Raw genomic sequence first — 125,000 nt, 5'->3', positions numbered from 1 at the left:
AAATACCGACACAAGCAAACACACACATCACGATTCATGTCTATTTGAATACGCTTATATGTGCAGTTTTCATATACATTCTCAATACAATGTACATATTACTGATTAAAATCTATCTAAAAAAGAGGCTATTGTTTGTACCCAACCGAAAAAGACGTACATACAGACAGCCAGCAGAGTGGTATGGTGAGGAAAGCCAGGCGGCTCGATGGCCCTGGGCCAACTGTGTATATGTATGTTAACTGGTCTTCCTTTATACCTGCACTCACATTTAACAGTCAAAAGGAAAGGAACTGACCTTTGTTGCCATTGGCAACCGAAGTCAAGCAAAGGAGGAGGAAGGAGAAAAAATTGTCCATCTGAGGGAGGAAGGGAAAGGTAGACAGATAGGAAACAGGCAGGAATACAGTTCATGCATTATAGTTTAGTAGCCTAACTGTACAGAGAGATTGAGGACGAAAAGGTGGATAGGGGAGACAAACAGGCAGGCAAAGCAGAAGACACTTATCACTGTTTCTTTCGAATGAGATGCAGAAATTTCAAAAAGGCCAAATAATCAGATTAGGAATTAACCGTGTTTGTTTTGCGACCTTAGATTCCATGACACTCTCCATTAGACTCATTAAGTCCATGGATGACAGTGATATAGTAGGCTAAAACTGGATCATTAGATTTAATTAAAACAAACTGACATGAATAATTTAACGGAAATGTGTTTGTTTGGGACCTAGTATGTCGAGTTACTATTAGGCTACTGTTACTAACGATTATTCGCAATCGTTTTGAAAATAACGTTATGGTGATAGCTGCTGCTTTCTGTCTATATCCTACACGGCTGTTTGCATCATAGCGGTAGGCCTGCGTGTGTGAGTGGGTGTGTTTATGCGTGTTTAAGTTGCAGTGGGAATAAACACTGCCAACCGGTATCCGTGGCAGACTGTCGGTCGAATATATTACGCTGGGATGCCTACTGAGTTCCTTAGTTGGTAACGCATAACTTTGCCCTTTAGGTCATTGCATGCGTAAAATCTTATTTAAAAAGTCAGACCTTATCCACATCTCGTGGATATTTTACAAAATATGCGAGTTATGCAGTTAAGGCCACGGCACAGGTTGTCCTAGGTTACACGAAAAGGCTATCACGGCGGTGGCTATCCTACACATAGACATGCGTGTATGCGACAGTCAATTGATTTTTAAACACACGATAGACTTTAGCATGTCAAAGATGCCTGCATACCAACATTCATAACGCCAACAATTGCCGCAGTCATGGACGCTGACTATTTATTTAAAAGAAAAACGGAAGCAAACGATTTATCATTACCGTGGTCAGTGAGAGGTGCTTTTGGTACCCAACGCTACCCTCGCAGCATCCGTTTCTCACGCCTCTGCCGCACGTCTATGCACCGCAGATTGAAACTGAAACTACAGGCAATGGAGGTTGATGCTACCGCTCCCCTTCTCTTGATTTTGCGCAAAAATATGTCTCCGAATGATACTAGACTGTGATGTGAACGGCGAATATGTGGAGACCGATGTCCTTGTTTTCAGCAGACGTCGTATGGGGGAAAAACGATGGGAATTTTACGCTGACGTCCCCTCCCTCGCGGTGTATCTTAACCCGCCCACACTGCGTACTTCGTCTATCTCTCTCTCTGCCTTTACCCGGCCCGGTGCCAGCTCAGTCCCTGTCTCAGGACTGCTCTGTTTATTTCGTGCACTGGGTGAGACAGCAACAACGTCGAGTAGGCAATGATTATTTAATTACGTCCAGTTCTATATCATATTATTTTGTTAAGAAAATTATAACTTAGGGTCTTGATCCACAGTCACTGTACCTTTCACCCGAATCCCCGTCTGCCCAACTCCCCGCCCCGACTGCAAAATTACGTCATATTGCCCATTCTGCCATATAGGTTAATCCTGAAAAGACCTCGAGACTTCAAACTATTTTTTTATCCAGCATTTTAATGAACGTTACAAAAAAGTTTATTTAAAATTATTTTTTCATTTTCTCTTTTCCTTTGTACATTTGGTAGCGGTAAGGCAAAAAAGTAGTCTCTGGAATAATAACAATTAATTCACATAAATTAATTATTACTGCAAGTATAAATATTATTAAAATCTGGGTTGATGCTACAGTGAATCGCTGCTCTCTTGTTGATGCGTTCCCGCTCTCTGAAGGGCCGATGCTGGCGGGTGTGCACCTTACCAATGATCTAGGATCAGACGCATGCGTCTAAACCTCCAGCTCTGGTGAGATGGAATATTTATTCGCGTAGCCAGGTCAGTCTTCTGCCAACTTATCATCAGAGGAGACTATTGATGATTCCATTTACATGAGAATGGTGATGTCTAAGTACAAAAGTGGTGGTTTTAAGCTCCAGTTCTAACAGAATTAAACTTTTCATCAACACAGGAGGTAGGGATTGACTCTGTGGAGTGCAAGGGGCATGGATAGCACAAGAGATGTCAAAAAAGGGACACAGAGCATGAAAAGACAAGTGCCATAAAATCCCTCCATGGAACGTTACCCAGAACTACAAAATTGTATTTTCAGAACTTCCTAGAACAGCTATAAAATCTAGTCATCCATCACAAAAAAAAATCTAAATTTAAACCCAAAAATGTAAAAACATTCATTGATAATACAAGGCCATTTTGAGTCATGTGTGTACATACAGTGTGGTTTACAGTGTTTCATGTGTGTGAGTGATGGGCGAAACATGTTTATGACACCAGTCACCCCCTCCTCCACAGTCTAACAGCATCATCCCCATCAGAGCAGCAATCACTTAGACACAAATTTCATGAAGTGAAATGCATTTCGTAGTATTACATCTGAAAAGTGACAAATGCATTTCAGGTGCGGCCGAACCATGGTCCTGCACAGGTTCAGTTAGTCTGGGTGGTGAGGGTTGAAAAAGGACGCGATAATAAAACAGAGCCATCGGCAAAACCGAAACCCACGAATGGCGAGTGCAATTCTGTGTACACAATGCTGCAGTCTCTCAAGTTCAGTGTAACCCCTCCAACATGTCAAAAAAAAATAAAAATAAGTATAAAATAAAAATAAACAGGAAGTCCCTGATCGGCTCACATGTACCCATGTGACACAACGATCATTTTCCTGCATCCTTTTGTCCTCCGATTCCTAAAATGCCCCTCTCGTCCAAAGCACAAAAATATATCAAAAGAAAACATTTGTACACGAACATATAATATATATTACTAAAGGCCTTAAAATATGTTCAGATCTGTTCCCTTCTGTCACATCATGAGGGTGTGGTTATTCATTCATATAAACCTAGGAGAGAAGGGAAAAGCATTCCACCTTATGAATACAGACGTCATCAACAGTTTAAATCGCTTATTGCTACACTGCTTTCACACACACATATACATATATATATATGTGGCTAGTAAACACAACGAGGTATGAAAACATCGATAGAAAAAATAAACTACAGTGACAATGCCCAACAACATAACCAAATGTACTCAGCAGGTCTTTTACCATATCAAGGTCTTTTACCATATCAAGTTTTAGTCCTCCTTTTTCTCACTCTGTTCTTTCCTCGGCACCAGAACCTTGCGCAGGTACGGCAAGGCCATGTAGATTGAGAAGAAGAACACATGACCACAAAAATACACGGACGAGTACACCTGAAAAAGAAAAGGAGGGGAAAAAACAAAAACACAATGAAAGTGTGTCAGTTGCTCATGACCACATGAACAACTTGCCAAGACAACCTTATGAGTTTTAGGGTTATGTACTGCATGCTTACCTTGAGCCATTTGTCGTATGTAAAGAGACAGAATGGCACCAGAGGATAGCCCATGAACAGCCAGTGAATGAACTGCTGGGCGACGTAGATAAGCGGGTAAAAGGGGCCTTGAGCCAGTTTAGTGAGCAGGGGGCTGTCCTTCACCAGAGCTTGGTACTGCACGTCAGAGAAAGAGTGTTACACACATCCACAGAAAAAAAGAAAAAAAAAACTGAGCTTTAAATGCGTCCTGTGGTTTTGCTTAAAGGTGCTGTAAAGCAAATTCCATGATTTGCTTCTCAGTACATTATATACATGTGAAATGAGTTGTTGAAAGCATGTGCAAAGCTCGAAAACTTTGTCGCACTGAAATATGGAGTTAGACCGTTGAACAGTTTCTCACTCGTTTTCACTCAGGTTTTGTTTAGGCGGGGCAAAGCCCAACCTATCTACGTCACAGCCACCTATCTACGTCAGATCACAGACGGTTTATATAACCTGCATTCTGTTACTGTTACGATGCAAAGACAAAGTCATTAACACAAAACACAGAGACTACAGGTAGGTATGTTCTGATATCTGCAATTGATTTAGCTAGTTGTTGCTAAATTCAATACATTTGAGGGGGCGGAGCTTCAGCTCCTTAAGACGACACGCCCCCCCAGTATCAAGCAGAGAAGTGATTTCAAAGCCTAATTTAACATACTTTTGTTTTTTTTCCATTTGACTTTGGATGGGTAGTTAACAACACATTTTTCAACTCATTTTCAGTTCTGCTTTACAGCCACTTTAACCTTAACCTTTGCCCATGTACATTATCACCAGTGGATAAGCCTAGCTCTGATTGTCGACACATTTAATAAGTTAACAGATGTCTCCAGCCTTCCTAGACCCTCCATTCCAAACTTCCATCATCACCTTATCTCCACCCTTCCCCCCTCACTGCCGCTTGCCTTCATACACTAACAGTGTCCTCTATCGTTTCCCTATCCCCTTTCCCCCTGCCTCCTCTCCAGTCCTGTCAAGTTTCAAGTTTCTTATTGTCAGGTGCACAGAACACGAGGTCAGACTGGGCACTGAAATTCTTGGGACACGGCAACGCAAAGCAACCTGGCATAATATATAAGTACTAATAACAGATTACATCTATGATAAGCTAAAATAGAAATAAAATAATAATAAACGTAAATGTACAAAATAGTATGCAATATACTAGACCTATAATACACATAATGACCTATACTAACCTTATAGACCTAACTAACCTAAGACAAGACCTATACTAACCTAAGACAAGTGGGATAAGTTAGTACAATAGTGCAATCATGAACCTTCCCCTCTGATAAGATGTAAATTCTGGAGAAGGCAGGCCGGAAGGAGTCACGACAATTATAAAAAGGGTTGACCCGGTTTTATTAGCTCGACGTCGGATCATGCCACCAATCCACAACAGAGTGGCTAGCATGAGTGAAGACTCTCTCTTTACCTGTCTTTCCACGTTAACGATGATGAACTCCATGGAGAAACAGAGGATGTACCCCGAGTGCAGGCCGTGCCACAGGGCCAGGAAGAGTAGGGTCGCCATCTGAGACATGACCTTGTTTCCCAGGAACTTCAACCGCTTGAAAATGTGCCTGTAAACATCGCAGGGCAAGTCAGTCACACACACACACACACACCGCCTGTAAAGCTGGCATGTCTGACGTGTACACACCTCAGTAGAGTTATACAATGACTACATTGTTACACACTGCTAGTCTGTCTGGTTGGAGAGTAACCCTGAAAAGGCAAAGTTTGGCAGACTGAGTCATCGGAGGATTCAGCAGATGGCACCACGCTCTCCTGTTCCTAAACTACGTAAAACGGTGTGCCCAAGGGATTATAACTCAACTGAAGTACACACTTGACTATTATTATACTGGCCTCATGAGGCTGTAGGTCACCTAATGAGAGCATGGTTACAGTCACTTCCTACATTTACATTTAGTCATTTAGCGGACGCTCTTATCCAGAGCGACTTACAGTAAGTACAGGGACATTCCCCCGAGGCAAGTAGGGTGAAGTGTCTTGCCCAAGGACACAACGTCAGTTGGCATGACCGGGAATCGAACTGGCAACCTTCGGATTACCAGCCCAATTCCCTCACCGCTCAGCCACCTGACTTCCTCTGGGCGTAACCATGCTCTGCACAGCTACATGCGCTCCTGTTGTATTACAGGACAGTCAATGATTGACGCTTCACCGATCATTACTGTGAGATAGACACTGACGTTGGTAAAGACACTGACGTTGGTAAAGATATACATAGGTACAGTATCTTATCCATTGAACTGATTCCATGTAACTGTGTACCAACTGCTCGACACCACACCAGCAGTAAGCTCAGGAAAACGTCAAGACCTGTTTTGGTGCGCGTGTCACTGACCTGGCAACCCAGGCGTTAGTGTTGATGTTGAACGAGGCGATGGTGCCCGTGAAAAGGGGCGTGGTCTCGAACTGCCACACCTTCATGTTAGCGCAGGCGTCCCATTTGTGCTCCCCGTTGGAACCCAGACCGTTGTAGCCGAGTCCAGACAGTACGCACACCCCTTCCTGAACGACAGAAACCACACGCCTTCACACTCAAACACCTGGATTACAATAAAACCTGAATAACGGGGCGATGAGGTTCAACCTGGTCTGCATTTACAGAGTTACAGGTGTGGTAGGAGACACTAAAGGCTGAACGCATCACAGGTATGAGGAGTTTGGTGGTGACTGCTTGCGGTGACTAAAATACATTATGGTCTGTAGGAGCGAGGCAGATTGGAATGCCTTTCATCCAACCAATGCCGTAACCATGGCTACTCACCGCGATGACCCAGCAGCTGACATATTTGTAGAGGATGACTTTAGCCCAGAGCAGGATGAACAAGCAGCGATACCAGAAGGGCTGAGCCTACGGACCAGTAGAGTACCACACATGAGAAAACCCTTCTTTTTCCTGACATTGAACTTGGTTTACGCCATGAAGCTTAGAGAGCGTAACCACACAGCCCCTATCCTCACCTCGTACTCATCTTCGAGGAAGTAGCTGTCTGAGTAGTACGGGCTGAATATCATGAAGATACCCAGGCAGAGGAGGCCCAAGGAAAACCGCTTCATAGCAGGTAGAATACTGAGACACACGGGAAAGAGAACGTTACAAAGACGTCTACGGATGTTGACATCTCTCCCCCCCCCCCCCCAACAAAAAAAAGGCTGTTATTCATACGACTAATCCAAATGTGTGTAACAGATGTGGTCTTGCAAGCTCCGTCAGAGGCATACGGCCCACTGTTCGAAACTACCACCTCTGACTTCCCAAGCGCCACCACTACCAACTACGCCAACGAAAAGCTAGCAATTCGTTGACGCGGGTGACCTGTTACATACTTGATGAGTGAGTTTCACCACACACCGGCTACATGTGCATATTTTCCCTCACCTTTGTCATTCCACCTTGTGACTAAGTACCTCCACCCATCCTTTCCACCCCCACCCGTACCTGTTGGGGGGCTGTCCGGGGCAATCAGTCAGCTCCCCTGCCACCAGCCTCTGGTAGCTGCGCAGCGTGAACTGGGGCCCCACCAGGAAGCCTCCGTAGAAATAGGCGAAGCCGTACATCTCTAGGAGGGAGGGGACAGACGACAGGGACGACTTCTGCTGCTCTGGATTCAGCTCGGACTGGGGGGGGAACAGGGCCGAGCGGATACAGGAAGCATGGGGAGGAGGGTGACGGTAAGGCAGAGGTCAAAGGGGAGAGAGAGAGCGAGAGCGAGAGAAAGAGAAAGAGAGAATTAAAAGCAGGCACATTCACTGACTGGCATGGGATGAGCTCACAGAATATCCAGTTTCACCAGGTTTTTATTGACAGACTTAACTGCTTTTGAGAGTGAGCACAAACCAAACTCAATTAGACCATGGATGTACTAAAAAGGCATTTAACTAGTGGTCATAAACCAGATTTTCTTTCTGCGAGTGGGAGGCTAGCAACCGCTGATATGCAAAGGAAACAATCAATATTCCATTTAATAAAATACATCTAGGAATCATCTGGTGGACACTGAAAAGTGCAGAAGACAATATTAACAGAGAGCTCCTCACTGAAAGACCTTCAGCATTGAAATACTAAGTCAGCCTTTGCTGCTTTGTGAAAAGAAATCTAAGCGTTATGTTTTTGTTACAATACAGGGACATTGAGTGTCTGAACCAACACAAAACAGACAGGCTAAGCAACAGTGTCAGAATGAAAGTCGTGTATCTAGCCTTCACAATCGCCTTTTTGTACTCAAATTGTTGGCAGTCTATAACCCTCGCACGTTATCTCTGAAAGAGTGCATGAACAATGTTCTTGCATAGCATCCCTCCAGATCCTTATCAGTATATTTTTCATCAGTGTGTGTGTGTTGTTCTACAGTCTATATGAACACACACAACATTCGGAAGGAAAGGAGGAAACCAAAACACACACACAGCAAAACAACTGTCGACAAATAACACAAAGTTTGACCAATTATCAAATATGCAAGAGAGATTAATCAACTCACTGGTTCCTTCCCCCCGTCATAGTAATCAAATGACAAACCTGAAATCAGAGAATGCAATTGGCATCAGTCACTATGTTAGGACAGCTAGGAGTGCCAAGATTATTGTAAAGTGAAAAGCCCATTTATTTTGTATAGGCAACAGAAAGACAGCCTTCTATATAACAGCAGAACCAGAGAACTGTCTACTCAGTTTAGTAGTCGACCGTGCACTGAGCTACAGAAATAAAGCACATTAACACATTGGCTATTGCAAAGCTGTCTGTAGCAACACTACTTGCAAGACCAGAAAGAAATTTGACTAAATACTGTTAGTAGTTGGATAAAAGGGAAGTTATAGAGTAAGAGTAGCATGTAGGAGAAAAGAATACCGTGAGGTAGAAGTCAGCAGAAAAACGTACCAATAAGTTTGAGCGCGAGAACGCAATGAGGCATAGTCCATTTGATGTCGTACTCCTCTGTAGCAGTGTAGTAATAACCAGCCAGCAGGTAAACCTACAGAATGACAGATATGGGGATAGATACATGGAATAGAAGAAACTAAACAATTACGTTCTCTAATACCTCATTACAGTGGGTTGGGGGAGGGGGCATTTGAAGCATAACTGTTACACTGTGAAGGGCACAGACGTCTCGCTGTATAAACATAAAAGCACAGGCTCAAAACACCTATTTCTAGTGCAGTTACCAAGCCACTGCGTCAGAGTGTGACAGCTGATAGACACAAGGGTGGGGGTAGTGGTGGGGGGGAACTATCGAGACAGACTGAGTCACTAGAGACATAGAATAATGGAAAACAAAGGGAGGACGAGAGAGCATGTGAGAGGGAGGGCTCCTCACCATTTGAAACACAAAGCTGCTGAGGATGGCTGTTATTGTCCTTCCCATGAGCCTCAGCATCAGGAACTGGACTAAGATGCATACTGCAGAGTGATAGAGCTGAGGGCCTGTGAGACGGAGAAACAACCAGGGGGGGGGGGGGGGGGGGGGGGGTGAGGGGGGCTGGTTTAGAGCATTCAAAGGGTGTGCACTCATCAGACATGACACCAGCAAATTTCCTCATCTGAGAGAGAGAGACAGAGAGAGAAAGAAGTAGAGTAAAGTTGAGTAAACAAGATGAACATCTCAGGGGATACAGGCTCTTATGGGGAAAGGATTCAGAGGGGCAGATTCCACAGAGAGAAGGAAGGGCAACAGACCTGCTGTAAATCCAATGTGCAGCGACAAAAAGGAAGAAGGAACAGGTGATCAGTATTTGGAGTCCCTGGCAGGCCAAACCCACACAGACAGGGCTCAAATGTGTCCATTCAGCCCCCATTCTGTCTACCTTTCCAAAGACCTAACCAGTTTACATTTACATTTAGTCATTTAGTCATTTAGCAGACGCTCTTATCCAGAGCGACTTACAGTAAGTACAGGGACATTCCCCCAAGGCAAGCAGGATGAAGTGCCTTGCCCAAGGACACAACGTCATTTTGGCACGGCTGGGAATCGAACTGGCAACCTTCAGATTACTAGCCCGACTCCCTCACCGCTCAGCCATCTGACTCCCAATCACGCCAGCGTCGTCTTCATCCACCTCCTCATTCTTTCAAGACTACATTGTGGTTAGTCTGACACAATGAACCTGACCTGTTTCAACTGAACATCCATCGTTTCTAACAGATGGGTCTGGTCACCTCCAGGATGTCACCGATGTCAATACAGTACCAACATATCAGACCTTTTGAAATTATTAGTTTTGAATGTTATTTGAATGATGATGGAAAATGTACTTTGATGCAATGCTTTGTCAGTCCATCCCATCACCTAACCATTTGCTTTTCAAACACTAAAAACCCTCCTAGCCATTACACTCACTAATACTGTGATGTCATTTCTAAGTGACCACATTTTCATCCCTTTTAACTTTGTCTTGATCTATTTTTGTAACGTATTCATTTTTTAAATTTCCAGTGAGTTTCATTAGCCCTGTGCTCCTCACCAAAGTTAAAAGCTGCAAATCCAAGTCCGGATACTGTGTGGAACAGGTGAAGGACAAAAGGGGACTGGTAGAAGAGGAACCGTCGATATAAGAGGGCGCAGGGGTACCCTGTAATAGAGGAGAGGGTATTAGTCTATCGTTTCCCACAAACCCTCAGAACAGAATTCAGTTAAAGCTCCAGCAAGTCAACATCAAGATAGAACAGGAAAGTCGCTATGCACCATTTAGCTGTACTAAAAACACAGAAGGGTTAAGCGGTAGGGGCAGCTAGTATTGCCTTGCATTTGGAAGTGTTTGTGTTACCTCGAGCACTTTAAGCTTGACCGCAGAAAGAAAAAAAACAATGTTAAAGCATTGTTTCAAACTACATTTTAATCAATCGTCAATGTGAGCTCTGCATAAAGTCAGGGGGGGGGGGGGGGGACCTGACGTGTTGACGTGTCAGATCAAAGTACAGAGGGAGACCCAGTAGTTTTCGTATCGCACACGTTACGACCTCTGGTGAAACCGATCGACTGCTCTTGGTTCTAACAGTTTAACGATTACATTACTAAAACATAAACGTACTTAGAGCGGCAGGTTTACGCTATCACATCGGTAACAAAAAGCAAAATAACGCTTAATAACGAGAATCACATTCAAACAGCCGTTTAAGTACATACAGCTGTACCGCTGGCAGTGATACCGTGATTCGACCTCGCAGCGCTTCTTGCCCGGTATGTCAACCTGTCAAGTCACAGGGAATTTGACTGGTTTCGCAATGCATGTTGTTTGCTTGCTGTCCGTTGACTAGCTAACAGGCTGTCTATGCAGACTCAGCTTTGAGCTTGAGCAGCTATCTGGCTGAGCTAGCATTAGCGGTGTGTTTTTGCAGATATACTTATTTACACAATAACACATAACAAACTTTATGGGCATAGATACAATAAACGTTCTCAAAGCTGATGACTTGAAACTCACCACTTAGAACGGAAAGAATGAGTCGAAGCGCTGGTTCTGTGGAACCTAAAGATTCCGATATTTTCTCCATCAAGGGAGCCGCCATTTTTCGTGTGGGCGGAAGTGGCTCCTTGCCGCGATTCCGTAACTGTGTGTACTTCTGATGCGCTCCACAATCTCCTTTATCTGCCCTTTACTCGGTTTGGCGGCTCTCCACCCATTTTCCCTCCCCCTTTCTTCATAGTATCTTCCCCTTTGGCAGTTTGTTACGACCGACCTTGAACTTCCCGTCTCCTGACCAAGTTTCACAATACACTTTATTCTTCGCAATTTTCATGGCGATACATCACCAAATAAATATTTTGTTCCGCATGATAAAATTAATTATTTTATATAAAATATATTAATAAACATATTCTGGAAGTAATCTTGAATGTTTTGATTACACTTACAATTTCAGAATATGGTTATTTACACTGACCAAAATTATAAACGCAAGACTTTTTTTTTTGCCCCCATTTTTCATGAGCTGAACTCAAAGATCTAAGACTTTTTCTATGTACACAAAAGGCCTATTTCTTTCAAAAATTGTTCACTAATCTTTCTAAATCTGTTAGTGAACACTTCTCCTTTGCCGAGATAATCCTTCCACCTCACAGGTGTGGCATATCAAGTTAGGGTTAGGGTTCAACATTCCACAGGCCACAATCAACAACCTGATCAACTCTATGCAAAGGAGATGTGTTGCACTGCGTGAAGCAAATGGTGGTCACACCAGATACTGACCATTACATACCAGTTTTCGGTCAGGGAGGGGTCCAGGGGCGGGTCCGAAAACCAGTCAGTATCTGGTGTGACCACCACATGTTGAACCCTAACCCTGATTTAGACAGATTTGTGAAAAATATTGGAGAGAAATAGGCATTTTGTGAACGTAGAAAAGGTCTTAGATTTTTTTGTTCAAAATGGGGGCAAAAACTAAAGTGTTGCGTTTAAAATTTTGGTCAGTGTACAATAAACAGACAGCCCTGAACCGATTTGACGGCTTTCAGTGATGTAGGCCTACTAATCCCCACAATGCAATAAAATATGGACAATCCAAGTCAAACACTGCCACCTAGTGATATAAACACATTCCACGGTTTTGTATTGCGTGAAGTGTAGGCCCTACAATCCGCAATTTCCTTTCCAAATATTAACTCTGATTTACCCTTTTTTTTTTTATCAACGAACCTCAGTCGATCAATCTACCTCAATACCTTTTCTTGTCATTGCACCACTGTACAGCGGAAATAAGTCCTACCTCAGCGGTAGGCCTACTAACAAGGTAAAATAACATGTGACCTTATCACAGATATAAAGAGATTACTAAGGTGTACAGTTAGGACCAAGTTAATTTTCTTTTCACACATTGTGGGGGCTTCTTCTATAGAAGATGCCTGCTAGACAAATACTAAAAGAGCAAATATTCCATAATGCTATACAATCTTCACCAACACTATATCTTTCCCACATGCAATACCAAGCTAGAGTGTGAAAAAAGTGTCGCGTGAAGCCTGTTATAATATTCATATTATTAGTCTAATGAATGCTGTCTTTATTTAATATAGTTTGAACTACATTTGTGTTCGTTTTAATAAGTAAAAATAGTTTTGGTAGGCGAAATGCATGCCGGTTATGCAGATACACCATGTAAAACCTTCCAATCAGCACAATCCTCTCCCTTCGCTTTATCAATTGAAGACGTGCTTGTATGAGTGTCGGCCTGCGGAAACCCTTCACATCGTGAAAATTTGACTTTCTGGGTATTAAACATTTGGAAACTACAAACTCTCCTGAATACAAATCTGTTTAAATATCTTTATCACAACTGCAGTTAGGCTACATCAATTTAAAGTTGACCTGTGTCAAAAAGTGATAAGGGAGAAAACAGCATTCAAAGACTCCACTCCGTTTCATAATTCGATTTGACATGGCTTGAAAATCTTGCTAGCTAACATGTCCAAAAAACCGTTGAAATTACCTGTTTTTGTAAGTAATCATATACCTTTTGTACATTACAATGAAGTTCAGGGTGTTAACTATACAAAACATCTAAAATCTCAATTTTGACAGAAAACGATTTTCGAATTTTATGGCTTATAAAGCCAACAATGAGGGGCCGCCACACATGTATAGCCGTACAACAGATAGGAGCTGTAAAATTGTACGACTGCGATGTATGCCAGAGATTAATGTCACTTTCTTTGAACAATTTGTGGGGGCTTCTTCTATAGAAGATGCCTACTAGAAAAATACTAAAAGAGCAAATATTCCATGACGCACTTCCATCTTCGCCAACTCTATATCTTTCCCACATGCAATACCAAGCTAGAGTGTCAAAAAAGTATGTTGCGTGAAGCCTGTTATAATATTCATATTATTAGTCTAATGAATGCTGTCTTTATTTAATATTGTTTGAACTACATTTGTGTTCGTTTTAATAAGTACAAATAGTTTTAGTTAGGCGAAATGCATGCCGGTTATGCAAATATACCATGAAAAACCTTCCAATCAGCACAATGCATTCCCTTCCCTTTTTCACTGGAAGACGTGCTCAACCCTCTGTGCGCAGTGCGAGGATCACGCCCGTAGCTTTGAATGAATTCACTTAATTTCAATATTTTAATATCTGCTATTTCGATCCGTTCTATTCTTCTGTGAAATCCAAAAATATTTGAGAATGTTTGAAAAAAATAAGGAAACGCTATTCTGCAGGCGTGTCATCATGAACCAATAGGACACACTGGGAGGTGGGGTTACGTGGCCCATGTTCATAAATACAGCAAGTTTCAATTGTCAGGCTGCTCTTCTTCCTCAACAAGGTACACCCAGCAGCGATCAAAAGCCGAAAACTCAAGCCGCAGACATGAGCAGGAAATTCTTTGTAGGTGGTAACTGGAAGATGAATGGCGACAAGAAGAGTCTTGGCGAGCTTATCCAGACCCTGAATTCCGCCAAGCTGGACTCAAACACCGGTGCGTGAATCCCTTGTTTGATGTTAAAATAAGATGGCTACCAAGTGAATTCGATTTTTAAGTAGCTTGAGCGATAAAATGAATAACCTTTGACTCATATAGTGTCTGGAGCATTCCAACAATGGAGATGTTCCAGGATGCTGAAATGATATAAATGAATAATCTCAAATGATGGCGGGTAGTAGTTTCCGAATTAAGTTTACTAGAAAGCCTGGGCATTTTCCAAATATGGTCAACAGCAACACCCACCTGCACAGTATATAACTCAATTAGCAGAAGTTGGGCAAATGGAATGTATGAACCATTGGTAGATGGGTACCTATTTTCTAACATGTTACCGATTATCATGATAGCTAAAATGGATGCAAGTGCTGTACAGATCGAACCGCGCCGTGACAGGGATTTCAATGTCGGTGGGCGTGAGCGTTTCAAACAGCACGTAGCCACACAGGGCTACCGTCTGGTGGGCAGACATGTCAAATTTGCTGTGTGAAGCTGTTGGCGCAGAACTACATTCACCGCGTGTCTGTGCTGTTGCATTCCACATTTAAACCACTGAAACACTACATTGCATGCCTCGCATACAATGTATTGCGAAAAGAAGCAATGGAGTAAATCGCATCAAAAATCACCTTTCAGCGTTGTATGACTTTTACCCTACCCTTCGTGCATAAGCATGCGCAACTAGCAATATTAGCGACTGACGCTACAAAACTGAATGTGGCCGGTAACATTTTGTAGTTTAGCAGACGCTCTTATCCAGAGCGGTAAATGCAAATATGAGATAATTATATTCTGCGTAGAACCGAACAGCTTGGAATTTACACTTTTGGAACATACAACGCACACATCCACTTTACTCCAAACAGAATATTGGATGTGGGAGCGCCCAAGTGAAACAGGAGAAGGCCTTTTTTCCGATTGCCCTCTCTCTATAGAGATTTAAAGTCAAAGTTCATCTATCTCTTCCCATGCTTGCTTAACGTCAATAACGTAGTTTATTTTAAAACTGAGTCCAATCTTCTCACGTGAACTTAGGCTTCTGTTCGACCCCTGCAGAATGCGACCAATCAAATGACCTTTTGGGGGTTCAACTTCGACCTTTTGGTGTGGAGACACAAGGCTGGAAGTGACCTTTAGCATGGCACCATGACTGTCGATGTTTAATATAGACTCAGTTAACCCCCAGATGCAGTTACAGTGTGAATGTCAGTGTCTGGGCCACAGTACTGTTTTATTTATTTTTATTTTTTGAGAGGGCTAATGTAGACTCTTTATCAGGCAGATAAATGTCACTTAACTTGGTGTGAGTTATAGCCTGTTTTGTTGGACAATGTTTCTGAATTGCTGGTTCTCTTTGTTCAGAGGTGGTGTGTGGAGCCCCAGCAATCTACCTTGACTTTGTCAGGTCCAAGCTGGACCAAAAGCTTGGTGTTGCCGCCCAGAACTGCTACAAGGTCGCTAAGGGAGCCTTCACAGGGGAGATCAGGTAACCCTATCTACCCTATCCACAGTACAATTGACAAAACTGCAGTCATTAGCTCATGAAATGTGTATATAATGCAGTGAAAACGATAGTAGTGTATTTACAACATGCTATTTGTATTATGAGTACTGAACAGGAGGCCATTCCTGATGTTCATGAGTTTGGTTTTTCGTCTCTGCTTTCCACTTGCAGCCCTGCGATGATCAAGGACTGTGGCGTGCACTGGGTGATCCTCGGACACTCTGAGAGACGCCACGTCTTTGGAGAGAGTGATGAGGTGACTGTGCATCGTTTTAGCTATTTTTTAGCCCTTAACACTAATGATCAAAGTCTCCATGAAGTCTCTTCACATTGTAGTACCATTCACAGTAAAGAGTCCAGAATATAATCAATTTGAGGATAAACTGTAACGTGATGTGTTGAGAACAGTTTCAACACTTGCCGTCTGGGTCAGAATTTATGATTATGATGCAGCACACCGTACTTCCTGAACTTCATGTTATCTGTCTTCTGACTGGATGCATGTGTATGTATTCCAACAGCTCATTGGTCAGAAGACTGCCCACGCCCTGGAGAACGGCCTGTGTGTGATTGCCTGCATTGGAGAGAAACTGGACGAGAGAGAGGCTGGCATCACAGAGAAGGTGGTCTTTGAACAGACCAAGGTCATTGCAGGTACACAACATAACTGGTTTCCCGTATCATATGGGTTGGTGGGACTACGCTTGGTGCTGTTATAATGTTTACTCCCCGTTTACAGACAACGTAAAGGACTGGACCAAGGTTGTCCTCGCCTACGAGCCTGTGTGGGCCATCGGCACTGGCAAGACTGCATCCCCACAGCAGGTGAAGACTGAAAATGGGATTAGTTGCACAACTGACTGTATTGCGCAAAAACAAAAAGAAATCGGTTTCCTCATTCAGAGTTCAAATCTTGTGTGTTTTTGTCACCCCGTCTCACTAACTCTTACTCTGCCCCAGGCCCAGGAGGTGCATGATAAACTGAGGCAGTGGATGAAGGCCAACGTGTCTGAGGAGGTCGCCAAATCAGTCAGGATAATCTACGGGGGTATGTCATACAGATTCCACTGACAAACTCGCATGCACACGGTTCTATTATTCTTCTCCTCAATCCTCTTCGTTTCCTGTTCCGATCATGTGTTCTGTCTGATCTCAGGTTCCGTGACCGGGGGCACCTGCAAGGAGCTCGCTTCCCAGAAGGATGTGGATGGTTTCTTGGTGGGCGGAGCTGCCCTCAAGCCAGAGTTTGTTGACATCATCAACGCCAAGGCGTAAAAACCAGGAAGTGTTGACGAGACCACACCCAGATCTGAGGCCAGCTCTATTCAGATGACCACCCGATTCTTTATCCCTACTACTCGGCACGTAGCACCTGTTCCCCATCCCTTTTTTATTGAAAGTATTTGTGTGATGTCATTTCCTGTTTCTTTTGTTATTTCTGTTGTTGAAAGAAAAGGGACAGATTGACACAAGCACTGTACAGCACTGAAATGCTAACGGCTCTGAGATGGTGTGTGCACTAACATCCACATTAGCTCTAAATCAGAAAAATAAAAACAGCCCAGGGTAAAAGAACAATCCATGCCTTTACTTGAAAGTTTACAAACTTTTGTGTATGCCGTGTCAAAGCTCTTGTCAATCAGATTCACTTGTCTTTTTAACGAAGCTTAGTGTAATTGATGTTTTGTGGCTTATCCCTTCCTGTAGAACTGCATGAGCCGCTCCCTCATTGGCTACTCAGCCAGTAGGAGGTGTCCATTACATGTCAATTATGTTGTGTCATGGCCAATGGTAAGAAAGGGAAAAGGTTCTAGAGAAAACGTTGTAATAAATGGTTTAGAGGCTGGTTTAGTGTGTCCTGTCTTGATTTAATCAAAATTGACTGACTTCCTACATAGACCTTTTGGAAAACCAGGAAATCAAATAGACCTTCCCCACTGAGTTGTCAGGAAGTGTATTACAGTCTGTATTCCACCCTTATGAAAGTGCTGTGGCTACAATTTCCAGTATGTGTAAGACTGGGGAGAGAAAGCATCTTGTTTCATTGGCAAGATCTGGTCAATACAATATCGTGCAGACTAGAACAGCATCAGCGTTCTATATTTATCTAGAACTGAAACTACAAAGCCAGCTCCTAGCATGTCACAGTTGCTGGGGAGGGGCCTGGATATTACCCTCTTTTAAAGGCTCTTGTGTTTTGTGGACTATAAACTACATCGATCTGCTGTTACCACCGCTATTTATAGGATTCTTTTTTTGTTGTTATATCATCCTTATACGATATGGTTTTGGTCATTTAGTATTGTAAAATAACATTTGCAAAGTATAAGCACCGCTGTTTGTGCAGCAGCAGACCCGTTATAGATATGCAAGATCCCCTCTGCTGTGTGTGTACTTGTGTGTATCTATGCTGACAGTATGAGGGCTGGACCCTCACAGATCCACCTGAACCTGCTCCTGCAGAGCGCCTCCCTCCAGCTCCTAGCAGGGCTGGTTTCTCTGAGGGTTGACACGCACTCTTTATCTCGACTTGCGTGGACACTGCTGGACTCGTTCAGCCAGTACCTGCCATCAAAGACCGGGACATGTTTTTATTCCAGTTCATAAACAGAGTATATATTCCAGTGAGTGTGTCTGTAGTTGGACCTACCCCTCACTAAGCCGGGTGTTGTCGACCCAGACCCAGATGCCTCCATCCTCCTGAGCATCCAGACCTATCCAGTACCGCTCTGCTGGACTGTGGTACTGAGGGGTGTGTTTGCGTACAAAGTCCTATTCACAGCGTATCAGCGAGACATCAGAAAGGTGTTGACATAAATGTAAAATACTAAAGAAAATGGTATTAAGTTGCGTACACTGTAATGACAGAATCAAAGACAGATATGCACTCGACCACCTAATTTACAATCACGAATGTGTCACCAACAGTTATTTAGTAGTGTGAGAGATGTGTGTGTGTGTCTGTGTGTGGGGGGGTTACACTGAAAACAATCAATGTATGTCTATGGTGTCTTTTCACCAATTCCTGTGAAATATATGTACCTGTTCCTCTGGACTGTCTATAATGACCAGGTCGCCTCCCTGTTTGACACAGTCCACCCGACTCCTGCTCCAACTCCGTTTCTCAGTGGAGAAGAAGTAACACTTAGAGGAGAAGAGCTTCCAACCTTTCAGACACGGACTGCAAACTCTCTCTGTGAAAGGTCATGAAAACACACACATGGGTACATAATAAATAAGCAAATATACACATGAAAGAATATCAACAGAAGCAGGAATGGAAGTATATTTGAACATGTAGATAATAAGCTTACAAAAGTGTTTATCCACAACTGACTTTACTGACCTTGTGTAACGGGGTCTCTGATTGGACAGTGTCTGTCTACAGGCAGGAAATTGACCAGTTCAGTGAGCATCCTCTTGAGGTGGTCTCTCTCCCTTACCATGGCAACAAGATCTTTGTTTACAATAGCTTTCATTTCGGAAAGACTAACGACATCGACAAACAGTTTGTTTTTTGTCTCTGCAAGCCTAAGGTAAACTCTCTTAAGATGGGCGTGAGCCCCACTAATGTTGAAGAGTTCTCTTGATAACTGTTCTCTGTCTGAGACCATGTTCTGCAACTCTCCTTGAAGGTGATTCATCAACAAAGTCTGGTCTGAATGTTTTTTTTCTAATTTGCTGTTTGAAGTTGTGAGATCTTTGTACTCTGCTTGTAATTGACTGTAAGATGTAGTAAATTGCTGGTGCTCTCTCCGTAAATGCTGATTGGATGCTATGAGCTTCAAGTAGTCTTTCTCCAACTGTTCCTTGGTCAAAGTCATCATGGTGTTTCGTTGCTGAAGTTCATCTTGTGAAGAGGTCAAGACGCCATTCAGGATCTGGAGGTGGCTCCTAGCTGTATCAAAGATGTCCCTCTGAAGCTGCGATTCTGTCTTCAGTAAACTGCAACTAAAAGAGGCTTTGTAATCTGTTGAAATAAGGGTAGGGGAATTTCTAACATTAGTTTTTTGCACGTTGTTAAGCATTTCTCCAGACCATAACCAACCATCTACAACAACAATTGTACAATTGTATTGTCGACAGCCTATAAATTAAAAGATTAATGTAGATTTGGCCTAAAACTGAAATTTTACAGAGCCGAAATGTCTGCTGCCACCGTCTCGAGAGCTTCCCATCCAGCAGGTGGCGATAGTGGTGCATTCTCTATCATGTTGAACGTGGCAGCTGTGTTTACAAGCGTGAAGCCTCTCCGATGAACGCAAAACCAGCTGCTTTCTTCATAGCCAACTGTTAAAACATGAACCGACAAGAAATGTCCAAGATGCAGTCTTTGAGAGTGTTTTTCAACGAGCGATTAACCGCGGCTGCTGAAGAAATATTCGGGGTGGTAGAAAAAACGATTGCCGAGTACCAAGAAGAAATTTCCCGTTCGAAAGAGGAGATCTGTCACCTACGGATGCTGTTGAGGTGTCAAGGAACAGGTTAGCTACTGTATCTTGCTAACGCGTTAGCTTCTTGCGGTTAAATCTAGGGGTCTTGCTTTTGGACGACTATGTTTTTACTGTGCACAATTTCACAAAATATGGTGACTGTGCATGACACATCTGTTTATAATTTTACTGACGAGTGGGTTTTGTTTTCTGTCAAAATGTCTCTCTTCCTTTCAGTTTCCCAGCAACACGAAACCTCTCTCCCTGTCCCTGTGCGGAGAGAGGAGGCTCCTATCAAAGCTGTTCCCCACGAGGAACCACAGCAGCACTGTGAACTGGACTGGAACCCCAGCGTGAGCCCAAAGGATGTGGAGGAACCCTCTCATTCACAGGTCAAAGAAGAGGAGCGGAAGGAACGGGAGGATCTGTGGAGTGGTCAAGAGGAAGAGCAAGACGAGCCGTTTGACAGGCTGCAGTCTGATTCCAAAGAGTTCACTTTATCTCCTACCTGTATGCAAAGTCACTATGACCAGGACTCGGCTTTACCGTTGCATCTTTACCGAACAAATACTGAAGGAAACAGAGAAAAGCAATTTTCCTGCTCCGTATGTGAGAAAAGCTTTAGCAATGGCTCTCATCTGATGGCGCATGTCAGGATTCACACGGGAGAGAGACCGTACAGGTGCAATGTATGTAGGAAGCGATTTGTCACAACTAGTGCATTAAATAGACACCAGACTATTCACACTGAGGGTAAACGGTTCATGTGCAACTATTGTGGAAAAAGTTTCAAGTGGATGGAGTCGCTTGGTCGGCACATGAGAAGCACTCATAAGATGGAGAATAGGCCTATATGACGATGTGTGTGCTTAAACTACCTGTCCCCTGCTGGTGATTAATAAAGTGTAGTCTTAGGATTCTGGGTGCCGTTCAAAAACGTTGTCCCTTTGTTATTCACTGTGTGTATGCTAAAATTATTATATACATGCCAAAAGAAATGTACAGATTGGATTCTGTTTATCTCAAAAACGTCTGAAATAAATTCCATGTGATGTATTCAGTCTATTCACTTTTTTATTTATTTATTACTAGACATTTGTTAATTGAAGCTTATATAGTACACTCTTATTGCGGCATGCTTATGATTTAAATGCTATGATAAACTTGGCTCAAAAATATTTGTAATCTTTTCTCCTCTAATGAGTTTTCTGGGAGTTTTTCCTTGTCTTCTTTGAGGGTTTAGGTTGGTTAAGAGGAAGTTCTATGGGTGTATGTGAAGCCCTTTGTGACATTGCTTGTAAAAAGGGCTATACAAATACATTTGATTTGATTTAAATAGGACTAGTGCATTTACCATGCCGTGATCTCAGTAGGAAGGATGCAAATGACAGTTGCCCTTTTGAAAACATTGTTCTGTCACGATTTTGCTTGTATTTTGGTGTTGTAGTTTTTGAGTAGTCTGCTTGAGTCATCCTGAGGCTGGTGTTCCAACTATCCTGTCTATAAGGGGGGGTCAGATGGCTGAGCGGTTAGGGAATCGGGCTAGTAATCAGAAGGTTGCCGGTTCGATTCCAGGCCGTGCGAAATGACATTGTGTCCTTGGGCAAGGCACTTCACCCTACTTGCCTCGGGGAATGTCCCTGTACTTACTGTAAGTCTCTCTGGATAAGAGCGTCTGCTAAATGACTAAATGTAATGTATAAGGACATGCCACAGGTGACAGTATCAATGTTCAGATCATAATTCTGGCCAGTCATACCCTAATAATGGTGACTCATCAAGGAAATCAAATACGTAACTATGAAAAGCCAAGTCTTTACGTGAGCGTTCCTGGAGAAGCCATGGAGGTCGTACTCACAGTGAACACAGATGGTCACAAGGGTGGTCAGAAGAAGAGCGCACAGCAGTCCCAGAGACACGACTGCATGTTTGTACGGAGAACGACTGGATTCTTGGTCTCTTTCAGCGCCACTGCAACCTGGGGCGCCACATGCAACACAGAGGATTTTAAACGTCATAGGCATGATAACGTAAATATACACTGAATATACCATATAATAACGAGTCATTTATCTCAAGAAAACATGCTTAATATTTGATATGTAACATAACTTACTATGCATACTAATATAGCATAGACTATGATGAATGGTCTATGATGATATTTTAAGATTACATTTCAATCATGATTTCTACTCTTCAAGCTTCAAATCAGGGTGGTTGGGATGTGTTTATGCTTTGACTGCAATAAAGAGTTTTTGCACAGGGATTGTGCTCATAAGGCTGAAAACATCAAATTTCTATGAATTCCAACCTCTGCTCACAGATTAAAGACCCATCTCACGTCAAAGCATCGTCTTGTCAGATCGGAGCCATGCAGAGACTACTGTTGCCGTGTCGACACCTTACCACTGCTCCCTCCGCTGTGAATGCGCCCCGTCTGGGAGAGTTTGTGCCCTCCTGTCGATGTGATGGTGATCGTCTCCTCTGAGAGCTTCCCATGTGACGGTTCCCCTCGTTGATCCATGTCAACAGTCGTTCTGTCTTTGAAATACTTCCTTGTGGAGGTCGGTGTATCTGACGGACACTCCCAAGACTTCTGCGTCCGACGGAGGAAGGAAGAGAAGGGTGTTTGTTTTCCTCTCCAGCCACTCCACCCTGGTCGTTGGGTCTCTGATGCTGGGCAGGGTGTCTCCTTCCTGGGCTCAAACTCTGGCCCTGTGGGCTGTCTGTCTGTCTGGGCTGAGAATCTAGAATCTAGGATTCTACTGACAAAGATTCCGCTGTGTGAGTTTATGAGGTTGTGTGTGGCTGTGTGCGCTACATTCCTGTGCCTATGTTTGGTTGTGCAAGTGCATGTGAGGTGGGTGAGTTAAGTGTCCTTAATTACCCAACGATGCAGAAGTTGAAGCATTTTCAACGAAGCAACTTCAGTCTGTGTGTTTGTGAGTATCTGTGTGTATTTGTGCGAGTGTTTTCACGTGTCTTTTTCTGTGTGACAGTAGTTATTAGATTTTGTGACCTAGTGCGCCATACGAACCCTCCCCTCTTGACCAGCACAGAGAAGACTTAACACAAGCAGAGCAACAAGCCTCTCCTTATTGGCTGGGAGCCTGTGACTCCAATAAGAAGAAAGGAGGCTTTTCAGTTTGTTAGTTTATGACACCACCATCACAAAGAAACGATCATAAACAGCAATGGCTGCATGATGGGAAGCCCAGGTTTCTGAGAGCAGTCCGTTCTTTTACCGGACATTTCTCTGTACCTTCGACATTGTCCTCCTCATCCATCCAGTATGAAGGACTTCTGGAGGGGGGGTTCTAAGAATATCTCCTCTAATGTGATGTCATCAGAGGAGAATGTCAGAGTTGTCCTGCTTAGGAGGCATTTCAACATTAGTTGACACACTTATTCAAGGTGACTTGAAACACGACACAACCTACTTACGGTATCACCTTGGTGTGCGGTACAGCATGTATGGCATATAGTATCTTAGTATAGTGTGATACATGGCTCCTGTTCAATATCAATACCAGAACTGTGCTTTTATTCTCTCATTTCTGTTGATGAAAAGGGGCCCGCACAAGACAGTTTTTGTCCACAATTTTGTTTACTAAGCAGATACTATTTCAAGGGAGCAGGTAGGGAGAGTATCTAAAGGGAGAGATCTGGGGCCACATCTCTGTAGTCTCTCCAGAGTCTGTTTTCTGGTCTCAATTCTTATAAAATAAGCCCAAGAGAAGCAATATTGTTCTCGCCTACTATTTAACCCTGTAGGAATCACACTGCAATCAAAACAACTGAACAAGATGTGAGGAGCAGTCCACACACACACACCCCCACGCACACACACGCAACCCCCCCCCCCACACACACACCCCCACACACACACACCCCAACACACACACACGCGCACACTCCCCCCACACACACACACACATGCACACACCCCCACACACACGCACACACACCCCCATACCCCCACACACCCCCACACACACACACACCCCCACACACACTCACACACACACACTCACACACACCCCCATACCCCCACACACTCACACCCACACACACGCACACACACACACACACTCACTCACACACACACACACACTCACACAACCCTGAGCAGCATCAGTAAATCACGTTCTCGTCTCCTACACTTTTCTTCTCTTTCTCTCTTCTCTTTCTTTTACAGTGCGGTATGGAATGCTAGCTCAGGGTGGCTGGTGTTCACTGGAGCAGCCTCACTAGCAGCCTCTCACTCTTCCCATGTGTCTCCTATTAGCTACAGTCTACCAGAGAGAGAGGGAGAGAGAGGGAGAGAGAGGGAGAGAGAGAGGGGGGGGGATAGAGGAATAGGGAGAGATTGAGGGGAGAAATGAGAGGGGGTGGAGAGAGGAATTTGATAGTCTTTGTGTGGGTGTCTTCTATAAAACATTTTTTAGGAGGGGGACCCTGGCAGTACTCTATGTAGGCTTACATATGTGTTCTTACAGTCTCCATTGTGTCTAGGTACGACGTACAACGTTAGCAAAAAAAGAAGTAATTTATTTTCAGACTGTTTTTTCCTTCATTCGTTTCACAGGGGGGGGGGGGGGGGGGGATTTAAAATAAAAAGCTAAAAACGAACCAGCATACCATGAAAATGTAAAAACATAATAGAAAATAATATGTATATATAATTATATAATTATCATCAAACAGACATTACATCAACAATAATTATAACAATACTATTGATCATAAACATAACACGACTCTAAGTCGTTGGGCTCATGCATACTCATAGAACACCTCAGGTACAAACAAGGGGTTCGTTACTAAAAATAGATTAAAGGTTCCACCAGTTCAGAAGAAGCGCCTAGCTACATGCAATGACAGAAAAGAAAGACTCATGTACACATTCGTTCTGGCATAAAGGTATTTTACACATACTGTACTGCACTATATTGCTGCCCCCGCCTAATATACAGAGCACATTACAAAACAGACTGGAGTTGAACAACATACGCTAGGAAGCGCCGGAGTCTGGATCTAGGACACCGTACAGTAAACACAAGGACTGTGCGCAACATTTTCACTCCTCGCTCTCCGTCCCTCCCTCCATTCTTTAACCCCTTCCTCGCAGTCAGGTCAGTCCTATGATATGTGTCCAGTCCATGTTTTTCTTTTAAATCTTTCTTCATTGTTCAGTGCTTTCGTTCATTGTTTTGTTTTCGTTTTGCACATTATTCTCTCCTCTCTTCCGCTTTTCATCCTTGGACACGTCCCCCCTCTCTTTCCCTCCCTCACAAGGTCTTGTCACTCTCTTTCTTCAAGTGGCTGAAAGGAAAGAAAAGTACAAAGTATTGCACTATGGACGTCTCGTGCAGCATGGCAGACACACACACACACACACACACACACACAGACAGACAGACAAGCGACTACACACATAAACAAAGGCCCCATCTCCATCCCCCTCTCTCCAGTCAGGTGGCTGAGTGGTTAGGGAATCGGGCTAGTAATCTGAAGGTTGCCAGTTCGATTCCCGGCCGTGCAAAATGACGTGTCCTTGGGCAAGGCACTTCACCCTACTTGCCTCGGGGGAATGTCCCTGTACTTACCGTTAGTCGCTCTGAATAAGAGCGTCTGCTAAATGACTAAAAGTAAATGTAATGCCCTCCCTCACCCCCACTCTATTCCAACATCCAAAGTACCTGTAGTACTCGTCCTGGGTGAGGGAGTGGTGATGATGGTGGTGGATCCACTGCTGTTCCAGGGCCAGCCTCTGAATCTGCAGCTCAGCGCTCTGGGCCTGCTGCATGGCCTGTAGCTGATGGGCCGCAGACATGGGGCCAGAGAGAGAGGAGGGCTGGGGCAGCTCGCGGAACGGAGCGCCTGCGGGCCAGAGGAGAGAAGCAGGGGGAAAAGGACAGAGACAGGATGGAGGAGAGGAGCAGGGGGAAATGGACGGGGGAAGGACCGAGACAGGATGGAGGAGAGGAGCAGGGGGAAATGGACGGGGGAAGGACCGAGACAGGATGGAGGAGAGGAGCAGGGGGAAATGGACGGGGGAAGGACAGAGACAGGATGGAGGAGAGGAGCAGGGGAAATGGACGGGGGAAGGACCGAGACAGGATGGAGGAGAGGAGCAGGGGGAAAGGACGGGGGAAGGACAGAGACAGGATGGAGGAGAGGAGCAGGGGTATAAGGAGACAGGGGCAAACGAGTCAAATGAAAAAGTGATTTGACGATAGAAAGAGAGAGAACGGAGGTCAGCCATGACAGGAAGTTTGGTTGGAAAGAAGAGAGGAGAAGAGGGAACGAAAGAGGGAAAGAAAATATTAAATTTCAATTCCTCGGAAAGTTCCTATCCTTCCACAATTACTATAAAATACAATAACTTTAACTGTGTGAATTCCTGGATCAGCAGATTCAGATTTCACATTCTTCTCACCGAAGAGCTGTTGGCGTAGCACCTCGCTATCAGTGAGGGGGTGTGCCAGGATGGGGGTGCCCAGAGAGGCTCCGGGGTACGGCAGGCGTGCCAGGGGAGACCCCGAGGCCAGCGGGTCCATCAGGGGGTGCACCCCGCCCGCCGCTGGCGGCCAATGATGTAAGAGGAAATACAGGAAATATTTAATAGGAGTCACCATGCAACCGTGTCAAAAGAAAGAGGGCGGATTCATATGGGCAAATCCCTGTGTCACCTTCTGATGGATCGGTAATTGATTGCAATGCCTTGATAAGATATGGGTACTGGATTACTTGAGTACTTTATACAATGCTATGTGTAGCGTATGGGTGGCGTGGTTGTCTCAGCAGTGGGTACCTGTGTCTTGCTGGTGCAGGTGTAGGTGGGAGTGGATGTGTGAGTGCTGGTGATGGTGAGGCGTAACGTTCAACATCTGGAGACGCCCCAGATTCTCCCCTCCTCCTCCTCCTCCTCCTCCTCCTCCTCCACCACCACCTCCTCCTCCTGTTCCTCCTCCGCTTCCTCCTCCTCCTCCACCACTTGCCCCTCTTTCTCTCTCCCTCTCTTGTTCTCTCTCCCCACTGGCTGGCAGCCCCACTCTGTCTCTCTCCCTCTCTCTCTCTCTCTCCCTCTCCCCGCTCCTCTCTCTCTCCGAGGAGGCGGGCGAGCGAGTGGGAGTGGGGTAGGTCTCAGCGGGGGCGGCTGGACCCAGGGTGGGGGCGGGTGGGGGGTGAGAGTGGAGGGAGCTGGGGAAGGAGGGGTGGGGAGAGGGATGATGGTGGGATGAAGCGGGGTTGGAGGAGGAGGGCGGAGGGGGAGGAGCTGGAGGAGGGGCGGCGGGGGCCGGGGGAGGAGGAGCAGCGGTGGGTGTGGTTACAGGGTGGGTGGGGAGTGGGGGAGGGACTATGGAGGACGGGGGTGGGTTGGAGAGGGGCTGGGGGGCAGAGGGGTTGGGGGGTCGGCTCACAGGGGCTAGCCCCGGGTTCTGGAGAGGAGGTGGGGCTGGAGGGGCTGAAGGAGGGGGTGTGCCATAGAGTGACACCTCGCCGGCCCCCCCTCCTCCACCCCCTAACAGGAGGGAGTGGGCGTGTGCGTGTGCGTGGGCATGGGCGTGGGCGTGCGAGTGGGAGTGAGCGAGGGCAAGAGCCGTTTGGTCAGCCATGGAGACCGGCGGATACATCCTCTCCTCACTCTTAAACTCAAAGCCCGGCTTCATGCGGTCCCTGTGGGCTGCCATCGCATGAGGGAAGCCCATCCCTGCACCACCCATCCCCCCTGGCCCCGGCCCCCCAGGTACTCCCCCATGACCCCCCATGCCCCCGTGACCCCCCTCCAGACTACCCCCGTACAGGAACCCCAAGATGGCGGCTGCCGTGGCAGCGTCGGCGGGGAGGTGGTGAGGGTGGCCCAGGCCGGGGTTTTGGAACTGGGGGAGGAAGAAGGAAGGGTGGACGTGGGGGTGGGCGTGGGGGTGGGCGTGATGGTGAACGTGAGGGTGGTGGGCCTGCGCTCGGCTGGCCGCGCCCAGGGGAGACATGGCGTGCGGCCGCGCGTACTCGCTCAGGGTCCTCAGAGCAGGTGTATCAGGACCCAGGTAGGGACCCCCTAACCCGATCCCCAAGGCCCCTTGGTGACCCCCAACCACTGCCGACGCCCCTCCCATGGACGGGAGGAGGAGGGAGTGGGGGATGGAGTGAGAGAGGGAAGGATGAAGAGGGTGGGAGGGGTGCAGGTGAGCGTGGGGGTGGGGGTGGTGGTGCTGGGGGTGAGGGGGAGGGTGGGAGGCAGGGTTGCCAGAGGAAGAGGAGGAGGAGGATGAAGGGTCGAGGAGGATGGAGGAAGACGAGGGGAAGAAGAGGGAGGAGCCTTGGCGTGGCCCTCCTCCTACAGCGTTGTTGTTGTTGTTGTTGTCCTTCTGCTGCTGCAGAGGGAGGGGGGGAGAAGGGGGGAGAAAGGGAGGGACATAAATAGAGAGGGAGAGAAAAGAGAGGGAGAAAAAGAGAGGGAGAAATAGAGAGGGAGAAATAGAGAGGTAGAGAAAAAGAGAGGGAGAAATAGAGAGGGACAAATAGAGAGGGAGAGAAATAGAGAGGGAGAAAAAAAGAGAGGGAGAGAAATATTATCAATGCACACACGTCTGGTTATCATCATAATCAGCATCCTCATCATCATTACTTTCCTAAAATATACCAACTCTGATCCACAACAGGCTTACTTGTAGGTGTCTCTCCAGTTCTCTCTCTCTTTCCCGTTCCCTCTCTCGTTCCCTCTCTTTCTCTCGCAGGTCTCTGGCTCTCTGTTCCACCTCTCGACGGGCCCTCTCGATCACCTCGTTCCTCTTCTTCCACAGTTTGGATCCATCCAGCGGGACGAACAGAACATCGCTGCGAGCGCACGAGTTCCCACTGCCCCGGTCTAGAACCCTGTGGAACCTGACAACAGCACACACACCTCAGCGAGGAAGAACAATTCACACTCATGATCATGGTCATGAAGGAGAGACAGATTCGGTTTCTAATAATCAATATCAGATGCCCGGAAGAAGTTTCTGGCATTTTTTACTGTCTGGTTTAACGTATCGAGTAACAGGACATCCGCGTGGGGAATAGGTCCAGACGGAAGCTATGCTGTTACGACGAGACTAACATTGATCCCGTCTCACCTCGCGGACTGGCTGGCGTGGATCGGAACGTCCACGGGTTTCGGCTCAGGGGACGGGCTTCGCAACACCGGGGGCGGGCTCTCGCTCTCCTCCCGTTCCTCTATTGGTTCCTCCTTGATGACGGGCGGAGGGAGAGGGCCAGTAGACGAATCCGAATGCCCATCCCCAGGAAGTGTGGAGCTGGAGCTGGGAGTTGAAGTGCCGTTGTTGTTGCCAGGGTTGCCAAGAGATCCCTTGGAGGCATTAGGGGGCGAGAGGGAGTGGGAGTTGCTATTGCTGTTGTTGTTGGGTATGCCACTGCTACTATTGCTGTGGGCCAGGTTACTGCCACTGTTCCCATTGGGGTGGTAGGGGCCACTGAAGGGGGGGTGGCTGTTTAAGGTGCCGTGGTAGGAGGAGGGCCTACATCCTGGGGAACAGGTAGAGGACACGCCCGAACCAGGAAGTGGCATGTTCGCTCCGGAGGAGGGACCAGGAGGGAAAGATGGAAACCCTCCCATCTGATTGGTTGCGGTGCTGGACAAGGGCGAATGGGGGGTGGGAGGAGTCTGATTGGACGAGGGGTACTGCACCGGACGCGTGTGGTTTGGTCCCAGGCCCGAGGTGGGCGGCTGGGGTATAGAGGTCTGGGGGGGAGGGAGAGGAGGGGGAGGAGGTGGAGGGGGATAGGGAGCGTTCGGAGGATGCGAGTGGTGCGAGGACGACGAGGAGGAGGAAGGAGAGTGGGAGGGGGGTTGGGCGGGGCCTCCGCGGCTCTGATAAAGAGCTGCCTCTCGCAGGTTCGAGTCCCTCTCTCGGTCTCGGTCCCTGGCTGACTGGACCTGGTAGTGGGGGTGGGAGGGGTGGGAGGAATGGGGTCCACCGGGGTAGTCCCTCCCCAGGTTGGGGGTCATCCCGGGGGGGCTGGGGTACTCCCGTGGGGGGCCAGTGGAGGAGGCGGCACCAGGTGGGTAGTCTTTCCCTCCTGGAGGGGCGTACTCCCTGTGGAAGTGCTCTCCGCCGGAGGGAGGGGGCGGGGCCTGATCTATCGAGGGGGGGTATTCCCGGTTGGAGGGGTTTGGAGGGTGGGGGTGAGAGTGAGGTGGCAGGGAGGAGAGGGAGGGGTGAGTGGGGGTGCTTTGGGGTGAAGACGGGGGGTCTCGGGTTAGGATGGGGGTCACAGGTAACCCAGGTAACCCAGGTAACCCAGCGGCTGAGCCGGGGGGGTTACTCGGGGGCAGGGGGTTGTTTGAGTTGCTGTTCCCACCCACCTCTCTTGTCTGCCCCCCATATTCGCCCCACCTGCCCGCTTCCTTGTCTCTGGGGTGGCCTCCCCCAGGCCCCGTCCCATTGGCCCCAAAGTCTCTACTCTGGTTCTGATTGGGCAGAGAGAAATCCCTTCCTCCATCTCTCTCCCTGTCCCTCTCTCTATCTCTATCTCTGTCCCTAAACCCGGATCCAAATTCTCTCCCCCCGGGACCAATGGGTCCGTCTCTCCCAGGGGCCTGTGCTACCAGACCTGGGTACTCACGGTTCTGACTCCCCGCCAGAGAGCCAAACTCTCTGGCCTGCAGACCGTTGGGCCCCCCCATCCCCCCACTTGTGTTGTTGTTGTTTCCACCCCCACCGCTGCTGCCTACGCTGGCAGAGAACTCCCTGCTCATCTCCCTCCCTCCAAACTCGCCTCTGCCTCCCCTCTCCCGCTCTCCCGTCGCCCCCCTCTCTCTTTCCCCTCCCCCACCAGTGTACCTGGGCAGGTACTCCCTGTGGGGGTGGGGGTGAGGGTGGGGGAGGTAGGGGGGGCGCGAGGCGGAGGAGAGGCGGGAGGAGGGGGGGTTGTAGACGGAGGGAAGTTGCTGCTGCTGCACTGGGGGTTGGTGCTGCGGCTGGTGCGGGTGGTGGTTACCGGGGTAACGGGCGTAGCCCCAGCTACCCTGGCAACCGGTTGCCGTGCCACCCTGCCAGCTGGTGGGGCTATAGTGATGGGGGTGGGGTGAGGGCTGAGGCTGGGGCAAGGGGCTGGTTTGCGGTAACAGGGAAGGGGGCGTGGACTGGGTCTTGTCCATGAGTTTCTCGACCTTCTCCATCTTGTCTCTTTCTGATTTGGCCTCGACTGGGAGGTTCTGAACCCCCATCTCGAGAGGCTTCAGGGCGGGTGGAGGGGGCAGCGGTGGGGGAGGGGCGTGCGGAATATTGGGGTTGCCGTGGGGATAGTCTCCCCCGGAGACGGTTGTCTTGGTCATGCACTGAGCGTTGACTTTGGCGTTCATCCGACTGCCGCCGTGTCCTCCGTCACCGCCGTGTCCTCCGTCGCCTCCTCCGTACTCCACCTTCACCAGCTTGGAGTCCAGGGAGAAGTAGGACTTCCTGCCACTGTTGCCCTCGGCGACGCTGGAATCAGCCCCGCCACGGACAGAGGGAGTGAGGGCAGAGGAAGGGCAAGGGGCGGTAGGCGGCTTCAAAGCAGGACTGTCGTCCATCCTGCCGTCGCCGTCCCTCCTCTCCGCCTCTCCGCAAGACTCCTCCCCTCTCGCCTCTCTCGCAGTTCTTCTGTCCTCTCCCCCTGACTTCCCCACTCCTCCCCCTTTCCCCTTTTCACGTTCCCTCTCTCCTTGCTTGGGCGAATCAGGGCTGTCGGAGTCGGAGTCCAGGCTGGCCAATGGGGAGGCGGAGAGACTCGGAGAGGAGGAGCGGTTGTCCTGGTCTATGTCCCGCCCACTGCTTAGACTACTGCTGCTATTGGCCAGGCTCCCTACAACTGAGCTCCTGCTACCTTGGGATTGTCCATCCTCATTGTCACTCTCCCGTGATTGGCTTACAGCCGGGGGTGGGGGTGGGACAGTGGAGGGTGTGTTCTCGGTAGAATTAGTTGAAGCAGGGGGGGCTGTGGTTGGGGCGGCATCCTGTGAGGAAAGTGAAAATGTGATTTATTTGACACACGCCTGTGCAAATGTGTGTTACAGTCTGTTACAACTCTAGAGCATCGCTGTGGTAAATATGTGCCGTGCTCAAACAGTATCCAGTTGAATCACACCCTAGAGGAGTGATTACATTGAACTTGATGTACTTGACAGTAGACACAGTTGTTTTCCCTTCATGAGATTATATATTTTTGTTCAACTGACCTGGACTTTCTGCCTCTTCGGAGGAGGCACATGTTCCTCCCTTCACTCTCTGATGAGTCGTGACCTTGCGAACGGCGATTGAAGCGGTTTGCAGCCAACTCCTCGCCGGCGGCTCTTTGCTGAAAAGAAAGAACGGGTTTAAATTCTGCCGCAGTTCTGCTCCTAAGTCTGTTTTTAGAACAAAGAAGCGCACAGAAGACATCAAAGTACCGGAGAGATGACACACAAAGTGCACAAGTGTGTAAAACGCAGAAACAAACATCGTCGGCAGTGCAAAGGTACGTCTGTGCCAAATTGTGACTATGACTCACACACACACTCACACCACACAGGGCTTCATTAGGGCTTTGATCGATGAACAGTGATTGACAGACCCTTCTCTGTCTTAACTAAACCACACACTGAGTTAAGGGGTGAACGCAGGAGAGAGAGAGAGACAGAGAGAGGGGGAGAGAGAGAGAGACAGAGAGAGAGAGACAGAGAGAGACAGAGACAGAGAGAGAGAAAGAGAGACAGAGAGAGAGAGAGGGGGAGAGAGAGAGAGACAGAGAGAGGGGGAGAGAGAGAGAGAGAGAGAGAGAGAGAGAGAGAGAGAGAGAGAGAGAGAGAGAGAGAGAGAGAGAGAGAGAGAGAGAGAGAGAGAGAGAGAGAGAGAGAGAGAGAGAGAGAGAGAGAGAGAGAGAGAGAGAAAGAGAGAGAGAGACACGGAGGCGGTGGAGTCTAACCGTCTGCCTGTCGTTGCGTTCGGCTCGAGACGGGCTGGGGTGCGGGCGCCTGCCCCTCCTCTCCTCACTGCCCCCCCTCCTCCGCCCACTGCGCATGGGCATCTGAACCGACCAGGGGTGAAGGATGCAAGGAGGAGGAGAAGGAAAGGGGGATAAATTGGGGCGAGGGGGGGGGGGGGGATAAAGATTAGGTGAGATTAGTGAGATGATATAAAAAGATGATCAAAACATAACATGAATCAATACATGAGAAACAGAGAAATTAGGGCGTTGGAGTTATGGAAGGTAGAGAGAACATGAGAATAGCAGAGATAATTAGAAATAGGAACGTTGGGTCAAAAAAACACAATGGGGGGCAGATAAAACAATAAGAAATAAGACACAGACATTTTACATGGAGGTAGACAGGAAAATGTAAGAGAAAGGAGAGAAGAAGATCATCACAATAACGGCATTGGTAGTCATATCACACAGAATTATTGTTTTCATTCACCTCTAATATATAATAGGCTATCAACTTGAGATAATCTAATTCATATAATTTCAAAACCATTCACGATTTCACATTTAATAATGCCTTATGAGAACAGAAGGCAATTTCTTTGACACACACACACACACACACACACTAATGATGATAACAGTTCTTACTGATTCTTTGTGGGTTCTTGTCTTCATGGTCTGTCCTCTGCAATGTCCATTTCACCTCGCAGGCAACGGCAGAGGAAGTAGTGGTCTCTGTTCAGTCTGGAGATCACCACATCCAAGCTACCCAGACCTGCAGAGACAACAGCACAACCACGTCAAATCAAACTCTTCATCCAAGGTGTGTTCCAAGGTTGGTAAGGGCTCCCCCCCCGACCAAGAGATATGAATCTGAATCTGAATCTGAATGGGATTTATTCGCCATGAAAGTTTGCACAGACAAGGAATTTGCTTTGGCAGGAAGGTGCATACAATAAACATATACCTAAAATTTAAATATGTGGACTAACTATACTAAGGGTACATAAACTAGCTGTACTAAGTGGGATTAGAATAGAATTAAATATACAATAAAATAAAATATAAGTTGCCGTAAATTACAATATAAAAATACAAAAATTACCAAAAATACAAATGTACAAATGTAAAAATACAAATGACAAAGGTGCAACAAAAACACCACATCATATTTTCTAACTGTTGTTATCAGACCCGGTACAAAGCCTAGACAACATGCAAGGCTTCCCAGTGCCATACCCCCTTCCACCTCCATGACCACAAATCAAAACCTTCAGCCACATGTGGTTATCCTACAACCACTGCGTACGGCCAGCCAGCACACCCACATTAACTCAATCCCAAGCCTCCTCAGCCATTCATAAGGTCAACTGACTACGACACAGAGTTAGATAGGTGTCACTCAGCCATTCATAAGAGTAACTGACGTTAAAAACAGGAACTACAAAGGGCCTCGTTAATCCATTCATTCATGTTCCACTAAGAAACCTCATTCATATTAAATGAGGTTATAAATAGTACAGTTACACACAGGAAGAAATTAAAAGATATATTTAGATGAGTAGTCGCAAAGTAGTGGCACTGTTCGTGTACGGTACAAGCACGTTCAACTAAGTGGGCAGTAAACAACACATTCATTTTCAAGTTTATGTGTACGTGTGTTTGATTCATCACACATTCAGTACAGTAAATCCCACAGCACTACCTTCTGCAGTACATACAGATATGCATTAATCATTACTGAGTAGAGCATGCATTGACTTATTCATACACTCACAGCATTTATACCCTACATATACATACAGTGTACACTAAGTGATTAATGGCTGATGGGTACTTGGGCTTTACATTGAACACAAGGAGACAGACAGCCACAAGGAGGCTGAAAAATTAAAAATACAGCGCACACTACGGGCCTGTGGTCCAAACATTCAGTAATGAATTGTGCAGGCTACGGTCTGGTGAAATGTGTGGATCAACTTGTATTCACGGGCTACAGTTCCCGAAGACAGAGTATATTTACAGCGTGCAATGTCACAGGTGGCTGCTTCTCATTCATGTGTTCATTTGCAGGTTCCTGGCCAAGGTCTATAAACAACTACATTAGCAAACACAGCAACTTACACAGCAGAATATAGGGTATACTAATGGCATCAGATGGTCTCTTCCACTGTCTCGCTCTCTAACACACGACCTAAACTCACTCACTCCTATGTGTTTTGCTTGTTTCTCTGTCAAACACATGTACGTCAATAAAAATTAATACTACTAGGGATGCATAGCGGGCATAGCATGCCCCAAGCCACAGTCTGAGCAGAGACAGTTGTACAGCTTACATCACCGTCAAACAGGCACCGCAACCTTCTTTCTTCTTTCTTCTCCTGCGAATGTTATTGATACACATGCAGAAGCGACCGGGTACAGCTTTTCTACCTTCACCGAGAGAGCTACAACGGAATCGCCCGAACCGAGAGAATGAGCAACAGCTACACCGATAAAGCAGAAAGATTCACACATCTATGCGTTTTGTCGCGCACTCTATATTTTCATCCCCTGGATAAAGAAAACGGTTGAATAGAATGGCGATAGGCATTTTGCACCGCCTGTTCTCGTTGGAATGTGAGTGCGTGTGTTGACCGTTCTAACACACATATACCGGGGCATAAATTAGCCATAACGCACGAGCATGATCATTAACGCACAAAGGAAGGGGAGGGAGGACACAAGCGTGGCCAACAAGAAAAGCTAAAAATATAGACTGTGCATCCATTTTCCCCTCTCCTTACCTATAATATCCAGCGATGCGTGGCCCCTCTTTCACTCTCCCTTTCTTTCTCTGTGCCTCACGTTTCACATTGTACGTGGACCTACACAGGCTACACAGTGGCACAAGCTCCTATAAACAGAGCCCCGGCGCTGGATCATTTTGAAACGGTTCCGCAAATAATGCAGAATTCTCTCTCAAGTCGTTGCAGGAAAAACGGGGTGCCGCTGAAGACTGTACAAATTGATGCGTACGCTTGCCTTCCCCACCCCCTTCGCCCCTTTTCCTTTCTCCCCACTCCCCCTTCCTCCGTCAAGACGACTTGCACTTTTTTTTGCCGTCGGTACAGTCACAATTTTAACGGAGGGGCGAACAGGGGATGCACGTCGGGTAAGAGAAAGAGAGCGAGAGAGAGGGAGCTGGAGGAGGGCGTGATTTGCATATTCCTAAGGAAAGGGGGAGCGAGGAGAGGGGAGAAGGAGGGAGGGAGAAGGAAGAGGCGCAGAGAAGGCCAAAACTCTGAAGAGGGAGGGGAGACAGGGAGAGAAAGGTCTCTCTATTCTACCTCAACCCAAAACACGTTCACCTACACTGTGGTATACAGACCAACCTTCCTGTGAATAGCTACATCCACACATTCTCACAAGCTCTATAAAGAACAAGGAATATGATGGAATCTTCCAAACCTGTCCTTTGTTCACGTAGGCGAGGCCTAGACTATTTCTTATCCTAACAATATCACACCGTGCAACATCAAGGCCTTTATAAGCTAGATAAGCATATGGGCATACTCATTTAATGACAGATAACCCTAACTTTGTGTAGACTATATACATCCGCCCATTTAGGGCCATTCCAACGTAGCAGTTTTTCTTGTAAAAAGGCTATATATTTTGAGGCGAAGCATCTCCTTTTAATTTTTCCCTTTCCAACAAATGACTCCCTCCCCCCCTACACTCTGTCTCGTCTCTCCTGACAGTCGGGGAAAGCTTGCAACCGTGTGGCCAGTCAAGCGGCTCTGCAAAGCTCCCTCTCTCCATGTCGCTCCCTAGCCCCTTCACCCAGCCCCCTGTCCCGTCTCCTATTGTGTAGTAACCATAGTTACCGTGTTGAGGATCGGCAGAGTGCGCCTGCGCGCAGGGAACGGTTCAGGAAACCCTTCTCCTCCACTATCTGTGCGCGAGCGTGTAGCTTCACTCGACAACCACCGCAGCTCGCGCTCCCTCTGCTGCTACATTTGTAACTTGCAGTTGACAAAACTGCAACAGTGTATTCTCATGCAGCAACATATCACAAATGAATACGCACATGTGCATGGTGTAGGTAGGCTAAATGAATTAATAATTAGGTGAATATTACAATGTGAATATTACAACAAGCCTTCCCCGGTCACAACAGAAATGTCATGCAGAATAGAATAGCCCGTCTATTGAATGCTATTTAATCAACGTTGCATTTAAACATTGTATTGATTCTTAATCTATTCAGACACAAACAATACCTATAGTGACAAGTAGATACATATAGAACAGCACATAACCAGCGGTTAGGGAATTGGGTTAGTAATCAGAAGGTTGCCGGTTCGATTCCCTGCCAGGCAAAATGATGTTGTGTCCTTGGGCAAGGCACTTCACCCTACTTGCCTCGGGGGAATGTCCCTGTAAGTCGCTAAACGACTAAAATGTAAAATGTAGCAAAGGACTTATCTCTAAAATGCAGGAATAAATAGGCAGTTGTGATTGAAGTGAACATTGTAGTTACTCAGGTTTTTATTGAGTGCATGGCTTATATTAAGGTAACAGACATGATTATATAGCAAGCTATCAGGTCTGGTGAAGATATACTTCTGATTTCCCGGTATGGAACAAGAGAGGAGAAGCAGGATTGTAGCACTGTCATGAAGAAATAGTTGAACATGGGGGATGGAGGGATCGTGGGGAGAAGAGATAGAGAGAGATAAGGAACAAGTGGAGAACAGAAAGATGCTAGTTTGCGTAAAAACATACGCGGTCTCTGTTTTCTTTGTACAAGTCTTCTTGCAATCAACGCTAGAGCGGTTGAAACTGGTGGAGTCAACCATCAGAGCGCCTAGGTGATTTTAAAAGCTGATTGTTCTCAATCTATTTCTTAGTGGATCTGCGTGTATCCGTCTGGGCCTTCTAATTTGTGTTTAGGAGGTTTGAAAGTGATTATTTGTCGCTGTCAGCTGTGTGTCAGTAAGTCTGTCTGCCTGGTAGTCTGTCTGTTCCTGTGTCTGTGCTGCCCACTGATGCGTTGCGTGTCTGTGATGCAGTGTCGGTCCGCGCCCCCTAGGCCTCAGAGGGCGCTGGGGTTCCGGAAGTTGTGACCAGCGAAACGGGCCTGGTCCCCCAACTCCTCCTCAATCCTGACAGTGGGGGAGGAGGGGGGGGAGGAACGGGGGAGGAGGGGAGGGGGGGAGGAACGGGGGAGGAGGAGGAGGGGGGGGGTGGCGGCAGAGAGACACAGGGAGACGGGATGAAGGAAAGAAAAGATGATCAGAAAAACATTTCACAGTTTTCCTGACACTAAGGGACTAGATGGACACTGACCTCATGAGCTGGTTGTATTTAGCCAGACGCTCAGATCTACAGGGAGCTCCAGTCTTGATCTGACAGAACAGACACAAACAATATCGTGACACAAACACCCATACTCATTGTACAGACATTGGAAAGGTTTTGAGAAAATGTGTGTGTGTGTGCGTGTATGTGTGCGCGTGTGTGTGCGCGCGTGTGCGTGTATGTGTGCGCGTGTGTGTGCGCGCGTGTGCGTGTATGTGCGCGCGTGTGTGGATGTGTGCGCGTGTGTGTGTGTCTACCTGTCCAGTGCAGAGCCCCACCACCAGGTCAGCGATGAAGGTGTCCTCCGTCTCCCCTGAGCGATGGCTAACCATCACCCCCCAGCCGTTCTCCTGGGCCAGCTTACACCTGGGACACACAGGGAACAGGCTACGCTTACGCCACAGCAGCGAGCCTGCCTGCTCAGTCCGACAGACCTTTCCCCTCACTGGGATCCCGGGACCCCTGACTCGCAAGGTGACTCCTTACCCCCTGCGCCAACGAATATCTAGCTGTTTGCTGGCGCGGGTGGGCTGTATATACACTCGAGGAGTGAGTTCATCAATCCACATCGGCCACACTTAATCACACGCCCGCACGGTTTTCACGTGGCTTACTCACGCCTTTATGGACTCTGTGACTGAGCCTATCTGATTGACTTTGAGCAGCAGGCAGTTGCAGGCCCTCTCCTCCAGGGCGCGCTCTATCCTGCGGGGGTTGGTGACGGTCAGATCGTCTCCCACCACCTAGATAAACCACAGAACAACAACACACGTCGTCCCTTTAGATACTGGGCTGCGCAGGCGATATCGCCCTCCGGCACTGAAGGCCGGCCAATCGAACGGAAGGATTGATGGAGGGCGTGGCAAATGGAAAGGGGGGGGCTGACTTCTGTCTCACCTGGATGCCCACTGAGGCTGTGAGCTGAGTCCAAGCTGGCCAGTCATCCTGGTCGAAAGGATCCTCAATGGACACAACTGGGAGAAGGAGAAGAGGGGTTATGTGGGGTTTGTGTAGCAGTAAATTGTTAATAGTTCAATGATGTGTTTGACTTCTCACCCCTCTCTTTGACCGCTGGCCAGCAGTTCAAACACACACACACACACACACAAGTGGTAAGCACCAGTGGTAGCGAAAGAGCTACGTGGAAGGAGCTCCCGTCTTGCCAAATGTGCACTGTAGCGCATAATTAAAATCTCCTTAACGGGCCCCAAGTGTCGGAAGGTGGAAATGGGGATTGAGGAGGAGCAGTCCAGCTCTCTCTCTCTCCAGCTCTCTCTCTCCATCCCTCTTTATCTCTCCCCCCCCCTCTCCCCCCCCCCTCTCTCTCTGTGAGGGAAGTGGTAGCAGGTATGTGATGGGACGGCACGTCCATTCAGAGGTAATAATTGAAACACCCGTTAACAGAGTCACCCTGTCCCTCTGAGCCCATCTCCTGGGACCAGAAGAGTGTGTCCTGCTCTAACCAGGACACACACACACACACAGAGACATGTGCACACCCACACACACACCTGGGTAGTTGTTGACGAAGCCCTGGTAGATGTCAGACAGCTCCTGGGCTCTGATGAGGCGTCTGGCGTCGGGCGGCGACTTGAAGTCCAGGTCGTACTTCCCCTCGATGAAGAACTCAGAGGCGGCCACGTCCATCCCGATCACTACCTTGTCGGTGAAGCCGGCCTTCTCTATGGCCGTCTTGATTAGCTCCAGGGCTGCAGGGCAAAGACGGGCCGCAGAGGAGGGCTCTCAAGACACAATAAGCTGACTCTGAACTGACAGCCTGTCAACGATGTGTACCTAGCTACCTACACCCATACAGCCTATGTCTTGAACTGCATTGGCTATGGCATGGATACGGTTTACTCACAGTATAGTTGATAACCCCTCAGCTAAGTATTTCTACGTCAATGAACCATAACCTCAGATTTCGGAAATTGGTTTTATTTAGTGGTGATTTCTATACTGACATGTCTTACGCAAGAATCCAGGTGACTATCCAGGTGTCTATCCAGGTGTCTAATCCAGGTGTCTAATCCAGGTGTCTAATCCAGGTGTCTAATCCAGATGTCTCAATGGGAGTCAGGTGGCTGAGCGGTTAGGGAATCGGGCTAGTAATCAGAAGGTTGCTGGTTCGATTCCCCAGCCGTGCAAAATGATGGTGTGCCCTTGGGCCAAGCACTTCACCCTACTTGCCTCCGGGGGAATGTCCCTGTACTTACTGTAAGTCGCTCTGGATAAGAGCGTCTGATAAATGACTAAATGTAAATGTCTACAGTGGCATAGGTGTGTCCACTGCTCAGTCCATTACCTTCACTGTTCTCCAGGATGTTGGGTGCGAAACCCCCCTCGTCCCCCACGTTGGTCGCGTCCTGGCCGTACTTCTCTTTGATGACACCCCTGAGGGTTTGGTAAAGCTCCGCCCCCACACGCAAGGCATCACGGAAAGACTCCGCCCCAACAGGAAGTACCATAAATTCCTGCATGGCCAGTTTATTACCAGCATGGGAGCCCCCGTTGATCACATTAAATGCCTGAAGGAGAGAAATACGAGTGGAACTAGGGAAGAGACTCCATTCAAGACAAAAATGGGAAAATACAAAATACTTGTATATATAAATAATAATGACGAAAAAAAAAATAATAATAATAATGACGAAAGGGTGCAGATTCGATGCTTGGGAACTTACAGGAACAGGAAGAACCAACTCTGTGTTTCCTGCCAGGTCGGCAATATGACGGTACAGGGGCACGCCTTTCTCTGAGGCACCAGCTTTGCATATGGCCAGTGACACGCCAAGAATAGCGTTGGCCCCAAACTGAGCTGTGGGGATAATATCACAAACAAATTGCGCGTTTTACACAAAGTTGTGCACTTTTGTGGTTTACATGGGTCACCGGCGTGACTGTAGTTACCTACATTTGTTCTCAGTGCCGTCCATCTCGATCATCATGTTGTCCAGTTTCTCTTGCTCCACGACATTAATACCCTGGAACACACAACATTTCAGAGAATGGCGATGACAGACATACATATCTCTCTCTCTCTCTTGCACACAAACAACCACACACTCACAAGCGAAACACTTACTGACTGGATGAGGGCAGGCCCAATGGTGTCATTGACGTGTCCAACAGCCTTGAGCACACCTTAGAATTAAAGAAGAGGCAAAGTGTAAGTAGAGTAGCACCCCCCCACTACACACACACACACACACACACCTTCCTCATGCCTCACCTTTGCCCTTGTAGCGGTTCTTGTCTCCATCTCTCAGCTCCAGGGCCTCATAGATGCCTGTAGAAGCGCCACTAGGAACAGCTGCCCTGAACACGCCTGCAGAAGCCACATTTATGGGTCGGTACACCGGTATTTATAAAAAAGTACCACACACACATATACTGTACACAAAGAGTCAATACACACATCCACAAATGTGTGTGTCCGCAAAATCAAACCTTTTTCTGTGTGCAAGTCCACTTCTACTGTAGGGTTTCCCCTGGAATCCAGGATTTCCCTAGCAACAATGTTCACTATCGACATCCTGAAAAAACATTATGACCCTGAAGCATCGTTTGAATGTTGACAAACATGCACACGCTTATTTCTTTCTGTTTTGGATCTAACACATCCCTGATTTATTCTGACATGGCTAACGACGTTAACTGCTAATATCATAATAATAATAATGATAGGGACTCAGAAAGGAATTGTAGCAAATTACTGAATAATTTAAACCTTGAGAAATGTTGAATATTCTGGAATGGCGATGAGAGACAGAGCAAAATGACCTCTAATATGTGTCCTAATCATCAAATGAGATACCAGCAGTATAGGGAAGTGGACATGGCACACTGGTATAAACAAATTCCAAAGGACCTTCACTACTCTCTTTTAGAAACACACACAGAGCCTGAAAACAGTGACGCATCTTTGGGGAGGAAAAGCTTGGAAGCAGATCCACTCTAAGCACATGCCATGACATGCAAACACACACACACACACACCAGAAACCTCTAACACAGTACCAAGATTTGACATAGCATACTGTACATGTATGTAAAATGCAGTCAGTCCTTGATAAATAGCACAGGCTGATGTAATCCAGGCTGTTACCTGTGTCGCTCTGAGAACATGGACCAATGCAGAGATTAGACGAGAGACCACAGAGCAAGAGAAGAAGACAGGAGGAGGTAGAGTAAGAAGGATGGAGGTGAAATAATAAATTGTTCTTTTTAATCATTACCTGCAGCCTGTGTGAAGCCTGGTAGGGAAAGTGGGAGAGTTTGAGCGAATGAGAGAGGGAGAGAGAAGGAGAGAGTGAGAGGGGGGTGAAAATGTGTGACAGGCGGGGGAGGGGGAACGTGTGAGTCATTGGAAGATGCAGAGAAAAGGGGAGGGAGCGAGACTGGGTCAAGGAGACAAAAAGATGAGAGAGGAAAAAAGAATGCAGCAAAATAGCAAAGAGGAGTGAAATCAAGGGTCTGTAGTACTGGTTTTTGGCCCCTGACCTGCATGATATTGAAAATAGCACATCTGGAAAGCTGAGCTAAGCTTGAAATACAAAAACAGTCCCTCTGCTCATTCCATTACAACAGCAAACAAACTGCAGCAGTCAAGCCGTAGGCAGCGCCACTGAGCTTTGGCAAACACCAAAATTACATATTCATATATGCACAATTTGCATGGGACAACATTTTCACAGATGTCATGAATACTAGTCAGCAGTGATGTAAGCACTGATTAACCGGTGTGCACACAGCAAGCAGGAGAAAACAGACGTCATGATTGGCAGGAACCCAGTAACATGCTGTTGGATGCAAAGGCTTAGCATAGCATTTAGGCTAAGAGAGGGATAGGGCAAACACAGGCTTGGAATGGCGTTCGGTTGAGAAGTAGGCTTTGTTAGCGTAGCTTTCACACCGTTAAATATAACAGGACACGAGCCCAAGCTAAAAGCCATTGCGGGGCATGAGGTTATACTGTATGGATGGTGACCTCAGGGGGTCGAAAGGACAAGAGAAGCTTGATTACAAGTCAGGAAGCACGAGAAACCTGAAGGACAAACAAGAAGTCCCCTCTGGAGGGACCTGTGGGACTGACACAGGGTATTCCAAGCTGCCGTCTCCCAGGAGGCACAGGAAAGTGGAGGACAGCAGAGCGGTTGTAGAGAGACGTGTTTAAATAGATGAAAGGCTGATGCAATTAACAAGGGCACTGGTGAGGCGTAAAGACATTTGGGAACGAACGGAGAAATACAGATGTGAAAATATGTGTGTGTGTAAGCATGGGTGTGAGTACTTGTGCCTGTGTATTTGTGTGTATGTGTGTGTGTCTGTGTGTGTATATGTATGAGTGTGTGTGTGTGACCAGGAGGAGTGAGGGAGAGAAAAATAGAGAGAGCTCCAGAGGGAACATGCCAGGGGAGAGGGGGGGAGGGAGGAGCATTCTGATTGGCTACCTCACTGGTGTGTTCCATCTGGTAGTCACATGACCATCTGCAGCTACTCTGACATGGGGAGAGCGTATGCACGAGTTTGCACACAAGAGAAAACCCGATGTGTGATTTCTGCATATCTGAGTGTGAATCTGCATGGCGCTAATGTGTGTGAGTAATTCACGGAATGTCAGCAGAAATTAGTATTTACAATGGCAAAAACACATTTCAAAACATTTCAAAACAGGGTGCTTGAAACACAAGCACCCTGTAAGCACATTATAATACAATGATTGGTCAAGCTACTACACAACAGTCGATGGCTAAATTCAAATCATTATCTGTTCCTAAACATAAGTGAGTCCATTTAAAAACAGTCTCAAGACCATATGCAATTATCTAACAATGTTTAATGGTTTTTCAATCAATTAGTTTAATTAGTCAACAGTATACAATTCAATCCACAGACACTAGTGTCTACACAAACATATATGGACTGTACAGCAAATGTATGCACTGAAGTGTGGCCATGTACGTTTACTTATGTAGTGCGGTGGGCAAAAAACGCATGGAAAGTTTGATAATGTGTTTCTATTTACAAAGTGAGAGTGTGTGTGTGTGTCATGTGTGAGTATGCACTCCTGTACGTGTGTGCGTGTGTGTGTGTGTGTGTTTATGGTAACAGCAGAGAAGTTGAACCAGAAATGCAACTACGGAATGTGCTGGGTTCTGACATGTGTTTGTGTGTATTTGTAAAATGTATAGTTTATATATATAGACAGTCCAATCATCCTATCAGACATCTCTGATGGTCAGTCGAGATGACCCACTTCCCTATTCATCCTCATTCACAGCATCAGGTAGATCTCCTTCTCTCCTCCTTCAGCTTGGCTTGCCTCCTCAGCCTTGACCCCTGGGAGTAGAAAACACATATTTATCAACGGGTGCATCTCCATAGTCCTAGAAGACATCTCCCCATCTTCCGACTTGAGGGCAAAATCTTGTAAAAGGAAACAGCATGTGGGTATTACTCCATACACAAGCACTCAACACATACACAACCATTCCCATCACTCTGCAAACATAAAACAACGCACGGTATGGCTAATCCACATCGCAAAGGGTCCACACACACACACACACTTCCAACAGTTGCTCCTTCCTACCTCTCACCAGTCGTAACGGGGGCGGGTCGGGGGCGGGGGGTGTCGGGGGGAGTCGTGGCGGGGTGTGGTCGGAGGCGAGGAGCTGGGAGGGGCGGTGAGAGCTAGCTGTTGACCTCCTGCCCTCCGGTCTCGGCCGTAGTCCAGCCCTCTCGCGCTGGGGGGAGGGTACCGCCCCGCCTCCCTCCTCCACTCCTCGTTGAAGGCTGCGGCCTCGCCTGAAGAAGGCAAAACAGGAGGGGGTGACGGGTCAGAAGGTCACAAGCATGCCTCATCAACACTCAGACAGCCGGAACCATAGATATATATATAAAGACTATATGTTTGATAACAAACTTAATGTTTGTTATCAACGTCAGAGATGTCGTTATGCCACTGCATACTTATGAATAATTATGTTTTTTTTTAAGAATAGAAGTATGCAGTGGCATAACGACATCTCTGACGTTGATAACAAACCAAACCGTTTCAAAATCGGTTGAAAATTGAACAGGTTATGGTCATTTAAAAAGTACATGTAGCACCAACACAATGTTATGGGTGAGCGAGTTGACTGTAGCAAGATGGCCGCCATGTGCGGACGTTTGACTCCGTTGGCCGGCAACGCGGACGAGACATCTACCCTTTATATATATCTATGGTTGACACTCCCTCCTCAAACCAGGTGCACACGCAGATAACACAGGAACACCTCCAATCACCGTAACACACACCCAACTACCCGGTAACCCCTTTTGACGATCTCGGGATAATCTACGTGACTAGATGGTTGCCGTGGTTGCCGAGCGCTGCACTCACTCTCCTCCAGGTTGATGTAGTCTTCGCGTTCCTCGCGGTCTCCAGTGCGCCGGTTTCGGGAGCGCTCCATCACGTGGCCGCGGTCCCAGATGTGGTGACCAATGGCCAGTCGCTCCAGGCCGCTCTCGCTGTCACGCATCGACTGGCGTGTCTCGCGGATCTGAAGGGCGGTAAGGGGTTCAGATTAGATCGGATAGATTAGATCAGGGGTGGCCAACCCTGGTCCTCGAGATGTTTTAGATGTTTCCCTGCTCCAGCACACCTGATTCAAATGAATGGTCATTACCCGGCTTCCACAGAGCTTGATAACAACCCATTCATTTGAATCAGGTGTGCTGGAGCAGGGAGACATCTAAAACATGCAGGACAGGAGCTCTCGAGGACCAGGGTTGGCCACCCCTGGATTAGATTATTCAAAAAACTCAATCCTCACAACACAAGACTGCTACCTACATTTACATTTTTAGTCATTTAGCAGACCTTCGACTACATCTAAATGATCAGAGACCACCAGTGGGTGATAATTACAATGCATAACCATGCTTTACAACCATACAATGCAGACCATCGCGGACAATAATTACAATGAATAAAATAATCACTGTTAATGCTGAGGCCTACATTTTAACCAACCCTTTTATTACTACTGATTTCTGACAGGTGTGGAGTTGGGACAGATGCCCTCTTACCCCGCCAGGCGCGGTCCTCAGTTCACTGGTCTGCTGGTAGACTTTTGGAGCGCCGCAGTCCGAGGAGGAGTAGGAGATCACCGTAGAGGAAGAGTACGTCTGACAGCTCGGGGAGCCGGACATCCTCTCCTGCTACGCAGACCGAATCATCAGAGTAGAGACCGAATCATTAGAGTAAAGCCATTACGATGGCACGGTTGTTCGAAGGCTAAGCCGCCCCTTTGACGTTTTGTAATCACGTAACAAAGGGATGAGGAACTTCTCTGTTGAAATGCTTACCATGTTCTCCATCATTCCTCCCATCATCCCAAACATATCCATGAACCCTCCACCCTGGATAATGGAGAGGGGAACAGGAAACGCCGTTACAAATGATGAGTTACAGCAAAAGACATCTTGTTGGTATTCCCAGATGGAAGTTCAGAAGTGGTTGTTGAGACTGAACATTTATAAAATGGATATTTAAAGAGAATACGCACCATTCCCATCATTCCATAAGGGGCCAGGGCACCAGCCTTCAAAGGAGAAATAGATGTGTCAGAAACATCTGATGACACATAAACAGACATACACTAAAAGATAGAGGGAGATATGACATACCTGTAAATGAGGTGCACGTGGTGGCTGAATCTGGGGACTGAGGGGGAAAGGTTCAAAACCAAACGAACCAAACAGACTTCTCATCTGCTGCCGGTGGGCAGCGAACGGATCCCTGAAGGTAAAAATCAACCATGAATATAACTAGCCTACCTGTGTGAGAACGCTGCACTTAATCAAACACACATCAATGAACTAGCTCATGATACATTATAAACAATCACAATTCAATGACACTACGGTAATTTACTAAAATGACCTAATTATTTAACAAATATGGTAACATGTACTGGTAAAACGAGATTATTTTTATGACTCAATGAGAGTGAAGCTTATACAGCTAGCTTAACACAACAAGGCCTTAGGACGGCTCAGGAGGACACAGCGGCAACAATTGCAGCTACTAGCAAGCTAGTGCTAACATTTCTACACACCCAATTATAAAAGTAAAACCATTTAGATGACACTAATCAGCTATTTCGTAACATATGGCATTAGGTTACGTCATTACGTTAACGTTAAGTAATACTCACATCATGTAAGGGCTGTCATCCACGTCATTTAAATACCGAAACATGTTACTTCAAAAGCTAATTTAGCTAGCCGTTGCTAGCTAAAAAGTCGGTTCTCTGGCCTCAGTGCACCTTCGATGGTATCCTTTAAAAACAGTTAACTGTTTGAAATAGATGTGCTTCGAGGCACACCAAAATACCTATGTAAATCGTACTTTGTTCACGCCTTAGTAGAGCCTAAATCATTTGACAGCCAGGTAGGTTTTTCCCAGCAAGTTATTTTTCCACTGTTGATTGCACATGAAAACGGAAGTCAGGCTGACAAAGGAAGCAAAAACGTCAGGAAGCCAAAACAAGAAAGATGTTGATATTTCCACAATAATTCAGCCGGCCGTCCGATTCAGATGTCTCTCCTTTAAACACGGCATTAAACAATCCGTTCAAAAGTCGTGGTGGTATATGTCAACCTTTTAAATATCAAATGACCCCGTACACGCCTGCAGCCCTCAAGCTAGAATTAAGCGAAATGTCAATAAAAAGGGGGAGGCAACATACGGAAGTGACGCAGACTGAATGCTGAAATGGCGTTCATACGTGCCTCTGTGATCTGCATCATGCACCTGCCCTTGTGCAAAACTGCATGCAAGATACCTGGGGCCAAATTGAGTTAAAAAAACAAAAACAAAAAAATGTTTTACCCTCACCTTAGGAAGTTAACGTAGGAAAAGCGTACACTATTATCATTTATGCACACACTATGAGTGTGCATGATATACTGTTATGCCAAGAGGTTGACAATGGGATTTCTGAAGATTGGGAGAAAAGATAACAGTGTAGGTTTCTATGACACCCCAAATAATCCTGGTTATGGTGCTAATGCACTTGTTCAGAAGGGCCCATTCAAAACCATAGCAAAAGGGTTTGAGATCGATTGGAGACAACTGGAAGAGATCATTCATAAACTGTTAACAGGGGGACCGTGTTTCCTTTGTAGATACAGATGTGATGGATTGCACTTTCCTGTGGGGTCTCTGACCGGGCCCCTAAATTCTCAACGTTTTCAAAGCGATTTAATTAAGGGTAGATTCATTATGTTGCTTGGATGTGGCTTGTAAGTTATGTGGCCATGACAGTGCATAGGTACAGTCAGTTCCTGAAAATGTTTCTATATCTCAGAATGACTTCGGTTTTCCCAACGCAACTGGCAAAATTGACGAACTCTAGATGGCAGTACTGTAAAGAATTTGTGTTAACTACTGCAAAATACAGAAAAGGAAGGAGAAGACTATCTAGCGCTTGCGCAGTAGTTTGACGCAAACCCGGATGTAACCAACGCCTAATTGCAGGAGAGAACGGTGAGTGGTTTTACGAAATATAAAGAAGATATGTTAAACTTAGTTATGTCTGGAAGAGTAAATTTGGACATATCTGTTCCCTTGTTAACCTGTACGAATAGTTACTTGACATAGTAAGGGGTTCACTTTTACTTTACCGTTGCCTATGCCCATGGACTTCTGAAAATACCGAGCGATCAAGTTTAGAGCTAGCTCGTTTACTTTAGCTTGTGCGATGGGCCAGCTAGGTTCTCGTCTTGCCTGGTTGCTACAGCCATTTAAAACATTTCTGTGGAATAACACAGTCTTGTTTATCTGGGATCTACTGCTTTAGAAGTGGTCAGATGGTTTGGGGCAAATTAGTTTTTTTTGTTAGCCTAGTGTGCGAACTAACTTCTGAAAGTGTTCAGAGACAGGCTAACATCATGGTGTTGAGGCCCCGGTACACTTTTGATGATCTTATGAAATCTAGATAGCCTGCTTGAAACACCCTTCTAATATTACATTGTAAACTTGTAAAATTGCCTGTAAATTAGCAGTAGAAAAGTATCTAATAATCTTCTGTATTAACTAAGTAGCTGGTTGCCAAGAAACGATTGCCGGTTGGGCTAGGATGTTGGCAACTTAATGACGATTGTAAACCACGTCAATAATATTTGGAATGCAAGAATGCAGAAGAATGAATGGAAGCACGAATTTCCACTCCGACTTTTTAATACTTATATTGTGTAACGTTAAATACATTACATACTTTGAGTTTCTCAATGTGGCTTAGTAACTTAGTGTCACCATTTGATGTTGCAATGCCTCTGTTTTACGTCTATCCCCCGACCATAGCTATTATAGGCTGTATTATAGCTGTGTAAAATTGAATCATAGCACTTTACATTACTTTAACATTCACTTCCTGGTAAGGTTTTGGCTATATTTGTAGTAACAGCATTTTCGCTTTATATTAATGTCCGTGTCATTACATAATATAACGATTTAGAGTGGAAGGTTAACATAAAAGTGAAACAAGGTACGATATGGGGGAGGGGTTAAGGGCAGTTGGCTCCTCCTTCTCCATACCAAATTTCCCCGTGTAATAAAATCTTAGTAATATGTTGCCACACTGCAGTACCTATGTACCTGTTATCAATGTTAATGGACACTTACAGTAACCTGTTTCCCAAGTCTGTAATGTGTCCTGTGTAGATAATGTTACACACACTATGTACATCATCCTAATGCATTTTACATTTACATTTTTAGTCATTTAGCAGACGCTCTTATCCAGAGCGACTTACAGTAAGTACAGGGACATTCCCCCGAGGCAAGTAGGGTGAAGTGCCTTGCCCAAGGACACAACGTCAGTTTGCATGACCGGGAATCGAACTGGCAACCTTCGGATTACTAGCCCGACTCCCTCACCGCTCAGCCAACTGACTAATGCTTTCTCTTTCTCTTTGTAGATGCAGACTATAAAATGTGTGGTGGTGGGGGATGGTGCCGTAGGAAAGACCTGTCTACTAATTTCCTACACAACCAACAAATTCCCTTCAGAATATGTTCCCACGGTAAGGATTGAGAGGAGTAGTGATTGTAGAACATAAACTGATAGGTGCCCTATTACTCAGGAGTCATTTGTCAAATGCGATATGCAGTAATTTTGTTAATCGTGGTTATTTTTTTCTGCTGCTTTTAATGTTTTTTGTACCTTTTGTATGGTGTCCTTAAGTGCTGAGAAAGGCGCCTTGGAAATAAAATGTATTATTATTCTTGCGTTTGTTTATTTTGAATAGAAGTGAATGTTTAAAGGAGAACCTAATTACTGGTTCATTCCTCGTCTAACTGGTTACGTTTCTGCAGGTGTTTGATAACTATGCTGTGACAGTGATGATTGGAGGGGAACCGTACACACTCGGTCTTTTCGACACAGCAGGTACAGCATCTCTTCTCCATTTCTAACGGTCTTTCTGAATTTAACAACTAGTGCCCTTTTACTGTACCATTATTCAGTCTTGCTCTGGCCTAACTGATTATACGTTTGATGAACACCAACAAACTTGATGACTTAACTGGTTTCAATGTTTCCCACATAATGTGATTTATATTTGAGTGTAGATTGGAACTTCAACAAGTAATGCGAGTGCGCCTCTGATGTTGCAATCAGAAGTTTTTCGGCTAGAATTATTTTGGCTCGGTTGATCAGCAATGTCTATATTCTCAGTCATGCAGACATCACTAACTGCCTCTGTCATTTTTTATTGTGGCGGGCCGCCACAAATAAATCAATGTATGGGAAACACTGGGTTTAGGGACATCATCAATTTAATCTTGTTTCTGATTGGCTCCAGGTCAGGAGGATTACGACAGGCTCCGCCCTCTCAGCTACCCACAGACGGACGTCTTCCTGGTCTGTTTCTCAGTCGTATCTCCTTCCTCTTTTGAGAATGTCCGTGAGAAGGTCAGTATCGCTTGCCCTTCATGTGGGAGCAAAGGTTGAATTTAGAATTGTTTCGAAATTGGGGGTGTTTAGGGCAATTGTGTTGGTTGTAGAGCCCGACCGATATATTGGCGGCCCGATATTATCGGCCGATATTGGGCATTTTCCAAACTATCGGTATCGGCATTTATAATGTCCCATAAATGAATATTGATGTTTTGTTTTTTGTGTTTTTGTTCAAAGGAGTTTAAGTTTCATATCTTAAGTAGTTATTTTTAAAAATTGTATTTATCAGAAACTGTTTAGGGCAGTTGTGTTTGTTGACATGAAAAGTTTGATCATGATTAAAATCACGTCAATATTGCTTGACTTCTAACCATGTTATGATTCCGACCCCCCCCCCCCCCCCCCCGCCTCTCCACACACACAGTGGGTTCCTGAGATCTCCCACCACTGCCCCCGCACCCCCTTCCTGCTGGTAGGCACCCAGGTGGACCTGCGAGACGACAGCAACACAGTGGAGAAGCTCGCCAAAAATAAACAGCGCCCCCTGTCTCCCGAGAGTGGAGACAAGCTAGCCCGTGACCTCCGGGCAGTGAAATACGTGGAGTGTTCCGCCCTCACACAGGTAAGGGGCCATTGTGTATATACTGTTATACTGTATCTTTTATTTAAACATATATATTTCTACATATGTTTATTTTTTTTAACCAACCTTTTTGCTCTGGCTGTGTGTCTTTCTCTCAGAGGGGGTTGAAAAATGTTTTTGACGAGGCCATCCTTGCTGCTTTGGAACCTCCAGAGACTAAACCAAAGAAACGCTGCGTCCTGCTATAGACGGGGGCAGAGAACTGGTTGAGGTCGCGAGGAAACTGTTAGGAGCAGGAGGGGGAGGCGACAAACTTGAGAAGCAGATCAATGGCCAGCATGACAGGACAAAAAAAAGTGAGCTGGCTTCGAGGTGACATGACTTTTGAGTCACATTCCATACATGTATACAATAATTGTGCCTTCTGACTATGTGTTGTCAGAGGGGGAGAGAACCAGGATTCCTTTATGCAGTAGATGCAAAAAGAGAGCAAATACAACTGAACTTTAATCTCCATTCTACCCCCCCTCTGTAGATACTCTTTTTAAAAAATTGCAGTGTTTCCCAAACCCTTACATAGGTAGGGCGGGCTCCACTGCCTAGCACCATTGTACCCCCCCACTCCAAAACCAATATTTACATTCAAGGGCTGCAGCTGGTTACAATTGAAAACAAGGACGTTTTCAGCCTTAATTGTTACCCTTTGGGGACATTTGTGCCTAGCTGTGGAAAGAACTAAGGGGGAAGTCCCTCAATCAACTTAATTTTCTTTTGTAGTCACTTTGAGTTGTGAAAAAGAGAACACACAATATATTTGATCCACTCCAGCCCAGGTTAGCAAGCTATAATGGTCACTTTCCTCCATAGCGAACTTTGAGAACACCATGTGCATTTTGGCCTCAGATTCCATAGCCTTATGCAGGTGACACATTGAACTGAATTTATTATATTTTACTCCTCCTTATTTGTGTATGTTGTATTAATTGTATGCCTGTTTGTTCTTACGGGGAAATTATAGCGGTTCTTCAGTTCGAAACTTGAGTTTTTTGACTATGCTACCAACTTGATTAGAATTGATAATATAATGAGATGTGCTGTAATATTTTTCATAGCTGATTTTAATCTTGATAGCAGTGGTAATTATTACAGATGATAACATTTTCATAGTAAACGCCTAGGTGTTTGTAATCACGTTTGTAATAAAACGGTCTAACTGACAAACTTGATTTCTCAAGTAGCCTTATTCTTAAAAAAAAAAAAAAAAAAAAGATTTATGTCCATGTGGTATTTAAAAGTACGAACTTCCACACACCGCTGAAGACCTTTTTGAGCGTTTCATAAACACAACAGGTAATGATAGTTGAAAATACCTTTTATTTGACCAAGCCAACTGTGCAGAACACATGCAGCAGCAACATCGTGAGTGTTTGTCATGAGGCCGATGAACTAGGTAACTGTTTAGGGGTTTCTGATGGTGTATGAAGGCTAGGAAGGACACATGATGACAGATATACAAATAAATAAAGACAGAATTAAGGCCAAAGACATAAATACAGGTAAATGTACAAAGACTGTTGCTAACCCTACTGAATGATATCAAACCATAGTTATGAAGATGGATAAAAGAAAAGTAGGCGCTGTAGTTTCCCCTGTTAGTTATGGTTAATTTCAGCTTTAAAAGCTTTGTCAGTTAGAGTTAATATTAACTGTATGGGTTTGTGCATGCGCTTATGCTGTGGTGCGTGCCTCTGAAGGATAAAAGTGTGAATCACCTAACAGATGCCACCTCTTACTGCCCCATACAAGGTTAATGGTCCCTCGTTTTTTGTGGAAAACTCTGGACTAAAAGGGCGCACCTTTGTGTGTTGAAAAGACTTGGAATGAAGATTAATGCAGTAACTATCCTTCTTTCCTTACGGGTTAGTCTAACTCTACAGTCTGCCACTAGAGGTCATGTGAGAGGTCACTTGGCCTTCTCAGGCTAGCCCTGACAGAGGTAATTGTCCTCACGCTTTCAGTACAGCAGTACTTCCCTCACCACTGCCTTCTGGAACGTCTGGTCAGGTCTATAGTTATATCTAAGCAGTGCTCTAGAATGTCTGGGCAGTGTCGTGGATTAGAATGTCTGGTTTGCGTTGTGTTCTAGAATGCCTAGTTGACGTCACGTTCTAGAACGCTCGATGTATGTTGTGTCCCAAAGGGCATCTGTGTTGATTAACGTGTTTGAAATGTGCTGGCATTGCGTTTTAAAGCATGTTCCTCTTGACCAATGCTTTGGGTTCTGCATAGCTGGGGTTCTCCCTCATTCTCTGCAGGTGTGGATCAGGACCGTGTTCTTGCACTGCTGGCAGCGGACAGAGCAACACCAGGAGAACTTGCAGGAGCAGCGTTGGACGACCTCCGCCCTGCCGGCCCGGTACCCTGGCCCACAGCACACCAGCTCACACCCGTCTGGGGCCAGTCTGGAGGTACCTGGAGGTGGGAGAAGAGGCACATTGAAATACTTTAATTCTGTCCAAGACAAAAAAACGATTTCCTTACAACAGTGTTTCCCAATCCTGGCCCTCTGGGACCCCCTGCCCTCCATGTTTTAGATGTTTACCTCTTCCAACACAACTCATTCGAATAAATGGGTTGTTATCCAGCTCAGAAGAAGCCTAATGATAACAACCCATTCATTTGAATCGGTTGCGTTGGAGGCTGGAACAGGGAAACATGCATTCACTAGTTTGAGAGAGTCTCTCACCGTTACAGCGCCTGCCAGCGGTACCCGGGATCCCGTTGTCGGGGTCAAGACGGCAGAAGTCCGGAGAGGCTGAGAGGTACAGTAAGTCTCTGGTGGCGGGGGGCTTGACCTGGGGATCACGGGGCAGTAGGGCCGTCCTGGAGCCTATGCGGGAGAGACGAACCTGATGAGAGGGCAGAGGGAAAGAAAGAAGTGAGGAGGGGATGGCTTTGTTAGACTTCTTCTGTTAAGGCCAGTTCACACAAACGGACGAGAACGTGAACTATAAATAAAGATACCGTTTTAAGAATCGTTCTATATTTAAAAGAATAGCAGAGTCCACACCACAACGATAACGACGACTATAACGGAACGATATAGTTGAGAGATAACTTTCAAACCTTTTTTTTGTGTCCAGCTGATATAAAACACTTATAAAACACTAAACCAATCAGAATTCATCCTAATTTAATGCGCTCGCGCATTTAAAATGACATTGCTGAGAAGCTAATCGCCGAGGTTGGTGAGGACGCAAATAAAGTTATGGTTATAGTTAGGCCTATAGTTCTCGTTATCGTCCTTGCTGTGAACAGGCCCCTGGTCAGGCCAGAAGTTGGAGAAGACAGCCAGGTACCTCTGTGGCTCCGTCGAAACGCTCCTTCAACACAGCGCCCACGCGGCGGAAAGGAGGCATGACCTTCCAGCAGGTTCTCAACTCGCAGGAGCCCGAGACGCCGTGACACTTACATTCCACCTGCATGTTGTGGAGGATGGCCTGAGAGAGAGAGAGACACACAGAGAGACACACAGAGAGACACACAGAGAGACACACAGAGAGACACACAGAGAGACACACAGAGAGAGACACACAGAGAGAGACACACAGAGAGACACACAGAGAGACACACAGAGAGACACACAGAGAGAGACACAGAGAGAGACACAGAGAGAGACACAGAGAGAGACACAGAGAGAGACACAGAGAGAGACACAGAGATACAGAGAGAGAGACACACAGAGAGACACACAGAGAGAGACACACAGAGAGAGACACACAGAGAGAGACACAGAGATACAGAGAGAGAGACACAGAGAGATGAGACTAGCCAACAGTCACTCCAAACGGGGGCTTCAAGATGGGAATGAATCTTGGGATAGGGGACGGACCTTTCGCCCCGCTTCGTTGTTATGGATGTTCATGAGTGGACGTCCTGCTGACAGCCCTTTGGCACGCTCAGGCTCATCGACGAACGTCTGGGAGAAGGCCACACCGTAGGAGAGGTTGTCGCTGCACCCTGACCACTGGAATCCTGTAAAGCAGGTTCAAAGTGACAACACACCGACGACACCGTTCAATATCGTGTTTTGTGTATTTACTTAAATTACATTTTTGACTAAGCAGGGCTTCCGTGAAAAAAGACCGTCTTTAAAAGGACTCCCTGACCAAAGAAAGGCTGCTCGGAAAAGCTTGACATGTATCCTTCTACTTTGCTATCTTCCAGGGAGACAGGTGCCGAGTCTCTCTTTTTGATACACAGCCGAGGAGGTTTCTCTGTAGAGGATTCCAGATGTCTCCTTTGACTCACCCTCAGGGCTGACTCCTCTGACCTTCCTGTCACAGCCGCATCTCTCTAGCTCCCCTCGGCTGCAACCTCGCGTTACCGCCATCGCCACCGCAGCAGAGGACAGGGCGTGCACAAAGGCTGCCTCACGCGTGCCTGGTTGACGAGATAAAAAATCAAATAAAAAAAAACAACTGATGGCTTTCGATAACTTGTGGTTCTGTACAAGTAAAGGTTATTAATGCAAACCGCTGTTTTCACGTTTAGACTTAAACATACAGTGGTAGCTTTCTGGACTTACAGGGGAGAGTTAATACTTAATCAGCCTGTTTGGACAACATTGAAGTTCACCTTGGTTCATGACTCGGCCAAATACGTTGAGTCCGCGAGGCGTGGTGGAGCAGTTCCACCTGCGATTCCTGAACTGGTGCTGGCACTGAGCAAGACATAGCAAAGTCAGACAGAGCTTGGTGTTTACCAGACACAACAGAACATCAGAATCGGGAAGAAAAACAGACAGAATCGAAGATTGGTGTCAACAATGAAGACCCTGCTTCCGTTTCTGACACTGAGGACATGACATCCGATGAAAAAACACTCCCTAATCTGTACCTCTTCTATGACCATCTCGGCTGCCTTGCGTACGGACTCCATGACCTCCCCCCGCGCCCTGCACACCCCCACCTGCCCTGCCGTCAGACCTTTCAGTCGCCCGCAGGGGGCAACACCTGACACAGGCCGCGAGCGAGGCAACCTCGCCAGGGAGCTGGGAGAGAGGAGGGGGGGAGACAAACATGGGGGACAGTGGTGTGTATGTGTGTGTGTGTGTTGGGGAGTGTAGTATGGGGAGAGGAGACAGAAGGGGAGGGTGGGGAAAGCACAGGAAGGCGGATGTGGGGAGAGAAGGGAGGAGAAGAGGGGAGCGGGGGGGGATAGGGTGTGATAAAGAGAAGAGGGCATGGATGGAAAGAGGGTTTTAGGGAGAGAGGAAGACCACCAAACAAAAGCAACAGAGAGCGCACAGTGAAGGGAGGGAGAGAGAGCAAAAGAAAGAGAAAAGGTCAGTGAGAGAGAGACAAAGAGAGAAAGGGGAGAGACAGAAAGAGATTTAGAGACACGTCACCATCTTTTAAAAGTTATAGCATGACAAACAAACTCCCTCTTTTTCTTTCTCTCCCGAAAGCCAGACTTACAGCCAGTTGGTTGCCATGGTTGGGTGGGTTTCCCATAGCAACAGCAGGAGGAGTTGTGCCGTGAGATTGACAGCGAAGACAGTTGGCATCAGACTGTCTGTCTGTCCGTCTCCGTGCGTCAGTCGGTGTCCTTGGGCGGCAGTCTGCCCGTTTCCACGGTTACGCCGCGTTGTCCCTGAGACGATGGGATCTGTTCTAGTTTTGTTATTCTGTTCCTGCTTCTCTGCTTGGGGATGATCCCCTCATATCTGTTGATGCAAAAACATAACTCAGGAGGTGACGTTTTAAGGTTGTAACCATTTTGTCACCTTTATTTGAATTATTTCAATTTCCACTGTGACAGAGGTAGCCTGCCAGTGCAATTTATTTAAATACAAAACATATAGAATTAACTCTTCAAAACTGTTATTTTTATATACATACAGCAGAGGGAGCTATCCAATTTGTAATTTCACTTTTCTACTTCACAATCTTGTCAACGCTGACACTGAAACACCAGACCCATTTCCAGAAGTCAGGCAACAGATTTTGTCACTTACCAGTTCATGTCCAGTTGTCATTCAAAAGTTTTCTTTTTTTTTGAGACACGTTTAATTAGAAAATTATTCCAAATTCTCAGTGAACAGTAGTAGTAATGTTGTCACAGTGTTCTCCACACTGTTGTAAAAACAGAACCATGCTTCTAAGTAGTTATCGTCATACACTTTAAGTCATCCAGATACAGGTTTAGAGAGATGTGCCCAGATATCCAATGTCTCGGACCAAACAAATCACTTACATTTATGACAAAAAAATCTTTTTTTTGGTTCTATTTTGTTTTGGAGAGAAATATTTTGATCTTCACGCACAAAACGGCTCAAAAATTCAGCAATCCAACAGAATCCAATATAGTCACTCAAAGGTGAGCCGGTGAATATGCAAAAAAGAAAAGGAAAAAAAGAAGCATTGCGGCTGTGCCTTGTTGCTCCCTCGGATCCTTCCCCTTGTTAAGGTAACGAATGTGTCCAGTCCTGTAAAAGACAGAAAGGAAGAGTGAGAATGGTGGGAAGGGAGTGATGGGTTATAAAGGAGGTAGAGAGCGAGGGATGGGAGAGAGAGAACAGGAGTGATGTAGGGTGACAGACAGAGAGGGAGGGAGGGAGGGAGGGGGGGGTAATGGTTACACTACAGTACATTAACATTGACACTGAGGAATGGCGTGGTTTCCATTGTGCATGTTTAGCACAGGACATAATATGTGACCCGGACCGGAGATGGAGAGTCAGAATTCTGCTGAATGGTTAATTCAACTGTGTGTGTGTGTGTGTCATTTAAAGTGTGTGTCCGCGCCTAAGCCTCTTCCTATGCATCCATTTGTGAGTGTGTGTGTGTTTTTTGCGTGTATGTGCTCAGCATCTGTTTCCAAGAAGTTTAAGAGACCCTGTGAGACCATGTCCCTGTTAATTGTGTCCTACAATAGCAATACCAGGTTCCCATTGCAGGAACACTATGTATTTGACTTAGATCGCCAACAGAAACATAAACCACGGCCCGTGAGACCATCCTAGCCAGTCTTCATTCAAGAATCGCCACTCAAAGCATTTTCCTGTATATATGTATGTGAGAAAGTGTCTTACCTAATGTTTAATTTTCCCAAACTTTGTTGCTCTTTTTACGAGTTGCCCCCTCCCCCTTTTCAATCTCCCCCGCAGTTGCCCTCTCGTTCTCTCTTTCTCTCCCTCTCTATATTGTCTTAGAAGAAGGGGTGACATTTAGACAAGAGGAAGAAAACGCACCAACGACAAATATTGGAACTGAGGGAAATAAATCACGAGATTGAAGGAGGGAGGGAAGGAGAGGTGTGGAAGGAGACTACTGGGGTGTTAAAGGAAGGCTAGGAAAAAAAACTGTTAAAGGCGAAGCGCATTTCAGATATGTTTATTTGATATAAATTAATATTTTCTTTGGGTAAGAGGAGTAGAGAAGATAGAGAACCAAAGTACAGAACCTAGTACCTGTCAGGTACTATTCACAGGTGTAAGGGTGCAGTTGTCATCACATGACTACAAACTACGACTACTTTATCTTAAGTTATTGTTCCGTTTACCTTGTATTGCAATGCTCGAGCATTGTAGTGAATCCCTCAAGTTTCTCAGAATAACGTGTGAATGAGAACAGTGATGTCATCAACTATCATGAACTTTACAGCTCCTGAAGATGTGCTGTAAATGGGTCAGTACCAGATCCAAGCATCGTCTCACCCTGGACCAGCTTTGCAGCCCGTTATTGCTCTGCTGAATCAGTCTCAGAATGGAAACAAAGCTCTGTTGTCCGCAGGCCAACACCCCGGTTAATGTCTCGCCCACCTGAACCCTATGAAACCCAGTCCATCATGAACAAATTAATAAATAACCTCCTCCCCCTCCATCCACCATCCCACATTTCCCTCTCCTGATTCCCTCTCCCACCCTCAATACCCCCTAGCCCACCCTCCTCCTCCTCTCTCTTCCACGTCGCATTCCTCTTTTGTGTCTCAGTGACGTCTTCCTCTGTATCCCCCGGCAACACCATGGCGATGAGCTTGCCGCTGTCATGTCCGGCGCCTCCGTTGTGCTTGTCCCTTCGTCCCTTCGCCCCTCTCTCGTAAATAACTCCTCTTGTTCTTTATCTCTATCCAGCCCTCTGTTTGCATTCGTTTTATCATGCCAAGATGGCCTTGCTCTCCGAATGACCAAAACCAGGTGGCAGGTGGGTAGAACCTGGAGGTTGTGCCTGTGAGGAAACCTGTGCATACACCTGCCATTTGGTACTCTCTCAATGGCTAACTTTACTGCACTGCAAGGGTACCATGTGTTATTTTTCTGATCACTCTGAAGACTCTTTTTCTTTGTGAAGATATAAGTGAGTGATGTAGGGGGCACGGCTATTTCAGATGAATTGTACGACTCTGCTGAACCCAGGGCAACCCATCCCAGTATCTCCACACTGGAAGTGCATCGGGGGGGTGATGGTTATTATTGGATGGCCAGTTGACCTCGTTCTGAAACGGCTGCCTTGGCTAACTATGAACTGCACGAGGACAAGCCCTTCCTATGGCATTATGGGATAGGAATGTGATCCTTCCTCTCCCTCTGTATCCCCAAGGGAACAAAACAACAGCCTTCCCTAGGTGAGAAAGAATGAAACAGCCACATATGGCCTAGACTCGGTACTCAGCCATGCAGCAAAGGCACACGTCAGAGCTGAGGCAGAATGCACTGCCCGTCGCCAGTGTGCGCGCGTGCATGTGTATGAATATTATGGGTTGGAGGTGTTGTCAAGGGGATGGGGGTGTAGAGGAAGTGCTGAGCGGTGTGCACATCGGTGATGGTGGTGGTGGGGGGCGGGGGGGGAGAGAGAGAGGAGGAGAGGGGGGCGCGATAAGGAAAGGGAGGGGGGCTCTGAATATTATGGGATGTATGCTGTTACGCAGGAGGTAGAGGGGAGAATGCTGCCAGTATGGAAAGAGGTGCGCGTCCTCTTCATTGTGTGCTTGCGTGTGAGAGGAGAGGGACGGCATTGCATCCACCAGATGATAACAGACAATGGCCTGCTAGGGGCTTTTGGTGCACAGTGTGAGGTAATATACTGGGGGGTGTCCATCTGCTAATATGAGGGAAACACCTAAAAACCCAACCTCTAAATGTCTTGACTTTTCAATGTCTCGAGTCTCCCCTATGGTTTTGATCATCCGGTAACAGCAGGTGGAGATAAATACTTATTTGGAGACCGTCTGAGCTTTCTCAACTCTAAATTCATTGTGTGGCCAACAGCACATATTCCTCCAGACCACTGTCACTGATGACCTGTAGAGGGAGTCCAGAACACAGCGTCCAGAAAAAAACACATTCTTGGATAGAACGACTTCGACCGTGTTCCATCTGCAGATCGGTGACTTCCCGAATGGCACGTTAGTATGTCTGCACAACAGTCTGCATGCATGTTCGTCTGCCGACCTGTTTGTGAAAGATAATAAAAATGCAACTTATAAAACAAATTTAAATCTATTTTCTTTTTTTAATTATTGAATGTTAAATTTGAACTGATTTATTTGAACTAAACCCCCATTCTGATGAGACTTTCACCCCTCCCTCCTCATATGTGTGGTTGAAGGCCACCTGTTTATTGTGTATAGCTTATGTGCTTTTATGCTTCTACCAACCACTATTTCTAGAAAGGTGTGTATTAACATTCTTAGCTGTCGTCACCTATCTGTCTACTTGTCTGCCTATACGTTTAATCCTTTGCCCATGCTGACTGACAAGACATTAGAGCGTGACGGTTTCAGTGTCTGTGTGTGTGTGTCTGTCTGTGTGTATGTGTCTGTCTGTGTGTGTTGCTGCCTTCACCCACTTCCACTGCATCAGCTGCTAATCCACGATGCCAACTAATATCTCAAGTCTCCTCATATAAGGAGAAGAATATTATGGGATGTCCTGGGTGGGGCTGTGACACCTCCCCCCCCCCTCCCCTCCCCCTTTCAAACTCATTGTGATTGGTCAATTCTGAGCACCGGGATTACCATAACATAGAGCACAGTGGTACCAAGTGGTGAGAAAGAGATATTATATGTTGTGTCAAAGTTTTTACCTGTTACTTGAAGCGAGGACCTTTCACAAACAAAGCCCAAAGTCCTGGTATAATACTGTCAAAGCTGAGCAGGTTCATACTGAGTCAGAGGAGTTGCAGGGCACTGTTGAGGGATTGTACCTGGTATGCTGCAGCTGTAGGTACTGAACATCCAGCGTCTGAGTGTGTCTGGGGTCCAGTTCACTAAGAAAAAACTCAGCTCTCCCGGGTGCCCTTTTGTTAAAGAGTCAAGAGATGCTCAGTTTAGTTCAGAGACAGGTGCATCCTCGACAGGAACAACTGTACAGTACAGAACTCCCAGTTTACGGCACTCACAAGTTCTGCAACTGTGATGTGTCTTGGTCCAGCATGTGTGCATGTTGTAGTAAGATACTCTGTGTGTACAGCACAGGCTAAATGCGTAGGCTTCCTGGTACATGTGGGCTGTTTAAGGTCTTCTGGGTACAATCCTGAACATGCCAGGTGGACAGTCTGTGAATATTATGGTCTGTCGCCAGTGGCCTAGAGTTTCCCTAGAGACCATGTGACTGGTATTTTTTTCCCTGTCTTTTTAGGAGTTGTGTTTATTATGGGATGTATGCCGCTGAAGTATTATGGTCTGTTGAGAGGGCGGGAGGAGGAGTGTCTCCATGACAACGGGGTTGCTAAGGGGCTGGGACTAGTGGAAAGGGGAAGGGTGTGTGCGTGTAGTAGAAGTGTATGTGCATGTGTGCGTGTGAGTGTGGTGGAGGGGGTGGGGGCAGGCTGAGTATTATGGTCTGTCCGTTGCGAGGTAACTATGCAGAGTTCTGTGAGTGTTATAGAACGGAGGGGTGGAATATTATGGGATGTCTGCCCCCTTTGTGTGTTTGTGTGGATGTTAGCTAAGCTCTGCTAGCCACTGAGGTTGGGGGAGAGAAGGGGAGGACGGTGTGAGCAACGTGTTTAGCGGGACAATTAACTGCACCTTTTTTTCTCGATGATTTTACAGTATTTTTAATATCATTAGTACCACTAAGGTACACTTGTTATCAAACCAAGAGAACCATCTAAATTCGGGACAACACAGTAAGTTTGTCACAAGTGCAGTGGGATTTAGTTGCAATACTTGAAAGCTTTAAATGACATAATATTTTAGGTCGCGAGTGGGACAGTATCTCACGTCTGTCACAATGTAACTATTCAGTTCACCATGATTGACGGGTGTCCATTTTTTGCAGTGACACATGCAAATCGAAAACAATAAAGACGTAATGCTAATTTACTATTTAAATAGTTCAGCCAGCACACAGTTGGTTAACATGTAGACTAGTTATTGTTTCGCTATCGTAGGCAATTGATCGTTCATTCCATGTTCTTTTTTATTCCTTACAGCCCCACCGCCCCCCTCCCCCCTTCCTGGACACCCCCGTTCCATTCTCCACCACCCACACGTCATTTTCCCTCCTCCCTCGCCGACAAGATCGGGCAAGGGGGGTGTCGACGAGAGGGATTAATTGTATTAATAAACTCTTAAATATTTAACTATGTCGGGAAGTGAGGATGAAAGGGAAGACTTTGGACCTACGGAGAGCCATTCACTTGTACATGGTAAGATAGAAGACAGTTTGTAGTTAAACCTATAGTAGGCTACCTTCAGGTTGGTAGCTAGCTTGCTAGCTAGCTAACATGATTAGTCGGCTTGTGTCAGCTATCTGGTTAGCTAGGCCACCAAGTGCGTGCAGTAACTACACCCAGCTGGCACGCTATTTTTCTCGAAGCTTTGCTTCAGCTGTCAAACTTACTCGAATGAAAACAGAGTGAACAAGTAGCTAGCCAACACCGGCGGAAGCTCGCTGTCAGCAGTGCTGTGTGGTTTATGTAGTTTAATGTGCGTTATTTGCGTTATTGCCAAGTAGCTAGCGAGTAAGCTTCTTCGCGTGCACGATCACATGCAATGTCGTGCGTGTCAAACATGGTTGCAAACAACTTAGCAAGATCCAGAGCTAACAAAGTGACTGTAGGTTTCATACTTGTCCTAGCCAGTCGCCAACCAAATGCTGCCCTCTGTGTCAAATACGAATTAAATATCGGCTACTAAACTTCGCTAGCGTTGATTTTTTGGTCATATCTAGCAAGCTACTTTTCTTTGACAATATGAAATATCCTGCATTCATTTACCACGTTGGCTTTAACCTGCAGATGAAGAGCTCGAAGAGGTTATGTCAGACGTCGATCTGCCCAAGTCAAAGAAGAAAAAGAAAGCCAAAAAGAGCCGCGAGAGTCGGAGCAGCAAGAGGCAAAGAGCCGCTCGAGAGGTAATAATATATGACGTTGTAGATGATGAAACTGTGAATAAATACACCTGTAGGTGTTCACTCTCAAGATATCAAAAGTCAATTTGCGGGTATGAAATTGTATATTCTAATATTGTTTATTAAGTCAATAGGAAACAGACCATGTGTATTTTAATTGCTGTCTTTCAGGAGATACCCGTCAGCTCCCCAGAGCCCATGATGGGGTCAGAGGCGGTAGAGATGGAGGGCGGGGAGGAAGGAGCAGGTGTGAGGTCGGAGAGCGAAGGAAGCGACTACGCCCCCGGGAGGAAGAAGAAGAAACGCTCCAGTTCAGCCAAAGACAAGAAGAAAGGAGGAGGCGCGGGTGGAGACAGGGAGAAAGGTGGAGGGACGTCGTCCAGCTCAAAGAGTAAGCGGAAAGACCCGGAACCTGAGGAAGACGAGGATGATGACGATAGCCAGGTACAGACTGGAGGTTCAACAGACACCCAAAGACAGTACATACCTTTCACTTCACCTAAATACTACATTTTCAGATGGGTTGTAGAGACGTTCCTAACCTTACCTGTACTTGTTTTGCTCAGCCCAAGAGCTCCACCCAGCTGTTGGATGACTGGGGCATGAAGGACATCGACCATGTCTTCACTCAAGAAGACTACAGCTCCCTCACCAACTACAAGGCTTTCAGCCAGTTCGTCAGGTAGTCTACTCACATCAGCCGACACTGACGTAGGAGCTTGTTGCTCCTTTGATCGCGTGTTGGATGCATCAGTCTGTGTGTCTCGTCTCCACAGGCCCCTCATAGCAGCCAAGAACCCCAAGATTGCCGTGTCCAAGATGATGACCTTGATGATGGCCAAGTGGAGAGAGTTCAGCACCAACAACCCCCTGAAGGTCAGAGCACCCAAAGTCCGTAAAACGAATCTGTCGTCGTTGAATGTGTCCGACGACATTCCCAATTGTCAAGGCTGTTGACAGTAGACCGTATGAGCGCAACATACGCGTGACTCTCGCTTCTCACGATTGAGCGTCACTGCGTGCTCATGAACCCTGAACTGACCGCGCGCTGTGTCTAGGGAGCGCTGTGTTTAGGGAGTCAGGTGGCTGAGCGGTGAGGGAATCGGGCTAGTAATCCGAAGGTTGCCAGTTCGATTCCCGGTCATGCCAACTGACGTTGTGTCCTTGGGCAAGGCACTTCACCCTACTTGCCTCAGGGGAATGTCCCTGTATTCACTGTAAGTCGCTCTGGATAAGAGCGTCTGCTAAATGACAATGTCTACCTGCACTGACACGTTTGGCCCCCTCGCAGGGCATCGCCACTCACCCTGGTTCTGCTCCTCTCTCTCTCCCTCTCTGAAGGGCTGTGCCAGCGCCAACGCAGCCCTGGCCGCAGCCAGCGTGGCTGCAGCCGTGGAGAGCATGGTGGTGGCAGAGGGAGCTGTGGAGCCGGCGGCAGCCCCCTCGCCCGTGCCGGCCCCCACACCGCCGGTGGTGGTGGTGGCCCCAGCCCCCGCTGTTCCCCCACCCCCCGCACCCCCGCTCCGCAAGGCCAAGACCAAAGAGGGCAAAGGTGAGGTCGGCCGGGAAAGTCGGGCGCTCGGGTTTCTTGTGAAAGCTGACCGGTTTGAACGGTCAGGATCTCGGCGTGTCTGTGTGACCCTGTGTTTAACGGTTGTGTTTCCGCGGTCACCTGCAGGTCCCAACGCACGCCGGAAGACCAAACCCACACCCAAGGCCCCGCCCAAGCCCAAGCCCAAAAAGGTGGCTCCGCTCAAGATCAAACTGGGAGGCTTCAACAGCAAGAGGAAGCGCTCTTCTGTAAGGACCTCCACACCACTCCTCTCTGAGTATGACCGCAGCCCTCGTTATTTTGTCAGTCTTACCTATTTGTTACACTCTCTCTCTCTCTCTCTCTCTCTGTGTCTTTCTCTCTCTCTCTGTGTCTTTCTCTCTCTCTTTCTTTGTCTCTCTTTCTCTCTCTCTCTCGTCGTGCGTCATGGTTGCAGAGTGATGAGGACGAGCCGGAAGTGGACAGTGACTTTGAGGAGTTTGCCGTGTCGGATGGCTCCAACAGCCGAAGCAGCCGCTCCAAGAAGAAGGCCAAGAGCTCCAAGAAGAAGAAGAAAGGTTGGCATGGAAACCCAAACTTTTCAGCCCTCTGTCACTTCCTGTCTGGAACCTAGGGTTACTGGCAGAACAAGCCAAACTACATTTGTGGTCTCATTGATGATTTTGTAATTTAATATTTCTGGTTAGTTAGAAGCCACGCTATTCCAGTTTTGACGGTAAAAGTTCTGTGTTTGAAGGTCGAAGTAAGTTCAGTTTATACATATGGTTTACCGATATGCTACGGCCCCCCCCTCCCCCCCCCTCCTGCCCCCCCCCCCTCCTGCCCCCCCCCTCCTGCCCCCCCCCTCCTGCCCCCTCTCCTGGTGTCCCAGTGGAGACGGAGGACGGGGATGGCTATGAGACGGACCACCAGGACTACTGCGAGGTGTGTCAGCAGGGCGGGGAGATCATCCTGTGTGACACCTGCCCCCGCGCCTACCACATGGTCTGCCTGGACCCCGACATGGAGAAGGCTCCTGAGGGCAAGTGGAGCTGCCCTCACTGTGTGAGTACACACACACACACACGTATACACACACACACCGGACCGAACCGGACTGCCATCTCAATGTTAGACAGTTTTGTGGTCATCTGTTGGGTGAAGAAAGGACAGTTTTGTGGTTCTGTTGGGTGAAGAAAGGACAGTTTTGTGGTCATCTGTTGGGTGAAGAAAGGACAGTTTTGTGGTCATCTGTTGGGTGAAGAAAGGACAGTTTTGTGGTCATCTGTTGGGTGAAGAAAGGACAGTTTTGAGAGCAGTTGTTTCCCCACACGTTCGTAGATGTTTTACAATGAGGATGGAATGATATCTGAGTCTAAAAATACCAGCCTGACATTAAGCCTTGTTGCTAATCTGCAAGGCGCTAGTGTAGACAGACCTCCGTGGTCTCTGTTGCTCACACGCACCTGTCCTGGGTCGGTGTCGTTCGAGGTGTGGTCACGAGAGCTCGCTTAGCGCCGTGATTTTGACAATTTTCTGTCCATGTCCTTCTCCATGCTGTTCTTTTCCTCTCCCCTTCCCTTTGTCCTTCACTGCACCCCCCACCCCTCCCTCCCCTTTCCCTCCCACACTCCACCACACATGCATGCTCCCCCCACCCCCCCCCCCACCCACCATTTCCTCTCCTCCCCCCACTTACACCCCCCCCTCTCTTGGCAACCGTGATCCCCCGCCCCCCCCCCCCTTCACATACCTCCCTCCCTCCCTCCCCCACACATTTTCTTCTCCCTCCTGCCGCCTCTCTGGCTCCCCCCGCAGGAGAAAGAGGGGATCCAGTGGGAGGCCAGAGAGGAGCTGTCGGAGGGGGAGGCGGAGGACGAGGAGGAGAGGAGGGAGGAGGCCGGGGTGGAGGAGGAGGACGACCACCACATCGAGTTCTGCAGGGTGTGCAAGGACGGGGGGGAGCTGCTGTGCTGTGACACCTGCCCCTCCTCCTACCACCTCCACTGCCTCAACCCCCCCCTGCCGGAGATCCCCAACGGGGAGTGGATCTGCCCTCGCTGCACGGTGAGGCGTGCGTGCGTGGGTGGGAGAGAAAATGCTGGTGTTTTGCTGTGTGTGTGTGAGAAAATGGTTGTGTGTGTGTGTGTGTGTGTGTGTGAGAGAGAAAATGTGTGTGTGTGTGTGAGAGAAAATGCTTGTGTGTGTGTGTGTGTGTGTGTGTGTGTGTGTGTGTGTGTGTGTGTGAGAGAGAAAATGTGTGTGTGTGTGTGAGAGAAAATGCTTGTGTGTGTGTGGGTGTGTGTGTGTGTGAGAGAAAATGCTTGTGTGGGTGTGTGAGAGAAAATGCTGGTGTTTTGCTGTACACGTGGGTGGTAAAAAAAACAATCAGTTTCATCACATTTGCAGGATAGTTAATGCTATCATACCGATCAGATGAGATGTGTTGGTCCCCTGTTGGGAAGTTGATTTGCAGCTCAAACACGAGGCATCTCAACATCAGTCACCAATTTATGTACACACACACACCTGTACACACACATTTTCTGTGCCACAGTTGAAGATGATGCAGACCAAAATACGTGCAATAAATATAACTACAGTTTAATACCACTTCTTATTTTGCACAACGTTTGTCTTGGTCATAACCAAGTAGAGTTTTTACTCAGACTGTCAATGCAATTCGCATATTTAAGTATCCCTTGTAATTGTTTGCTGCAATTTGGATGGATTAATCACAATTTACCGTCGACCCCGTTTAGTGATAATTACAGTTATTTTTGTGTTTCCGTGACGTACTCATGAATTGAGCTCAGCTTTCCCCCGACATGTATAATTCAATAAAACATATAATTGTGGTACGTTTTATGTCAGCTGAGGGCATGATCCTATCTACCAACCCATTTCACAGTGCCCCGCAATGAAGGGTAAAGTCCAGAAGGTTCTGACGTGGCGCTGGGGGGATGCCCCGGCCCCCACGCCCGTGCCCCGCCCCGAGGACCTCGCGGCTGAGGCCCCAGACCCCCCGCCGCTGGCCGGCCGCCGGGAGAGGGAGTTCTTTGTGAAGTGGTGCAACATGTCCTACTGGCACTGCTCCTGGGTGCAGGAGCTTCAGGTAAACACTTGTACACACGCTCACACACACACACAAACAGACTCAGAACTTCCTGCATTGCGGTCGGAAACATTTCTGATGACAAGATTTCGTGGCTCTCACACACACACACACACACCAACACACACATACGTCCCTCCCTTTTCCTTGAAGTCATCTCTCCCCCTCCTTCTCTCCCCCCTCCCCTCCTCTGCAGCTGGAGTTGAACTGCCAGGTGATGTTCCGTAACTACCAGAGGAAGACGGACATGGACGAGCCCCCGCCGGTGGACTTTGGGCTGGAGGGGGACGATGACAAGAGCAGCAAGAGGAAGAACAAGGACCCTCTGTACGTCCACATGGAGGAGGAGTTCTACCGCTACGGGGTCAAGATGGAGTGGCTCATGATCCATCGCGTGCTTAACCACAGGTAGCGCACACACACAGCGCACACACACAGCACACACACAGCACACACACAGTACACACACATACAATGCACACACACACACACACTGCGTCACGATGCATCTGTCGGATGAAGGTAACCACTGTTATTGTGGTGCTACATAACCCTTCTCCTCGGTCTTAATGTGTTCAGTGTGGATAAGAAGGGCAACGTCCACTACCTGATCAAGTGGAGAGACCTGGCCTACGACCAGGCGTCCTGGGAGAGCGAGGAGATGGACGTCCCAGAGTTTGACGTATACAAGCAGACCTACTGGAACCACAGGTACACACACACACACACACACACAGCATCAGACTCCTAAGACATCAGCCATCTATGTTTGTCTCTTCATCTCTCTCTCTCTCTCCTTCTCTCTCACCCTCTTTCTCTTCCCCTCTCTCTCCCCCTCACTCCCCCTCCTCTCTCCCCCCCCTCACTCCCCCTTCTCTCTCTCTCCCCCCCTCTCTCTCCCCCGCCCCTCTCTCTCCCTCCTCTCTCTCCCCCCCCTCTCTCTCCCCCTCCTCTCCCCCCCCCCCCCCTCAGGGAGTTGATGGTGGGTGATGAGGGCCGGCCTGGGAAGAAGCTGAAGAAGACGGCTAAAGTGAAGAAGACTGAGAGGCCCCCTGCTAACCCAGTGGTCGACGTAAGAAATTACTCTACACACACACACACACATCACTTTCTCAGAAAGGCATTCCAGTCTTAACTCCCCCCACAATAGCCTCAGCACGTCAGTCGTGACCTCGTGCCATTGATTGATCCCCGATGTCCTCCAGTGACAGTTTGTAATAGGGTTGTGGTCCTCTGCCTTGCAGCCCACCATCAAGTTTGACCGCCAGCCAGAGTACCTGGAGACCACGGGGGGCACCCTGCACCCCTACCAGCTGGAGGGCCTCAACTGGCTGCGCTTCTCCTGGGCTCAGGCCACTGACACCATCCTGGCCGACGAGATGGGCCTGGGCAAGACCGTGCAGACCGCTGTGTTCCTCTACTCGCTCTACAAGGAGGTGTGTGTGTGTGTGTGTCTGTGTGTGTGTCACTCTCGTCCAGTCAGCCCTCCCCTTGTCAGTCAGTGTCAGTGGGCGGGGCTTTTAGACATGTGACGCACAGTAACTCCGCCCATTACAGGGGACGAGTCCAAAGTGAGGAACTCTGTCCTAAAGGCAGGGCGGGACAACTCACAACAACGTGTCTGTTCTGGTGAAGTCGCTTTTCGACTCGTTGGAAAGTAGGAGTTGCATTTCACTGCCACGTTCCTATACCTCTTACCCCCCCCCCCACCTCCAGGGTCACTCCAAGGGCCCGTTCCTGGTGAGCGCCCCCCTCTCCACCATCATCAACTGGGAGCGAGAGTTTGAGATGTGGGCGCCGGACATGTACGTGGTGACGTATGTGGGGGACAAGGACAGCAGAGCCGTCATCAGGGAGAACGAGTTCTCCTTCGAGGGCAACGCCATCAGAGGAGGGAAGAAGGCCTCCAAGATGAAGGTGAGGGGGAGGATGAGGAGGGGAGGATGAGGAGTGGAGGAGGAGGAGGGGAGGATGAGGAGGATGAGGAGGGGAGGATGAGGAGGGAAGGAGGATGAGGAGGGGAGGATGAGGAGGGGAGGATGAGGAGGGGTGGAGGAGGAGGAGGGGAGGAGGAGGAGGGGAGGAGGAGGAGAGGAGGAGGATGTGACGGGACCGTTAGAACGGAGGACTGTAGGTTAAAGCCAGAGTAGGCGATGTAGAAGACACCCTTTTTGTCATATCTCGCTGAAATAAACTTCACATCCTGACGGCAACGGATAAATCGAAAGGTTTGACGGTCAAACGAAAACCAATCAGTGGTGTTAGAGGGAGCATGTGCAGTCCTCAGGGGTGGCTTCCACACCTGCTAACGCCCTCCCTCCCCTCCCTCCCTCCCTCCCTCCCTCCCTCCCTCCCTCCCTCCCTCCCTCCCTCCCTCCCTCCCTCCCTCCCTCCCTCCCTCCCTCCCTCCCTCCCTCCCTCCCTCTCTCTCTCTCTCTCTCTCTCTCTCTCTCTCTCCCTCCCTCCATCCATCCGCCCTGCAGAAAGACTCGACGGTCAAGTTCCACGTGCTGCTGACGTCGTATGAGCTCATCACCATCGACCAGGCCATCCTGGGCTCCATAGACTGGGCCTGCCTGGTGGTTGACGAGGCTCACAGGCTCAAGAACAACCAGTCCAAGGTGAGACGCTCTTGTTAGACTCGCATCAGTGAGACGACCCAGTTAGACTTGTGTCTGTTCGACTCAAACACTCTGAGCAGACTGCAAAACGCAGACACACCGATCTGTTAACTGTTAAACACGATTCTGAAAGCGAGATGCATACCTTGAAATCGATTTGAATCGATCCGCAAGGAGATGTATCATTTCCTTGCATGTTTAAATGTTTCTCTCTCTCTCCTCTGTCTCTCATCTCCCTGTGCAGTTCTTCCGTGTGCTGAATAACTACCCCCTGCAGCACAAGCTGCTGTTGACCGGCACTCCTCTGCAGAACAATCTAGAAGAGCTCTTCCACCTTCTCAACTTTCTCACCCCGGAGAGATTCAAGTCAGTACACTCCACAGACTCACTGTGTGTGTGTGTGTGGGAGGGTGTGTGTGTGTGTGTGTAGGAGAGGGTGTAGGAAGCTGGTATATCAGCATGACACTTAAATCACACAGCGCACAGCAGCCATAGTCATCAATGTTCATGCCAACCATAAACATACTTAAACACATGCATACGTCCTCCCCCCCCCCCCGTCGCCACAGTAACCTGGAGGGCTTCCTGGAGGAGTTTGCGGACATCGCCAAGGAGGACCAGATCAAGAAGCTCCATGAGATGCTGGGGCCTCACATGCTGAGGAGGCTGAAGGCGGACGTCTTCAAGCACATGCCCTCCAAGACGGAGCTCATCGTCCGCGTGGAGCTCAGCCCCATGCAGAAGTGAGTGACCGGGGAGGGGCAGAGACGTGTGACTCGGACGCTCAATGTTCCAGGTGTGTCTTGGCATTTTTTGCGCTTCCTTAACGTGCATCTTCTTGTTTCGCGTGAGCCAGGAAGTACTACAAGTTCATTCTGACGCGCAACTTCGAGGCCCTAAACACACGCGGAGGAGGGAACCAAGTATCTCTGCTCAACGTGGTGATGGACCTCAAGAAATGCTGCAACCACCCCTACCTCTTCCCCGGAGCTGCGATGGTACGACCCGACCACCTTCACTGACTCATAACGAGCCATACCATATTTGTTAGGAGAGGGACGTTCATTCTGAGGTTGTGCGTCTTAGTAAATGGGTGTTTTTATCGGTTGCAGGAGGCGCCAAAGATTCCGAACGGAATGTATGAGGGCAGCGCTCTCACAAAGGCCTCTGGGAAACTGACGTTGCTGCAGAAGATGATGAAGAAACTGAAGGAAGGAGGCCACAGGGTGCTCGTGTTCTCTCAGGTACACACACACACCTCTCGCACTTCTCTCAGGTACACAAACACACACAGAAATTTACATTTAGTCATTTAGCAGACACTCTTATCCAGAGCGACTTACAGTAAGTACAGGGACATTCCCCCGAGGCAAGTAGGGTGAAGTGCCTTGCCCAAGGACACAACGTAATTTGGCACGGCCGGGAATCGAACCGGCAATCTTCTGATTACTAGCCATATTCCCTAACCACTCAGCCACCTGACTCCCTAGAACTATCCCAGGCTCTTCTAGCGAATTGCTGTGACCCTTATCCTCTTTCGCAGACACAGACACACACCAATACATCCTGGTTAATCTCTCCTTTCCTATCAGATGACAAAGATGCTGGATCTGTTGGAGGATTTCCTGGAGAACGAGGGTTACAAGTACGAGAGGATCGATGGAGGGGTGACCGGGGGGATGAGGCAGGAAGCTATCGACCGCTTTAACGGTGAGGCTTGTGCACACACACACACACACCACCTGCTTGTGTCTTATCCTTGTTCATATACATTTTGTTCAAATAAATATATCTTTTTTTTTCACCACAGCTCCTGGTGCTCCTCAGTTTGCCTTCCTCCTGTCCACCAGAGCGGGGGGTTTGGGCATCAACCTGGCAACCGCCGATACCGTCGTCATCTATGACTCAGATTGGAACCCTCACAACGACATCCAGGTATGCAGTGAACCTTAACAGGAAATGCTGTCACTGGGTGTGTTTTTAAACCCATAAAACGTTCTTCAACTCCCTCCATCCACCTCTTTCTCCCTCTCTTCCTTACTCACCCAATCGCTCGTTTTTCCATCAATTCTCCCCCCCCCTCCTCCCAGGCGTTCAGCAGAGCCCATCGTATTGGCCAGAACAAGAAGGTGATGATCTACCGCTTCGTCACCAAGGCGTCGGTGGAGGAGCGCATCACCCAGGTGGCCAAGAAGAAGATGATGCTGACCCACCTGGTGGTGAGGCCAGGCCTGGGCTCCAAGACCGGATCCATGTCCAAGCAGGAGCTGGACGACATCCTCAAGTTCGGCACCGAGGAGCTCTTCAAGGACGAGCTGGGGGAAGGTTAGTTAGACCTGGTCAACGCTCTCATCAGGTGTTTATAGGTCATCGTTTACCGCAGACAATGAAGATGTTGACTCCTCCCTCCCTCCCCCAGGTGACAACAAGGAGGATGACAGCAGTGTGATCCACTACGACGACAAGGCCATCGACCGCCTGCTGGACCGTGACCAGAGCGCCACGGAGGACACGGAGATCCAGAGCATGAACGAGTACCTCAGCTCCTTCAAGGTGGCCCAGTACGTGGTCAAAGACGAGGAGGAGGAGGTGCGTGGCCGTCTGGGGGCATGCGAGGAGGAGGAAGAGACTGGGATGGGATGGAGGGAGAGGGGGTGGTGTTTGATTGGTTGGTTGGTGGGACATCAGTCTAGATCGTAGTTCAAACTGTATGTGTGAGAGCCTGTTTGCATCCAAGATTTATCTAGCGATCCCATTCCATTTGAGGATGTTTACTGCGTGCCTACAGCCTGTGTGTGTGTGTGTGTGTGGTCCAGGAGGAGGAGGTGCAGCGCGAGGTGATCAAGCAGGAGGAGAGCGTGGACCCAGACTACTGGGAGAAGCTTCTGCGGCACCACTACGAGCAGCAGCAGGAAGACCTGGCCCGCAACCTGGGCAAGGGCAAGCGGACACGCAAGCCCGTCAACTACAACGATGGCTCCCAGGAGGACCGAGGTAGTAGACGGGGTACAGAACAACGCACAATGCAACCTTATTACCTACTCTCTGTGTGTGTGTGTGTGTGTGTGTTGGTAGATTAGGTTATTTTGTTGTGGGATAGTGTGTAGTTTGTGTGTGTGTGTGTGTGTGTTGGTAGATTAGGTTATTTTGTTGTGGGATAGTGTGTAGTTTGTGTGTGTGTGTGTGTGTGTTGGTAGATTAGGTTATTTTGTTGTGGGATAGTGTGTGTGTGTGTGGGGGGGGGGGAGGGGGGAGGGAGGAGGGCGAGGTGTAGTGGTGGTGTGTATGCGTGTTTGTCTGTGTATGTTGGAAACTCTGTTCATAGTCTTGTACAGTGTGTGGACGGTAGGGAGGTCATGTGGTGCGGACACTGTCGGTGTCTTATTGTGTCTCACCTCAGTCTGTACCTGTGGCAGTGCATGCTACAAGGCAAGCCGTATTTCTCATCCTTAAAAGGACTCGGAGAGACAAAAACGACCAGGCTGAACACTAGATCGATATTATTATTAATATCCAGACTCCTCCACTCGCAGTTGATTACTTTCCTATTACCTTTTTAGATGTAGGGTTCTGCACATCATAAACAACAGCAGAACCAAACAGATTAACAAAACGAAAACATATTGAATACCAGAGCGCTGGCTGTACCTACATGATTGGCGGCTAAAACAACACGGATGTTCAATCACAGTTGTTTTGCTGCTGCGCAACAACGAAAACGGAGATTGCCGAAGTCGCTAGATTTGAGCTACTCACAACTTTTTTTTTGTCACTACAGAATGTTAAAACGTGCTCAATCTAGCGACATTGTTGCTAAATTGGCAACACTGTTTAACCGATAATTTAAACCGGTAAACATTCGTATTGTCAGTTAACGGTTACACGGTTAGAGCACATTATGAGCATCCTTACTTTTCGACTGGAGTTCCATGGCAGGACAGGAGGGGGAGAGAGAGGAGAGAGGGGAAGAGAAAGAGGGTGAGAGAGAAGGAGAGAGGGTGAGAGAGAGATGAAGAGACAAACATAGACCTTCCCTTCTCCGTTTGTATCCGAATTCCGTGTTGCTTTCTGATTGGCTAACCGATGTGTCTGTCACCATTTCTCCTCGCATCAACTACTCAGATTGGCAAGAGGATCAGTCCGACAACCAATCAGACTACTCGGTGGCTTCGGAGGAGGGAGATGAGGACTTTGATGAACGTTCCGAAGGTAAGGGGCTGTATAACCAGGGCTCTCAAGTTTAATCAAAAGTTTGGCGTGAGATTACCACACCAGTCAACGTTTGGGAGTCAGTTGGCTGAGCGGTGAGGGAATCGGGCTAGTAATCCGAAGGTTGCCAGTTCGATTCCCGGTCATGCCAACGGACGTTGTGTCCTTGGGCAAGGCACTTCACCCTACTTGCCTCGGGGGGAATGTCCCTGTACTTACTGTAAGTCGCTCTGGATAAGAGCGTCTGCTAAATGACTACATGTACTAAAATCCTGGAGGGGGGGTGGGGGCATTTAACTGTATAACTTGAGACAGCTTTCAACTCGGCATAACACTTTCCTCCTTATGCCTGCGCCTCGTCCATTAACTGTATATAGCGGGACAGGTTATCTCATTATTTCTCAGCGTAAGAAATACAAGTTGTTGCGTGAGTGTGTGAGAAACGGTTGAAATGTGTGAGTTTCACTGCAAATGCGACTTGAGAGCCCTGGTATAACCACTAACCAGAGGAGAAAGTGTGCGTCAGAGAGATTATCTACAGACCATTTAGTCACTCAAAACTGCCCCCCCCCCCCCCCCCCCCCTATCTCTTCAGCTAACGCCCGCAGACCCAACCGTAAGGGTCTCAGGAACGACAGGGACAAGCCACTACCCCCCCTGCTGGCCAGAGTGGGCGGCAACATCGAGGTCAGTCTGCAGCCCGGGAGCCTTTTCCTCCCCAGCCTCCAAAAGTCCGACCTTTAACCTTTTTCCAGGTTGTGTTGTTTATCGAGCGTGTGACACGCCCCCCCTGCAGGTGCTGGGTTTCAACGCACGCCAGAGGAAGGCCTTCCTGAACGCAGTGATGCGTTATGGGATGCCCCCGCAGGATGCCTTCACCACCCAGTGGCTCGTCAGAGACCTGCGAGGGAAGTCTGAGAAAGAGTTCAAGTGAGTTGTGTGTGTGTGTGTGTGTGTGTGGGGGTGGGTGGGTGGGGGGGGGGGGTGTGGGTGGGTGTGCGGGGAGGGGGGGGGGGTGTGCGGGGGGGGGCTGCTGCACCGTGAACTAAAGGTTCAATGCAAAGGTTATTTATTTTTGCACACAAGTGATTACGAAGAACTATGCTGATGTCTGCATAACACAAATCTCTCTCCCCCTTTTCTCCCCCCTCCCCCACTCTCTCCCCCCCTCTCCCCCGCCCTCCCCAGGGCCTACGTGTCTCTCTTCATGCGGCACCTCTGCGAGCCCGGGGCCGACGGAGCGGAGACCTTTGCCGACGGCGTTCCCCGCGAAGGGTTGTCGCGGCAACACGTGCTCACGCGCATCGGCGTGATGTCGCTGATCAGGAAGAAGGTAGGTCGTCGTCAACATGACGGGCAGCGCACGCTGGTCACGATCCTCTCCGTTCTGAGTTCTGATTGTCTCCGTTTGGTGGATGGTGCCGACAGGTGCAGGAGTTTGAGCATGTGAACGGCCAGTGGTCCATGCCCTGGATGATGGAGCTGGAGGAGACCAAGAGGGCAGCGGCGCTGGCTGCAGGAGAAGACCCCAAGACCCCCTCTACTGGGACCCCCGCAGACACACAGCCCAACACCCCCGCCCCAGGTACACACACACACACACACCCACCCCAGGTACACACACACACCCCAGGTACACACACACACACCCACCCCAGGTACACACACACACACACCCCCGGTACACCCCCCCGCCCCAGGTACACACACACACACACACACCCCAGGTACACACACACACACCAGGTACACACACACACACCAGGTACACACACACACCCCAGGTACACCCCCCCGCCCCAGGTACACACACACACACACACACCCCAGGTACACACACACACCCCAGGTACACACACACACCCCAGGTACACACACACACACACCCCAGGTACACACACACACACCAGGTACACACACACACCCCAGGTACACCCCCCCGCCCCAAGTACACACACACACACACACACCCCAGGTACACACACACACACACCCCAGGTACACACACACACACCCCAGGTACACACACACACCCCAGGTACACACACACACCCCAGGTACACACACACACACCCCAGGTACACACACACACCCCAGGTACACACACACACACCCCAGGTACACACACACACACCAGGTACACACACACACCATGCAGTTGCTGGCATGAAAAGCCAGCAAATACTTGATCTGACCTGTATGACCGTTCTCCTTTGTTTCATTTACGTTATCTCTGTGTGTGTCTGTCTCGATGTCTCTCTCTCTCCCCCTCTCTCTCTGCTGGTCTCACAGAGGAGCTCAGCAAGGCTGAGGACCTCAAGGATGCAGAGGTGAGGAAGGAAGCAGAGGGAGACAAGGAGGCCAGAGGAAACAAGTCAGATGATCCAGAGGTAAGATCCTCCTTTCAGAGACCGCACACACACACCGCACACACACACACACTTCTCTAATTTCAAATCTGATGTACCCCACCTCTCTTCTGGTCAGATTATCGAAATCCCGGACGAGTCGGAAAAGTCTCCGTCGCCGGAGAAGAAGGAGAGCACCGGAGACTCCCCTGCAGTGAAGGAGGAGCCGGAGAAGGAGGCCGGCGTGGGCGAGGCCCACAGGGAGAAGGAGGCCGAGGACAAGGAGGAGAACGCTTCAGAGGCAGCGGAGGACAAGAGGGAGTCCCCGGAGGTCAAGGGTGAAGGCTCAGAGGGTACGGCGGGGTCGGAGGGCAAAGGTCAGTCTTGAGGGTCAGCGTGTCACATTTTTTAGAAGTCCTCCTTCTTTATCCTTGTGATTGATGTAAGCGGTGATGTCTGTATTTCAGTGGAAGAGAGCAAAGAGGAAAAGATGGACACCAGTCTCCCTGCTGAACAAAAGAAAGGTAGACACACACGTGCACACACACTCTCGTACTCTTTCACACAGTCTCAGCAGGCCTTAACTCCGTTGTCTCGCTGCAGAACAAAAGGAGGAGAAGGACGGGGTGAAGACGGAGGAGTCCAGCAAGCTAGCGAACGGAGAGAACGCCAGAGAGGGCGGAGCCACTGTCAACATCAGTGAGGAGAAGAAGAAAGCGACCAAGCAGAGGTTCATGTTCAACATCGCAGACGGAGGTTTCACAGGTACACACACGCACGCGCACACACACACACACTTGTTGTTGTTTGCTTGTTTGATCTCCAGTACCTGTGTGTCAGGCTCACACAGGTGTCCGGCTGAAACAGGGGAACACCTGGGCCAGCCATTCAAGTTTGATTGTTTTTGGTTTATGGCAGCTGTATTCATACCTTGTGTTCTCTCTCTCCCTACAGAACTTCACTCTCTGTGGCAGAACGAGGAGAGGGCGGCCACAGTCACTAAAAAGACCTTTGAGATCTGGCACCGTCGTCATGACTACTGGCTGCTGGCTGGCATCATACAGTATCCTTCCCTTGGATGAGAAGGCTTGTCGCTGCCTGACCTTCACACACGAGCCCTTACAAAGGAGCACACACTGCCCTCTCACCCCCCCCCTGTCTTACATTCTCTACTGAAGACGAATGAACTAGCAACGTGACACACGCACGCACGCGTGTGCAGGGAGTGGCTACACCAGGACACACGTGTCACATTTTACGGCCAGTCCACTAGCCAAGGGTCAGTGTGTGTGTGTGTGTGTGTGTGTGTGTGTGTGTGTGTGTGTGTGTGTGTGTGTGTGTGTGTGTGTGTGTGTGTGTGTGTGTGTGTGTGTGTGTGTGTGTGTGTGTGTGTGTGTGTGTGTGTGTGTGTGTGTGTGTGTGTGTGTGTGTGTGTGTGTGTGTGTGTGTGTGTGTGTGTGTGTGTGTGTGTGTGTGTGTGTGTGTGTGTGTGTGTGTGTGTGTGTGTGGTGTGAGATTGTTTAGCCTTGTTCCGTGAGACCGACCAGCCTGTTGGTTTTAGCTCCAATCATAATCCACCTGATTGTTATACTTAGCTGGTGGACAAGCGGTTGTTTGCAACCGAGGCTGAAGGAAAACCGTGGGGGAGGGTAGCTCTTCAGCAACGTGGGTCAGACCATAGATATATATAAAGGGTAGATGTCTCGTCCGCGTTGCCGGACAAAGGAGTCGAACATCCGCACATGGCGGCCATCTTGCTACAGTCAACTCGCTCACCCATAACATTGTGTTGGTGCTACATGTACTTTTTAAATGACCATAACTTGCTCAATTTTCGACCGATTTTGAAACGGTTTGGTTTGTTATCAACGTCAGAGATGTCGTTATGCCACTGCATACTTATGAATAATTGTTTATTTTTATTTTTAAATAGAATAGAAGCACCAACACAATGTTATGGGTGAGCGAGTCCCTCGAACAGGCTCATCTCCAGGCTTCTGTAACGAGGACCCCCCCCCCACCCTCCTTTTCTATCATGGCTGTTCTGACCTTTGACCCCAGCGCCTCCTCAGACATGGGTACGCACGCTGGCAGGATGTGCAGAACGATGTGAAGTACGCCATCCTCAACGAGCCCTTCAAAGGGGAAATGAGCCGGGGGAACTTCCTGGAGATCAAGAACAAGTTCCTGGCCCGCAGGTTCAAGGTACAACTGCTGGGGAGGGTCCACGTCTGTCTGTCTGCACAGGAACAAACGTCAACAGGGGGGAGTCCCGTGTCCTTTGCCAGTGTGTCATGTAGAAATATGTTTTGGGCCAGTGCAACACAGGCCGACCTTTGAAACGGTTAAACCAGCTTTAGTGTTTGTGTGTCTTCTATCCCTTAAGGCAACCATCAAGTCAGTCTTTCCCCTTTTCACTTTCCTTTTCTGACTCCCTCTTTGTCGTTCTCGGTTTCTGTCTCCTGCTCTCTCTGTCTGTCTCTCTCTGTCTATCTCTGTCTGTCTCTCTCTCTCTCTCTGTGTCTATGTCTCTCTCCCCCCTGTGTGTGCAGCTCCTGGAGCAGGCCCTGGTGATAGAGGAGCAGCTGCGCCGGGCAGCCTACCTCAACATGTCCGAGGACCCCGCCCACCCCTCCATGGCCCTCAACACGCGCTTCAGCGAGGTGGAGTGCTTGGCTGAGTCCCACCAGCACCTCAGCAAGGAGTCCATGTCCGGCAACAAGCCCGCCAACGCCGTGCTGCACAAGGGTAAAGGTCACCATAGCGATGGCCGAAAAGTTCTCTTCTTTTGATGTGTCGAGAGATTCAGTTTATGTTTGTTAGTGTATCTCCTGTGTTTTGAACGAGACGCGTATGACCACATACATTTCCTCCTTGTTGGATAATAATGTTTACCTTACCTTAACCTTATATGTGGAGAATGGTCTGTGTTGATGATGATGATGATGATGTTGTTTCTTTGTCCTCCAGTGCTCAAACAGCTCGAAGAGCTCCTTAGCGACATGAAGGCTGACGTCACACGCCTCCCGGCAACCATCGCCAGGATACCTCCCGTTGCCGTGCGGCTGCAGATGTCCGAGAGGAACATCCTCAGCCGATTGGCCAGCCGCGGCCCGGAGGTCACAGGCCAGAGCCAATCACAGGCCGCACAGCAGATGCAGGTGCCACGCTGACCCGGTCCAGCCCCGTCCGATGTTACTCAGATGTACCTACTCCCTGTTTCATCCCATGTAGCACTAGTTGTGCCCCCAGACCCTTACCTTGTACAGCACCGTACAATATGTCTACCTCTGTAGCCCCGCCCACCCCTATTAAAGCCCAGCCCAGTCACCTACACCCCCCCCCCCCTGGGCTCAACAGATCCCCCTCCGTACTGGCTCCTCGTCACTGGAAAGACACTCTGGACTCAGAGACACAGTCCTCTGTCCCTCCTGTCGAAACAGCAGGCCTCTCCCTGTGTGGCTGGCCTGTTCGGTCTCTATGGCAGGGTCAGGTGTGTGTGTGTGCGCTAAAACTAGAATAGAAACAGGAATAATTCTTTTGAGTATGGGTCGTGGAGCGTTTTGCTGAAATGTAGACATTGCTGGGGTCATGTGTAATCATGTGGAGGTTAAAACCATGGATGTTCAATCCCATTTCCTTTGTATGTCCGGATCTGCGCTACAAGAGTGTGTGTGTGTGCGTGTGTGTGTGTACGCGGGCGTGTGTGTGTGTACGCGGGCGTGTGTGTGTGCGTGTGTGTGTGTACGCGGGCGTGCGTGTGTGTGTGTGTGTGTGTACGCGGGCGTGCGTGTGTGTGTGTGTTCTTGGATGGGTGGCAGGGTATTCTAATGTGCATCTCTACTGTAGACAGATCCAGACCCTCAGTGTGTTTATGTTTTACCAGAGAGACTGTTATTAACTATGAAGTTCTGATTATGTTGTAGAATAATAACACTGTTTGGTCCTTCAGTGCTCTCCCCTTCAACCCTGACACCCCCACCCCACTTCCTCACCAGAGAACCCATGTGACTTAACACTATCCGGTGATTGGTTATCCCCTCCCCCTCTGGTCACGTCCCATCTTGCACCTCTACATTCCTGATTGGTTTCTAGGTGACTTGTTCCTGAGGCGTTTCCCTTCCCTTTTGTTTTTGTTTTGTTTTGCTCAGATAAGAACATGCAATAGCTCCACATGTTCAGAGACATGGGATGTCTTTGAGACTGACAACCTAAGTTAAGTTAATTTCTTACAGTCTAACGTTTTTGTTGTTTTAAAAGTTGAACTATTTTATGGTTACCACCTTGTTGTTTTTATCGTTACAGTTTCTTTATGAGAACTACAATAAAAAAAAAAGGGTAACAGTTTGTGAAGCTTTCGAGTCTTTCCGTGCGTTTTGTGAGTGAACGAGAAAGTCAAAGACTGGAGAAGGATCGAAGGTTTTCAAGTTAAGTTGCATCAAACCAATGAAAGGAGAGAGACTACAGTAAGTAGGCAATGAGAGAGCAGGAGAGAAAGGTTGGTAGGAACTGGCTCCCGTTATCACAAAGACAGACAAGAAATGAGGATAATTGGGAGTAAATTGCAGGGCGGAAGAAAATACTGGGATGGTCGTAGTCGGCTGATTTCTTATCAGGAAACTGAGAGAGGAAGAGGGATGAAGGGAAGGGATTAACCCTTGGGTTATCTTTGTCATTCTGACCCACCGTCGTATTGCGACAACTTTACCACATACAAATCCAAAGTGAAGCATTTTCTTTTAACCGTTGGGCTGTCTCAGACCCCCCCACATTGCAAAGGTTAAAAGAAAATGATTTGGTTTTGTAATGGGTAAAATTGTGTAAACACAACGATGGTTCGTTATGAACCTTTGGGTCATGTGACCCGAAGGCAGCACAATGGATAAATGAGGAAAACGGAAACTATGCAGGGCAGGGAGAGAGGTGGGAGGAGAGTATCATCAAAATTGTCTGTAAATGTTTCCTGAGTTGTCAGACAGTGCATGTCAGACAACCTGCCAGATCTCTATCTCAACCTCCTGTCCTACGAACCCAGCGCTAACGAGACTCACTACACTATACTGGACTATCTACAAAACACAGTGTCTGGCTTACAGCTCCAACTGGCATCCTGTGACCACTTGCAGGCCTGTTTGAGTCCCGCCTGTCCAGGACCCAAGTCCAGATTCCTGTGGGTAAGTGTTGTTTTTTTTTGTAGCTGAGAAGAGCAGAATATTTTTGGGGGGTTGACACAATGGAAAAAGTTAAAAAAAAAAAAGAAGAAAAAGACACTTTTCTCACGTCGAGTCTGGCGATCTGGTTAGATTGAGAAGCTTGCAGGTGTTGAAAGGGATAGGAGACAAAGACTCACTCCTCCAGCTGTCTGAAGGGTGAGTGCAGGCACTGCAGTCGCTGGTGTTAACCACCACAAGTCTCTGACAGATCATTAACACCTGCAGGGTTGGAATACCAGGGTGTGTGTTTGTGTCTTGTCTTCACACTTGCAGTGTTGGTGTCGACACCGAAAAAGCAAAGCGTGCGTGTTGCTCTTCTAAACTGCACAGTCTGTTTTGCATAAATTCAAACTCGGTGGTTGGCCCAGAAAAAAAGGAATATGATTTGCAAGTCAAAGTGTTGATCCGTACTTCTAAAGGTAATGTACATTTACATTTAGTCATTTAGCGGACGCTCTTATCCAGAGCGACTTACAGTAAGTACAGGGACATTCTCCCCGAGGCAAGTAGGGGGAAGTGGCTTGCCCAAGGAGACAACGTCATTTGGCACAGCCGGGAATCGAACCAACAACCTTCTGATTACTAGCCCAACTCCCTAATCGCTCAGCCATCTGACCCCCTAATGTAACTGAACACTAGACACAAGATCGGGGTGGTGAAGCCGTTGTTGTCATTCCATAGCTGCAGCATGGCTGCTAAAGAAATGCTGCACCATGGGAAATGAAGTCCTCTTTAAGATTTTGCTTAATGTGTCTTACACTGTCAGCAAGTACAACCACTGTATCCAGCTGACCTGCTCAGAAATATCTTAGTATTTTCTGTTTCTCATTCATTCACATATACTGTATTGTGGATATTTCCTGTATTGTGCATATTTGCTGCATTGAGTAATGTGTTTGTGTGTTCTGTTTCAATGCTTTGTATTTAGTTTTATAACTTTTTGGGGGTGGTGGTGGCAGTTATCTTAAGCAGCGACTGGCACATACAGTGTCAAAGGTGGAAGGTTACATTACAAATAAGGAAGTGTACAGTGAATTTGACCTTTGAGCCTCATACATGATCTCTCTCACACCAAACACACCCACACACACACACACCTAGCCACAGAAAGCAGACATTGGCAGTGAACAAGAGGAGGAGTAGAGAACAGGTGGATAAGAGAGGACAGATAAGACAAAGGTCAAATAAATAGGTGATCTTGAGCAAGGTTGTTGGAAACTACGTTTTTTTTAATTTTTATTAAAGGTTATTTAGTTTTCCTTCCTGTTATTTTGTCATAAATGTACAGATCCTTTGTTGACATTTCTCTTTTTCTTTATTCATAGAGGAACAGGTGTGTGACTGGACTGGAAGTACACAGCAGAAAAGATCACTTACCACCAGGAGAGAGAGAGAGAGAGAGAGAGAGAGACAGAGAGAGAGAGAGAGAGAGAGAGAGAGAGAGAGAGAGAGAGAGAGAGGGAGGGAGAGAAAGAGAAAGAGAGAGGGAGAGAGAGACCTGAAGTCACAGGTAATTTAAGGCGAGTTGTTGATTTGTGTTTTCTTGTTTTAAATATATCTACTTGACAGGAATTCCGGCCTGTCAGCTATATTAGTACTTGCCGTCTTGCTTTCACTGTTTTGTGAAAGAAGCCGCAAAAAGGAAGGAAGATGTGATAGAACGAGAGAGAAACGAGGGGAGGGACAGTGGTGCAAGACTTAAAGATGCCGTAAGCGGAATTGTCATTTGCTTTCAGAAGGAGCTGATAAACAGTAAGAGTGTTTTTTCTTACCTTCCTACTGCGTTGTCACAGATAGAGGTGAAAAAGAGGGTTGGATAGACAGGTGCGTGGGAGAAAAAGAGGAAGACGGTAGTCTCTGGAGAGTAGTCTGTAATTATTGCGTGGGAAGAGAGAGGGTTAAAGAGTGGCAAAAGGTTAGAGACGAAAGGATGAGAATAAGAGACAGGAAAGTATGATAATTAAATGTAACAGTATGAATATTTTTAAAAGAGGGAGTTTTATTACATCTATTGATGTGAGACGTTGAAATCTTCACCAGAGAAAATGGATAGTTTGACTGTTAAGTATCTGTTGCATGAAAGTAGCCGTTTCGTTTTCTTATTGATTTTGTGCTCGCACCGGAATCATAGCTCATTCTCCTGTTCTCTTTCCTCTCATCCCAGAAGGTCTGAAGGTGAAAATGGTTCGGTAAGTTGTGTTTTACTCTCTCTACTGTTTTTCGCTCAGTAGCCCAACAGCAGCTGCAGTCCTCAAACTTCTGTTTCTTGTCCTGCTTCCTTCTCCTTTTCTAACAGAGAAAAGAAAGCGATAAATTCTGATGTGCTGCCTTTTGTGTTTTTCTTCATTCACATTTTGAAAAGCAGACAGTAAATACTAATTCTTCCAAGTATATTTATTGTAGATTTGTCATCATTTAAATCTTTGATGGCAGTATGTCATACAGTGCTATATTGGTGTTATATAAAATATTACTATTTATCACAAAAAATACATGAGGATAAGATCAAGCATTTTTTTGGGTCACTGTCACTGAGCTAATGTCAGCGATTCAGGATGGTTTTAAAACAAATGACCGGTTTCCTCCTAAGCTTTCACATTACGTATTAGAAAATACTTTGTATGGACAGCGTGTCAATATACGGCCCATGTCAAGTCGATGTCACCGTAGATTTGAAGCCTGAACCGATATGCAGCGGAGAACTCACAGGCCCTTGTGTTTATCTTAACCACATACACTGCAGGACCTGCGCTACATCATTATTTTTACATTTGAAAGGATTTTTTTAACCATAAAGCTTGATGCTGTATAACCACCAACCACCTTCGGTAAAGCTCAGGGTCTATATCTGCCCTCTAGGAATTTGAATCTGTTCCACAGACGTGCATCAAACAGATTGTACTCAAAACAGATTTTTTTTTCTCACAATGCAACTTTTTAAAAAGTCAATCTTAAAATACAGCTATCCATTCATCCATATCCGTCCAGCATTGCTATTGGTGGAAAAACTCCCAATCTCAGAATAATCTCTGTTATATTGTATCTGTTGCTGTCCTGTGTTGCTTGGTGGGAGGGTTCATAACTAATCATGATGTAAAAGTAGTTATTACTACTGCAGAGCCAGACTGAACATACTTAAGACAGCGTGTTTGAGTGCACATCATGTATGTGTGTGTGCAGGTATGTTGGTCTACAGAGGCCTAATCCAGGCATGGGTGTCTTTGCATTCACAGTTTCTCTGTCTGATTTTTGGCTTTTCAACAGAAACCTACCTTACTGCTTAATGTGTCTGTGTGTGTATCAGAATCAGAATTTGGTTTTATTGCCATGTAAGTTTAAACAAACACAGAATTTACTGTGGCTGGAAGGTGCATACAATAAACATATATGGATCTTAATTAATTTTTTTAAGTAGAAAACGTATAAATAAGATTTAAAAAAAAGTCTAATACTAAGCGTGTGTTGCTTCTGCAGGTGGTTCCACAGAGACGTGTCAGGCCTGGACGCTGAGACCTTGCTCAAAACGAAGGGTTCCCATGGCAGCTTCCTGGCCCGGCCCAGCAAGAAGAATCCTGGAGATTTCTCTCTCTCTGTCAGGTAGATGCAGTGATGTATTCTTTCATTCATTCTTTCATCCTTTCCTTCATTCTTTCATCCTTTCATTCTTTGATTCTTTAATTGTTTCATCCTTTCTTTCATCCTTTCATTCTTTGATTCTTTAATTGTTTCATCCTTTCATGCTTTCAACCTTTCATTCTTCATGAACTATTTAGCAGTTTTTTTTGCAAGTGTCACGCTTTGTTTTCTGCTTTGACCTTTTCTATCTCCCCTTTTCAAATTCATCTTTCTCTTCCTCTTATTGGTGTCGCGATTTTTTTGCAATAATCTACAGGCATTAATATCATTTTCAAACAGCATTTAGTGACTCTTTTCATCTTGTCACCTTCTCTGTCCCTTGTCCCCTGTCCTGCAGAGTGGGAGATCTGGTGACACACATCCGTATCCAAAATACGGGCGACTACTATGACTTATATGGAGGGGAGAAGTTTGCTTCGTTGTCTGAACTTGTGGAGTATTACACTGCAGATGTCGGCGTCCTGCAGGACAGGGATGGCACCCTCATAGAGCTCAAATACCCCCTCAACTGCTCCGATCCCACCACAGAAAGGTATGTTTGCTGTCGTTGAGCAAACTAACTGAAATAATGGGTTCCAAGATGGCAACTTCCAGCCTATCTCTAACTCTGTTTAAACTAGACTGGAGCATTCAGAGGTGTGCTACCTTGCCTCCGAAGGTCTCGTTTCGGGGGTGACTGTATGTTTCACCTGTCACCTTTACATGGTTCTCTGGAACTACGAGATGTCCGGTTTATCTGCATCTCTGTGTATCTGTTTCTGTGTGGGTGTCAAACACAAGTAAACACCCAGTGTTGATTTTAAACCCACAAGTCTGTCTGTCTATCTGTCTGTTTATCTGTCTGTCTGTCTGTCTGTTTGTCTGTCTGTCTGTCTGGTTGTCTGTTTATCCGTCTGTCTGTTTATCTGTCTGTCTGCATGTTTATCTGTCTGTCTCTCTGTCTGTCTGACTGTCTGTCTGTCTGTCTGTGTCTGTCTCTCTCTCTGTCTGACTGTCTGTCTCTCTCTCTCTCTCTCTCTCTCTGTTTATCTGTCTGTCTGTCTGTTTATCTGTCTGTCTGCCTGGTTGTCTGTTTATCTGTATGTATGTATGTATGTATGTATGTATGTCTGTCTGTCTGTCTGTCTGTCTCTCTCTCTCTCTCTCTCTCTCTCTCTCTCTCTCTGTGTCTGTCTGTCTCTCTCTCTCTCTCTCTGTGTCTGTCTGTCTCTCTCTCTCTCTCTCTGTGTCTGTCTGTCTCTCTCTCTCTCTCTCTGTTTATCTGTCTGTCTCTATCTGTCTGTCTGTTTATCTGTCTGTCTCTGGCTGTCTGTCTGTCTGGTTGTCCACACGTCTGTCTGTCTGGGCTGTGAGGTGTTGTGCATCCTTGAGGTTTAATAATAATAATAATAATAATAATAAATTGTATTTGTATTGCACTCTATTTACAGCAATCTCCAAGTGCTACAAAGCATATAGTAATACAAATGAAAACGAATCAAATGTACAATAAACACATATGGAGAATCAAAGTTTAATAATAATAAATATAATAAAAAAAGATCAAGGTCAATAAATAATTAAAAGCAAAACCTATAAAAACACATTTAGTGAAAAGCTTTTTTTGAAAGATATGCTTGCTTTTAGGTTTAAAAACATCTGTTGCCTGAGGGGCCCTAAGACGGTCAGGGAGGACGTTCCACAGCCTAGGCATCAGACGCAAAGGCCCTGTTTATGTATCATGTATCGTCACAAACTGTGTTCCATCATGAAATTAGAAAACTATCCTTTGTAGACATGAGACATGCGACATGCTTCTAAATGCATATTTACGTCCGGTTATTTTTGGGCTGGTGGTTGTATTGTTTTTTAATGTGTGCGTGTTTGTGTGTAAATCACTCTGTTGTACCCTCTCACCCCCTCCCCCCCCCCCCCCATGTCAGTTGTTTAACTTCCCCTAAATGCTGCGGTTGGAAACTTGAAGTTTTGACACATCTGAAAGCAGTGACCAGACCCTTCGTCTTCCTCTCTTGCAGTCCTCCACCATCCTCCCTCTCTCTCTCTCTCTCTCTCTCTCTCTCTCTCTCTCTCAGTCCTTCCGGATCTCTCCTTCTTTCACTTCTTCTAAATACATTTTTGTTTATCTGTGGACAGTCTGCTCCGGAGTGTACAAAAAGGAGAGTTCTCTAGTCTAGTCAGTATTAACAAAAGAAAGAGCATGTTTACTGTACAGAGATATCAAGATAAGCTACATATCAGAGTTACTTCAACAGAAGTCCGTTTAATTCTGTGGCTAAGAGGTTTTAAGTTCAGATTTCCTCTTTGATATTATGTCCTTCCAGGGAAAGAGTAGAGTGTGCTCATGTGTGTCATTCTGTGTGGTGATTCCTGTCACGGCAAGTTAAGCATTTTGAAACTCAAAGTACAATGATTTTTCTTCATAAACTATAAGGTCCATCAAGCAATTATGCATAATGTATATCCTATCCGTACGACCACTTGATTAACCCATGTGCATGACATGGTGACCAGCCTGACCAAGGGTGTAGTCAAAAGGAAACAGTGTGTGAAAGAGAGGGGAGAGAGAAGTGTAGTGTGAGGTGTCTGTGTGTCTGTGTGTGTGTGGTGGTGGTGGAGGGGGGGTGGTTGTAGCTGGGGGCTTAGGTTATAAATACGCATGTTGTCTAGAGCCACGAAATCTTGTCATCAGAAATTTTTCCGACCGCAATGCAGGAAGTTCAGATGAAGAAATTGAGAACTGCACCTAAATTTAAAACAACACTGCAACAGGCTCTCAAGTAGAGGCTCTCCCGCCACAACGCACACGCGTGTACACACACACACGCATGCGCACGCACACACACACACACACGCATGCGCACGCACACACACCCCTCTGTACTGTACTTACTGGAGACATTAATACCTCAGTTGACACTGTCAACAGTCTGTATTGGTCATCCTTAAAATAACATGACATAATTTACTACATTCAGTGCTGAAATTGTGCACCTTTTACATATTGAATAGAATGTATGATGTTGTTGTAATGTCTTTTCAACACAGTCTGTTCCTCAGCATGAGCCTCTGTGATACTTGTAGAAAATCTTAGTCCTTAATCATCTGCTGCGCTCGGTTTATCAACCATTCTATGTGCTAAATTAATAAATGTTAGTGTATGCATGACTGTATGTGTGCTGCACAGTGTGGTTCTGTGTTAGCTTTGTAGAATGCATTTCTCAGGCCCAACTTGTGCTCCTCTGTGTTGAGACGCACAAGGATTTTGCAGACTGTAGTTTGTGCTTCATTGATTCTGACCATAACGTGTGCCTGTCACCTTCTAGGTGGTTCCATGGACACCTGTCAGGCTCGAACGCGGAGAAGTTTCTATGGCAACGGGACGAGCCGGGGACATTTTTGGTGCGCGAGTCTCTGTCTAAGCCGGGAGACTTTGTCCTGTCCGTTCTGACGGAGGAGAAAAGCAAAACACCCAACGGAGGGAGGAGGGTGTCCCACATCAAGCTCATGTGCCAGGTGCAAGCTTCTGTCTTAGACTGTGTGTGTGTGTGTGTGTGTGTGTGTGTGTGTGGGGGGGGGGGGGGGGGGGGGGGGGGGGTGAACTCCCGAAAGTTATGGAGAAATGTGAACCTAGCATCACCCTTCAGTTGTGTGTCACCATTTTAGGGGACATTCCCAAACATGCACACATGTTATTATGAAAAAAGTCCAGCTTCCCTTAAATGTTTGTGCAATGGATAATATACAGATCATATACAGGGTCAAACGTATTTTCACACAAGCGACATGTATCCCTGAACCTACTTCCTTTAACAAGTGAAATTTCAGGTTGTTCAGATGCAAATTCGGTACTCAGATCGATGAGCTGTTAAGTCATGGCATGTGTTGCCGTCGGTCTGGTTTTCATAGCTGATGGACCTATCTGTGTCAGCGGGCTCAGCTAGTTATTTTAAGTTGTGGTTTGTCTCATGTTCAGCACTTCTCAGCAGTCCTTTGTGAATGAGTTTCTTTGTTTAACCGTGGATTACAGGGGGGTTAATAAGGCCTTGCACAAGCCCCCACAAGGACAAGGATCAGTTCTGGGTTTGGGACTGTTAACTACAGTGTCGGACTGTGTGGCCAGCTGAACATGATTACATCAGATTAGTGTAGATTAGATTTGTGTCATGTATTCCCCCCCACAGATAATCCAGGTACTATTCACATGCTAGTGTCACACCAAACATGTCTGTTTTGTTCAGTCCTGTGCAGTGAATCAGAATCAGAATTCGGTTTATTCGCCATGTATGTTATACAAACACGGAATTTACTGTGGCAGGGAGGTGCAAACACTAAACATATACAAATATTAAATTAAGTAAAGGTACAGAAGTTCAACTATTCCTAAGAACTAAACAATCTAATGTTAGGAGTTTGCAGCCAGTTGAATTTCACAAGATGTTATCTAAGGACCGATTGCTAATGGTCTTCGTGAACTGAAGTGGTTTAATGTGTGTCTGATAACAACGTTTATTCTTCTGACACAGAATTTGATGAGGTGTGTTTGGTGTGTGTGTGTGTGTTGGTGTATCCAGAACGACAGGTACACCATGGGAGGCTCCGAGATGTTTGACACCCTGGCTGATCTTGTGGAGCATTACAAACGCAAGGGCATCGAGGAGATCTCTGGAAACTGGGTTTACCTCAAACAGGTACGAGAAACTCACACTGGGTTCAAATCCCTCACAGGACATTACATTTACATTTAGTCATTTAGCAGACGCTCTTATCAAGAGCGACTTACAGTAAGTACAGGGACATTCCCCCGAGGCAAGCAGGGTGAAGTGCCTTGCCCAAGGACACAACGTCTGTTGGCATGACCGGGAATCGAACTGGCAACCTTCGGATTACTAGTCCGACTCCCTCACCGCTCAGCCACCTGACTCCCACATGGTTATCAGTGTCATTTTTATCGATGGTGGATTGGATCCTTTCCCAGCCATACTACTCCACCCGCGTGAATGCGGCTGACATCGACAGGAGGGTGAAGCTGTTGGACCAGATGGCTGAGAACCCAGATGAAGGAGAGAAGAAGAGCAAGGCCGGATTCTGGGAGGAGTTTGACGTACGTTTTCTTTCACACTAAATAATAATAATAATAAATCAGCTTTATTTTTTTTAAGATTGTATACAGTACTTTGCAAAAGTCTTGGCCACAATTTTTTTTTACGCAAACATGCACAAGCTAGCATGTTCATTTGTGGTTGGAAACTGATCATGTTACGAAATGAGCCCAGCTAACCACTTAAAAGGTCACATGGTCATGTTCTTGTTGGTATGTCGTAGCTTTCCTCAGTCATAACGAGTCATAACGCACTTCTAATTTGGCTTGATTTAGGGTCACAAGGGAGAATGAATTGAAAAAGATGCTTCCTTTTAAATATCCAACATGCAAGGCCAGATTAGAACCCCAAAGGGCCCCTGGGCACTGAAGTCTGCCCACCCCCCCCCACCCCCCCCCACCCCCCCCCACCCCCCCCATACTTGTTTTGTTGATAACTAACTTTTATTTTATTCCGATTGGTTAATTATCAACATCAAGGGCCAAGCAAGCCTTGTGTAGACTGTTTTCATGAAGAAAAAAAACATTTTAAACAAAAATAATAATTGTCTGCTCACGGCCCAAGGACCCCTGGGCATGTGTCCAGATTGCCCATATGGTCGAGGCGGCCTTGTCAAGATGACAGCAACTTCCTGTGCTATCAATCCTGTGAATGTGGTTTTGATAAAACTTCACACAGGACTGTAATGTTGTCAAATGAAACCGCTGAAAATGTCATAGAGGCCTAGTTTGCAGGTCGTTTTCTTAATTAACCGTTGTAGATTATTTGTATGGTTTGCTAAATTAACATGTGGCTTACAGTTAACATGTGGCGCTTACCTCAAGACTCACAGTTATGTTGCCCCCATGTGGCCATAGATGGTATCGCAAGCATCTAATCTTCGTTCCCCTTCCTGTTTTTCTTTCTCTCTCTTTTTGTTTAAGGCCCTACAAAAGTTGGAGGCGAAGCTGAAGAAGAGCAGGGAAGAAGGAATGAGGCCAGAAAACAAAAGCAAAAACAGATACAAGAACATTCTTCCCTGTAAGAACCTCTTCTAATTCCAGTACTTTCTCTCATCTGATCTCATTCTGGGTTAGTGCAATAACGCTAAATCAGAATCAGAAATCAATAAGTAACGGCATTTCTCTTCTTTTTCCCCCTGTTGGACATACGACCTCTCCACCCCCTCTCATCCCTCCATCCCCGTGATCAGTCAATGAGAGCAGGGTCATCTTGGAAGGCGGAGATCCCAATGTTGTCGGTTCAGACTACATCAACGCCAACTATGTGAAGGTAAAGACATAAAGCTACACTCACTCAATGCCACGCAATTTACACTGCATCTTTGTTGTTCCAGTTGTCATCTTGTCTCAGTCTGATGTTCTTTATCATCTTAAACTGAAACGAGTAAAAACATGTTCCGGGGCCGCTGTGTGTGTGTCTGGGCGTGTGTGTCTGTGTGTCTGTGTGTGTGTGTGTGTATGTGTGTGTGTGTGTGTGTGCAGAACACCCTGCGGGAGCAGGACCAAAAGGTTTACATCGCCACCCAGGGCTGTCTCGCATCAACCGTCAACGATTTCTGGCAGATGGTGTGGCAGGAAAAGACGACGGTGATCGTGATGACGACGAGGGAGGTCGAGAAGGGGCGGGTCAGTGACTGCGCTGCCTCCTCCTAGACACTCCTAGTTTAAACCCGACTAATCAATACCAATCCACACGGTGTGAGAACGAGAAAGACAGAAGAGGGGTCTCACTTCCTGTAGTGACACGCTCTCCCCTCTCCCCTGTTGTGTCACGTGCAGAATAAATGTGTCCCCTATTGGCCCGAGCTTCAAAGCTCGAAGGAGGTAGGGAGGTATGTTGTGACGTCCACGTCAGAGAGGGATGCCAGCGACTACAAGGTCCGCATCCTGGAGATCTCACCTCTAGACCAGGTACCTACACACAGGAATGTACGCTCAGGTACACACACACACACACACTCGTGTGTGCGTGCCCACCATTTCTCACACCCAAGCACAGAGAGACATCTCACGTGGATAAAAGTGCCTCCTCATGGTTTCTTAGTTTTCGTTTCAAGAAATGCTTTGGTTTAGATCGACGTCTTACGGTATACGAACCGTGTCATTGTCATAAAATAACATTCCGTATTTACTATTTAGGCAAGTGAAACACAACCCTTTATGAATGAACTCTCTGTCTCAGTCGGGTTCTCCCCGGACTATCTGGCACTACCAGTACCTGAGCTGGCCAGACCACGGGGTCCCAGATGAGCCGGGGTGTGTGCTCAGTTTCCTCTCCGAGGTTAACAGCAAGCAGGACGAATTCCCTGGTGCCGGACCAATGATCATCCATTGCAGGTGACGAACAGCTGGCTCAGCCAGTAGGGGGGTACAAGGGGCCGGAGAGGGGGGAGGGAGACAGTGATGACACACAGCTGCGATAGTACAGAATGTACGCAACAGGTTCCTCAAACTGGGGTTTTGAGTGAGCAAGAGTCTGCAGCTATCAGGAAGACAGTGTTTTGTATCTGTCCACCGAAGTATAGTATTGATCAATAGATATGCTAGAGCAGTGAAATATTTTGTCTTCTCCTAAACTAGTGTGGAATTAGAATACATTTTAAGATTAAGGTTTTTCTTGTTGTTTAGGATTAAGATTAGTTGGCTTTAAGTCAACCGACAGTTTATCCTATAGGAATTTGTCTCTCTTTTTAATCAAGAATAGCAAGGTTACTTGTGCAATTTTTAAGACAGTCATATGACTATTTCATGTGCAAAATGCTTCCTGTGTTAGACAGTTTTTTCACTCTTAAAAATACAGCTAAACCTCAAACACAACTACATTCAGATGGCAACCTGTTAGTAGCAAAATAGTACCCATCCAGTCCGCTCCGAGTGTTTGTGCTATGACACCTACAACACCTTTGTGTTGTATTTCCACATAATGTTAGAAACACTCCCATAGTGCATGGATGATGAAACATTAAAACAGATGAGGGGGAGCATGGTGCAGCGGGGATATTTAGATCACATTAGGTAACAGAGAGGGGAAAAAAAGACCCAACTTTGCAAGACTGTTCCAGAACATAACTGACCATGTTTTCCTCCGTCCTTGTTCAGTGCCGGGATTGGTCGGACGGGCACTTTTGTGGTGGTTGACATGATTATCAAGACCATTGACACTAAAGGTGAGTTCCAGTTGATAAAAAAAAAATGAAATCTTCATTTATGATTTTTTTTTTTCTTCTTTTAAACAGCCATTAATCTCCCGATTTATTCAGTTATCAGTTATCTCTTATCTCTCCTTATCCACCTATCTCTGTTTCCCTCCTCTTTCTCTGTCTTTCTCTCTCTCTTTCTCTCTCTCTCTCTCTCTCTCTCTCTCTCTCTCTCTCTCTCTCTCCCCCCTTCCCTCCCTCCCTCTCCTTCCCTCTCTCTCTCCAGGTCTGGACTGTGATATTGATATCCAGAAGAGCATCCAGATGGTGCGAGAGCAGCGCTCCGGCATGGTGCAGACTGAGGCCCAGTACAAGTTCATCTACCACGCCGTCTCCTACTACATAGATGCTGAAAAGGCCAATCTCCAGGCGTCCAAGGTGGGGCAGGGAGAAGGGGGGAGAGGCGAGGGGGGAGAGGGGGGAAGGGAGGAAGACAGAAGGAAAGAGGACAGGAGGGGGGAGGTGTTGGGGAACAATATGAGAAGTAGGGGAGGGACAGAGAAATGTGTGTGTGGGCAGGCGGGCGGCCGGGAGTGTGTGTGTGTGTGTGTGTGTACAGCTAATTATGTTAGCTATGTTACGGAAAAACAGACTAGGCAGAAAAACAAGATCTGGAAGGAGAGAAGTGTCCGGGGTCATAGGTCAATGATCTCTGGTCAGTGTTGTTTCCATGCGTTTCGGCCGTGCTGATCGAGGTCTACTTCTGCAGGAACGGTCCTAATCAGTTGCTGCGTTGTGAAATGTGAACATTGAAACAGAAAAAGATCCAGACACTACACACGATGTCTAGGCAGACACCATGACCTCATTGTGCATGTGACTCATCCACCTAATCCTCTTCCCATCCATTCCAGGAAACTGAACCAGAATATGGAAACCTGAAGCCCATGCATCAGATAGCAAGCCGAAAAGTCTCAAAGTGAGTGTGTGCACGCACGTGTGTATGCACTATATATGTGTGCACCTTATTCCAAAGGAACCCAACAGTTCTGTACACATCACCACTTCCCATTCTGGGTCAAGGTTCCCTCAGTCACAGTCCACAGCTTATATAAGTGAGGCTCTGAGGACAAGCAGAGTTGTGCAATGTCTTGATTCGGACAGAGGGGAGTTTCTGAGAAAGAACTGGACAACTCTTACAAGCCCTACAATCTCTCAAGCCCTAATGACTGTAAGCCTCCCTGAAAATGGGACCATTGTTTGTCGCTAACCCTGCTGCTCTATCCACTCTCCACAACCCTTTATTGTCATGAATAATGGGCTTGTTTGTGTTAGCAGTGAAGGTAATACAATTGGCCCCACTGTACCTGCTGGCTGAGGGTGGAATGGATCAATTACAAAAGACGACCCTGAACATTCACTTGCCCACCAGCACATGCAGTCACAAAACATGGAGGCATCACGGTCCGTGTAGTATGTAGAATGAAACTGTCGTGTTGTCACGCTAGATCATGTTTCAGTTCTGATTCCACTCAGTCATTGACTCCATGCCATCATGTCGTACCCACTGTTAGAAACGTACACCAACTGAAAGCCCATCTCTCCCCGGGGCATCGTGTTATTTAAACTGGGTGTCGAACACAGGTCAACACAGTGTGAAGTTGGCATAGCCCAACATAGATGGCATGCTGCCCTCTGTGAGTTGGACGGCTTTTCATTGGTTCATGTTCGGTAGATCCATCTAATTACCGGACTGTACTCTCTCTTTCTAATGGGTCTGAGTACACAAGCTCTCAGATAAACAAACTGGCGCACAACAGGTGTTTAACTGTCCCACAACTGATGTTTAACTGTCCCACAATTGATATTTAACTGTCCCTGTTCTCTTGTCTTTCAGAAAAAAGGAGGAAACGTATGAAAATACGTCAGTAAAAGGGAAGAAAGACGTGAAGAAGCAAAAGTCTGAGGAAAAAAAAAGTGGTTCAGTAAGGAAGAGATAGAACTGAAAAATAGGAGACATTTTAATTTCCACATTTAGTCATTTAGCAGACGCTCTTATCCAGAGCGACTTACAGTAAGTACAGGGACATTCCCCCGAGGCAAGTAGGGTGAAGTGCCTTGCCCAAGGACATAATGTCAATTTGCATGGCCAGGAATCGAACCGGCAACCTTCTGATTGGTTTCCACCAATGATTGTTCTACATTGAATTTGATATTTTTCTAAACTTTTGTTAGTTCATGGTTCTACATTTTATATATATATATATATATTTAGAATACAGTCAGGGTGATTTAACATTAAAACATGTGTACCCTATAATGTAGATTAAATAAAAACGGTAAATGCTTTATGGAAATGTTTCTATGTACATTGAGATTTTAGTGACAATAAAGAGAAAATAATCCCGTATTTTTCTACCTTTCTCTCTGTATTGTCCCTATTTTGTGATTTACATTTTATAAGATATCTCTTGTAGTCGACAACAAGCCTCTAACCACGCTGAGCGAGAGGAAAACATTTGGCGAGATGAATTAACTTTCCTTCTCCTCCCCCTCTCCTTCTCTACATGGGGCTACAAAAGTAGCCGGTTCTACAAAGGAAGTATAAACTGACGGGGTAGAGAGGGAATGCCTATTAATTAACGCGGAAAGGGCACCGTCGACGTTCCCAAGCTGAGAAGAGGATTAGTTTAGAAACGTTTGCATAAAGCCCTTTGGGGCTGACCAGGGAGGAGTTAAACTGATTTCTCTCTGATTGAGAGAGGACAGCAAATAGGAAACTTATAAAGGTTGTGCAACGTGCGACCGGAGAACACAGGAATCTGAGTGGCGTGGACACTGCAAATTCGAAGCGTTTCGTGGAAGTACAGTTGTAGACCGACATACAAAGTTGCATAGGTGCTATTAAAATAAAAATGCGGTAGCGCTTCAGCGATTTCAATAATAACTGGTTCGTTTGCACAGACTAAACGATTAGTCGTAGAGAGACGAAAAGGCGGTATATATTTTTATTATTATAGTAATCTATTGTAATTAAATAATCGAAAATGGCTAAACCAAATTACACCGGAACGTTTCATTTGGTTTCTCAAGAAAACATGGACCCTTACCTCGCAGCTTTGGGTAAGATGACTCAAGTGTTTAGGTACAATTGTATTTACATTTAGTCATTTAGCAGACGCTCTTATCCAGAGCGACTTACAGTAAGTAGAGGGACATTCCCCCGAGGCAAGTAGGGTGAAGTGCCTTGTGTCAGTTTGCATGACCGGGAATCGAACTGGCAACCCTCGGATTACTAGCCCGACTCCCTCTCCGCTCAGGCAACTGACTCCCTCGATGGAGGGATGCAATTGTATGACAACTTTGCAACATAATAACAATTTAATGTGCAACAAAGTACAAAATCTGAGACGGGTTGTTAGGCTATAGTATTTCTCTATGTACATATCTCTACATGTAGCAGTCAGTATGATATTTTGTGCAGACAGTACTGTTGGCTGAACAGTATTACACCAGATGAGCCATTTTCATTCCCTCTCAAACCACACCCTCAAGCCACATCTATGGATTCATCATTTAATGACAGATTGACCTGCACATGACCTCGGATACTCAAATTACATGTGAATGTGATAACGCACAAGGCACACATGGTCACGCTGTTAAGGCTTAGAGACGCCTCATTAATTCTGTGGCAATATATTGATTAATTTGTATTTTGTGTCTCCTCTCTCCCTGCCTCTCACTCGCTCTCTTCACCAGATATCAACTTTGCTTTGCGCAAGATTGTGTGTCTGCTGAAACCCACCAAACAAATCAGTCACGATCCTGCGACCGGGGACGTCAAGATCCGCACCATCACCACCTTCAAGAACTTTGACATGGATTTCAAACTGGGCCAGACCTTCACAGAGGACCTGGGACCCGTGGATGGACGTGTTTGTCAGGTGTGTGTGTGTGTGTGTGTGTGAGGCTTTTAGTTTGTTGCTACTGGTTCTCACGTTTTTCGAGTTCCTTTTTCATCTGTTAGAGATCATGTTAAATGTACAACACCTAATTCTGTTTACTGGTAAAACACGTTTTTGTTTGACAGTAGTACAGTGGTTAACGTGTGTAGACAAGACGAGAAAAAAAGTGCGTAAATACTGTATGTGGCTAGGGTTAGGTGGCTAAGCAGTTAGGGAATCAGGCTAGTAATCTGAAGGTTGCCAGTTCGATTCCCCGCCGTGCAAAATGATGTTGTGTTTTTGGGCAAGGCACTTCACCCTACTTGCCTCGGGGGGAATGTCCCTGTACTTACTGTAAGTCTCTCTGGATAAGAGTGTCTGCTAAATGACTAAATGTAATATGTTCTGAGAGCATCCCCTGTTGCAATTTTGGGTCAAAACCACCCCCAGTGGTTTGGGTTTCTCAGAACAGATGTGTGTTATTGTGGACTAACTTCCTGGCTTTGTACTGGCAGACCACAGTGGACTGGCAAGGAGACAAGCTGTTGTGTGTGCAGAAAGGAGAGAAGGAGGGGAGAGGATGGACACACTGGCTGGAGGGCAACATGCTGCATCTGGTGAGGATGAAGAGATGTACGGAGGGATGCAGGGAGAGGTGCTAGAGGGAAGGTAAACAGCGGAAGAGGGGAAAGGAAGAACATTCCGTGGGGAGCAGAAGAAGATATGCAAATGACACTCGAGTAGCGTGGAGGTTATTCACGGACTTGTTTGCACAATCGTACATTCAGGGATAATTAGGTTGGGGTGCTTTTTCTTCAACCCTTTTTGCTGCCTGTCGAAAAAAGGGGGGGGGGGGGGGGGGGATTGGGGCCCAATGAAGGAGGACAAAGACGAGAAAAGCACTGCTTTGTATAAAGAACTCGACAAAGTTCTGAGGGAAAACAAGTCTTATAAAACAAACGACCAGTCTCCTCTGTCTCTCTGGTTAAACGCAATTAAGATTGGAAACAAACAGTCAGCATTGTTTCTACTGAAGACTTAACTCTCACATACGCATAATACCTTCGTCATGGAGTAGCTTGAGAAAACAATAACCTGTTGGTGCTACGTTGAAATCCGAAAAGAGAATTAGCTAAGAAATACCATGGAGGATCAAGCAACAAGGGGTGGGTTTTGTTGCACAAGGTGGGTGAGTAAGGACTAACATGGAACAGGAGAATGGTCAGTGAGTGGGGAAACCACAGAGGGAGGGAGAGAGAGATATGAGTCGTTGGTGAAAGGGTGGCAGACAGGATTATGGGGTCAGGAAAAAAGAGGAAGGAGAGAGAAAATGGGGAACATTTTGTGTTTTGATTACAGGCCTTGTGTTGAGTGATGTCATTAAATTCTCCTTTGATGTGTCTATGTAATCTAAGTCGGTGTCAATCATCGCTCTCTCTCTTTCTCTCTCTCTCTCTCTCTCTCTCTCTCTCTCTCTCTCTCTCTCTCTCTCTCTCTCTCTCTCTCTCTCTCTCTCTCTCTCTCTCTCTCTCACACATTCACACCCCTTGTGTATGTGTCCTTATCCTGTTTGTTCTTTCCTCTGCAGGAGATGAGAGTTCAAGATGTGATTGCCAAGCAAGTCTTCAAGAAAGCTGAGTAAAGTGGTTTGAAACAGTGACATTAAACTCTAATGTTTCTCATTCAAATACAGGCTTGTACTCTGTAAGTGCCATAGTTTTTTAATATAATCATTTTCAAACATAACTTGGACAGAATTACACTAAATTGAAGACCTACGAGTTAAAATCTTGTGTATCAAAAACGGTACTTTTCTTGACATGTTATTTCACGTATGTAAAGTTAGTTACTTACTCAGAATATTGTAAGTTTATGTAACAGATTGAGAGCGATGGGTACAAAGCAGAATGCAATGTGTAAACATTACCAATGCATGTACTGCTATTGCACTATAATGGTTCCAATGGTGAATGTCTTCTTGTTGTACTGTAAGTGTACCAGCTGTACATTGAAATAAACCATATCTTGCTCGATGCTAGAAAACAGCTATAGTTTTCTAAGTTTATGTTATTTTTATATTTGATTGTACACTCATTTTCACTAACAGTGCATCATTTTCTCACAATAAATATTGCGCAAGTTTCAGTTGCAATAAGTTGCCGCAATACAAGATTTGGCAAAAAGCTGTTGTCTTCCTATAGATGAACAACCACTCGTAAGAAGTTGCCATCAATTAAATAAATACTTAAGAGTAACTATAAATAAAGTACTTTGTGCAACTTTTATCTTGCCAACAGGGGGTGATAGACAACATAAAAATGTCTTACAGTCCATGTGTCTGTTCAGGGTTTCATGTTATCAGCTTGTTTAGGGACAATGTCAATACCAGGAGCGTTAGTGAAAGTTGAATCTAAATCTATGTCCCGCCCCATTCATCCTCCTGTGGCTCTGATGTCATCCTGACTAAGGAAATCGTGGAATGTCCATTCACGTCATTCACCGATTGGCCCGATTGATCCATCAATGGTGTCCTTGAAGGGCCATCGTTTTCTACGTTACAATGTTGATGGTAGGCATTCAGCACCAGAGAGTTCCCTGAGGGGAGCAGGAGGTGGGAGTTCACGGTCTCACCTAGACAGACATCCACACAGAGATGAACATAAGGAAGAAAGAGTCCCTGTAAATCACCATAGCCCATTAACACTTCCCTAAGATGGATCTGTTTCCCCATGGTGTGAACTCATTAATGAGCTTTGGAAAGGATTCAGCTCGTCACTGGATAATGACACACACAGCCTTTAAAATGACACACATACTTTAAAAATTGAAATGGTTACTGTAATAGCCTGACTTTGAGATGGACTAAAAATATCAGTAAGCCATTAACACCGGCATACAGACTGATGGAATGACACTGGTCCTCAGATCGTTGATTTAATCATATCTATCCAATGGCATAAATATTATCATTTGGCTGGCTAGTTCTTTTATTTCATGGAATCGCTTGAGTACCTGAGTTGACAAAAACTGGCTTCAACCTTTTCTCTCCATCACAGGTCTCCTGGCAGTGTTTACCTAACTCTGGGCATGGGTACGGTGGCTCTGTGATGACCACTGGCTCCACAGCCAAGCGGCAGGGGCTGGAGACTGCTGTCAAACAAGAAAGGACAAGTCAGCCACATCTCACATTTGCATTTATTAATTTAGCAGACGCCTTTATCCAAAAGGTCATTTGATACGTGCAGCACACAGCCAAGCACAGTTTGGAAAATATTGCAATGGTTGATGCCAAGGAGCAGCCTGTGTTACAAGACACTGCAACAACATCACATCTCAAATACAGAATAACATATCTCTCGCTTTGCCTTTTAAGACTAGCTGCCAATACTTTTCTTTCTCCTGATGTGAAGGAAGTTAAGTAAGATGGTCTACCACAATAGGCTGTTCTGTAACTCCTTCTTGCCTTCTCATGGTGGATGGGATTGCTTTTTACAGTTACATGACAGTGGCGTCGTTAGATCCTTTTTACTGGGGCACGTGCACCAGTATAAATCTGCTGTGCCCCGGTAAAATCAAAAGTTACTTTATTAGTCAGTGCATTAATTTAGATTGATAATCTAATAAGTTCGATCACACAGAAGTCCAGGCGTCGGACTCGGCACACAAGTCAGAATTGAGGTAGGCTAAGAAAACATTACAAAACTAAAGCTGCCAAAGCTGATATAAAACTTGCGTCCATGAACTATTGTATAATGAGAGTCAGTTGGCTGAGCGGTGAGGGAATCGGGCTAGTAATCCGAAGGTTGCCAGTTCGATTCCCGGTCATGCCAACTGACGTTGTGTCCTTGGGCAAGGCACTTCACCCTACTTGCCTCGGGGGAATGTCCCCGAACATCCACTGTAAGTCGCTCTGGATAAGAGTGTCTGCTAAATGACTAAACGTAAATGTAAATAATGGGTTAAGCAAGGGGAGTTTCTATAGCCTAGTAGTGCATTGTGTGCAGCAAGCTTTAAAAAAAATATATATATATATATATATGAATAGGGGCCTGTGCCCCAGTAGAGTTTTATGTATATCAACGCCTCTGTTAAATGATACATATGAAGTGTGCTGCCAGATCTGGGAGTTGGGGATCAGAGGGTTGTCTCTGGGCATTTCCATGACCACACTCTATTAACCAGAAATTGCGGTGGTTTAAGATGAAAAAGGTGACTGATATTGTTTCAAGTCACCAACTGTTTCCTTGTACAGTAAGAACCACATCTGGTATGTGCGTCACATTCGTTCAAATAAATGTGTCAAGCTTAGTTAAGAAGAGGATGTGGTTGCTCTTGTTACATCTCTCATGCTTCTTGACACAACTTAGAAATGTTCTCCAATCTTACTCAAGAACTTAACAGAGATGTCTGATCAAACCATAAATAATATACACATATTGTATCCTCTCTGTTTAGTATTTGTCTTCTTAGGGTACCCTAAGAAGACGACAAATACTAAACAGAGTAACCCTATAGTTGTCCTTGACACTTGTGGTAGCATGACTGACATTACAGATATTCTACGAAAGTTTATATCGTCATGGGGTAATTTTCTCCCTGCATACCTGCTCTGTTAATCTTTTCGAACAATTTAGTTGTGTTCTGTCTGCAAACTGTAGGCTTTAATTTATTATTAGGGATTACAAGTGAACTACTTGGAGCTACTTTCAGCCTAGCTACAACGTTCGGCATAGCTCATCAGCGTCTTTGATCTTGTAACTGTGAAAAGCGCAGTGCAAAGCGCCAGCCTCCGCTCATGTTTCCTCTTACCACGAGCTCTACATCTGACATCCACCTACGCATACTTTTTAATGCGTGCTTTCAACACCTCTGTCACGCACAGAGACCCCCTATGAATGCTGCCTTTGAATCAGAATCAGAATCAGAATGGGATTTATTCACCATGAAAGTTTGCACAGACAAGGAATTTGCTTTGGCAGGAAGGTGCATACAATAAACATATACCTACAATTTAAATATGTGGACTATCTATACTAAGGGTACATAATTTTGCCTGAAAGTCCTGACTTGCATTGACTGGAAGTAGTCACCAAACCACAACCTGCATAATCCCCCACACCTCTGAGGACTTTGAAAACTTTATTGGCCGCCAAGGGGCAATGGTGGAGTCAGGTGGCTGAGCGGTGAGGGAATCGGGCCAGTAATCATAAGGTTGCCAGTTCGATTCCCGGCTGTGCCAAATGACGTTGTGTACTTGGGCAAGGCACTTCACCCTACTTACCTCGGGGGGGAATGTCCCTGTACTTACTGTAAGTCGCTCTGGATAAGAGCGTCTGCTAAATGACTAAATGTAAGTTGTACAGCACAGAGCACATTAAAACACACAAAAGTAACAAAACAAACCAACTACAACCCAACAAAATAAAAGTGTTTTACTGTTAGTGTGCAGTAGTGACACATGTGGCTACCGACCTTTATGGTAGGATTGGCGCTTCATCTTCCAATAGATAACGCAGAACAGAATGATGAAGATCGACGTCACCACAACCCCTGCCCAAAGGCCAGCAGGTAACATCCAGGAACACCCTGACAGAGCGACAGAGACGTCATCAAACGAACTGATCACGTCCAATGTACTTTGTTAGAAACGTAGTCGCAGCATAACCTGAACGTTATAGTTCAGTATGATCTTATCTTTAGAAACCTGACCCTAGGTAACAGGAAGTGACGTACTTGGTATGACGGGGCCGCACACAGCATCACTGGTATAAGTTCCTTCAGATTTCAACTCCCGTCCTTGTTTCTCACAACTGTGAAAGAAATGGAAACAGTTAAAGAAAGAAATCCAAATGATGAATGTTTGTTCACAAGTTGGTTCCATTTTCTCATATCTTAAAGAGAGGGGTCTGTACGCTTGTGATGGATGCCGAGAAACATCTCGATCACTGTGCAAACATCTCAGCATTGCTTGTTGTTTCTACTCAATTACGATTTGACAAAGAATGATTCTCAAATGTTCGACGTGCTCTCTCCATTGCTTGGGAAGGGGGTTACTTGGTGTGGGGTCTGCAGGGAAAAAGATCCTTCTTGGGGCTGAAGGTCCCAAGCGGACATGGGGCACAGACGGTGTCATTTAGGGTGGTAGCTGGTGGTCACAAAGACAGGGTTACACCTAGGGTTAGATCGATCCTAGTCGCTATGAAGGAGCATAGAGATGTACTGGTCGATTATTTTGTGCTCACTTAGAACAACACTCACCGTGAACTTTGACCCCAGAACCTGGGTTGCACTTGGTCACAGGGGTGCAGTGCTCCTTGTCTTTGTCTATGAAATAGTAACCAGACACGCACTCACACTGTCTGTCCTGCTCAGGGTGACACTCAGTGGTCGTCTTCATGTGGTTATCTGGGAGGGGGGAGGGGCCAGAGCGAGGGACAAGAACCAACGGCAGACAAGCAAGAGCAGGGAGGAAGAAGACATGGAAATGAGGAGAGGGATAGAAGAGGAGGCAGAGATTTTTTTTTTTATGGAGAGAGATACAGAGAGAGGGTGGGAGGGAAGGAGAGGGGGGAGGGAGAGAGGGGGAGAGAAGAGGAGGCAGATATTTTTTTAAAGAAGAGAGATATGGAGGGAGAGAGAGGGAGAGAGGGGCGAGGGAGAGAGAGAGAGAGGGGAGAGGGAGAGAGTGTTTGGGGTTTCAGAGATTGTGAGTAGAGGATGAAAAAGGGAGGCAAGATTGGGAAAACAGTCATTGTAATATAATAGTACATGAACCCAGGGTCAGAGAACAATGCAGTGAGGAAACACTGCAATAAGGAACTGGGACTTACTGGAAGAGCAAAGGTTTCGACAGGAAAAACACTGATGTGAGAAGTTCCAGTCAGGGATATACTGATTGAGTTGGCATATTTTACACGTGGTCGGTTTAGACGGTGTGCAGTCTGTGACAACATGCTGGCCTGTGGTATGGTAGATTAAATATGGAGAGATGGGAGATAGAGAAGGAAAGGGAGAGAGGATGAGAGTGAATGAAAACACAAACCCAGAGCATAAGCAGTACACGGTCTCTCCAACCCTATTTCAGGAAGCCTACTGTAGGTCTTGTAGGTTTTTGCGCCCTAATTTGACCAGCTTGATTGTAATAATAAGCTGGTATCGTTAAAGTAACGAACGCAAGCTACGTTTAATACAGTAATCTCCTGATTCTGTGATGAGAAAGTATACATAATGTCCTAAACAACTTTGTCATTTCATAAAAATAAACAGAGCCAATGTCTCACCTTTTGGGCAACGGTCACAACACCGATCCTCAAAACGATATTCCTCAAGTTTGCACCTTTTCTTATCAGCCATCTCTATTCCATTTGAGGATAATCTTCTCGCTGATCTGAGAAATTTTGAGGTTGTTTCTTGTCAATCTCTTATTTTTAAAACGTTTTAAAGTCCTCTAGAAAATGGTTTGTCTGTTTCCACTACCGATGTTCATACACCTGCCAATAAGCCTATCATCTTAGTCTTAAATTAACAGTCCATTCTTTCATTTTAGCATTTTTTCCTGTCTGCTCTGGTAACACTGTTTTTTCTTTACTCTGCTGTCATCCTGTTCTCTCGGTTCTTCCTTTCAGAGAAGTGATCTGCCCCCTTCTTTGTGTCACCCAACTGCTGACGCTTTTCATGTGGAAACCCCCTCTGACCCTCAGCGGGCTTCATCTCTTCTGTTCCTCCGTCTTTCCTTCCGGTCCCCGCATCTCAGCATTTGCCTCTCTGTATTGGATGGCGTTTCATTTTTGGATCGGTTGCTTTCACGATCTGTTTTGTGATATGAAACAGGAAACAAAGCAAGACAATGTGACACTTCCTTTTTCTCCTCCGCCTCTTCCCCCGTAGCCCGCCTGACCGGGACTGTGTGGAACTTTAAGTCCGCTCGGAGTGCTCTTTTGTTCAGTACAAACTGTGGAGACACAGATGTTCTTCCGATATTACGATTAATACAGACACACGCTCACAGTCCTTCTATCCAATACCACTGTGACCCATGTAAAACAATGTTCAACAGATGATTTCGTTAGTCAAATAAAGTTTCGATAAAGAGAGAGAGAGCGGGGTGGGGTGGGGGGGGAGGAGTGGTGGTGGGGGGGGGGGGGATTGGGGGAAGCAACGGAGAGAGCAAGTGAAATAAAAGGAAAAGAAGAAGTCGTTTTTGTTTTCATGTGTTCAAATAGATTTGATCGCCATCAGATGACCAGCATGCAGAGACTGAGGTATGTTAAAGCTCCCCTCATTCAGCTACAACTGCTATCTCAAGCTGTTAAAACACATACTTTAGGTAGATTGTGTCATTGTAATATGAAATGTTGCTTTTGCAGTCTTGTCCTCGACCACCATTGACTTAGATTGCTCTGGATTTCCTTTACTGTGCGACTAGTTTGGTTTTTTGTCCGTTCTTATGGTGCCTCCTTCCCCCCCCCCCCCACTCCTCCTACCCACTTACCCACCGCCACCCTCGTTCCCCCAGCCTCTGCCTCATCCTTCTGCCTCACTATGCCTTCTCGGTGCTCTTGGGGTGGGTGGAGTCTCCAGGTTATCCCCGTGGTTACCCACCCTTTGCCAGTACCAATTGGAGCAGGTGTGCTCCACCTGGCCACATCATCTCCCTCAGGTTGATTCACCTCCACCTGGAGGACAGCGCTGACTGTGACCACGATGCCTTGGAGGTCAGTAGCGTCGCAGGTCAGAAGTCACAGCTGGGAGGGTTCAGTCTCCACCTCTACAGACACATTGTTGTGCTCGCGTGAATGAAGACCACTGTGTTGTTTTGTTTTCGTGACTGTTCTCAAAACCGACTACCGATCAGGCAAAGAAACGTTTCTGTTGTTTAAGCTGATATGTGTCGCTGTCTGTCCTCCTCCTTTCAGATCTTTGCAGATGAAAACCGTCTAGAAAAACTGTGTGGTAAAATGTCGCCTGACGAGCTGGATTCTTCAGTCAATCCCCTGCTCTCCTCCTCCATGGGTGGGTGTCTCTCTCTCTCGTTCCGCTCAGACTACTCCAACACCAAGAGACACACTGGATTCAGAGGCTTCTACACTCTGCAAGGTGAGGACGAGAAACCAGAAGCGGGAGGGGGGAGAGAGGAGAGAAAGAGAAGAGGGTGGCGAATTCCACACTTCAAAACAATCTCATTGCTCTACTTTGACATTTGAAATCTTGTGCGCCCTTAGACTTTGATGAATGCTACGACGACCCAGATAACGGCTGCACCCAGTTCTGCCACAACCACATCGGCGGTTACCGCTGTTCCTGTCGCCCCGGTTACTACCTCGAGACAGACGAGCACACTTGCAGAGGTAAGCACTATGGCACAGACAGGTTGGGGTGCGATTAAGCGACTGGTACTTGTGGGGAAAGGTTGAGGTCAAGAAAATAGGCAAAGAGGAAGTAAGTTCTAAATAAGAAGTGAGAGCAGAAAAAGAGATTGACAAATTAAGTGGGAACAAACAGTAGAAGGGAAAAGCAGAAATGAAAACGAAGATGAGGAGGGAGAAAGAATGTTGATGAAGATGATGTCACTGTCCATTTAGCAGACGCTTTCACCCAAAGCGATGCGCAGAGGGGCAAATCCCACCTGCTACTTGTTGATCTGCAGTCAAAATGTTCTGACACTGAGCTACACCCACCCACTGACCCACCTGGTGATGGTGTTACTGGGTACCCCCCTCCACCCCCCCCCCCCCCCCCCCACCCCCCATCTCCATCTCCAACCCCACAGTGAGCTGCTCTGAGGACCTGTCTGGTGCGCTGCGGGGTGTGATCTCCACCCCCTCTAGACCCGGCCCGTACGCGGAGAACGCCCAGTGCTCCTACACTCTCTCTGTGGAGGACCACCTGCAGCTGGTGCTGGAGTTCATGGGGGAGTTTGACGTGGAGCAGGGGCCCGAGGGCCAGTGTGTGGACACCCTGACGGTGAGTCGTTGTCTGGCCAAGGGGCCTTCTCTGTACATCCATTGTTTTTCTCTCCCATAATTGTAGACCAAAGGACACACAAACAATCCTAAGTGTTTCTTCGTGGGTAAATGGTGAGATCGAACAATGGCGTTGTATTGACATGTAGCCAACTTTAGGTCCAAGGTTGTCAGATGTGCTGATGCAAGCTGAATTAACCCTCTCTCAGTACCTTGTGGTTCCTGAGCCACATCCGTTCCAGTTAGTGTTCCTGTGACCCTCCATCCTGTCTTCCCTTCAACCATGTGACCATGTGATCATGTGACCTGTCATTTTCAGATTAAGACTCCCTCGAAGGTTCTGGGGACATATTGCGGCCACGTGGCTCCGCCCCCTGTCCACACAGGGTCACACCACGCCCACATTCTCTTCTCCTCTGATGGCTATGGCACCAACACTGGCTTTACAATACACTACTCTACCAAAGGTAAGCCTTTTGCCGCTCTGTGCCAAAATAAAAGAAGCAAGTCGTACCACACAAACGATTTTGTTCTCACAGTCATTTGCCTGGTAATGAAATATTGTATGTTTATATATAAGTATGGACTAATTGTCATGGTAGTAGAATTACGCTGTTCATTTTGGTTTCAGTTTACGGAAGACTGACTGAAGGTTGATTTTGCAAATAATGAATACTGTAATTTTGCAGCAAAGACATGTCCAGGGTTTGTGACTACCGGTGCTACGATGACCCCTGAACTTCCTGAATATAAACATGGCAACAAAGTCAACGTCCGCTGTGAGCTCGGGAAAATCTTGAATTCTGATGCTGTGAGTTCTGTTCTAAACCACAGTGCACTCCACACTTCAGAATCATACTCTACTTCATCATCGTCTATAGGCCTACATTTTACATAAACAACTCAAATGTACTGTATATAAATCATGTCATCAAGGGGTGTGGCTTAATCTAGGATACTTACCTTTAATACCTTTTCATTAAATACATTTGAATATTTGGTTGTGATATACACTGTAAATGTCACAAGGCACTTTCAAGATACACTGCATTAACAAAACATGTGATGTAGTACTGATCTCTTTCAACTTCGACAGCGCAAAAAGACCCATAGTGACGTGTTGTACGAGTCGATATGTCAGAGGACAGGCAAGTGGAGTCCAGCGTACCACTGTGAATGTGAGTAAAACAGAAACCTCAAACTTTATACCAGATTACATAATCCATGATTTAGCTCATTTTCGATGACTAAATCAACAAGTACAAATGTAGGCTACCGAATTTACTTAATGTTAACCCCCCAGGGTTCCAAACGCCAACATGTTACTGTAAATTAGCTGTTGACTGTGCTAAAATAACCACCGTCAATATCTGTTGCAGCTGTGGACTGCGGAGTGCCAGATATCCCCGAAGAAGACATTCTCCAGGTGACCGAGTCTGACCCGAGCACGTTGTACGGTGACAAGGTGCAGTTCAGGTGCAGGTCCAAGTACTACACACTAGAGGGAGAAGGTGAGCAGACAGCGGGTTTTTAAACATTTATTTATTTTATTAATTTCTTTACATTTATTTCCCAAAAACATTCAACATTTCGAGAAATAAAAGAAAAACTGTTTAACGTAAATAATTATATAACAAACTACAAAATGTATGACATGAATTGAGCTGACAACAGTTCAAACGGACAATCGTTTTTAATCAATGCATGAGAAACAAATTTATAAAGAAAGACAATATATGGAATAAACATGTGTTTGGTCATATTATATTGTATTCTGGTTGAAAAATAAGGAAATCTAAATCATAAGTGAATCAGCATGTTAGAATCCAGACTGATGGTTCTCCCTTCACTGCCGCTGCAGTCCTGCCCACCCTCCATCCTTCCTGTATTATTCTGAAAGTTTGACTTCAATTCCTCTCTTCTCCTGTCAGATGAATACACCTGCAATGTCAGTGGACATTGGATATCAGAGACAGGCCAGGGCAACTTTCCAAAATGCATTGAAGGTATGACAAACTTTATCATTTACACAAAAGGTCTAATCACGTTATCCTTTAGCATTATTTAGCATTCCGCAGCATTAACTTCTTTGTTCCTCTTAGTGTGCGGGCGGACGGAGAGCGAGCTTGAAAGCAGCGGGAGGATTTGGGGAGGTGATGTTGCGAAGCTTCGCGACATACCGTGGCAGCTTCTGATGCTGCATCCAAAAAGAGCAGGGGCGACACTGATCAACGATCGCTGGGCCATCACAGCTGCTCACGTCGTGGACAAAAATGAAGAACTAACACAAACTATCTATGGTGGAGTGATAGATGGAGTAAAGGCAAGAGAACGTCACCCTGAAGTAGCTGTCTTACAAGTTAAAAAGATAATAATTCATCCCGGCTATGCAAATGGTTTTGAAAATTCTGTACGCACTAACTACGACAACGATATCGCCCTTATCCAACTGACCGAGAGAGTGACGCTTGGGCCCACTCTCCTGCCTATCTGCCTGCCTGAGCCCGATGAAGAGCTGGAGGCCGATACTTTAGGCACTGTTTCAGGGTGGGGAGCAACTGAAAAAAGGGAGCAAAGCAAAATGTTACGTCATACTGATGTGGCTGTATACACTACTAGTAAGTGTGAAGACACACCTCGTATTGAAGAAAAGCCCTTGGTCTTCACTGGCAACATGTTCTGCGCTGGAAAGGATGGGCATGATAGCTGTAGAGGAGATAGCGGAGGTCCATTTGTCGTACCCAGATTAGGGAACCACAACAAACCGCACCGTCTAATGGGGGTCGTGTCGTGGGGCTCCCACTGTAAAGAGGATGGAGACTTCAAGGGGTATTACACCAAGGTGAGTAAGTATTTAGGCTGGATCAAGGAGACAATAGAGAAGGAGGAGAATGACGAAGACTAAACCAACTGTAGCTGTTAGTCAAAGAGTTACTCTTCACTTCAGCAGATATGATCTCACGCATTACTTCAGGAGATATGATCTCACGCATAACTTCAGCAGATATTATCTCATGCCTTTGATTTCTAGCTACCGTCCTAATATGTTTTACTGAATGATTGTAAAAACTTTTATAGAAATACTGATTTAGCACTGCTAGATACTCGGGTGTGTAAACAATCTTTGTGCTTAAGCCGAGTCTGTTCTGTTTTTATCAAATGTTTGTGCTTGTAAAATGAATGGGCTTGATTAAACTTGTCCTGAATTCAATAAAATCGTAGTTTTGTGTCACACATGGAAACATTTGCAAAATGTTATAAACTCATGATGGCATTTGACCTTAAAACAAATAGCGTTACACACGGTTCAGAACTGAATCCAAACAATAAACTGGAATGTGACACTGTACACGTTCTGACCTACTGTACATTACCATCATCTTCCACAGAGTTTGGTCTCCCTGCAGTATCAGACACAGACCAGTTTGACAGTGAATACTTAGTGAATTTCCTGGCAAAACCAACACACACACTTTTAATCGTTTTGCTCCAGGATGCTGTGTATTTCCCATCTGCTTGTAAACCTTTCAGCAAAGTAAGCAGAGGTTCATCCCCCTCGTACCTGCCACCTCTCCTGGCTCCACGGGTGGATGTGTGGGATCCCAGGGGGCCTGGGGGGCCCGTGCTCCTGGGGGGCCCGTGCTCCTGGGGGGCCCACGCTCCTGCTCATCTTCAGACATCAGAGCCTCAGATAACCGTGATCACGACTCACCGACACAGCAATCACTACATCGTTCTCGTTTTCAAACGTTCACAATGACTATTATTGTACATTTGCATAATAACAATACGACTACTAAGGTTCAGCATAAACAACAACGGATAACCTTTTATTCACATAAATTGTGTCCCAGTTTGGCACACCATGATACATGAACAAATAAAATAAAACACATAAACAAACACCTCCAACATGGAGTTTGTCCTATTTGCAAAACCAAAACAAACTGATCAAACAAGTCTTTACGAGAAGACTACTGAACACACAGCCAAACGTTAGCTCCCCCTTCCTCTCCCCCTTCCTCTCCCCCTTCCTCTCCCCCTTCCTCTCCCCTTCCTCTCCCCCTTCCTCTCCCCTTCCTCTCCCCCTTCCTCTCCCCTTCCTCTCCCCCTTCCTCTCCCCTTTCCTCTCCCCTTCCCTCTCCCCCTTCCTCTCCCCTTTCCTCTCCCCTTCCCTCTCCCCCTTCCTCTCCCCCTTCCTCTCCCCCTTCCTCTCCCCCTTCCTCTCTCCATTTGCTCCACAGCAGTCCTTCCTCCTCACAATCATAAACTGAGGCAGAGGATTGGGCTGTCCTGAGAAGGCTTGGACAGAGAGTGAAATGATCAAGACCTAGGACACAGTGTCAGGAATGCAAGTGTGGACCCAAAAGCAGACTCCTCTGATGCTCAAAACATGTGTCTTTCCTTCTTTTATTGGAAGTAGAAAATATACAAAAAGCAGGCCGTCAAAAAGCCTAACCAAGGAACTCTAATTTACACTGTGGCATGTGAGAAAAACTAAGCACAGAACTAAGAATCCAAGCCACTGAAAAAGCACAGAACAAATAAGACACAGGTGAAAACAATATGTCCTATTTAGAACAGATTAACAGAACCAAAACCAAGGAAACACAGCAAGGGCCTCTGATGGCCAACAAAGGGTCACAACCCTGACACACAGTTCACAAACAGCAAAGCAAATACCGTTTTTCTTGGAATTTTCTACAGTTCCATCTTAGAACAAGCACAGTTAACCCATAAGCATTAAATGCTGTACCAGTTTTGTAACAATTTCATGAAAATTACTTCCCCCCTCCTCCCCCATTATCTCTTTCTTCATCATTCTATGTTCACATCGTACGCTCACTCTACGTCTATAGCAGTTTCAGCCAAGACAAACAAGGGTCGCTGTCTGACTTTTAGACTTTCAGCCCAGTCTCGACCAAGATCCACACACAGTGAAAATCTGCTGTCATTCAGGTACGGCGGCTTGGTCTTTGTATCAGTGACAGTAACAGTGCTTCTGTTCTCATAACGTCCAACACTGTACAGTAAACATGGACTGGACACATCGCTTCATATGGTGAGATATTTCTTTGTAACATCAAACTCTTGACAAAAAGTTGCAGTCTAGATCTATGAGGGGTTATCTAGTTGTACCTGGATAATGACCTAATTAGGACCATATTATTTACGTTGAAATGATGGCTTACTATCTTAGTAATATTTGTAAAAAAAAAAAAAAAGATTAAGGGTACACTACTGTTTATTGACATGTTTACATTTAGTCATGTAGCAGACGCTCTTATCCAGAGCAACTTACAGTAAGTACAGGGACATTCTCCCTGAGGCAAGTAGGGTGAAGTGCCTTGCCCAAGGACACGTCATTTCGATTCCCAGCACGGCCGGGAATTGAACCAACAACCTTCTGATTAATAGCCCGACTCCCTAACCGCTCAGCCATCTGACCCCCCCCCCCCCTTCTCTGTCCCAGGTTGTTGTGTTTACCCATGTATGAGTGCTGGCGTCTTCCTCGGGCAGAGCCCACCATGTACGGAGAGCTGCATTCACCCCAGTACCCTCAGCCTTACCCCGGGGGTCTGACAGAGACATGGGACCTCCAGGTGCCTGAGGGCTTCCAGATCCAGCTCACCTTCACACACTTGGACATCGAGCCTTCCGCAAACTGTTACTACGACGCCGTGTCGGTGAGTGAACCTTGAGTGGAGCTCACAGCCTTTCCCTCGGCTTCCGCGAAGGGGTAACCGTGGGCAACTGTGATCCCCTCTGTAAAACCGCTTTTAGGAAGTGCTTTGCGAATGGTTATATTCGTTTTCATTTGTCGTGTGATTACTCCGCTTGTGGAGGTTCCTTTCCGTGTTCCTTACCTTGCTGTTCCAGGTTCTGCACGACCAGAAGATCCTGGGGAGGTTCTGCGGCCAGGAAAACTCTGCTGAGGGACATCACCCCGGCAACCAGCCTATCTTGTATCCCGGCAACAGGCTCACCCTTGTTTTTCAGTCGGACGAAACTAACCCTGAGCTGCACCAGCCGATTGGCTTCTCTGCTCACTACCAGGCCAAAGGTGCCACTGCTCTCTGTCACAATGCACTTCAAATCCAACATGCTCTGCGAAAGTGTCTAAAACTTTTCCTCCCTCCCAAAATTCCCTCCCTCCCTCCCCACTCCCTACCTCTCCCTCCCCCCCCCCCCCCCCTCTCTCTCTCTCTCTCTCTCTGTCTCTCTCTCTCTCTCTCCCCCCCCCCCCCCCTCTCTCTCTCTCTCTCTCTGTCTCTCTCTCTCTCTCTCCCCCCCCCCCCCTCTCTCTCTCTCTCTCTCTCCCTCCCCCCCCCCCTCTCTCTCTCTCTCTCTCTCTCTCAGATATAGATGAGTGTTCTGCTCCCGCCCCTGAGGATGGGACAGGTCCACTCTGCTCTCAGCTTTGCCACAACACCCTGGGCTCCTACCTCTGCTCCTGTCACCATGGCTACAACCTCAGACCTGACCAGCGCACCTGTGTGTGTGAGTAGTCTCCAGCCACACGTTCGGCTGTATGAGAGGAGTCAGGTGGCTGGGCGGTTAGGGAATCGGGCTAGTAATCTGAAGTTCGATTCCCGGCCGTGCCAAATGATGTTGTGTCCTTGGGCAAGGCACTTCACCCTACTTGCCTTGGGGGAATGTCCCTGTACTTACTGTAAGTCGCTCTGGATAAGAGCGTCTGCTAAATGACTAAATGTCAAATCCACGTTTGAATGTTTCCAACTGATCTTAGAGCAACCATGCTCGTTTTTCCCTCTTTCTCTCCCCCTGCACAGTGTCCTGTGGCGGGGGTATTTTCGATGAGCCTGAGGGGGCGTTCACCAGTCCAGGGTACCCTGAGCCTTCCCCCCTCGGAATGTCCTGTCAGTATGTCATCTCTGTGGAGCTTGGCTTTACCGTGACCCTCAACTTCACCAGCAACTTTCACATAGAGAGCATAGACACCCAGCAGGGACCCAGCTGTCTGTACCACTGGCTTCAGGTAAACGTGGTAACCTTAACCCTTGACCCCTCTGCTCTGCCGACCTGCCCTGATCCTGCACCGGCACGCTTTTACTCATCTCTCGTCTCCAGGTGACCATCCCTGGTAGGGAGCCCCAGAAGTTATGTGGGGGGCAGAGTCCAGGACTGATGGCGACCAACTCCAACAATGTCAAGCTGGACTACCAAACAGACTGGGCTGGGATGAGCAGGGGCTGGAGCCTGCAGTACAGCACTCAGAGTGAGGATGGGATACGGGGAAGAGGAAGGGCCTAAATCAGGTGGTACCTGATTATGTTGAGAAAGGAGTGAAGCCAGTTCATCACTGAAAATAAGAATTTGTTCTTAATGATTCTGCCTGGTTAAATAAAGGTTAACCCTTGTGTTATCTTCGGGTCATTCTGACCCATCAGTCATTGTGACCCACCTTCGTATTGCGACAAATTTACCTCATACAAAAACAAAGTGAAGCATTTTCTTTTAACTGTCGGGCTGTCTCAGACCCCCCACATTGGAATGGTTAAAAGAAAATTATTTTTATTTGTTTTTGTATTGGGTAAAATTGGGTAAATACAACGATGGTTCGTTATGAACCTTTGGGTCATGTGACCCGAAGGCAGCACGAGGGTTAAAAGAGCGCGAACGAGAGACTGAAATAAAGAATACAGGGAGAATCTTACTGTGGGAAAACATTTTATGACCAAAACATCCGTTGGTTTGAGGTGACTGTGGAGTTTGTGTTTGTGTGTCGTTGTCATTCTTAGGGGTTCAGTGTCCCCCCCCCAGTGCCGTGGTCCATGGTCGAGTCACTCCTATCTTCAAAGAGTACTTCTACAGAGATTACATCCAAGTGCGCTGTGACCAGGGCTATAAACTCATGATGGTAAAATCTAATTAACTCTCTCAATCTCAAACCCATCATCTCCATTTTAACTATTAGTTGCCGTATCAAATAAACTTTCTAACATACTCTCTCTTTCCATATATATATATATCTTTATCATCTATCTATCTATACGTCTCTCTCAGGATGGTAACGAGATCCACAGTTATTCATCCATGTGTAAGAACAACGGACAGTGGCACCTTTCTCTTCCAGAGTGCCAAAGTGAGTCAAGGAACTCATGTAGTCGTATAGTCACTGCCCCGATGACCAGGGCCAGCCCAAGCCTTTATGAGGCCTTAAGCAGAATTGATTTGGAGGCCCCTCGGGGATGCTGTATATACATAATATGTATCATTTTTAAATCAAGCTGTAATTTAATGTGCTCTTGGGGGCCCTCTGGTGGCCACGGGGGCCCTAAGCAGCCGCTTAGTTTGCTTACGCCTTGGGCCGGCTCTGCTGAGGACATTTGATGAAATGACAGCATTCCCTCTCCTGTAGTACTGGACTGTGGGAGGCCTGAGCCGTTACTGAACGGAGGGGTGACATTCATATCTGGAGCCGATGACCAGTACCTCTCAGTCATCCAGTACTACTGTAACGAGCCACACTACACCCTTCTAGGGGCAGCAACAGGTGAGGAACCCCAGCTGAGACAGAACTGGGACCCGTTTCAAATTCGGGGATGATTAGGGTTCTGTTCGAAAGGATCCCTCCGTCCATCCAGTTAACGCACGTCTATTTCCCGTCTGTCTCAGTGAGCTATACCTGCGCAGCAGATAGGAAGTGGAGACACGGCCAGGGAAGCCCCATCATCCCTACGTGCATACCAGGTAGACTCACCGAGACGGGCCAAACTTTCAGTCCTTCCACTGAAAGTCGACATTATTAGCATAAGGGTGGTTCTCGTGTGAGGAATGCTGCCGCCCTCCTTTAGAGTTGCCTGTCTGGGGAGTCAGGTGGCTGAGTGGTTAGGGAATTGCGCCAGTAATCCAAAGGATGCTGGTTCGATTCCCGGCCTGGCAAATTGACGTTGTGCCCTTGAGCAGGGCACTTCACCCTACTTGCATCGGGGGGAATGTCCCTGTACTTACTGTAAGTCGCTCTGGATAAGAGCGTCTGCTAAATGACTAAATGTAAATGTCTGGGGAGTTTAGAGTTCAGTGTTTCTCCTTCTCTCTGTGTCCTCAGTGTGTGGCCGGCCCACAGAGTCCCTCTCAAAGAGACACGGCCGGATCTTAGGAGGGGATGAGGCCCCTGAAGGCTCGATCCCTTGGCAGGTGTTGCTAAGTGTGGACGGGAATAGAGGAGGGGGGATGGTGGTCGGAGACCGCTGGGTCATGACTGCGGCACATAACTTATTCAAACCAAATGGTGCTCTACTGCCAAATGTTGTTAAGGTATGAAGGCTACGTAATAACCACATAATCTACTCGTTGATAGTGTTTCATAGAGATAGAGGACATTTAATAAAACTGCTCATCGTTTCTGCTACAGGTTTTCATGGGAGGTAATAATGCTGAAGAAATCAGTAAACACCCTCCAGCTGCTGTAAGTTCTCTTCACCTCCACCCAGACTACAACAACCCCAACAAAGATAACTACAATCATGACATTGCTTTGATCAAACTTCAACAAACAATCACGTTCCAAGATTCCATCATGCCAATTTGTTTGACAGTTGAAAATGCTACGTATGAAAGTACACAGATTGGGTAAGAAACACATTTTCCAATCATTTGGATTCCATTGATATTTTTGTATTTTTGAGGTTCATCCAAAGTCTTCCTTCTTCCCTTTGGAACGACCCGCACTAACCTCCCTCATCTCTATTCAGATTTGCCTCAGGCTTCGGAATCACAGAAGATAAAATTTCCAATAAACTGCGATACGTAGGTCTTCCTGTGGTTGAACAAGAAACTTGTCAAGAGTCTATCAAAAAGGCCAAAACAACTACACATTTCTCTGAGAACATGTTCTGCGCTGGATTTCCTGAGGGGAAAAAGGACTCCTGCCAGGGGGACAGTGGTGGACCGTTCTCCCTGAGGAAGGGGGATCGGTTTTGGGCAGCTGGTATTATCAGCTGGGGAATTGGTTGTGGAGAAGCAGGAAAATATGGAGTCTACACCCGTGTTGGGAACTACCTAGACTGGATCCAGAAGACCATGCGTGAAAACTGAATACCCTTCACCATTTTTGGTTTTTTTCGGTCATTACATTAGGAGAAAATAAATGTCGTGAGCCGTGGGATTTCACTGGTCCAAGTTAAGTTTTTAGAGGAAATAAAGACGTATTGTTGTATAGTCTGTGAATGTTTTTCGATGTCTTGATGGATAGTTTGCATTGAAAAGTCGATCATGACAACCAATGACCAAGGATGCTTGCGTTCTGTCATAGGTGTCAGGTAGCGTCCAAGGAGTCAGAGGCAATTGAATGCAAACCAAGGTGTTATTGTAAAACCGATCAGGGCAAAACCGAAACTAAAAACACCTCGGCGATTAAGCCGGGAAAAACAAAGCGCCCCTAACAGACGGGGAAAAAATAACATAAAAACACAACAGTAGTCCAAAGAACTGGAAAAGCTGAACGTAACTCCAACACGAGAGGGGGGCAACATGCAACGATCTGACAGGAACCTGTACACAGAAAGGGCATTAAATAGACAGGGTAATCAACGGGTTAACACAAGACAGGTGGTGGTAATGATCGAAGACAACGAGCTGTAACCCTCACATGGAATCTGACAGACAAACAGACACACCCATAAGGGGAGAGTGGAGGAGAAACGCTCGCATTTCGCAGGTTTCATTTTCTTTCAGCACAATCAACGGATACACAGATACAATGTAGAATGACTACGATATATGGCAAATATATAGCAATATTATTAAAACAACCAGCATATTACGTTATTTTAGTTATTGAAATGTGTATTGTATAACACACCTCCATGTATTTTTGGTGTCCTTAAGTAGCCTATGAATTCTCCGTCAAAGTAAAAGTGAAAGTAGAAAACGTATTTATTTCCGTACGTATTTTTTACTTTCATTACATTTTCATGTCTACGTTGTTTAGCCCTACTGTGTTTATGGACACAATAGTTGAGAACCGTTTCGGACAGAACGCGCTGGTGTTCAAAATGCTGGGCATTTTAATTATTGGGTTCTTGCCGACATGCGTTTTGGGTAAGAGAGCATCGCTTCAGTTTGAAGATAATAAATCAACTCCATTTCTCTTGCTTAAATATGCTCCCTTCCTGATAACAAAAATGTATTTATCACCTTTTACCCTCTTCTCTGATATTCCTACTTTTCCTCCTCTTGTCTCCCACTCCTCCACCTTTCTCTCAGCTGATGGAGGTGCAGATGTGGTGCTGTCCTGTTCTCTGGTGGAGGAGGGTGGGGTGTTGGGGGGAATGGGAGGGGGTGGGATGTTTACTCGCACCCCAGCCACCCTGGTCCTGAGAGACTTGGCTGTGACCCCTGATCTGTCCCCTGAAACACTGACTCCATTCGTCCCTAATCCAGTCCCTGATGCCGATGACATCATCATTGAGGCTAAAGGTTGGTTCATCGGTTTCTTTTTCAATGGCGACCGTGTTCATGTGGAGATACACCGTAGGTTCAGTTCAACGGTTCTCTCCCCGTGACAGTGACCTCTCCTGAGATCCCGGAGGCCGACCTGCTGCTCCATGCTGACTGCAACGAGCAGGAAGTGACATGTGAGATCAGCCGCTACTACCCCCGTGGTTCCCAGGACGACAGCGAGCCAGCCTACTTCATCGGCTCCCTGCAGGTGGAGGGAGGCGGGCTCGGCCTCACGCTGATCCTGCAGACAGTGGCAGTTGAGACTGACCAATCCGATCCGCCAGCTCTCGTTCAAAGCAAACTGGAGCTTCCCCTCAGCCAATCAGGAACGTTGCTGACACAGGGTGAGATCACAAGGTCGCTGTCAAGCTTTTGAGGATATAACATCTGCTCTGCAGGAAACAGATATTTAAAAAAAAATCTACTTCCCTGCATCTGTAAACAAATGTTGTTTGCCTTTCTCCTCCCCCTCCTCCTCCTCCTCCACCTCCTCCCCCTCCTCCTCTTCCTCCTCCTCTTCCTCCTCCTCCTCCTATGTTTCCCAGTGGTGTATTTGGTGTTCTCTCGCTTGCAGTCTGTGTCTGCTCCTCTAGGGGGCGTAGTCCTGCTGGACTGTGGGTTCAGACAGCAGGCTCCGCCCCCAGGGCCGGACCTGGGGCTTGAGTGGCGGCTGCAGCATCAAGGAACAGGAAGGAGAATACTCGAGTTGAAGGTCGGGCAAACAGGAAGTGAGGTGGAACCCGTCGGTTAGTAGAGGCAGACTACAGTATACATACAGCCTTTTTTAACAGTTCCTGATCAACTCCCTGTCTCCCAATGGAAGTCATGTCATCACAAAATGTGTTAATTGCATAACATGACATGGGTTCCACTTCTCTGTTGAATACATAAAGATTATTTTTTGAAAAAAGGGCACGTCTACAAGGTAAAGCTTCTGGAACTCAGTAGATTTGTCTGGTGACATATTCAACGGAGGATAACCTAGCAACCTAGGATAACCTAGGTTATCCTCCTAGCAACGGAGGATAACCTAGCAACCCTGTCCCATTCTATCTCGCTCGCTGCAGTATACGTGGAGAGGCAAGGCTCCGTTGTAGACGCCGCCCTGCTGGTGGGCGAGGGGAATGCATCCGTGAGTCTGTCCACACTGAAGGTGTCCGACGAGGGGACCTACATCTGCACCGTCAGCACTGGGCTCTTCCAGGCTCAGCAGGTCATCCAGCTGCACGTCATCCGTGAGTCTGTCCTTATGTGGTAGTCTGGTCTATCACATCGGCCCCTTTTCCAGGATGGTAGCATGATAACTTGAAGTCAGGTGGCTGAGCGGTGAGGGAATCGGGCTAGTAATCCGAACGTTGCCAGTTCGATTCCCGGTCATGCCAACTGACGTTGTGTCCTTGGGCAAGGCACTTCACCCTACTTGCCTCGGGGGAATGTCCCTGTACTTACTGTAAGTCGCTCTGGATAAGAGCGTCTGCTAAATGACTAAATGTAAATGTAAACTTAGGATAAAAGCGTCTACTAAATGTAAATGTAGCAGCTAGATTGTCTTCAGCTTGTGTTTATTTTATTTTGTGAGTGAACGGTCTTTTTATTGACAATTTTAGTGAGAAGATAGTCTGCAGTTTGAGGGGGGGTTTTTTGTGTGAGAGGAAAGTTTTTTTTAAGACTGTCTTCCTTTGCCTCTCTTTCTCCAGAGCCTCCACGCGTCACTCTCTCTAAAGACAAGCTGGTATTTCTGGATACATCGCCCCAGAAATTGAGCTGCCACTGCAAACATTACTACCCGCTGGATGCTCAGGTCTGTCTCTCCCTTGCACTGAGATCAGGCCTCTTACCCCTGAAAATATCCGACCCTCAGACACACATTGAAAAAAAACAAATAACTGCCTCAGATATACATTGAAAAACATGAACATAACACTGACAGTTCATGCAAGTTACTGCAGTAGTACAGAGCTACAGTAATCTGTGTTTAAAGTGTATTGTATGTTTTTGTGGATCAGGATTTAGTGACTTAGTAGTGTTTGCATTATGCTGTATGTGCATTGGCACACTAAAAATATCCCCCAAACAAAATGGTAAAAGGATACGTCACGTTAGATAAACGCTGTCTTTTCCCCCCTCCCGTTCTCCTCCTCTCTCAGGTGGAGTGGTTGTCTCTCTCTCCCTCAGGCACAGAGCCCGTCCTCATGGTAGACCAAGGTTCCCTCTCCAGCCACAGACAGCACAGTGACGGGACCCTCTCCATCTCCTCCCACCTCATCCTAGCCCCCACCAGCCTGCCCGCTGGGACCACGGTCACCTGCAGGGTGTCCCACCACGCCCTGGCCTCGCCCCTGTCCATCAGCCTGACCGTGGAGGCACCTGAGCCAGGTAGCTACGGAACATCGTCACCGATTGCAGATTTGTTTAGAGTTAGTTCCCACGACAACGCACAGGAACTCGCTTCCCTTCCCGACGTCTGTGATTGGTCCACTGATCTAAGATCTGTTTTCCTCCCGGTAGATTCCTATTGGATGTTCCTGGGCTTCCTGGTCATCACCGGGCTCTTCTTCTATCAAGTTATGAGATAGATCAGAGCTCCGCTTCCTCCGGTCCTGCTCAGCGACCCTCAATGCTCATGGATGCTCATGGAGTTCACAATAACTGCATTGGTGTAGCTAATGGGAGTTAATATGAAACTGTGAAAGGATTTTATTTTCTAAATAAATGATGTAAATGACTTTTAAGCATGTTTGATTTGATGCACGTGTATAGGTGGTTGTGAGACAGGTTTTAGCAGTTTTTACCATACTTTGTTTTTACCTGTAGTGATACAGATGTGATTTAGTGCCTAAATGTGTGAATGACATGTTCATGACACGGTCTGTTTGAATGTTTTCCTCTTTGATAAGATGTCAATGAGTAGCAGTTAGACATATAATCATGTTCAGGATTTCTTTATTGGCATCAGCAAAAGTGGTAAGCATGCGGTTTTAAGAATTCTATGATCCAGTTGCATCTCCTGCAGTATTATAATGTTGTTTCCATTAATTACCCAATGGTATCATTGCAAAATACCATTAGATTATTCAGAGTAATCACCATGATCTCCATTCATAAATGCAGTTTAATTTTTTTATCTTCACAATGTTCAAACAACCTCTTACACAATCTTGGAAAGGAAACCACATTTTCTGTAATAACCAACAACACCCTCCCAAAAAACTACAGGATCTCAAAATCTTTTTTCCAGTAGCATTAGTCTGTTAAAGGTGTATTATGGCACTACTTGTATAGTACTACTTGTTTTTGATGTAGCTATAATCGTTCTCTTCATAAGTATTCTTTTTCCTTCAAAAGCAAGTGATCAACACAATTTTGGCTAACTCTTGAGTTTCATTGCATTGCATACGCATGAGTTGTCAGGTCAGAAATACATTATACACATGGGTCCTTAAAACCACTAATAAAAGAAAATATACAATCGGCAGTTAGTTTCAGAAATGGCAGATACATAGATCACACAAAAAGGCAAAACTATGGACACCGTTTGCCATGCAAGTCAAGTTTGAAATAAACACTTAAATTTGGCCTAAACTGTACTGTGGGTAATGATGTTTGTGTTTCTTTAGGTTTGTATAAATGGTTGTAGGGCACATGGGTGGACCTACATAGATGTCCTTGTTACAGGAACTAACTTCAGGATCATGGATCATTCCAGTCCAAAGCCGGGCCTTACAGGAGATGTTAGGAAGGGCGTGAAAATGTCTCTTTAAATTCATTGTGAGTTTATTATGGGCCTGCCTGCTGTGTCTCTGTCAAAGTCAGATCAAGGGCTTTCTGCACTGACAGAATAGTCCATTCACACGTACAGATTGTCTATTTCCTATCCATTCTATGGGCATCCTTCTGCCTGTACGCATGTCAGACTATTTGTATCCTACAACTGGTTTTCTGTTATGTACAGACATGTGGGGGTTTATGGACACAGGTTTTAGTCAAAAGTCAAAGATAAAACTCTGGCAAAAGGCCTCCGTTAACAATATTTCTAGTCAGAGTTCAGGCTTCCGTTTAGTCCAGAAAGCTTCAACCTTGTACCAATAAGCTGTTGTTTGGTTTGATCTCATCCTCACCTGTTTTTTTCCACCTCTCTCTTCACAGCTATTCCTAATGAACAGAGATATGAAATATCAAAATGAAGCGAGTTAGAGAGGAACAGACAGGATGACCAAAGCCCATCAGCTAAACTTGGAAAAGCTACTGGCTACAATGCTTTGGATCACAAGTACACACACACACACAACAAAA

At 46.7% G+C, this 125,000-nt stretch overlaps 15 protein-coding genes and 2 non-coding genes across 33 annotated transcripts in view; 8 read left to right on the top strand and 9 right to left on the bottom strand.

Moving 5' to 3' along the window:
• Window positions 1-1,395, bottom strand: part of clstn3 (calsyntenin 3) — a 17,735-nt gene extending 16,340 nt beyond the window's left edge. Inside the window, 2 exon segments of the mRNA XM_067238035.1 lie at window positions 299-359; window positions 1,328-1,395. Coding sequence (XP_067094136.1) covers window positions 299-359 — 61 coding nt within the window. The 5' untranslated portion in view covers window positions 1,328-1,395.
• A 567-nt stretch (window positions 1,396-1,962) lies between these two features.
• lpcat3 (lysophosphatidylcholine acyltransferase 3) lies at window positions 1,963-11,395 on the bottom strand. 2 transcript variants are annotated; one of them, XM_067237735.1, is made up of 13 exons: window positions 11,280-11,395; window positions 10,320-10,427; window positions 9,176-9,282; window positions 8,737-8,830; window positions 8,339-8,376; window positions 7,297-7,475; window positions 6,819-6,927; window positions 6,622-6,708; window positions 6,196-6,362; window positions 5,257-5,404; window positions 3,792-3,947; window positions 3,521-3,669; window positions 1,963-3,310 (listed from the first exon to the last, which is right to left on the bottom strand). In XM_067237735.1, exons 1-12 carry the CDS (start codon window positions 11,362-11,364, stop codon window positions 3,550-3,552), a joined length of 1,398 nt encoding a protein of 465 aa, XP_067093836.1. In that variant the 5' UTR covers window positions 11,365-11,395; the 3' UTR covers window positions 1,963-3,310; window positions 3,521-3,549. The 2 variants fall into 2 exon arrangements, with proteins under 2 accessions (XP_067093836.1, XP_067093834.1); XM_067237733.1 differs by having other exon boundaries at window positions 3,539-3,669.
• Window positions 11,396-12,673: 1,278 nt separating this feature from the next.
• LOC136944975 (U7 small nuclear RNA) lies at window positions 12,674-12,729 on the bottom strand. Its single transcript, XR_010876808.1, has one exon. It is a non-coding gene; the product is annotated as a U7 small nuclear RNA (small nuclear RNA).
• Window positions 12,730-13,517: 788 nt separating this feature from the next.
• LOC136944984 (U7 small nuclear RNA) lies at window positions 13,518-13,573 on the bottom strand. The gene has a single exon (XR_010876816.1). It is a non-coding gene; the product is annotated as a U7 small nuclear RNA (small nuclear RNA).
• Window positions 13,574-14,105: 532 nt separating this feature from the next.
• On the top strand, window positions 14,106-17,628 carry tpi1b (triosephosphate isomerase 1b). Its single transcript, XM_067237763.1, has 7 exons — window positions 14,106-14,275; window positions 15,641-15,764; window positions 15,954-16,038; window positions 16,304-16,436; window positions 16,522-16,607; window positions 16,743-16,830; window positions 16,939-17,628. Exons 1-7 carry the CDS (start codon window positions 14,167-14,169, stop codon window positions 17,055-17,057), a joined length of 744 nt encoding a protein of 247 aa, XP_067093864.1. The 5' UTR covers window positions 14,106-14,166; the 3' UTR covers window positions 17,058-17,628.
• Window positions 17,629-24,748: 7,120 nt separating this feature from the next.
• Window positions 24,749-35,979, bottom strand: atn1 (atrophin 1). Its single transcript, XM_067237259.1, is given in 11 exon segments — window positions 24,749-25,543; window positions 25,921-26,101; window positions 26,661-26,804; window positions 27,036-28,599; window positions 28,894-29,110; window positions 29,341-32,222; window positions 32,445-32,482; window positions 32,485-32,563; window positions 33,170-33,271; window positions 33,821-33,947; window positions 35,959-35,979. Coding segments are annotated over 10 exon segments (5,268 nt in total). The 5' UTR covers window positions 33,848-33,947; window positions 35,959-35,979; the 3' UTR covers window positions 24,749-25,509.
• Window positions 35,980-37,683: 1,704 nt separating this feature from the next.
• On the bottom strand, window positions 37,684-42,053 carry LOC136943800 (gamma-enolase-like). Its single transcript, XM_067237261.1, has 12 exons — window positions 41,969-42,053; window positions 41,751-41,846; window positions 41,604-41,662; window positions 41,433-41,502; window positions 41,203-41,336; window positions 40,824-41,046; window positions 40,030-40,227; window positions 39,416-39,492; window positions 39,137-39,261; window positions 38,776-38,884; window positions 38,507-38,565; window positions 37,684-38,322 (listed from the first exon to the last, which is right to left on the bottom strand). The coding sequence occupies exons 1-12, from the start codon at window positions 42,051-42,053 to the stop codon at window positions 38,253-38,255; spliced, it is 1,305 nt and encodes a 434-aa protein (XP_067093362.1). The 3' UTR covers window positions 37,684-38,252.
• A 2,157-nt stretch (window positions 42,054-44,210) lies between these two features.
• On the bottom strand, window positions 44,211-48,230 carry mlf2 (myeloid leukemia factor 2). 4 transcript variants are annotated; one of them, XM_067237264.1, is made up of 8 exons: window positions 47,728-48,230; window positions 47,198-47,309; window positions 47,077-47,112; window positions 46,877-46,930; window positions 46,598-46,726; window positions 45,909-46,068; window positions 45,121-45,328; window positions 44,211-44,860 (listed from the first exon to the last, which is right to left on the bottom strand). In XM_067237264.1, exons 1-8 carry the CDS (start codon window positions 47,769-47,771, stop codon window positions 44,848-44,850), a joined length of 756 nt encoding a protein of 251 aa, XP_067093365.1. In that variant the 5' UTR covers window positions 47,772-48,230; the 3' UTR covers window positions 44,211-44,847. The 4 variants fall into 4 exon arrangements, with proteins under 4 accessions (XP_067093365.1, XP_067093367.1, XP_067093364.1 ...); XM_067237266.1 differs by having other exon boundaries at window positions 44,213-44,860; window positions 45,114-45,328; XM_067237263.1 differs by having other exon boundaries at window positions 44,219-44,860; window positions 46,598-46,729.
• A 767-nt stretch (window positions 48,231-48,997) lies between these two features.
• On the top strand, window positions 48,998-53,283 carry cdc42l (cell division cycle 42, like). Its single transcript, XM_067237267.1, has 6 exons — window positions 48,998-49,061; window positions 50,495-50,599; window positions 50,892-50,964; window positions 51,380-51,489; window positions 51,899-52,096; window positions 52,216-53,283. Exons 2-6 carry the CDS (start codon window positions 50,495-50,497, stop codon window positions 52,303-52,305), a joined length of 576 nt encoding a protein of 191 aa, XP_067093368.1. The 5' UTR covers window positions 48,998-49,061; the 3' UTR covers window positions 52,306-53,283.
• Window positions 53,284-53,411: 128 nt separating this feature from the next.
• Window positions 53,412-58,392, bottom strand: wnt4b (wingless-type MMTV integration site family, member 4b). Its single transcript, XM_067237262.1, has 9 exons — window positions 58,077-58,392; window positions 57,538-57,785; window positions 56,957-57,110; window positions 56,696-56,780; window positions 56,369-56,500; window positions 55,950-56,092; window positions 55,417-55,557; window positions 54,804-54,966; window positions 53,412-54,529 (listed from the first exon to the last, which is right to left on the bottom strand). The coding sequence occupies exons 2-9, from the start codon at window positions 57,624-57,626 to the stop codon at window positions 54,360-54,362; spliced, it is 1,077 nt and encodes a 358-aa protein (XP_067093363.1). The 5' UTR covers window positions 57,627-57,785; window positions 58,077-58,392; the 3' UTR covers window positions 53,412-54,359.
• A 4,697-nt stretch (window positions 58,393-63,089) lies between these two features.
• Window positions 63,090-82,595, top strand: chd4b (chromodomain helicase DNA binding protein 4b). Of its 2 annotated transcripts, none has more exons than XM_067237258.1 (40): window positions 63,090-63,192; window positions 63,499-63,714; window positions 64,306-64,421; window positions 64,590-64,862; window positions 64,985-65,100; window positions 65,195-65,294; window positions 65,760-65,970; window positions 66,097-66,218; window positions 66,407-66,527; window positions 66,842-67,014; window positions 67,768-68,016; window positions 68,861-69,064; window positions 69,261-69,472; window positions 69,644-69,775; window positions 70,037-70,136; window positions 70,309-70,500; window positions 70,781-70,981; window positions 71,548-71,685; window positions 71,930-72,051; window positions 72,255-72,428; window positions 72,542-72,683; window positions 72,798-72,929; window positions 73,278-73,395; window positions 73,496-73,620; window positions 73,776-74,010; window positions 74,105-74,274; window positions 74,502-74,679; window positions 75,808-75,894; window positions 76,490-76,581; window positions 76,691-76,824; window positions 77,083-77,227; window positions 77,323-77,479; window positions 78,187-78,284; window positions 78,382-78,619; window positions 78,710-78,766; window positions 78,846-79,007; window positions 79,197-79,305; window positions 80,315-80,447; window positions 80,795-80,990; window positions 81,213-82,595. In XM_067237258.1, exons 2-40 carry the CDS (start codon window positions 63,651-63,653, stop codon window positions 81,413-81,415), a joined length of 5,931 nt encoding a protein of 1,976 aa, XP_067093359.1. In that variant the 5' UTR covers window positions 63,090-63,192; window positions 63,499-63,650; the 3' UTR covers window positions 81,416-82,595. The 2 variants fall into 2 exon arrangements, with proteins under 2 accessions (XP_067093359.1, XP_067093358.1); XM_067237257.1 differs by having other exon boundaries at window positions 74,502-74,691.
• Window positions 82,596-83,312: 717 nt separating this feature from the next.
• On the top strand, window positions 83,313-97,737 carry ptpn6 (protein tyrosine phosphatase non-receptor type 6). 6 transcript variants are annotated; one of them, XM_067238334.1, is made up of 16 exons: window positions 83,313-83,416; window positions 85,620-85,644; window positions 86,930-87,052; window positions 87,429-87,623; window positions 90,415-90,604; window positions 91,663-91,779; window positions 92,067-92,192; window positions 93,114-93,210; window positions 93,383-93,462; window positions 93,675-93,818; window positions 93,972-94,103; window positions 94,375-94,529; window positions 95,292-95,359; window positions 95,616-95,767; window positions 96,244-96,308; window positions 97,227-97,737. In XM_067238334.1, exons 2-16 carry the CDS (start codon window positions 85,637-85,639, stop codon window positions 97,327-97,329), a joined length of 1,755 nt encoding a protein of 584 aa, XP_067094435.1. In that variant the 5' UTR covers window positions 83,313-83,416; window positions 85,620-85,636; the 3' UTR covers window positions 97,330-97,737. The 6 variants fall into 6 exon arrangements, with proteins under 6 accessions (XP_067094435.1, XP_067094436.1, XP_067094438.1 ...); XM_067238335.1 differs by having other exon boundaries at window positions 83,324-83,412; XM_067238337.1 differs by having other exon boundaries at window positions 83,397-83,416; window positions 85,623-85,644.
• A 234-nt stretch (window positions 97,738-97,971) lies between these two features.
• Window positions 97,972-101,327, top strand: rbp5 (retinol binding protein 1a, cellular). The gene is made up of 4 exons (XM_067238401.1): window positions 97,972-98,452; window positions 99,092-99,276; window positions 99,792-99,893; window positions 100,865-101,327. The coding sequence occupies exons 1-4, from the start codon at window positions 98,377-98,379 to the stop codon at window positions 100,916-100,918; spliced, it is 417 nt and encodes a 138-aa protein (XP_067094502.1). The 5' UTR covers window positions 97,972-98,376; the 3' UTR covers window positions 100,919-101,327.
• A 103-nt stretch (window positions 101,328-101,430) lies between these two features.
• Window positions 101,431-107,077, bottom strand: LOC136944584 (tumor necrosis factor receptor superfamily member 5). 5 transcript variants are annotated; one of them, XM_067238396.1, is made up of 8 exons: window positions 106,557-107,077; window positions 106,107-106,235; window positions 105,535-105,681; window positions 105,331-105,421; window positions 105,010-105,086; window positions 104,749-104,862; window positions 102,289-102,426; window positions 101,431-101,907 (listed from the first exon to the last, which is right to left on the bottom strand). In XM_067238396.1, the coding sequence occupies exons 1-8, from the start codon at window positions 106,627-106,629 to the stop codon at window positions 101,693-101,695; spliced, it is 984 nt and encodes a 327-aa protein (XP_067094497.1). In that variant the 5' UTR covers window positions 106,630-107,077; the 3' UTR covers window positions 101,431-101,692. The 5 variants fall into 5 exon arrangements, with proteins under 5 accessions (XP_067094497.1, XP_067094499.1, XP_067094500.1 ...); XM_067238398.1 differs by having other exon boundaries at window positions 101,431-101,871; XM_067238399.1 differs by having other exon boundaries at window positions 102,352-102,426.
• A 393-nt stretch (window positions 107,078-107,470) lies between these two features.
• c1s.2 (complement component 1, s subcomponent .2) lies at window positions 107,471-112,472 on the top strand. Its single transcript, XM_067237716.1, has 11 exons — window positions 107,471-107,537; window positions 107,792-107,990; window positions 108,192-108,372; window positions 108,498-108,623; window positions 109,046-109,239; window positions 109,558-109,705; window positions 109,928-110,049; window positions 110,335-110,416; window positions 110,618-110,749; window positions 111,170-111,244; window positions 111,341-112,472. Exons 1-11 carry the CDS (start codon window positions 107,485-107,487, stop codon window positions 112,141-112,143), a joined length of 2,115 nt encoding a protein of 704 aa, XP_067093817.1. The 5' UTR covers window positions 107,471-107,484; the 3' UTR covers window positions 112,144-112,472.
• Window positions 112,473-114,766: 2,294 nt separating this feature from the next.
• Window positions 114,767-119,402, top strand: c1r (complement component 1, r subcomponent). Its single transcript, XM_067238217.1, has 12 exons — window positions 114,767-114,925; window positions 115,119-115,302; window positions 115,599-115,739; window positions 116,033-116,238; window positions 116,331-116,478; window positions 117,002-117,120; window positions 117,267-117,345; window positions 117,622-117,756; window positions 117,879-117,953; window positions 118,312-118,520; window positions 118,618-118,835; window positions 118,958-119,402. Exons 1-12 carry the CDS (start codon window positions 114,767-114,769, stop codon window positions 119,298-119,300), a joined length of 2,016 nt encoding a protein of 671 aa, XP_067094318.1. The 3' UTR covers window positions 119,301-119,402.
• Window positions 119,403-119,761: 359 nt separating this feature from the next.
• tapbpl (TAP binding protein like) lies at window positions 119,762-123,433 on the top strand. 3 transcript variants are annotated; one of them, XM_067238771.1, is made up of 9 exons: window positions 119,762-119,922; window positions 120,196-120,305; window positions 120,471-120,683; window positions 120,773-121,051; window positions 121,253-121,453; window positions 121,775-121,942; window positions 122,405-122,508; window positions 122,855-123,083; window positions 123,216-123,433. In XM_067238771.1, the coding sequence occupies exons 2-9, from the start codon at window positions 120,209-120,211 to the stop codon at window positions 123,281-123,283; spliced, it is 1,359 nt and encodes a 452-aa protein (XP_067094872.1). In that variant the 5' UTR covers window positions 119,762-119,922; window positions 120,196-120,208; the 3' UTR covers window positions 123,284-123,433. The 3 variants fall into 3 exon arrangements, with proteins under 3 accessions (XP_067094872.1, XP_067094870.1, XP_067094871.1); XM_067238769.1 differs by having other exon boundaries at window positions 119,836-119,966; XM_067238770.1 differs by lacking the exon at window positions 119,762-119,922 and having other exon boundaries at window positions 119,932-120,305.
• Window positions 123,434-125,000: the final 1,567 nt, after the last annotated feature.

Source organism: Osmerus mordax, chromosome 6 (assembly GCF_038355195.1).
Source record: "Osmerus mordax isolate fOsmMor3 chromosome 6, fOsmMor3.pri, whole genome shotgun sequence".
Taxonomy (NCBI): Eukaryota; Metazoa; Chordata; class Actinopteri; order Osmeriformes; family Osmeridae; genus Osmerus; species Osmerus mordax.
Note: the sequence above shows the minus strand (reverse complement) of the source record. Positions and strands in the feature narration are given on the sequence as shown.

Bases quoted from the DNA above. Each gene is read 5' to 3' on its own strand.
- c1s.2 (XM_067237716.1), top strand. From the start codon at position 107,485: ATGTGTTCAAATAGATTTGATCGCCATCAGATGACCAGCATGCAGAGA. The intron at 109,240-109,557 runs GTGAGTCGTTGT...TGTCATTTTCAG, and splicing joins AGTGTGTGGACACCCTGACG to ATTAAGACTCCCTCGAAGGT. The intron at 110,750-111,169 runs GTGAGCAGACAG...TTCTCCTGTCAG, and splicing joins CTACACACTAGAGGGAGAAG to ATGAATACACCTGCAATGTC.
- rbp5 (XM_067238401.1), top strand. From the start codon at position 98,377: ATGGCTAAACCAAATTACACCGGAACGTTTCATTTGGTTTCTCAAGAA. The intron at 99,277-99,791 runs GTGTGTGTGTGT...TTGTACTGGCAG, and splicing joins TGGATGGACGTGTTTGTCAG to ACCACAGTGGACTGGCAAGG. The intron at 99,894-100,864 runs GTGAGGATGAAG...TTTCCTCTGCAG, and splicing joins AGGGCAACATGCTGCATCTG to GAGATGAGAGTTCAAGATGT.
- chd4b (XM_067237257.1), top strand. From the start codon at position 63,651: ATGTCGGGAAGTGAGGATGAAAGGGAAGACTTTGGACCTACGGAGAGC. The intron at 65,101-65,194 runs GTAGTCTACTCA...TCGTCTCCACAG, and splicing joins GCTTTCAGCCAGTTCGTCAG to GCCCCTCATAGCAGCCAAGA. The intron at 77,480-78,186 runs GTACACACACAC...CTGGTCTCACAG, and splicing joins GCCCAACACCCCCGCCCCAG to AGGAGCTCAGCAAGGCTGAG.
- c1r (XM_067238217.1), top strand. From the start codon at position 114,767: ATGTACGGAGAGCTGCATTCACCCCAGTACCCTCAGCCTTACCCCGGG. The intron at 116,239-116,330 runs GTAAACGTGGTA...TCTCGTCTCCAG, and splicing joins GTCTGTACCACTGGCTTCAG to GTGACCATCCCTGGTAGGGA. The intron at 117,121-117,266 runs GTAAAATCTAAT...CGTCTCTCTCAG, and splicing joins AGGGCTATAAACTCATGATG to GATGGTAACGAGATCCACAG.
- tpi1b (XM_067237763.1), top strand. From the start codon at position 14,167: ATGAGCAGGAAATTCTTTGTAGGTGGTAACTGGAAGATGAATGGCGAC. The intron at 14,276-15,640 runs GTGCGTGAATCC...CTCTTTGTTCAG, and splicing joins CAAGCTGGACTCAAACACCG to AGGTGGTGTGTGGAGCCCCA. The intron at 15,765-15,953 runs GTAACCCTATCT...TTCCACTTGCAG, and splicing joins GCCTTCACAGGGGAGATCAG to CCCTGCGATGATCAAGGACT.
- LOC136944584 (XM_067238396.1), bottom strand. From the start codon at position 106,629: ATGGCTGATAAGAAAAGGTGCAAACTTGAGGAATATCGTTTTGAGGAT. The intron at 106,236-106,556 runs GTGAGACATTGG...ACCATACCACAG, and splicing joins TTGTGACCGTTGCCCAAAAG to GCCAGCATGTTGTCACAGAC. The intron at 104,863-105,009 runs GTACGTCACTTC...TCGCTCTGTCAG, and splicing joins GTGCGGCCCCGTCATACCAA to GGTGTTCCTGGATGTTACCT.
- tapbpl (XM_067238769.1), top strand. From the start codon at position 119,854: ATGGAATCTGACAGACAAACAGACACACCCATAAGGGGAGAGTGGAGG. The intron at 121,454-121,774 runs GTTAGTAGAGGC...CGCTCGCTGCAG, and splicing joins AAGTGAGGTGGAACCCGTCG to TATACGTGGAGAGGCAAGGC. The intron at 123,084-123,215 runs GTAGCTACGGAA...TCCTCCCGGTAG, and splicing joins CGTGGAGGCACCTGAGCCAG to ATTCCTATTGGATGTTCCTG.
- mlf2 (XM_067237263.1), bottom strand. From the start codon at position 47,771: ATGTTTCGGTATTTAAATGACGTGGATGACAGCCCTTACATGAT. The intron at 46,730-46,876 runs GTAAGCATTTCA...CGGTCTGCGTAG, and splicing joins GAGGAATGATGGAGAACATG to CAGGAGAGGATGTCCGGCTC. The intron at 46,069-46,597 runs GTAAGAGGGCAT...ACCGCCCTTCAG, and splicing joins TGAGGACCGCGCCTGGCGGG to ATCCGCGAGACACGCCAGTC.
- wnt4b (XM_067237262.1), bottom strand. From the start codon at position 57,626: ATGCCAACTGTCTTCGCTGTCAATCTCACGGCACAACTCCTCCTGCTG. The intron at 56,093-56,368 runs GTGAGTCAAAGG...CCTGCTTTACAG, and splicing joins CAGAGGAGTCAGCCCTGAGG to GATTCCAGTGGTCAGGGTGC. The intron at 54,530-54,803 runs GTGAGAGACTCT...TCCCACCTCCAG, and splicing joins CGCTGGCAGGCGCTGTAACG to GTACCTCCAGACTGGCCCCA.
- lpcat3 (XM_067237735.1), bottom strand. From the start codon at position 11,364: ATGGCGGCTCCCTTGATGGAGAAAATATCGGAATCTTTAGGTTCCACA. The intron at 10,428-11,279 runs GTGAGTTTCAAG...CCTCTATTACAG, and splicing joins CATTCTTTCCGTTCTAAGTG to GGTACCCCTGCGCCCTCTTA. The intron at 7,476-8,338 runs GTGAGTTGATTA...TTCCCCCCCCAG, and splicing joins ATGACGGGGGGAAGGAACCA to TCCGAGCTGAATCCAGAGCA.
- LOC136943800 (XM_067237261.1), bottom strand. From the start codon at position 42,053: ATGTCGATAGTGAACATTGTTGCTAGGGAAATCCTGGATTCCAGGGGA. The intron at 41,047-41,202 runs GTAAGTTCCCAA...TCTCTCCTTCAG, and splicing joins AGTTGGTTCTTCCTGTTCCT to GCATTTAATGTGATCAACGG. The intron at 38,885-39,136 runs GTGAGTAAGCCA...TGTGTGTCCCAG, and splicing joins GTCACAGAGTCCATAAAGGC to GTGTAAGCTGGCCCAGGAGA.
- cdc42l (XM_067237267.1), top strand. From the start codon at position 50,495: ATGCAGACTATAAAATGTGTGGTGGTGGGGGATGGTGCCGTAGGAAAG. The intron at 50,600-50,891 runs GTAAGGATTGAG...ACGTTTCTGCAG, and splicing joins CTTCAGAATATGTTCCCACG to GTGTTTGATAACTATGCTGT. The intron at 50,965-51,379 runs GTACAGCATCTC...GATTGGCTCCAG, and splicing joins CGGTCTTTTCGACACAGCAG to GTCAGGAGGATTACGACAGG.
- ptpn6 (XM_067238334.1), top strand. The intron at 87,624-90,414 runs GTATGTTTGCTG...GTCACCTTCTAG, and splicing joins TCCGATCCCACCACAGAAAG to GTGGTTCCATGGACACCTGT. The intron at 90,605-91,662 runs GTGCAAGCTTCT...TGGTGTATCCAG, and splicing joins ACATCAAGCTCATGTGCCAG to AACGACAGGTACACCATGGG.